General features: G+C 33.7%; 3 protein-coding genes across 7 annotated transcripts; 1 reads left to right on the forward strand and 2 right to left on the reverse strand.

Moving 5' to 3' along the window:
• Positions 1–9,199: 9,199 nt before the first annotated feature.
• Positions 9,200–64,640, reverse strand: LOC143242696 (macrophage mannose receptor 1-like). Of its 4 annotated transcripts, none has more exons than XM_076486173.1 (17): positions 64,507–64,640; positions 64,039–64,146; positions 57,588–57,755; positions 56,439–56,474; positions 55,936–56,138; positions 55,028–55,211; positions 30,306–30,443; positions 29,843–29,977; positions 29,050–29,249; positions 27,722–27,821; positions 26,582–26,826; positions 23,141–23,315; positions 20,320–20,469; positions 19,141–19,248; positions 18,055–18,222; positions 10,452–10,484; positions 9,201–9,643 (listed from the first exon to the last, which is right to left on the reverse strand). In XM_076486173.1, exons 2-17 carry the CDS (start codon positions 64,118–64,120, stop codon positions 9,417–9,419), a joined length of 2,352 nt encoding a protein of 783 aa, XP_076342288.1. In that variant the 5' UTR covers positions 64,121–64,146; positions 64,507–64,640; the 3' UTR covers positions 9,201–9,416. The 4 variants fall into 4 exon arrangements, with proteins under 4 accessions (XP_076342292.1, XP_076342291.1, XP_076342288.1 ...); XM_076486175.1 differs by having other exon boundaries at positions 9,203–9,643; positions 29,050–29,207; XM_076486177.1 differs by lacking the exons at positions 64,039–64,146; positions 64,507–64,640 and adding an exon at positions 63,402–63,425 and having other exon boundaries at positions 9,200–9,643.
• On the reverse strand, positions 64,519–103,104 carry LOC143242695 (macrophage mannose receptor 1-like). Of its 2 annotated transcripts, XM_076486171.1 has the most exons (21): positions 102,844–103,104; positions 99,720–99,916; positions 98,813–98,987; positions 97,676–97,816; positions 95,045–95,173; positions 89,683–89,831; positions 88,595–88,694; positions 84,675–84,925; positions 84,367–84,544; positions 81,836–81,991; positions 78,888–78,995; positions 76,879–77,046; positions 74,893–75,089; positions 71,465–71,639; positions 69,830–69,970; positions 67,198–67,326; positions 66,861–67,009; positions 66,599–66,698; positions 65,245–65,504; positions 64,763–64,939; positions 64,519–64,656 (listed from the first exon to the last, which is right to left on the reverse strand). In XM_076486171.1, exons 1-20 carry the CDS (start codon positions 102,920–102,922, stop codon positions 64,769–64,771), a joined length of 3,153 nt encoding a protein of 1,050 aa, XP_076342286.1. In that variant the 5' UTR covers positions 102,923–103,104; the 3' UTR covers positions 64,519–64,656; positions 64,763–64,768. The 2 variants fall into 2 exon arrangements, with proteins under 2 accessions (XP_076342286.1, XP_076342287.1); XM_076486172.1 differs by lacking the exons at positions 99,720–99,916; positions 102,844–103,104 and adding an exon at positions 99,254–99,483.
• A 7,418-nt stretch (positions 103,105–110,522) lies between these two features.
• On the forward strand, positions 110,523–117,040 carry RpL24-like (ribosomal protein L24-like). Its single transcript, XM_076487252.1, has 5 exons — positions 110,523–110,697; positions 113,420–113,606; positions 115,523–115,586; positions 116,407–116,489; positions 116,823–117,040. Exons 1-5 carry the CDS (start codon positions 110,617–110,619, stop codon positions 116,900–116,902), a joined length of 495 nt encoding a protein of 164 aa, XP_076343367.1. The 5' UTR covers positions 110,523–110,616; the 3' UTR covers positions 116,903–117,040.
• Positions 117,041–121,154: the final 4,114 nt, after the last annotated feature.

Here is a 121,154-nt window from a genome sequence, read left to right on the forward strand (position 1 = left end):
AGACAGTAAGAAGGTGTAATCATCTGGTTACGTCTTGACAAAATAAACGAGACATACACAAAACACAGTCAGTTATCTAGTATTGTTTTAAAAGAAAGGTGCATAACATAACAGATAAGTCTTTATACAAGTATATCAAAAATAACATTTCTTTGTTATTTATCAATTGTTTATTCTTCAGAAAATTTATGTGTAAAACTTTTATTCTGGAAGAACTTTATTCTAACATTTAGGAACGTCTTCAAAACTTTAAAAAATTAAGGTTTTTTTAAATTCTTCCTTCTTAAAGGAATTTTTCAACATTCTGTTTTCTTAAAGTTTTTTGTTTTAAAACTTCGGTTCTTATTCACAAGAGAGAAAGTTCTGAAAACTTACAGAATTAAATAGTTCACACAAGTTTTTCAAGAGGTTTTATTTGTTTATGGATTAAGTGAAACTTTGGTGAGGTTTGATTAATTAAAACATTACAAGGTACTTTGGTTAAGTAAAACATTACAAGGTACTTTGGTTAAGTAAAACATTACAAGGTACTTTGGTTAAGTAAAACATTACAAGGTACTTTGATTAAGTAAAACATTACAAGGTACTTTGGTTAAGTAAAACATTACAAGGTACTTTGGTTAAGTAAAACATTACAAGGTACTTTGATTAAGTAAAACATTACAAGGTACTTTGGTTAAGTAAAACATTACAAGGTACTTTGGTTAAGTAAAACATTACAAGGTACTTTGGTTAAGTAAAACATTACATTTATCCTAATAGAATAATTTGATAACTTAATTACATTAATAGATCGACTTCTGATCAAGTGTTAATGGTAGTAAAGATTAATTATTGTCACGTGATGAAATAAATCTGTTATTTCTTGCTAATGGTTCACTTACCTTGTTTTACTTTCTCTTGTTTGTCTGAGTTCACTAGAATTAGAAAATGATGCAGTGTTACTGAAATGAAGAATACTTATGGAGAGTAAGCACGATTATAATTAGTTACCACTCATAGTAGGACTAATGTTTGTAACTCAGGTACACATATCTTATTACACTTATGTAACTACTGCTGTAATGTCTGTAACTCAGGTACACATATCTTATTATACTTATGTAACTACTGCTGTAATGTCTGTAACTCAGGTACACATCTTATTATACTTATGTAACTACTGCTGTAATGTCTGTAACTCAGGTACACATATCTTATTATACTTATGTAACTACTGCTGTAATGTCTGTAACTCAGATACACATCTTAATATACTTATGTAACTATTGCTGTAATGTCTGTAACTCAGGTACACATATCTTATTACACTTATGTAACTACTGCTGTAATGTCTGTAACTCAGATACACATATTAATATACTTATGTAACTATTGCTGTAATGTCTGTAACTCAGGTACACATATCTTATTATTCTTATGTAACTATTGCTGTAATGTCTGTAACACAGGTACACATGTCTTATTATGCTTATGTAACTACTGCTGTAATGTCTGTAACTCAGATTGCGCATCTTAATATACTTATGTAACTATTGCTGTAATGTCTGTAACTCAGGTACACATATCTTATTATTCTTATGTAACTACTGCTGTAATGTCTGTAACTCAGGTACACATATCTTATTATACTTATGTAACTACTGCTGTAATGTCTGTAACTCAGGTACATATCTTATTATACTTATGTAACTACTGCTGTAATGTCTGTAACTCAGGTACACATCTTATTATGCTTATGTAACTACTGCTGTAATGTCTGTAACTCAGGTTGCACATATCTTATTATGCTTATGTAACTACTGCTGTAATGTCTGTAACTCAGATACACATATCTTATTATGCTTATGTAACTACTGCTGTAATGTCTGTAACTCAGGTATTATATCTTATTATGCTTATGTAACTACTGCTGTAATGTCTGTAACTCAGGTACACATATCTTATTATGCTTATGTAATTACTGCTGTAATGTCTGTAACTCAGGTTTGCATATCTTATTATGCTTATGTAACTACTGCTGTAATGTCTGTAACTCAGGTTTTACACATCTTAATATACTTATGTAACTACTGCTGTAATGTCTGTAACTCAGGGACATATCTTATTATGCTTATGTAACTACTGCTGTAATGTCTGTAACTCAGGTGCACATCTTATTATGCTTATGTAACTACTGCTGTAATGTCTGTAACTCAGATTACACATCTTATTATGCTTATGTAACTACTGCTGTAATGTCTGTAACTCAGGTACATATCTTATTATGCTTATGTAACTATTGTTGTAATGTCTGTAACTCAGGTACACATATCTTATCATTAATTATGCTTATGTAACTACTGCTGTAATGTCTGTAACTCAGGTTACACATATCTTATTATACTTATGTAACTACTGCTGTAATGTCTGTAACTCAGGTTTCGGACATCTTATTATACTTATGTGACTACTGCTGTAATGTCTGTAACTCAGGTACACATATCTTATTATGCTTATGTAATTACTGCTGTAATGTCTGTAACTCAGGTACATATCTTATTATGCTTATGTAATTACTGCTGTAATGTCTGTAACTCAGGTACACATATCTTATTATGCTTATGTAACTACTGCTGTAATGTCTGTAACTCAGGGACATATCTTATTATACTTATGTAACTGCTGCTGTAATGTCTGTAACTCAGGTACACATCTTATTATACTTATGTAACTACTGCTGTAATGTCTGTAACTCAGGTACACATCTTATTATACTTATGTAACTACTGCTGTAATGTCTGTAACTCAGGTACACATATCTTATTATACTTATGTAACTATTGTTGTAATGTCTGTAACTCAGGTACACATATCTTATCATTAATTATACTTATGTAACTACTGCTGTAATGTCTGTAACTCAGGTACACATATCTTATTATACTTATGTAACTACTGCTGTAATGTCTGTAACTCAGGTACAGACATCTTATTATACTTATGTAACTACTGCTGTAATGTCTGTAACTCAGGTACACATATCTTATCATTAATTATTCTCCATATAATAGGCAGGGTGTTCTTAGTTCGTTGTATAGTTTTGATTCCTGTAATAGGCAGGGTGTATTTAGTTCATTGTGTAGTTTTGATCCCTGTAATAGGCAGGGTGTTCTTAGTTCATTGTATAGTTTTGATTCCTGTAATAGGCAGGGTGTTCTTAGTTCCTTGTATAGTTTTGATCCCTGTAATAGGCAGGGTGTTCTTAGTTCGTTGTATAGTTTTGATTCCTGTAATAGGCAGGGTGTACTTAGTTCATTGTGTAGTTTTGATCCCTGTAATAGGCAGGGTGTTCTTAGTTCATTGTGTAGTTTTGATCCCTGTAATAGGCAGGGTGTTCTTAGTTCATTGTATAGTTTTGATTCCTGTAATAGGCAGGGTGTTCTTAGTTCATTGTATAGTTTTGATCCCTGTAATAGGCAGGGTGTTCTTAGTTCATTGTATAGTTTTGATCCCTGTAATAGGCAGGGTGTTCTTAGTTCCTTGTATAGTTTTGATCCCTGTAATAGGCAGGGTGTTCTTAGTTCGTTGTATAGTTTTGATTCCTGTAATAGGCAGGGTGTACTTAGTTCATTGTGTAGTTTTGATCCCTGTAATAGGCAGGGTGTTCTTAGTTCATTGTATAGTTTTGATTCCTGTAATAGGCAGGGTGTTCTTAGTTCATTGTATAGTTTGATCCCTGTAATAGGCAGGGTGTTCTTAGTTCATTGTATAGTTTTGATCCCTGTAATAGGCAGGGTGTTCTTAGTTCATTGTATAGTTTTGATTCCTGTAATAGGCAGGGTGTTCTTAGTTTATTGTGTAGTTTTGATTCCTGTAATAGGCAGGGTGTACTTAGTTCATTGTGTAGTTTTGATTCCTGTAATAGGCAGGGTGTACTTAGTTCATTGTGTAGCTTTGATCCCTGTAATAGGCAGGGTGTACTTAGTTCATTGTATAGTTTTGATCCCTGTAATAGGCAGGGTATCCTTAGTTCATTGTGTAGCTTTGATCCCTGTAGTAGGCAGGGTGTACTTAGTTCATTGTATAGTTTTTATCCCTGTAATACGCAGGGTGTACTTAGTTCATTGTGTAGCTTTGGGCAAAATGATGTATTATTTGTTTCTTGTCAAACCCTTTTAATGGTAAACTTAAAATTGAGGCAGAGCTTAAATAACCTGTTATGTAAGTTTGGGTTCAAATAAACAGTTTCTTGAAAACAATTAATAGCTTTATTATATAAGTAAGGATTACTTTAGTAGAGTTACCTTAACCAGGTTGTTATTCTACTTCTAATAATTACTCATATTTTAGGATTAACAGTAACAATACGAACCGTGTCGTCATATTTTAGGATTAACAGTAACAATACGAACCGTGTCGTCATATTTTAGGATTAACAGTAACAATACAGACCGTCTCGTCATATTTTAGGATTAACAGTAACAATACGAACCGTCTCGTCATATTTTAGGATTAACAGTAACAATACGAACCGTCTCGTCATATTTTAGGATTAACAGTAACAATACGAACCGTCTCGTCATATTTTAGGATTAACAGTAACAATACGAACCGTCTCATATTTTAGGATTAACAGTAACAATACGAACCGTCTCGTCATATTTTAGGATTAACAGTAACAATACGAACTGTCTCCTCATATTTTAAGATTGACAGTAACAATACGAACTGTCTCGTCATATTTTAGGATTAACAGTAACAACACGAACTGTCTCCTCATATTTTAAGATTGACAGTAACAATATGAACTGTCTCGTCATATTTTAGGATTAACAGTAACAATACGAACCGTCTCGTCATGTTTTAGGATTAACAGTAACAATACGAACCGTCTCGTCATGTTTTAGGATTAACAGTAACAATACCAACCGTCTCGTCATATTTTAGGATTAGCAGTAACAATACGAACTGTCTCTTCAACTTCTGTATTTTACGTGTGTTTGTTTTTGTTATTTAGATTATTTCTATGATTCCTTATTAGTTGTCCTATTAATAATTATGTTGAGTTAGATCTTTGTAACTTCCAGGAGTTGACCCTATAATATCTATGGCATTATAGAATCATTTTGAGCCTTCACTAGCTGTTCCTACAACATTTATCAGGTTTTAGATCTTCTGAACTTTCAATAATTCACCTTAATTTTGAACTGTCCAGCAGAAACATAAAAACCGATTAACCACACCTGTCGTGTAAAACTACTCTTAAACAACTATTATCCAGGACGTGTAACTACTGTTGGATAGTATCCAAGACGTGTAGCTACTGTTTCTTAGTATCGATGACGTGTAACAACTGTTAGATAGTATCGATGACGTGTAACTACTGTGTGTTAGTATACAGAACGTGTAACTGCTGTGTGTTAGTATACAGAACGTGTAACTACTGTGTGTTAGTATACAGAACGTGTAACTACTGTGTGTTAGTATACAGAACGTGTAACTACTGTGTGTTAGTATACAGGACGAGTAACTACTGTGTGTTAGTATACAGGACGTGTAACTACTGTGTGTTAGTATACAGAACGTGTAACTACTGTGTGTTAGTATACAGGACGTGTAACTACTGTGTGTTAGTATACAGGACGTGTAACTACTGTGTGTTAGTATACAGGACGTGTAACTACTGTGTATTAGTTTACAAAACGTGTAACTACTGTGTGTTAGTATACAGAACGTGTAACTACTGTGTGTTAGTATACAGGACGTGTAACTACTGCGTGTTAGTATCCAGGACGTGTAACTACTGCGTGTTAGTATACAGGACGTGTAACTACTGCGTGTTAGTATGCAGGACGTGTAACTACTGCGTGTTAGTATACAGGACGTGTAACTACTGCGTGTTAGTATACAGGACGTGTAACTACTGCGTGTTAGTATACAGGACGTGTAACTACTGCGTGTTAGTATCCCGACGTGTAACTACTGCGTGTTAGTATCCTGTTGGATAGTATCCAGGACGTGTAACTACTGTTGGATAGTATCCAAGACGTGTAACTACTGTTTCTTAGTATCCAGGACGTGTAACTACTGTGTGTTAGTATACAGGACGTGTAACTACTGTGTGTTAGTATACAGGACGTGTAACTACTGTGTGTTAGTATACAGAACGTGTAACTACTGCGTGTTAGTATACAGGACGTGTAACTACTGTGTGTTAGTATCCTGACGTGTAACTACTGTGTGTTAGTATACAGGACGTGTAACTACCGTGTGTTAGTATCCTGACGTATAACTACTGTGTGTTAGTATACAGAACGTGTAACTACTGTGTGTTAGTATACAGGACGTTTAACTACTGTGTGTTAGTATACAGGACGTGTAACTACTGTGTGTTAGTATACAGGACGTGTAACTAGTGTGTGTTAGTATACAGGACGTGTAACTAGTGTGTGTTAGTATACAGGACGTGTAACTACTGTGTGTTAGTATACAGGACGTGTAACTACTGTGTGTTAGTATACAGGACGTGTAACTACTGTGTATTAGTTTACAAAACGTGTAACTACTGTGTGTTAGTATACAGAACGTGTAACTACTGTGTGTTAGTATACAGGACGTGTAACTACTGCGTGTTAGTATCCAGGACGTGTAACTACTGCGTGTTAGTATACAGGACGTGTAACTACTGCGTGTTAGTATGCAGGACGTGTAACTACTGCGTGTTAGTATACAGGACGTGTAACTACTGCGTGTTAGTATACAGGACGTGTAACTACTGCGTGTTAGTATACAGGACGTGTAACTACTGCGTGTTAGTATCCCGACGTGTAACTACTGCGTGTTAGTATCCTGTTGGATAGTATCCAGGACGTGTAACTACTGTTGGATAGTATCCAAGACGTGTAACTACTGTTTCTTAGTATCCAGGACGTGTAACTACTGTGTGTTAGTATACAGGACGTGTAACTACTGTGTGTTAGTATACAGGACGTGTAAATACTGTGTGTTAGTATACAGGACGTGTAACTACTGTGTGTTAGTATACAGAACGTGTAACTACTGTGTGTTGAGTATACAGAACGTGTAACTACTGTGTTGGTATACAGGACGATGTAACTACTGTGTGTTAGTATACAGGACGTGTAACTACTGTGTGTTAGTATACAGGACGTGTAACTACTGTGTGTTAGTATCCTGACGTGTAACTACTGTGTGTTAGTATACAGGACGTGTAACTACTGTGTGTTAGTATACAGGACGTGTAACTACTGTGTGTTAGTATACAGGACGTGTGACTACTGTGTGTTAGTATCCTGACGTGTAACTACTGTGTGTTAGTATCCTGACGTGTAACTACTGTGTGTTAGTATACAGGACGTGTAACTACTGTGTGTTAGTATACAGGACGTGTAACTACTGTGTGTTAGTATCCTGACGTGTAACTACTGTGTGTTAGTATACAGGACGTGTAACTATTGTGTGTTAGTATACAGGACGTGTAACTACTGTGTGTTAGTATACAGGAAGTGTAACTACTGTGTGTTAGTATACAGGACGTGTAACTACCGTGTGTTAGTATCCTGACGTATAACTACTGTGTGTTAGTATACAGAACGTGTAACTACTGTGTGTTAGTATACAGGACGTGTAACTACTGTGTGTTAGTATACAGGACGTGTAACTACTGTGTGTTAGTATACAGCACGTGTAACTACTGTGTGTTAGTATACAGAACGTGTAACTACTGTGTGTTAGTATACAGGACGTGTAACTACTGTGTGTTAGTATACAGGACGTGTAACTACTGTGTGTTAGTATACAGAACGTGTAACTACTGTGTGTTAGTATACAGATAATCTGTAGTTACTATTCGTTTTAAATATATCAGTTGTCCTCGTCTGTAGTTTTAATGTTCCTTCCCTTTCTTTAGAGAAAGCCACTTAAATCTACGTGCAAGCATGCGTACAGAAATCACTAGACATGTATTAACAGATGAGTACAGAGACATTATAACACGTGTCAGTATGCGTACAGAAATCACTGAAACAGGTGCCAGTGTGGTATGTAGATTACATCCCCGTCGCACCAAACATGCTCGCCCTTTCAGCCATCGGGGTGTCATAAGGTGACGGTCAGTCCCACTGTTCGTTGGTAAAAGAGTAGCCCAAGAGTTGGCGGTGGGTGGTGATGACTATCCACCTTCTCTCTAGTCTTACACTGCTAAATTAGGGACAGGTAGCACAAATAGCCCTCGTGTAGCTTTGGGCGAAATTCAAAAACAAACAAAGCATCATTCATTTGACTGATGTTTGCGCCACCAGGCGTGCGATTTCAAAACCACTCTTTAAGCATCATAACGAACTCTGATTTCACTTCAGTTTCGACCGTACTTTTCTAACGTAATTATGGTCAGCTTTCTATCGTGCAATTTCATTGAAGTACTCATGTTTCCAGTGATAAAAAACATTATAATATTTTATATCTTGCTAAGATTCTTACAATTTGAGTGTTTGATCATTGTGGTTTATTCAGATGAGAATCATTTGTCAATATCTGCATATATATCTGTCTATAATAAGTGATTTACTGAACATTACGGTAAAAACAAACTTATTTAATGGGACATAATCCCAAATTTCAACAAGTTTAATTTTGCAATTGTAGAGTTCGTCACGTGAATAATCCTACAAATAGTGTTGTTGTAATAAATAAATAATAGTTGGTTAAATATTATTGTTCAAAAGCTTCTAAGCAGTACAGTTTGAAGGTTGGCGTTTGTATCCAACTTATATTGTTAAAGATTTCAGAGTAAAGAAGTTATTTTAACATGAATATATTTGAAACATTAGTGCGATGCTGAAACAGTACCAATTATTCAATAAAACAAGTTCCTAAACATGAACTCCGCATACGATTGTTCTTCTTAGGATTTATTGTTAGGAATTTGTGGTGAACACAAATGAGAAGCCGACAACATTCCAGTACTTAACTCTAATATACTGAAGTCTCACACACCTCATAAAAGGTTGTGCAACAAGTGTATTAGAGGTGTACTATTGCAAATACAATAATACGTCTAAAAAAATCGTAACTTTGAGATGCGATGTAAAAAATACAGGTGTAAGAAAACATTACTATTTAAAAGAAATATATAAATGTACGTCACAATTCTGTTTATTTCACCAATAAAGATAAACTCAATACAAGACAAATGATAGAAATGTCTACTTTGCAAATATGTAATAAAATCTAAAGTATATATATCTGAGAATATAATTAGGCAACACATTGGTATTATACGTTCATACATACATATATATATATATATGAATGTATAATACTATATCTTTTACGTCAATATTATACCAAATCAGTATAAAACCAATAACAAGTAGGCAGAAACACTAAACACATAATTTATAATTATACAAAAGCTATGAAGCAGTTTGGGACGTTACAGGAGAAGAGGACACGTCCGGATATGAAAGTGTATCAGATCCTGATGTATACATGATATTGTTGAAAGACAGTGGCAACTTTGTTGATGAGGTAATCTTTCTCAGCCGGTAGAAGCAGAGAGATGTGATAACTCCCAGTAATATAATGATACAAAGACAAATAACCACCACTGCCCACGACGCAAGTATCCTAGGACTGTGTTCTAGAATAGACAGTAAGAAGGTGTAATCATCTGGTTACGTCTTGACAAAATAAACGAGACATACACAAAACACAGTCAGTTATCTAGTATTGTTTTAAAAGAAAGGTGCATAACATAACAGATAAGTCTTTATACAAGTATATCAAAAATAACATTTCTTTGTTATTTATCAATTGTTTATTCTTCAGAAAATTTATGTGTAAAACTTTTATTCTGGAAGAACTTTATCCTAACATTTAGGAACGTCTTCAAAACTTTAAAAAATTAAGGTTTTTTTAAATTCTTCCTTCTTAAAGGAATTTTTCAACATTCTGTTTTCTTAAAGTTTTTTGTTTTAAAACTTCGGTTCTTATTCACAAGAGAGAAAGTTCTGAAAACTTACAGAATCAAATAGTTCACACAAGTTTTTCAAGAGGTTTTATTTGTTTATGGATTAAGTGAAACTTTGGTGAGGTTTGATTAATTAAAACATTACAAGGTACTTTGATTAAGTAAAACATTACAAGGTACTTTGGTTAAGTAAAACATTACAAGGTACTTTGGTTAAGTAAAACATTACAAGGTACTTTGGTTAAGTAAAACATTACAAGGTACTTTGATTAAGTAAAACATTACAAGGTACTTTGGTTAAGTAAAACATTACAAGGTACTTTGGTTAAGTGAAACATTACATTTATCCTAATCAGAATAATTTGATAACTTAATTACATTAATAGATCGACTTCTGATCAAGTGTTAATGGTAGTAAAGATTAATTATTGTCACGTGATGAAATAAATCTGTTATTTCTTGCTAATGGTTCACTTACCTTGTTTTACTTTCTCTTGTTTGTGCGAGTTCACTAGAATTAGAAAATGATGCAGTGTTACTGAAATGAAGAATACTTATGGAGAGTAAGCAGGATTATAATTAGTTACCACTCATAGTAGGACTAATGTCTGTAACTCAGGTACACATCTTATTATACTTATGTAACTACTGCTGTAATGTCTGTAACTCAGGTACACATATCTTATTATACTTAAGTAACTACTGCTGTAATGTCTGTAACTCAGGTACACATCTTATTATACTTATGTAATTACTGCTGTAATGTCTGTAACTCAGGGAGACATATCTTATTATACTTATGTAACTACTGCTGTAATGTCTGTAACTCAGGTACACATATCTTATTATACTTATGTAACTACTACTGTAATGTCTGTAACTCAGGTACACATCTTATTATACTTATGTAACTACTGCTGTAATGTCTGTAACTCAGATTTGCACATATCTTATTATGCTTATGTAAATACTGATTAATGATGTGCTGTAACTCAGGTGCGCATATCTTATTATGCTTATGTAAATACTGATGTAATGTCTGTAACTCAGGTGCATATATCTTATTATGCTTATGTAACTACGGCTGTAATGTCTGTAACTCAGTTGCACATATCTTATTATGCTTATGTAACTACTGCTGTGATGTCTGTGACTCAGGTGCACATCTTATTATGCTTATGTAACTACTGCTGTAATGTCTGTAACTCAGGTACACATATCTTATTATGCTTATGTAACTACTGATGTAATGTCTGTAACTCAGGTTGCACATATCTTATTATACTTATGTAACTACTGCTGTAATGTCTGTAACTCAGGTGCACATATCTTATTACACTTATGTAACTACTGCTGTAATGTCTGTAACTCAGGTACACATATCTTATTATACTTATGTAACTACTGCTGTAATGTCTGTAACTCAGGTACACATCTTATTATGCTTATGTAACTACTGCTGTAATGTCTGTAACTCAGGTTACACATATCTTATTATATGTATTTATGTAACTACTGCTGTAATGTCTGTAACTCAGGGAGACATATCTTATTATACTTATGTAAATACTGATGTAATGTCTGTAACTCAGGTACACATATCTTATTATACTTATGTAACTACTGCTGTAATGTCTGTAACACAGGTACACATATCTTATTACACTTATGTAACTACTGCTGTAATGTCTGTAACTCAGGTACACATATCTTATTATACTTATGTAACTACTGCTGTAATGTCTGTAACTCAGGTACACATCTTATTATACTTATGTAACTACTGCTGTAATGTCTGTAACTCAGGTACACATATCTTATTATACTTATGTAACTACTACTGTAATGTCTGTAACTCAGGGAGACATATCTTATTATACTTATGTAACTATTGTTGTAATGTCTGTAACTCAGGTACACATATCTTATTATACTTATGTAACTACTGCTGTAATGTCTGTAACTCAGGTACACATATCTTATTATACTTATGTAACTACTGTTGTAATGTCTGTAACTCAGGTACACATATCTTATTATACTTATGTAATTACTGTTGTAATGTCTGTAACTCAGGTACACATATCTTATTATACTTATGTAAATACTGCTGTAATGTCTGTAACTCAGATACACATATCTTATCATTAATTATTCTCCCTATAATAGGCAGGGTGTACTTAGTTCATTGTATAGTTTTGATCCCTATAATAGGCAGGGTGTACTTAGTTCATTGTGTAGTTTTGATCCCTGTAATAGGCAGGGTGTTCTTAGTTCATTGTGTAGTTTTGATCCCTGTAATAGACAGGGTGTTCTTAGTTAATTGTGTAGTTTTGATCCCTGTAATAGACAGGGTGTTCTTAGTTAATTGTGTAGTTTTGATCCCTGTAATAGACAGGGTGTTCTTAGTTCATTGTGTAGTTTTGATCCCTGTAATAGGCAGGGTGTACTTAGTTCATTGTGTAGTTTTGATCCCTGTAATAGGCAGGGTGTCCTTAGTTCATTGTGTAGCTTTGATCCCTGTAATAGGCAGGGTGTCCTTAGTTCAATGTGTAGCTTTGATCCCTGTAATAGGCAGGGTGTCCTTAGTTCATTGTGTAGCTTTGATCCCTCTAATAGGCAGGGAGTCCTTAGTTCATTGTGTAGTTTTGATCCCTGTAATAGGCAGGGTGTCCTTAGTTCATAGTGTAGTTTTGATCCATATAACAGGCAGGGTGTACTTAGTTCATTGTATAGTTTTGATCCCTGTAATACGCAGGGTGTACTTAGTTCATTGTATAGTTTTGATCCCTGTAATACGCAGGGTGTCCTTAGTTCATTGTGTAGTTTTGATCCCTGTAATAGGCAGGGTGTCCTTAGTTCAATGTGTAGTTTTGATCCCTGTAATAGGCAGGGTGTCCTTAGTTCATTGTGTAGTTTTGATCCCTGTAATAGGCAGGGTGTCCTTAGTTCATTGTATAGTTTTGATCCCTGTAATACGCAGGGTGTCCTTAGTTCATTGTATAGTTTTGATCCCTGTAATACGCAGGGTGTACTTGGTTCATTGTGTAGCTTTGGGCAAAATGATGTGTTTTTTGTTTGTTGTCAAACCCTTTTAATTGTAAACTTAAAATTGAGGCAGAGCTTAAATAACCTGTTATGTAAGTTTGGGTTCAAATAAACAGTTTCTTGAAAACAATTAATAGCTTTATTATATAAGTAAGGATTACTTTAGTAGAGTTACCTTAACCAGGTTGTTATTCTACTTCTAATAATTACTCATATTTTAGGATTAACAGTAACAATACGAACCGTGTCGTCATATTTTAGATTAACAGTAACAATGAATTGTCTGCGTCATATCTTAGGATTAACAGTAATAACACGAACCGTCTCATATTTTAGGATTAACAGTAACAATACGAACCGTCTCATCATATTTTAGGATTAACAGTAACAATACGAACTGTCTCGTCATATTTTAGGATTAACAGTAACAACACGAACCGTCTCATATTTTAGGATTAACAGTAACAATACGAACCGTCTCATATTTTAGGATTAACAGTAACAATACGAACCGTCTCGTCATATTTTAGGATTAACAGTAACAATACGAACCGTCTCGTCATATTTTAGGATTAACAGTAACAATACGAACCGTCGTCATATTTTAGGATTAACAGTAACAATACGAACCGTCTCGTCATATTTTAGGATTAACAGTAACAATACGAACCGTCTCGTCATATTTTAGGATTAACAGTAACAATACGAACCGTCTCATATTTTAGGATTAACAGTAACAATACGAACCGTCTCGTCATATTTTAGGATTAACAGTAACAATACGAACCGTCTCGTCATATTTTAGGATTAACAGTAACAATACGAACCGTCTCCTCATATTTTAAGATTGACAGTAACAATACGAACTGTCTCGTCATATTTTAAGATTGACAGTAACAATACGAACTGTCTCGTCATATTTTAGGATTGACAGTAACAACACGAACTGTCTCCTCATATTTTAAGATTGACAGTAACAATATGAACTGTCTCGTCATATTTTAGGATTAACAGTAACAATACGAACCGTCTCGTCATGTTTTAGGATTAACAGTAACAATACCAACCGTCTCGTCATATTTTAGGATTAGCAGTAACAATACGAACTGTCTCTTCAACTTCTGTATTTTACGTGTGTTTGTTTTTGTTATTTAGATTATTTCTATGATTCCTTATTAGTTGTCCTATTAATAATTATGTTGAGTTAGTCCTTTCTAGCTTCCAGGAGTTGACCCTATAATATCTATGGCATTATAGAATCATTTTGAGCCTTCACTAGCTGTTCCTACAACATTTATCAGGTTTTAGATCTTCTGAACTTTCAATAATTCACCTTAATTTTGAACTGTCCAGCAGAAACATAAAAACCGATCAACCACACCTGTCGTGTAAAACTACTCTTAAACAACTATTATCCAGGACGTGTAACTACTGTTGGATAGTATCCATGACGTGTAACTACTGTGTGTTAGTATCGATGACGTGTAACTACTGTGTGTTAGTATCCAGGACGTGTAACTACTGTGTGTTAGTATCCAGGACGTGCAACTACTGTGTGTTAGTATCCAGGACGTGCAACTACTGTGTGTTAGTATCCAGGACGTGCAACTACTGTGTGTTAGTACCCAGGACGTGCAACTACTGTGTGTTAGTACCCAGGACGTGCAACTACTGTGTGTTAGTACCCAGGACGTGCAACTACTGTGTGTTAGTATCCAGGACGTGTAACTACTGTGTGTTAGTATCCAGGACGTGTAACTACTGTGTGTTAGTATCGCGGACGTGTAACTACTGTGTGTTAGTATCGGACGTGTAACTACTGTGTTAGTATCGCGGACGTGTAACTACTGTGTGTTAGTATCGATGACGTGTAACTACTGTGTGTTAGTATCCAGGACGTGTAACTACTGTGTGTTAGTATCCAGGACGTGTAACTACTGTGTGTTAGTATCCAGGACGTGTAACTACTGTGTGTTAGTATCCATGACGTGTAACTACTGTGTGTTAGTATCCATGACGTGTAACTACTGTGTGTTAGTATCCAGGACGTGTAACTACTGTGTGTTAGTATCCAGGACGTGTAACTACTGTGTGTTAGTATCCAGGACGTGTAACTACTGTGTGTTAGTATCCATGACGTGTAACTACTGTGTGTTAGTATACAGGACGTGTAACTACTGTGTGTTAGTATACAGGACGTGTAACTACTGTGTGTTAGTATACAGGACGTGTAACTACTGTGTGTTAGTATACAGGACGTGTAACTACTGTGTGTTAGTATACAGGACGTGTAACTACTGTGTGTTAGTATCCTGACGTGTAACTACTGTGTGTTAGTATACAGGACGTGTAACTACTGTGTGTTAGTATACAGGACGGTAACTACTGTGTGTTAGCATACAGGACGGTAACTACTGTGTGTTAGTATTCATGACGGTAACTACTGTGTGTTAGTATCCAGGACGTGTAACTACTGTGTGTTAGTGTCCAGGACGTGTAACTACTGTGTGTTAGTATCCTGACGTGTAACTACTGTGTGTTAGTATCCATGACGTGTAACTACTGTGTGTTAGTATCCTGTAACTACTGTTTCACTACACACAAATCTTCTGTCGTTTTTCTATGTTTATCGAAGTTCATGATTAACTACCCATCACTTTGCTTTGTTAAGCACAAAGTTGCACGACGGACTATGTCTGCTTTGTTAAGCACAAAGTTTCACGACGGACTATGTCTGCTATGTTAAGCACAAAGTTGCACGACGGACTATGTTTGCTTTGTTAAGCACAAAGTTGCACGACGGACTATATCTGCTATGTTAAGCACATGGACTATGTCCCTCTAATTCCCGTGTTATTTAGTTATCGTGATGCTATAGGGAGAAAGTACATCTTAGGAAAGTGTTTGAACTTTTAAAATAACTATTGTGTTTAGGCCTCACTTGGACTGACTATTAAGGTGTTGGACGCACAGTCAGAGGTTTGACTCCCGTTACTGAATATCTCGTCGTTTCAGCCACGGAGGCGTTATAATTTGACGATGAATCCCACTGTTTGTTTGTAAGAAAAGTAGTCGAAGAATTGGCGGTGGATAGTGTTGACCAGCTGGCTTTCCTCCAGTCTTACACTACTAAATTAGAGACGACGGGCGCAGATAGCCCTCGTCTGGCTTCACGCGAAATGTTAGGCAAATCAAAGCAAACTGATATTTATCGTGGTTTCAGAAATTTTGGTCTGAAGAAAGAAAAACACCTGTCTTGTTTGTAACCCAGTGTTACAGCTGTCAAAGACACGGACACGTTTGCAGCGTCCAAATCTCTACCTCGACATATGCAGTGTAGAGGTGACCACCACAACTCATAGTGCCCAAAACGGCCCAGAAACCCAAATGTTGTAACTGCCAGCAGCGATACACCGCTAATTATAAAGGGTGCCCTAAATATAAGAAGATCAAAACTAGAACATACAATATACGACATATAATATACAATGTTACCAATAAATCAAAACGAGAACATACAATATACCCAATAAATCAAAACGTACTGAAATAGACGCCTCACCTAGAAATTAATTGTATGGAAAACAGAAAACCATCGCAATTACGTATACCACTAACACCCAACACACTCATGCAAAATACACAGGGGCGGCACGATTACAGACAAAAGACATTAATTGTTTCTTTGTTTTTTGAATTTCGCGCAAAACTACATAAGGGCTATCTACGCTAGCCGTCCCTAATTTAGCAGTGTAAGACTAGAGGGAAGGCAGCTAGTCATAACCACCCACCGCCAATTCTTGGGCTACCCTTTTACCAACGAATAGTGGGATTGACCGTAACGTGATAACGCCCCCACGGATGAAAGGGCGAGTATGTTTGGTGCGATGGGGATTCGAACCCGTGACCCTCAGATTACGAGTTGAATGTCTTAATCCACGTGGCCATGCCGGGCTCAGACTCTAATACCAACAAAACAAAACAGAAATAACCTACAAGTTCTTGTGTATAATAAAACAAACAAACAAACATGCGTTAAACCGAAACAAGTCTCATCTTTGAAGCAATTGAAAATACATTATTATAATTAATACAACAGTTCAAACGGCTTCACATGTTTAACAGAAATGGTTAAAGAACTCCTTAAAGCTGTCACTCCACACACGTCATACGTATATTCTTGACCCCAGATAACATACAATTAACAAAATATCTGACACTTAGTAAGTAACGACATGGTCACAAAATGACATTCAAGAACAGAGGAAGATATTAAATTTGTAACTGACGCCCAAGGGCTACAAAGACCTAAAGCCCCATGCAAAAAACGAGAGATGTGTATGTACGTAACGCTAGAAAACCACAAAACAAACATTCGTCACTTTGAAGTTTTACTAACAGACATAACTAAAACAAGTCTGTCTGTTACTTTAAAATTTTGTTTTGAGTTACCACAAATAAATAGTATTTTATTTATAATGCACGATCTAAATTTGGGCATGATTGGCGTGGTTTGCTCGGCTTTATTAAAAAATCGTGGGGTCTTAAGTATACTGTAAGAGTGACAGTCAGATCCCACTACTAGGTAATATAAGAGTAGCCTAAGAGTTGGCGGTGGGTGTTGCTCACTTTTTTCTAATTGCCTCCCGTTTGATGAGTGGTAAGGACGGGTTCATTTCACCTCAGTGGACAGTTAGCCCTGAAACCCGCACCAATACATCTATCATTTTAAACGTTTAGACGACCATACTTAGATAAACCTTGAATAGCTTTGTGAAAAACAAAGATTTCATGATATGAAACTTTGCACTTCAGTTATCTGTCAGTTCAATAACGTTATCCAAATCAATCTATTCGATCTTACAGCAATAACAGTGACACAAGAATGGCGTGACTGTAGACGGTGGAAGGGGTTAGAAATTATAAATGAATTCATATTCAAACACTATGAAACAAATTCTGACTTCATATGTCAACTGTCTTATGTAAATATGTAATAGCAATGCGCTTCATGTGAAACGGAAAACACCGACCTTTCTTCACCATACATATATGACCATGGTTGTTTGTACACTTCGATGTCTTCCAGGTCAAGTCCTGTGTTCGCAGCAGAACACAGTGGTCAGTAGCAAGAGCTTTCGGTTCCCCCTCACCCCAGTTGGTATAATCCACAGGACTATAATCCATCCATCGAAAGCCACCTAGAAACCAGAAAAATAAATCACTGTTGTAACAAGTGAAGTGTAAGTTATTAAATATTTCTATATTTTTTGTTCAGTAACAGAGACACAAAATCCCTGCAGACCAAGCGATTGATAAATGAAACGTGAAAATAGGCGTTACTACATTCAACGTAAGTCTATTCACACCGTTACTACGTTCACGGCAACTCTATTCACACCGTTACTACGTTCACGGCAACTCTATTCACACCGTTACTACGTTCACGGCAACTCTATTCACACCGTTACTACGTTCTCGGCAACTCTATTCACACCGTTACTACGTTCACGGCAACTCTATTCCCACCGTTATTACGTTCACGGCAACTCTATTCACACCGTTACTACGTTCACGGCAACTCTATTCACACCGTTACTACGTTCACGGTAACTTATTCACACCGTTACTACGTTCACGGCAACTCTATTCACACCGTTACTACGTTCACGGCAACTCTATTCACACCGTTACTACGTTCACGGCAACTCTATTCACACTGTTACTACGTTCACGGCAACTCTATTCACACCGTTACTACGTTCACGGCAACTCTATTCACACCGTTACTACGTTCACGGCAACTCTATTCACACCGTTACTACGTTCACGGCAACTCTATTCACACCGTTACTACGTTCACGGCAACTCTATTCACACCGTTACTGCGTTCACGGCAACTCTATTCACACCGTTACTACGTTCACGGCAACTCTATTCACACCGTTACTACGTTCACGGTAACTCTATTCACACCGTTACTACGTTCACGGTAACACTACTCCCATCGTTACTACCTTCATATCATCACGTTCAATATATCCTTTATATTACAACCATTACTACTTTATCTACAGCTATTGTTATTTTCCAGTCATTACTACCTATTCCACACTCACCTTGGGATCCTTGAACAAGACCAGTCCACAGGTCCATTTTTGTTGAAGATAAATAAGGTTGAATAATCTTTAGTTCATGTTCTGAATGAAAACTTACAAGTGTGGAATCTAAGGAAAACAGATATAAAGTATTATATTGTTTGTTACGTGGATAATGTACAATATTGTCACACAGGCATAACGTTGTTTGTTACGTGGATAATATACAATATTGTCACACAAGCATAACGTTGTTGGTTACGTGGATAATGCACAATATTGTTACACAAACATAACGTTGTTTGTTGCGTGGATAATGTACAATATTGTCACACAAACATAACGTTGTTTGTTACGTGGATAATGTACAAGATTGTCACACAAGCATAACGTTGTTTGTTACGTGGATAATGTACAAGATTGTCACACAAGCATAACGTTGTTTGTTACGTGGATAATGTACAATATTATCACACAAGCATAACGTTGTTTGTTACGTGGATAATGTACAATATTGTCACACAAGCATAACGTTGTTTGTTACGTGGATAATGTGCAATATTGTTACACAAGCATAACGTTGTTTGTTACGTGGATAATGTGCAATATTGTTACACAAGCATAACGTTGTTTGTTACGTGGATAATGTGCAATATTGTTACACAAGCATAACGTTGTTTGTTACGTGGATAATGTGCAATATTGTTACACAAGCATAACGTTGTTTGTTACGTGGATAATGTACAATATTGTTACACAAGCATAACGTTGTTTGTTACGTGGATAATGTACAATATTGTTACACAAGCATAACGTTGTTTGTTACGTGGATAATGTACAATATTGTTACACAAGCATAACGTTGTTTGTTACGTGGATAATGTACAATATTGTTACACAAGCATAACGTTGTTTGTTACGTGGATAATGTACAATATTGTTACACAAGCATAACGTTGTTTGTTACGTGGATAATGTACAATATTGTTACACAAACATAACGTTTTTTGTTGCGTGGATAATGTACAATATTGTTACACAAACATAACGTTGTTTGTTACACGGATAAAGTATAATATTGTTACATAATAAAGAACAAATGTAGCACTATAGAACCACCACAATATTTTCTCTTTAAAAAACTGGAACAATTGAATATTGATATTAAAACTGCAGTTTGAAACGACATCTGTGACTCACTTTGAACAAGACATGTTCTTGAGGCTTCGCCCCACTGTTTCATGTATTTATTGTCTATATAATAACAGTAGTGTCCTTCTACGTCCAGCCATTCAGTCAAGTTGTTCGGACATTTTACCTCCATCGGCTCAAGGACGATCGGCGGGTCATCTAGAAAAATTGGAACGAAACAATATGAACAAAATCTTGTCTGGAAACCGGTTTGAAAGGAAAGTGAGCACCAATAAGATTGTTTGTGTGTTTATAATGTACTATATTAAGGTTTCAATAAGTAAGTAAAATAATTTCCCTTTTGAAAAACATATTTAGTGGATGAAAATTTGGTTTAAAAAACTAATTGTGAAGCTACAAGGCTAGGATTTACAGCACTTACCTCCAGATGGCAGCAGGGGTTAGAGAAGCGACGCTTGAAAGAAACGAAACTGTAATGTATTATATCTACCGTTGTGGCGGGTAAGAAGTGAAACTTTGCAACATTACATTAAAACAACTTCGAATATGCAAATAAGCGAGTCACATGATAACCACACCCGATATAAATTTGCGGTAGAACAGATTGTATCAGAACTACATTTTAACGTATTGATATGGTGATGCCACCAAAAATCAGTCGGTTTTCTAACTACCATTTCTGGCAGAAAACATTCCCATGATGGGATCGTAAAAATATGTCCAGAATGGAGATTTAGAACTTCAAGCAAAGGTGTATTCTTTTTACTTAGTAGCACTGAGAAAACAAACAATATGAATTAATTTGGGGCACCTGGATTATTCCAAAAGATATCTACAACAACTCTTACAACAAATGATAGCAATGTGCATAATGTGAAAGATAAAAGTTGTTCTCATGCCCCAAGTAGCAGAACACAGTACAACTAAGAACTACCTCCATCTGACAAAGCGACATAAATGCAGAAGTTGTATCTGTGACATCGTTTGAACGATCACATAACTCAAGCAGATGGAAAATGAAATGGATACTCATGCTGTTCGTTACAGATATACATTGGACATTCAAATGAGCACTAAAGAATTATCACCTTGTACTTCAGATGGATTATGGGAAGTATGCACGAAAGAGTCGTATGGCTTCGCAATGGATCATTTTCAAGATGCGCTGCTGTCAGGTAGAATATGACGGGACATAGCGATATGGACTATAACACTAATATTTAAAACAGTTTTAATATAACGTCCCCAACCTAAGTGCCACACACATTTATTCAACCAAATGATTATTTAATCTGTTCAGATCAGTAATATAACTCTAAATAATTGAATTTATTTCTGCTCAATATCTGATAGCGTTGGTGCACGTGGAGCTCGGGTGTTTCCACTCCCGAAATTATATATAAAATATATAATTATATTATATATTATATTCACAATATGTATTTAAATAACAACTGCTATTCAGACTGCTGTTACATTAAAACCTGTCTCTGGATTTACAACGTTAAATACAGGGGTTCGATTCCCCTCGATGGACACAGCAGATAGCCCGTTATGACTTTGCTGTAGGAAAATAATACATAATGTATTAAAACAGTGTGTACACCAGGTCCTTACAAACTGTAAACGTAAATAAGTTTGATCAAATTGTAACACAATTACATAACTTGCAGAAATAAAATTTTACTTATGTTAACTTTACAAACAATCCATCTTACCTGTGTTCACTTTACAAACAATCTCTCTTTCCTGTGTTCACTTTACAAACAATCCATCTTACCTGTGTTCACTTTACAAACAATCCATCTTACCTGTGTTAACTTTACAAACAATCCATCTTACCTGTGTTCACTTTACAAACAATCCATCTTTCCTGTGTTCACTTTACAAACAATCCATCTTTCCTGTGTTAACTTTACAAACAATCCATCTTTCCTGTGTTAACTTTACAAACAATCCATCTTTCCTGTGTTCACTTTACAAACAATCCATCTTTCCTGTGTTCACTTTACAAACAATCCATCTTTCCTGTGTTCACTTTACAAACAATCCATCTTTCCTGTGTTCACTTTACAAACAATCCATCTTACCTGTGTTCACTTTACAAACAATCCATCTTACCTGTGTTCACTTTACAAACAATCCATCTTACCTGTGTTCACTTTACAAACAATCCATCTTACCTGTGTTCACTTTACAAACAATCTCTCTTACCTGTGTTCACTTTACAAACAATCTCTCTTACCTGTGTTCACTTTACAAACAATCCATCTTACCTGTGTTAACTTTACAAACAATCCATCTTACCTGTGTTAACTTTACAAACAATCTCTCTTACCTGTGTTAACTTTACAAACAATCCATCTTACCTGTGTTAACTTTACAAACAATCCATCTTACCTGTGTTAACTTTACAAACAATCCATCTTACCTGTGTTAACTTTACAAACAATCCATCTTACCTGTGTTAACTTTACAAACAATCCATCTTACCTTGTGTTGGCTTTTACAAACAATCCATCTTACCTGTGTTAACTTTACAAACAATCTCTCTTACCTGTGTTGGCTTTACAAACAATCCATCTTACCTGTGTTAACTTTACAAACAATCTCTCTTACCTGTGTTAACTTTTACAAACAATCCATCTTACCTGTGTTGGCTTTACAAACAATCCATCTTACCTGTTGTTAACTTTACAAACAATCCATCTTACCTGTGTTAACTTTACAAACAATCCATCTTACCTGTGTTAACTTTACAAACAATCCATCTTACCTGTGTTAACTTTACAAACAATCCATCTTACCTGTGTTAACTTTACAAACAATCTTTCTTACCTGTGTTAACTTTACAAACAATCTTTCTTACCTGTGTTAACTTTACAAACAAATGGAAACTTTTCCTCACAAGTCGTTACATTCCAAAATCCGTTCTTAAGAAACAATACACACATCAACTGGGAACTTGATGTCTCTGGCTGACCTTGGCCCCAGTTGGTAAAATACACCGGCCATTGGTCGGTCCAACGGAATCGATTTTCATCCTGTGGTATTACATTACATCAAATGATTTTCATCCTGTTGTATTACATTACATCAAATGATTTTCATCCTGTTGTATTACATTACATCAAATGATTTTCATCCTGTTGTATTACATTACATCAAATGATTTTCATCCTGTGGTATTACATTACATCAAAAGATTTTCATCCTGTGGTATTACATTACATCAAACGATTTTCATCCTGTGGTATTACATTACATCAAACGATTTTCATCCTGTGGTATTACATTACATCAAAAGATTTTCATCCTGTGGTATTACATTACATCAAACGATTTTCATCCTGTGGTATTACATTACATCAAAAGATTTTCATCCTGTGGTATTACATTACATCAAAAGATTTTCATCCTGTGGTATTACATTACATCCTGTGGTATTACATTACATCAAATGATTTTCATCCTGTTGTATTACATTACATCAAATGATTTTCATCCTGTTGTATTACATTACATCAAATGATTTTCATCCTGTTGTATTACATTACATCAAATGATTTTCATCCTGTTGTATTACATTACATCAAATGATTTTCATCCTGTTGTATTACATTACATCAAATGATTTTCATCCTGTTGTATTACATTACATCAAATGATTTTCATCCTGTTGTATTACATTACATCAAATGATTTTCATCCTGTTGTATTACATTACATCAAATGATTTTCATCCTGTTGTATTACATTACATCAAATGATTTTCATCCTGTTGTATTACATTACATCAAATGATTTTCATCCTGTTGTATTACATTGCATCAAATGATTTTCATCCTGTTGTATTACATTGCATCAAATGATTTTCATCCTGTTGTATTACATTACATCCTGTGGTATTACATTACATCAAATGATTTACATCCTGTTGTATTACATTACATCAAATGATTTACATCCTGTTGTATTACATTACATCAAATGATTTTCATCCTGTTGTATTACATTACATCCTGTGGTATTACATTACATCAAATGATTTACATCCTGTGGTATTACATTACATCAAATGATTTACATCCTGTGGTATTACATTACATCAAATGATTTACATCCTGTGGTATTACATTACATCAAACGATTTACATCCTGTGGTATTACATTACATCAAACGATTTACATCCTGTTGTATTACATTACATCAAACGATTTACATCCTGTTGTATTACATTACATCCTGTGGTATTACATTACATCAAATGATTTTTTCCTGTTGTATTACATTACATCAAATGATTTTCATCCTGTTGTATTACATTACATCAAATGATTTTCATCCTGTTGTATTACATTACATCAAATGATTTTTTCCTGTTGTATTACATTACATCAAATGATTTTCATCCTGTTGTATTACATTACATCAAATGATTTTCATCCTGTTGTATTACATTACATCAAATGATTTTCATCCTGTTGTATTACATTACATCAAATGATTTTCATCCTGTTGTATTACATTACATCAAATGATTTTTTCCTGTTGTATTACATTACATCAAATGATTTTCATCCTGTGGTATTACATTACATCAAACGATTTACATCCTGTGGTATTACATTACATCAAACGATTTACATCCTGTGGTATTACATTACATCAAACGATTTACATCCTGTGGTATTACATTACATCAAACGATTTACATCCTGTGGTATTACATTACATCAAATGATTTACATCCTGTTGTATTACATTACATCCTGTGGTATTACATTACATCAAATGATTTTCATCCTGTGGTATTACATTACATCCTGTGGTATTACATTACATCAAATGATTTTCATCCTGTGGTATTACATTACATCAAATGATTTTCATCCTGTTGTATTACATTACATCCTGTGGTATTACATTACATCAAATGATTTTCATCCTGTTGTATTACATTACATCCTGTGGTATTACATTACATCAAATGATTTTCATCCTGTTGTATTACATTACATCCTGTGGTATTACATTACATCAAATGATTTTCATCCTGTGGTATTACATTACATCCTGTGGTATTACATTACATCAAATGATTTTCATCCTGTGGTATTACATTACATCAAATGATTTTCATCCTGTGGTATTACATTACATCAAATGATTTTCATCCTGTGGTATTACATTACATCAAATGATTTTCATCCTGTTGTATTACATTACATCAAATGATTTTCATCCTGTGGTATTACATTACATCAAATGATTTTCATCCTGTGGTATTACATTACATCAAATGATTTTCATCCTGTGGTATTACATTACATCCTGTGGTATTACATTACATCAAATGATTTTCATCCTGTGGTATTACATTACATCAAATGATTTTCATCCTGTGGTATTACATTACATCCTGTGGTATTACATTACATCAAATGATTTTCATCCTGTGGTATTACATTACATCCTGTGGTATTACATTACATCAAATGATTTTCATCCTGTGGTATTACATTACATCAAATGATTTTCATCCTGTTGTATTACATTACATCCTGTGGTATTACATTACATCAAATGATTTTCATCCTGTGGTATTACATTACATCAAATGATTTTCATCCTGTTGTATTACATTACATCCTGTGGTATTACATTACATCAAATGATTTTCATCCTGTGGTATTACATTACATCAAATGATTTTCATCCTGTTGTATTACATTACATCCTGTGGTATTACATTACATCAAATGATTTTCATCCTGTTGTATTACATTACATCCTGTGGTATTACATTACATCAAATGATTTTCATCCTGTTGTATTACATTACATCCTGTGGTATTACATTACATCAAATGATTTTCATCCTGTGGTATTACATTACATCAAATGATTTTCATCCTGTTGTATTACATTACATCCTGTGGTATTACATTACATCAAACGATTTTCATCCTGTGGTATTACATTACATCCTGTGGTATTACATTACATCAAACGATTTTCATCCTGTGGTATTACATTACATCAAATGATTTTCATCCTGTTGTATTACATTACATCCTGTGGTATTACATTACATCAAACGATTTTCATCCTGTGGTATTACATTATATCAATCCCTTGTTGCTCTAATTATTTATATTATTATTTAAAATTCATATTCCTCAGAGAGTCAACTGATAACATAAGTTACTAGTCATACAAATAATCAAAAGTATTTAAACATCACAGGTTTTATGCGTTAAAAATGAGAGTTATAGAGGGACAGTGGTATTATAGTTCGAAACTTACTGTTTTGGATACAAAGCCAATCCATGCGTTACTAGAGGTTTTCTTCAGAAACAAGTGTAGAAAGGCTTGCTCGTAGGGACTCATTACTGACGCCAGGTGGCCTCTTTCCTTTTGACAGTCATGTTCAGCGTCTCTCCATGTATTCGTACCATTGTACACTCGGTAACAACCTTGGCCATAGGACACGTAGTTCGATAGTGAGCCCTTGCAATATTCATTCACCTTCTGCTCTGGAAGGTTCACGTCTGATCAGAGAAAAGTCTGAGTGACAATCTAGTCAGATTGGTCAGATTTTATTTATATCTTACATTCGGAAATATTCAACCATCTCTTCATAGGAACAGTTTTTAAAATTCTGTGAGTCCCTGTGTAAAACTCAACGAAATATAGAAGTCCAAACACTGGACACTGGTTCTCACCTTTACACTGTTGACAAACATAACCTTGGTTCACAGAACAAACACTGGTTCTCACCTTTACACTGTTGACAAACATAACCTTGGTTCTCAGAACAAACACTGGACACTGGTTCTCACCTTTACACTGTTGACAGACATAACCTTGGTTCACAGAACAAATACTGGTTCTCACCTTTACACAGTGGACAAACATAACCTTGGTTCACAGAACAAACACTGGACACTGGTTCTCCCCTTTACATTGTTGACAAACATAACCTTGGTTCACAGAACAAACACTGGACACTGGTTCTCCCCTTTACACTGTTGACAAACATAACCTTGGTTCACAGAACAAACACTGGTTCTCACCTTTACACAGTGGACAAACATAACCTTGGTTCACAGAACAAACACTGGACACTGGTTCTCCCCTTTACACTGTTGACAAACATAAGCTTGGTTCTCAGAACAAACACTGGACACTGGTTCTCCCCTTTACACTGTTGACAAACATAAGCTTGGTTCTCAGAACAAACACTGGACACTGGTTCTCCCCTTTACACTGTTGACAAACATAACCTTGGTTCACAGAACAAACACTGGACACTGGTTCTCCCCTTTACACTGTTGACAAACAACCTTGGTTCACAGAACAAACACTGGACACTGGTTCTCCCCTTTACACTGTTGACAAACATAACCTTGGTTCACAGAACAAACACTGGACACTGGTTCTCACCTTTATACTGTTGACAAACATAACCTTGGTTCTCAGAACAAGAACTGTCGATCCATTTACCAGCTTTTACAGCTGCTGCTATCATTGTAACACATCGTTTCTGAAAAGTAATATACACTATATTATAAACACTAGTATATACACTAACAATTAAGTTTCTCTAGTTAATATTCAAAGCCTAATTTTTCCTTATATAAATGTCAGATATACATGTTAAAAATTCATGAAAACCAGCATATCTTCAGTTCTTTTTGTTGTATATTATTTTGTTAATATTTGGTTGTCTTGGGTAAACTGTTTCTTGATTGGTTTACCGACTCTACCTAAACTGTTTCTTGATTGGTTAACTGGTTGTGTGTATTTAAATAGTTAAGAGATGTAGAACGTGCAGATGTTCTAATGTTTATTTTCTTAAACAACTCTTGCAGTTCTTTCGTATTTTCACCGATACCAACTCTTACATTCTTAGGCCTATTTTTACAATATTAACCAATGTCTGAATATTTAATTATTTATCTGAAACTTGCGATTGTAAAAAATTAGAAAATTTGAAGTGAAGTGACGTTTTCTCATGATGTTAAAAATTCCAAACTCCCACAGCAGCGCTCTAGAGTGTAGGTATGGATGGGACGATGTTAGAGATGAACAAACTTTTAAACAGGAAATACCAATCAGCGAGTGTGTAGAATCGCTTGTATCTCGAAGATACGTATACGCCATCTTTCGGTGGATCATACAGCTACTCTATTAGTGTTCGTATAAGTAATGATGTTTTCAAAATAAATTAATAATATACTGAAACACTTTTATAACAAAAAAAAAACCGAGCAGTTTTCTAGAATATTCGACTTTACTTTCAACAATAAAAACATTCCCTCCCTCTCTTCCCCAAACAAACAAAATCAATAAAAACATTCCCTCCCCTCTCTTCCCCAAACAAACAAAATCAATAAAAACATTCCCTCCCCTCTCTTCCCCAAACAAACAAAATCAATAAAAACATTCCCTCCCCTCTCTTCCCCAAACAAACAAAATCAATAAAAACATTCCCTTCCCTCTCTTCCCCAAACAAACAAAATCAATAAAAACATTCCCTCCCCTCTCTTCCCCAAACAAACAAAATCAATAAAAACATTCCCTCCCCTCTCTTCCCCAAACAAACAAAATCAATAAAAACATCCCCTCCCCTCTCTTCCCCAAACAAACAAAATCAATAAAAACATTCCCTCCCCTCTCTTCCCCAAACAAACAAAATCAATAAAAACATTCCCTCCCCTCTCTTCCCCAAACAAACAAAATAAAGGCAGACTGTTAAAGAAATCTCTCACCCAGTAATAGCTCGGACTACCAGGCGCCCAGTTAACAAAGGAAACACGTGTGTTGTCCACCCAGCCGAAAATTCTCGAAGTAATACCAGCTGAGGTCAACTTGCTGAGTCCGATCCACACGTTAAACGGATTGTACAGTAACATGCTGGTCAGCAGAACTATAACAAACGTTAACTTTAATTCAGCGATAGTAGTGGCATCTAGTGAGAAACATGTAATATTTGTTCATTTTTTCACAGATGGCCATAAAGATTTATTTGAAAGTTTATAGAGAATTTCAGGTTACACTTAAATTATAGAGGTTTGTTTAATCTACTCCGAAGAACTGTAGGGAAATACAATTAAACATCTAACTGTTTAAACAATAAACATTTGGAAAAACAATTGACATCAGATTTTAAAAGCTGAAATTATAAACTGTTTATAATTTATTAGTACTAGCGCTTTATTAATCAACAGAGGTGCTCAGTAGATTACACAGAATATCATTGTACTATTTTAATACATAAATATCAGGAAGAACAGTGGGATTGGCCATCATTTTATAACTCCCCCAAGGCTGAAAGGATACAATATTTACACAAGTATAATAGGAAAGATGTTCCAGCCTTCCATCAGACGTGTTGCACTATTGCTATTTCCCTAACAGAAGCTCTGATACTAGGTAGAACATAAAAATGAAATTAATATACGACATGAATAAAACATGAAAACGTACATGTTAAACATTATGTGATCAGAAGGTTTTAATGGGTGTCTGTCTGTCTGTTAATAAATACGTCAAATAACTTACGTTGCTCCTCTTTATTTCCAATGGTCGCCAAATCGCCATTATTGGTCATTTTTCTACAAGCACTGCGAGCATCTGTCCAAGGAAGTTTGTCTTGGTCCTGCTTACCAAAAAACTTGAAACATTTGCTGCTTTGCTCTGAAACAGATAACGTGAACACGAGCTTAAGTAAATACAGTAAAGAAAGAATGATACAAGTGAACAGAAACTCAAAAGTATTTCTGGATTGATACCATGTCTTGAAAATTACTTCTGAAATTTAAAAAAAAAAATTAAAAAAACAATTCCTCAAAAACAAATGTTATTTGGAAAAGAAATGCATTACGCCAGTAAAATAAATACGTATATTACGTCTGTGTTGGTGTGATTATATACATTTTAAACCGTTTTCAATAAATATCAGAACTCGGTCTCTGTATAAGGTAAAATATTGACTTCTTCACGGACACAGAATAAAACATCTTACTGATTGATGTCCAGCCGTTTGGACAATTGCCTTCAACAATAGGAGGATTAATGGTTGGAATTGAAGTTGGAGGATTTCCATAAGGACGCTTACAGACGAAGCTTTCAACTAAATTACAGTGATTCAGAGTCCACTTTCCTGTCAAAAAACAAAAAAACTATTTGACAAAACTACAGTGATTCAGAGTCCACTTTCCTGTCAAAAAACAACAAAACTATTTGACAAAACTACAGTGATTCAGAGTCTACCTTCCTGTTAAAAAACAACAAAACTATTTTACAAAACTATAGTGATTCAGAGTCCACGTTCCTGTTAAAAAACAACAAAACTATTTTACAAAACTACAGTGATTCAGAGTCCACGTTCCTGTTAAAAAACAACAAAACTATTTTACAAAACTACAGTGATTCAGTCTACTTTCCTTTTAAAAAACAACAAAACTATTTTACAAAACTACAGTGATTCATAATCCACTTTCCTGTAAAAAATACAAAACTGTTTACCTAAACTACAGTGATTCAGAGTCCACTTTCCTGTTAAAAACAACGAAACTATTTTACAAAATTAGTGTGATTCACAGTCCACTTTCCTGTAAAAACAACAAAATTATTTTACAAAACTACAGTGATTCATACTCCACTTTCCTGTAAAAACAACAAAACTGTTTACCTAAACTACAGTGATTCAGAGACCACTTTCCTGTTAAAAAACAATAAAACTATTTTACAAAACTACAGTGATTCAGAGTCCACTTTTCTTTTGAAACAACAAAACTATTTTACAAAACTACAGTGATTCAAAGTCCACTTTCTAGTTAAAACAACCAAACTATTTTACAAATCTACAGTGATTCAGAGTCCACTTTCATGTTAAAACAACAAAACTATTTTACAAAACTTCAGTGATCCCGAGTCCACTTTCCTGTTAAAAAACAATAAAACTATTTCACAAAACTACAGTGATCCAGTGTCCACGTTACTGTTAAAAAACAACGAAACTATTTTACAAAACTAGTGTGATTCACAATCCACTCTCCTGTTAAAAAACAAAACTATTTTACAAAACTACAGTGATTCAGAGTCCACGTTCCTGTTATAAAACAACAAAACTATTTTACAAAACTACAGTGATCCAGAGTCCACTTTCCTGTGAAAACAAAAAACTATATTACAAAACTACTGTGATTCAGAGTCCACTTTCCTGTTAAAAAACAACAAAACTATTTTACAACACTACAGTGATTCATACTCCACTTTCCTGTTAAAACAGCAAAACTATTTTACAAAACTAGTGTGATTCACAGTCCACTCTCCTGTTAAAAAAGAACAAAACTATTTTACAAAACTAGTGATTCAAAGTCCACTTTCCTGTTAAAAAACAACAAAACTATTTTAAAAAACTACAATGATTCATACTCCAATTTCCTGTTAAAACAGCAAAACTATTTTACAAAACTAGTGATTCAAAGTCAACTCTCCTGTTAAAAAAGAACAAAACTATTTTACAAAACTTGTGATTCAAAGTCCACTCTCCTGTTAAAAAATAACAAAACTATTTTACAAATCTACAGTGATTCAGAGTCCACTTTCCTGTTAAAACAACAAAACTATTTTACAAAACTACAGTGATTCAGAGTCCACTTTCCTGTAAAAACAACAAAACTATTTTACAAAACTACAGTGATTCAGAGTCCACTTTCCTGTAAAAATAACAAAACTATTTTACAAAACTACAGTGATTAAGAGTCCACTTTCCTGTTAAAACAACAAAACTATTTTACAAAACTACAGTGATTCAGAGTTCATTTTCCAGTTAAAAAACCACAAAACTATTTTACAAAACTTCAGTGATCTCGAGTCCACTTTCCTATTAAAAAACAATAAAACTATTTGACAAACCTACAGTGATCCAGTGTCCGGGTTACTGTTAAAAAACAACAAAACTATTTGACAAACCTACAGTGATCCAGTGTCCGGGTTACTGTTAAAAAACAACGAAACTATTTTACAAAACTCGTGACTCAGAGTCCAATTTCAAGTTAAAACAACTAAACTATTTTACAAAACTACAGTGATTCAGAGTCTACTTTCCTGTTAAAAAACAACAAAACTATTTTACAAAACTACAGTGATTCATACTCCAGTTTCCTGTAAAAACAAAACTATTTTACAAAACTACAGTGATTCATACTCCACTTTCCTGTCAAGACAGCAAAACTATTTTACAAAACTACAGTGATTCATACTCCACTTTCCTGTAAAAACAACAAAACTGTTTACCTAAACTACAGTGATTCAGAGTCCACTTTCCTGTTAAAACAACCAAACTATTTTACAAAACTACAGTGATTCAGAGTACACTTTCCTGTTAAAATAACAAAACTATTTTACAAAACTACAGTGATTCATACTCCACGTTCCTGTTAAAACACCAGAACTATTTTACAAAACTAGTGATTCAGAGTCCACGTTCCTGTTATAAAACAACAAAACTATTTTACAAAACTACAGTGACTCAGAGTCTACTTTCCTGTTAAAAAACAACAAAACTATTTTACAAAACTACAGTGATTCATACTCCACGTTCCTGTTAAAACACCAGAACTATTTTACAAAACTAGTGATTCAGAGTCCACGTTCCTGTTATACACCAACAAAACTATTATACAAAACTACAGTAATTCAGATACCACTTTCCTGTTAAAAAACAACAAAACTATTTTTCAACACTACAGTGATTCATACTCCACTTTCCTGTTAAAACAGCAAAACTATTTTACAAAACTAGTGATTCAAAGTCAACTCTCCTGTTAAAAAAGAACAAAACTATTTTACAAAACTACAGTGATTCAGAGTCTACTTTCCTGTTAAAAAACAACAAAACTATTTTACAAAACTACAGTGATTCATACTCCAGTTTCCTGTAAAAACAAAACTATTTTACAAAACTACAGTGATTCATACTCCACTTTCCTGTCAAGACAGCAAAACTATTTTACAAAACTACAGTGATTCATACTCCACTTTCCTGTAAAAACAACAAAACTGTTTACCTAAACTACAGTGATTCAGAGTCCACTTTCCTGTTAAAACAACCAAACTATTTTACAAAACTACAGTGATTCAGAGTACACTTTCCTGTTAAAATAACAAAACTATTTTACAAAACTACAGTGATTCATACTCCACGTTCCTGTTAAAACACCAGAACTATTTTACAAAACTAGTGATTCAGAGTCCACGTTCCTGTTATAAAACAACAAAACTATTTTACAAAACTACAGTGACTCAGAGTCTACTTTCCTGTTAAAAAACAACAAAACTATTTTACAAAACTAAAGTGATTCATACTCCACGTTCCTGTTAAAACACCAGAACTATTTTACAAAACTAGTGATTCAGAGTCCACGTTCCTGTTATACACCAACAAAACTATTATACAAAACTACAGTAATTCAGATACCACTTTCCTGTTAAAAACAACAAAACTATTTTTCAACACTACAGTGATTCATACTCCACTTTCCTGTTAAAACAGCAAAACTATTTTACAAAACTAGTGATTCAAAGTCAACTCTCCTGTTAAAAAAGAACAAAACTATTTTACAAAACTACAGTGATTCAGAGTCCACTTTCCTGTTAAAAAACAACAAAACTATTTTAAAAAACTACAATAATTCATACTCCAATTTCCTGTTAAAACAGCAAAACTATTTTACAAAACTACAGTGATCCAGAGTCCACTTTCCTGTGAAAACAAAAAACTATTTTACAAAACTACTGTGATTCAGAGTCCACTTTCCTGTTAAAACAGCAAAACTATTTTACAAAACTAGTGTGATTCACAGTCCACTCTCCTGTTAAAAAAGAACAAAACTATTTTACAAAACTTGTGATTCAAAGTCCACTCTCCTGTTAAAAAATAACAAAACTATTTTACAAATCTACAGTGATTCAGAGTCCACTTTCCTGTTAAAACAACAAAACTATTTTACAAATCTACAGTGATTCAGAGTTCATTTTCCAGTTAAAAAACCACAAAACTATTTTACAAAACTTCAGTGATCTCGAGTCCACTTTCCTATTAAAAAACAATAAAACTATTTGACAAAACTACAGTGATCTCGAGTCCACTTTCCTATTAAAAAACAATAAAACTATTTGACAAAACTACAGTGATCCAGTGTCCGGATTACTGTTAAAAAACAACGAAACTATTTTACAAAACTCGTGACTCAGAGTCCAATTTCAAGTTAAAACAACTAAACTATTTTACAAAACTACAGTGATTCAGAGTCTACTTTCCTGTTAAAAAACAACAAAACTATTTTACAAAACTACAGTGATTCATACTCCAGTTTCCTGTCAAGACAGCAAAACTATTTTACAAAACTACAGTGATTCATACTCCACTTTCCTGTAAAAACAACAAAACTGTTTACCTAAACTGCAGTGATTCAGAGTCCACTTTCCTGTTAAAACAACCAAACTATTTTACAAAACTACAGTGATTCAGAGTACACTTTCCTGTTAAAATAACAAAACTATTTTACAAAACTAGTGATTCAGAGTCCACGTTCCTGTAATAAAACAACAAAACTATTTTACAAAACTACAGTGATTCAGAGTCTACTTTCCTGTTAAAAAACAACAAAACTATTTTACAAAACTACAGTGATTCATACTCCACTTTCCTGTTAAGACAGCAAAACTATTTTACAAAACTACAGTGATTCATACTCCACTTTCCTGTTAAGACAGCAAAACTATTTTACAAAACTACAGTGATTCATACTCCACGTTCCTGTTAAAACAACAGAACTATTTTACAAAACTAGTGATTCAGAGTCCACTTTCCTGTTATACACCAACAAAACTATTTTACAAAACTACAGTGATTCAGATACCACTTTCCTGTTAAAAAACAACAAAACTATTTTTCAACACTACAGTGATTCATACTCCACTTTCCTGTTAAAACAGCAAAACTATTTTACAAAACTAGTGATTCATACTCCACTTTCCTGTTAAAACAGCAAAACTATTTTACAAAACTAGTGATTCAAAGTCAACTCTCCTGTTAAAAAAGAACAAAACTATTTTACAAAACTAGTGATTCAAAGTCCACTCTCCTGTTAAAAAATAACAAAACTATTTTACAAATCTACAGTGATTCAGAGTCCACTTTCCTGTTAAAACAACAAAACTATTTTACAAAACTACAGTGATTCAGAGTCCACTTTCCTGGTAAAAAACAACAAAACTATTTTAGAAAACTAGTGATTCAGAGTCCACTCTCCTGTTAAAAAACAACAAAACTATTTTAGAAAACTAGTGATTCAGAGTCCACTCTCCTGTTAAAAAACAACAAAACTATTTTACAACACTACAGTGATTCATACTCCAATTTCCTGTTAAAACAGCAAAACTATTTTACAAAACTAGTGATTCAAAGTCAACTCTCCTGTTACAAAAGAACAAAACTATTTTACAAAACTTGTGATTCAAAGTCCACTCTCCTGTTAAAAAATAACAAAACTATTTTACAAATCTATAGTGATTCAGAGTCCACTTTCCTGTAAAAAAACAACAACACTAGTGATTCAGAGTTCATTTTCCAGTTAAAACCACAAAACTATTTTACAAAACTTCAGTGATCTCAGTCCACTTTCCTATTAAAAAACAATAAAACTATTTGACAAAACTACAGTGATTCAGTGTCCGGTTACTGTTAAAAACAACAAAACTATTTTACAAAACTACAGTGATTCAGAGTCCAATTTCAAGTTAAAACAACTAAACTATTTTACAAAACTACAGTGATTCAGAGTCTACTTTCCTGTTAAAAAACAACAAAACTATTTTACAAAACTACAGTGATTCATACTCCAGTTTCCTGTAAAAACAAAACTATTTTACAAAACTACAGTGATTCATACTCCACTTTCCTGTCAAGACAGCAAAACTATTTTACAAAACTACAGTGATTCATACTCCACTTTCCTGTAAAAACAACAAAACTGTTTACCTAAACTACAGTGATTCAGAGTCCACTTTCCTGTTAAAACAACCAAACTATTTTACAAAACTACAGTGATTCAGAGTACACTTTCCTGTTAAAATAACAAAACTATTTTACAAAACTACAGTGATTCATACTCCACGTTCCTGTTAAAACACCAGAACTATTTTACAAAACTAGTGATTCAGAGTCCACGTTCCTGTTATAAAACAACAAAACTATTTTACAAAACTACAGTGACTCAGAGTCTACTTTCCTGTTAAAAAACAACAAAACTATTTTACAAAACTACAGTGATTCATACTCCACGTTCCTGTTAAAACACCAGAACTATTTTACAAAACTAGTGATTCAGAGTCCACGTTCCTGTTATACACCAACAAAACTATTATACAAAACTACAGTAATTCAGATACCACTTTCCTGTTAAAAAACAACAAAACTATTTTTCAACACTACAGTGATTCATACTCCACTTTCCTGTTAAAACAGCAAAACTATTTTACAAAACTAGTGATTCAAAGTCAACTCTCCTGTTAAAAAAGAACAAAACTATTTTACAAAACTACAGTGATTCAGAGTCCACTTTCCTGTTAAAAAACAACAAAACTATTTTAAAAAACTACAATAATTCATACTCCAATTTCCTGTTAAAACAGCAAAACTATTTTACAAAACTACAGTGATCCAGAGTCCACTTTCCTGTGAAAACAAAAAACTATTTTACAAAACTACTGTGATTCAGAGTCCACTTTCCTGTTAAAACAGCAAAACTATTTTACAAAACTAGTGTGATTCACAGTCCACTCTCCTGTTAAAAAAGAACAAAACTATTTTACAAAACTTGTGATTCAAAGTCCACTCTCCTGTTAAAAAATAACAAAACTATTTTACAAATCTACAGTGATTCAGAGTCCACTTTCCTGTTAAAACAACAAAACTATTTTACAAATCTACAGTGATTCAGAGTTCATTTTCCAGTTAAAACCACAAAACTATTTTACAAAACTTCAGTGATCTCAGAGTCCACTTTCCTGTTAAAAACAATAAAACTATTTGACAAAACTACAGTGATCTCAGAGTCCACTTTCCTGTTAAAAAACAATAAAACTATTTTACAAAACTACAGTGATCCAGTGTCCGGATTACTGTTAAAAAACAACAAAACTATTTTACAAAACTCGTGATTCAGAGTCCATTTCCTGTTAAAACAACTAAACTATTTTACAAAACTACAGTGATTCAGAGTCTACTTTCCTGTTAAAAAACAACAAAACTATTTTACAAAACTACAGTGATTCATACTCCAGTTTCCTGTCAAGACAGCAAAACTATTTTACAAAACTACAGTGATTCATACTCCACTTTCCTGTAAAAACAACAAAACTGTTTACCTAAACTGCAGTGATTCAGAGTCCACTTTCCTGTTAAAACAACCAAACTATTTTACAAAACTACAGTGATTCAGAGTCCACTTTCCTGTTAAAATAACAAAACTATTTTACAAAACTAGTGATTCAGAGTCCACGTTCCTGTAATAAAACAACAAAACTATTTTACAAAACTACAGTGATTCAGAGTCTACTTTCCTGTTAAAAAACAACAAAACTATTTTACAAAACTACAGTGATTCATACTCCACTTTCCTGTTAAGACAGCAAAACTATTTTACAAAACTACAGTGATTCATACTCCACTTTCCTGTTAAGACAGCAAAACTATTTTACAAAACTACAGTGATTCATACTCCACGTTCCTGTTAAAACAACAGAACTATTTTACAAAACTAGTGATTCAGAGTCCACGTTCCTGTTATACACCAACAAAACTATTTTACAAAACTACAGTAATTCAGATACCACTTTCCTGTTAAAAAACAACAAAACTATTTTTCAACACTACAGTGATTCATACTCCACTTTCCTGTTAAAACAGCAAAACTATTTTACAAAACTAGTGATTCATACTCCACTTTCCTGTTAAAACAGCAAAACTATTTTACAAAACTAGTGATTCAAAGTCAACTCTCCTGTTAAAAAAGAACAAAACTATTTTACAAAACTAGTGATTCAAAGTCCACTCTCCTGTTAAAAATAACAAAACTATTTTACAAATCTACAGTGATTCAGAGTCCACTTTCCTGTTAAAACAACAAAACTATTTTACAAAACTACAGTGATTCAGAGTCCACTTTCCTGGTAAAAAACAACAAAACTATTTTAGAAAACTAGTGATTCAGAGTCCACTCTCCTGTTAAAAAACAACAAAACTATTTTAGAAAACTAGTGATTCAGAGTCCACTCTCCTGTTAAAAAACAACAAAACTATTTTACAACACTACAGTGATTCATACTCCAATTTCCTGTTAAAACAGCAAAACTATTTTACAAAACTAGTGATTCAAAGTCAACTCTCCTGTTACAAAAGAACAAAACTATTTTACAAAACTTGTGATTCAAAGTCCACTCTCCTGTTAAAAAATAACAAAACTATTTTACAAATCTATAGTGATTCAGAGTCCACTTTCCTGTAAAAAAACAACAACACTAGTGATTCAGAGTTCATTTTCCAGTTAAAAAACCACAAAACTATTTTACAAAACTTCAGTGATCTCGAGTCCACTTTCCTATTAAAAAACAATAAAACTATTTGACAAAACTACAGTGATCCAGTGTCCGGGTTACTGTTAAAAAACAACGAAACTATTTTACAAAACTACGTGATTCAGAGTCCAATTTCAAGTTAAAACAACTAAACTATTTTACAAAACTACAGTGATTCAGAGTCTACTTTCCTGTTAAAAAACAACAAAACTATTTTACAAAACTACAGTGATTCATACTCCAGTTTCCTGTAAAAACAAAACTATTTTACAAAACTACAGTGATTCATACTCCACTTTCCTGTCAAGACAGCAAAACTATTTTACAAAACTACAGTGATTCATACTCCACTTTCCTGTAAAAAAGAATAATACTGTTTACCTAAACTACAGTGATTCAGAGTCCACTTTCCTGTTAAAACAACCAAACTATTTTACAAAACTACAGTGATTCAGAGTCCACTTTCCTGTTAAAATAACAAAACTATTTTACAAAACTACAGTGATTCAGAGTACACTTTCCTGTTAAAATAACAAAACTATTTTACAAAACTAGTGATTCATACTCCACGTTCCTGTTAAAACACCAAAACTATTTTACAAAACTAGTGATTCAGAGTCCACGTTCCTGTAAAAAAACAACAAAACTATTTTACAAAACTACAGTGATTCATACTCCACTTTCCTGTTAAGACAGCAAAATTATTTTACAAAACTACAGTGATTCATACTCCACGTTCCTGTTAAAACAACAAAACTATTTTACAAAACTACAGTAATTCAGATACCACTTTCCTGTTAAAAAACAACAAAACTATTTTTCAACACTACAGTGATTCATACTCCACTTTCCTGTTAAAACAGCAAAACTATTTTACAAAACTAGTGATTCAAAGTCAACTCTCCTGTTAAAAAAGAACAAAACTATTTTACAAAACTAGTGATTCAAAGTCCACTCTCCTGTTAAAAAATAACAAAACTATTTTACAAATCTACAGTGATTCAGAGTCCACTTTCCTGTTAAAACAACAAAACTATTTTACAAAACTACAGTGATTCAGAGTCCACTTTCCTGTTAAAAAAACAACAAAACTATTTTAGAAAACTAGTGATTCAGAGTCCACTCTCCTGTTAAAAAACAACAAAACTATTTTAGAAAACTAGTGATTCAGAGTCCACTCTCCTGTTAAAAAACAACAAAACTATTTTACAACACTACAGTGATTCATACTCCACTTTCCTGTTAAAACAGCAAAACTATTTTACAAAACTAGTGATTCAAAGTCCACTCTCCTGTTAAAAAAGAACAAAACTATTTTAGAAAACTAGAGATTCAAAGTCCACTTTCCTGTTAAAAAACAACAAAACTATTTTAAAAAACTACAATAATTCATACTCCAATTTCCTGTTAAAAAACAACAAAACTATTTTAAAAAACTAAAGTGATTCAGATCCCACTTTCCTGTGAAAACAAAAAAACTATTTTACAAATCTACTGTGATTCAGAATCCACTTTCCTGTTAAAACAGCAAAACTATTTTACGAAACTAGTGATTCAGAGTCCACTTTCCTGTTAAAAAACAATAAAACTATTTGACAAAACTACAGTGATCCAGTGTCCACGTTACTGTTAAAAAACAACCAAACTATTTTCCAAAACTACAGTGATTCAGATTCCACTTTCCTGTTAAAAACAACAAAACTATTTTACAAAACTACAGTGATTCAAAGTCCACTTTCCTGTGAAAACAAAAAACTATTTTACAAAACTACTGTGATTCAGAGTCCACTTTCCTGTTAAAACAGCAGAACTATTTTACAAAACTAGTGATTCAGAGTCCACTTTCCTGTTAAAACAACAAAACTATTTTAAAAACTACAGTGATTCAGATTCCACTTTCCTGTTAAAAACAACAAAACTATTTTACAAAATTAGTGATTCAGAGTCTACTTTCCTGTTAAAAAACAACAAAACTATTTTACAAAACTACAGTGATTCAGAGTCCACTTTCCTGTGAAAACAAAAAACTATTTTACAAAACTACTGTGCTTCAGAGTCCACTTTCCTGTTAAAACAACAGAACTATTTTACAAAACTAGTGATTCAGAGTCCACTTTCCTGTTAAAAAACAACAAAACTATTTTAAAAAACTACAGTGATTCAGATTCCACTTTCCTGTTAAAGACAACAAAACTATTTTACAAAACAAGTGATTCAGAGTCCACTTTTCTTTTGAAACAACAAAACTATTTTACAAAACTAGTGATTCAGAGTCCACTTTCCTGTTAAAAAACAACAAAACTATTTTACAAAACTACAATGATTCATGTTCCACTTTACTGTAAAAACAAAACTATTTTACAAAACTACAGTGATTCATAATCCAATTTCCTGTTAAAAAACAACGAAACTATTTTACAAACCTAGTATGATTCACATTCCACATTTCTGTTAAAAAACGACAAAACTATTTTACAAAACTACAGTGATTCAGATTCCACTTTCCTGTTAAAAAACAACAAAACTATTTTACAAAATTACAGTGATTCAGAGTTTACTTTCCTGTTAAAAAACAACAAAACTATTTTACAAAATTACAGTGATTCAGAGTCCACTTTGCTGTGAAAACAAAAAAAACTATTTTACACAACTACTTTGATTCAGAGTCCACTTTCCTGTTAAAACAGCAAAACTATTTTACAAAACTAGTGTGATTCATAGTCCACTTTCCTATAAAAACAACAAAACTATTTTACAAAACTACAGTGATTCATAATCCAATTTCCTGTTAAAAAACAAAACTATTTTACAAAACTATAGTGATCCAATGTCCACGTTTCTGTTAAAAAACAACGAAACTATTTTACAAAACTACAGTGATTCACAGTCCACTTTCCTGTTAAAAAGAATAATACTGTTTACCTAAACTACAGTGATTCAGAGTCCACTTTCCTGTTAAAACAACCAAACTATTTTACAAAACTACAGTGATTCAGAGTCCACTTTCCTGTTAAAATAACAAAACTATTTTACAAAACTACAGTGATTCAGAGTCCACTTTCCTGTTAAAATAACAAAACTATTTTACAAAACTAGTGATTCATACTCCACGTTCCTGTTAAAACACCAAAACTATTTTACAAAACTAGTGATTCAGAGTCCACGTTCCTGTAAAAAAACAACAAAACTATTTTACAAAACTACAGTGATTCATACTCCACTTTCCTGTTAAAACAACAAAACTATTTTACAAAACTACAGTGATTCATACTCCACGTTCCTGTTAAAACAACAGAACTATTTTACAAAACTAGTGATTCAGAGTCCACGTTCCTGTTATACACCAACAAAACTATTTTACAAAACTACAGTAATTCAGATACCACTTTCCTGTTAAAAAACAACAAAACTATTTTTCAACACTACAGTGATTCATACTCCACTTTCCTGTTAAAACAGCAAAACTATTTTACAAAACTAGTGATTCAAAGTCAACTCTCCTGTTAAAAAAGAACAAAACTATTTTACAAAACTAGTGATTCAAAGTCCACTCTCCTGTTAAAAATAACAAAACTATTTTACAAATCTACAGTGATTCAGAGTCCACTTTCCTGTTAAAACAACAAAACTATTTTACAAAACTACAGTGATTCAGAGTCCACTTTCCTGGTAAAAAAACAACAAAACTATTTTAGAAAACTAGTGATTCAGAGTCCACTCTCCTGTTAAAAAACAACAAAACTATTTTAGAAAACTAGTGATTCAGAGTCCACTCTCCTGTTAAAAAACAACAAAACTATTTTACAACACTACAGTGATTCATACTCCACTTTCCTGTTAAAACAGCAAAACTATTTTACAAAACTAGTGATTCAAAGTCCACTCTCCTGTTAAAAAAGAACAAAACTATTTTAGAAAACTAGAGATTCAAAGTCCACTTTCCTGTTAAAAAACAACAAAACTATTTTAAAAAACTACAATAATTCATACTCCAATTTCCTGTTAAAAAACAACAAAACTATTTTAAAAAACTAAAGTGATTCAGATCCACTTTCCTGTTAAAAAACAATAAAACTATTTGACAAAACTACAGTGATCCAGTGTCCACGTTACTGTTAAAAAACAACCAAACTATTTTCCAAAACTACAGTGATTCAGATTCCACTTTCCTGTTAAAAACAACAAAACTATTTTACAAAACTACAGTGATTCAAAGTCCACTTTCCTGTGAAAACAAAAAACTATTTTACAAAACTACTGTGATTCAGAGTCCACTTTCCTGTTAAAACAGCAGAACTATTTTACAAAACTAGTGATTCAGAGTCCACTTTCCTGTTAAAAAACAACAAAACTATTTTAAAAAACTACAGTGATTCAGATTCCACTTTCCTGTTAAAAACAACAAAACTATTTTACAAAATTAGTGATTCAGAGTCTACTTTCCTGTTAAAAAACAACAAAACTATTTTACAAAACTACAGTGATTCAGAGTCCACTTTCCTGTGAAAACAAAAAACTATTTTACAAAACTACTGTGCTTCAGAGTCCACTTTCCTGTTAAAACAGCAGAACTATTTTACAAAACTAGTGATTCAGAGTCCACTTTCCTGTTAAAAAACAACAAAACTATTTTAAAAAACTACAGTGATTCAGATTCCACTTTCCTGTTAAAGACAACAAAACTATTTTACAAAACAAGTGATTCAGAGTCCACTTTTCTTTTGAAACAACAAAACTATTTTACAAAACTAGTGATTCAGAGTCCACTTTCCTGTTAAAAAACAACAAAACTATTTTACAAAACTACAATGATTCATGTTCCACTTTACTGTAAAAACAAAACTATTTTACAAAACTACAGTGATTCATAATCCAATTTCCTGTTAAAAAACAACGAAACTATTTTACAAACCTAGTATGATTCACATTCCACATTTCTGTTAAAAAACGACAAAACTATTTTACAAAACTACAGTGATTCAGATTCCACTTTCCTGTTAAAAAACAACAAAACTATTTTACAAAATTACAGTGATTCAGAGTTTACTTTCCTGTTAAAAAACAACAAAACTATTTTACAAAATTACAGTGATTCAGAGTCCACTTTGCTGTGAAAACAAAAAAAACTATTTTACACAACTACTTTGATTCAGAGTCCACTTTCCTGTTAAAACAGCAAAACTATTTTACAAAACTAGTGTGATTCATAGTCCACTTTCCTATAAAAACAACAAAACTATTTTACAAAACTACAGTGATTCATAATCCAATTTCCTGTTAAAAAACAAAACTATTTTACAAAACTATAGTGATCCAATGTCCACGTTTCTGTTAAAAAACAACGAAACTATTTTACAAAACTACAGTGATTCACAGTCCACTTTCCTGTTAAAAAGAATAATACTGTTTACCTAAACTACAGTGATTCAGAGTCCACTTTCCTGTTAAAACAACCAAACTATTTTACAAAACTACAGTGATTCAGAGTCCACTTTCCTGTTAAAATAACAAAACTATTTTACAAAACTACAGTGATTCAGAGTACACTTTCCTGTTAAAATAACAAAACTATTTTACAAAACTAGTGATTCATACTCCACGTTCCTGTTAAAACACCAAAACTATTTTACAAAACTAGTGATTCAGAGTCCACGTTCCTGTAAAAAAACAACAAAACTATTTTACAAAACTACAGTGATTCATACTCCACTTTCCTGTTAAGACAGCAAAACTATTTTACAAAACTACAGTGATTCATACTCCACGTTCCTGTTAAAACAACAGAACTATTTTACAAAACTAGTGATTCAGAGTCCACGTTCCTGTTATACACCAACAAAACTATTTTACAAAACTACAGTAATTCAGATACCACTTTCCTGTTAAAAAACAACAAAACTATTTTTCAACACTACAGTGATTCATACTCCACTTTCCTGTTAAAACAGCAAAACTATTTTACAAAACTAGTGATTCAAAGTCAACTCTCCTGTTAAAAAAGAACAAAACTATTTTACAAAACTAGTGATTCAAAGTCCACTCTCCTGTTAAAAAATAACAAAACTATTTTACAAATCTACAGTGATTCAGAGTCCACTTTCCTGTTAAAACAACAAAACTATTTTACAAAACTACAGTGATTCAGAGTCCACTTTCCTGGTAAAAAAACAACAAAACTATTTTAGAAAACTAGTGATTCAGAGTCCACTCTCCTGTTAAAAAACAACAAAACTATTTTAGAAAACTAGTGATTCAGAGTCCACTCTCCTGTTAAAAAACAACAAAACTATTTTACAACACTACAGTGATTCATACTCCACTTTCCTGTTAAAACAGCAAAACTATTTTACAAAACTAGTGATTCAAAGTCCACTCTCCTGTTAAAAAAGAACAAAACTATTTTAGAAAACTAGAGATTCAAAGTCCACTTTCCTGTTAAAAAACAACAAAACTATTTTAAAAAACTACAATAATTCATACTCCAATTTCCTGTTAAAAAACAACAAAACTATTTTAAAAAACTAAAGTGATTCAGATCCCACTTTCCTGTTAAAAAACAATAAAACTATTTGACAAAACTACAGTGATCCAGTGTCCACGTTACTGTTAAAAAACAACCAAACTATTTTCCAAAACTACAGTGATTCAGATTCCACTTTCCTGTTAAAAACAACAAAACTATTTTACAAAACTACAGTGATTCAAAGTCCACTTTCCTGTGAAAACAAAAAACTATTTTACAAAACTACTGTGATTCAGAGTCCACTTTCCTGTTAAAACAGCAGAACTATTTTACAAAACTAGTGATTCAGAGTCCACTTTCCTGTTAAAAAACAACAAAACTATTTTAAAAAACTACAGTGATTCAGATTCCACTTTCCTGTTAAAAACAACAAAACTATTTTACAAAATTACAGTGATTCAGAGTCTACTTTCCTGTTAAAAAACAACAAAACTATTTTACAAAACTACAGTGATTCAGAGTCCACTTTCCTGTGAAAACAAAAAAACTATTTTACAAAACTACTGTGCTTCAGAGTCCACTTTCCTGTTAAAACAGCAGAACTATTTTACAAAACTAGTGATTCAGAGTCCACTTTCCTGTTAAAAAACAACAAAACTATTTTAAAAAACTACAGTGATTCAGATTCCACTTTCCTGTTAAAGACAACAAAACTATTTTACAAAACTACAGTGATTCAGAGTCCACTTTCCTGTGAAAACAAAAAACTATTTTACAAAACTACTGTGCTTCAGAGTCCACTTTCCTGTTAAAACAGCAAAACTATTTTACAAAACAAGTGATTCAGAGTCCACTTTTCTTTTGAAACAACAAAACTATTTTACAAAACTAGTGATTCAGAGTCCACTTTCCTGTTAAAAAACAACAAAACTATTTTACAAAACTACAATGATTCATGTTCCACTTTACTGTAAAAACAAAACTATTTTACAAAACTACAGTGATTCATAATCCAATTTCCTGTTAAAAAACAACGAAACTATTTTACAAACCTAGTATGATTCACATTCCACATTTCTGTTAAAAAACGACAAAACTATTTTACAAAACTACAGTGATTCAGATTCCACTTTCCTGTTAAAAAACAACAAAACTATTTTACAAAATTACAGTGATTCAGAGTTTACTTTCCTGTTAAAAAACAACAAAACTATTTTACAAAATTACAGTGATTCAGAGTCCACTTTGCTGTGAAAACAAAAAAAACTATTTTACACAACTACTTTGATTCAGAGTCCACTTTCCTGTTAAAACAGCAAAACTATTTTACAAAACTAGTGTGATTCATAGTCCACTTTCCTATAAAAACAACAAAACTATTTTACAAAACTACAGTGATTCACAGTCCACTTTCCTGTTAAAAAGAATAATACTGTTTACCTAAACTACAGTGATTCAGAGTCCACTTTCCTGTCAAAAAACAACAAAACTAGTGATTCAGAGTCCATTTTCCTGTTAAAAAACGACAAAACTCTTTTACAAAACTAGTGATTCAAAGCCCACTCTCATGTTAAAAAACAACAAAACTCTTTTACAAAACTAGTGATTCAAAGCCCACTCTCATGTTAAAAAACAACAAAACTATTTTACAAAACTAGTGTGATTCACAGTCCACTTTTCTGTTAAAAAACAATACTATTTTACAAAACTACAGTGATTCAGAGTCCACTTTCCTGTAAAAACAACAAAACTATTTCACAAAACTACAGTGATTCAGAGTCCACTTTCCTGTTAAAAAACAACAAAACTATTTTACAAAACTACAGTGATTCAGAGTCCTCTTTCCTGTTAAAAAACAAAACTATTTTACAAAACTACAGTGATTCAGAGTCCACATTTCTGTTAAAAAACAACAAAACTATTTTACAAAACTACAGTGATTCAGAGTCCACTTTCCTGTTAAAAAACAAAACTATTTTACAAACTACAGTGATTCAGAGTCCACATTTCTTTTAAAAAACAACAAAACTATTTTACAAAACTACAGTGATTCAGAGTCCACATTTCTGTTAAAAATCAACAAAACTATTTTACAAAACTACAGTGATTCAGAGTTCACATTTCTGTTAAAAAACAACAAAACTATTTTACAAAACTACAGTGATTCAGAGTTCACATTTCTGTTAAAAAACAACAAAACTATTTTACAAAACTACAGTGATTCAGAGTTCACTTTCCTGTTAAAAAGCAACAAAACTATTTTGCAAAACTACTGTGATTCAGAGTTCACTTTCCTGTTAAAAAACAACAAAACTGTTTACCTAAACTACAGTGATTCATAGTACACTCTCCTGTTAAACAACAGGTCACATTTACTTCATTAGTTTAATGTTAAACAGTTTGTTGTTGCACCACAAGCAACACCGCTTCTACCAAATCACACTTTACTAAAACAGTTCTTGATGGAAGGACTCTAACGTGTACTTAAAGACAAACCTCATTTTTTGAGTAATTGTCTTAAACTAATCTAAGATTTTATAAATAATCAGCAGAGTTGGATGAAGCTTAGGAGATACGATCTTAACTATACATTAGGAGTTGAGGACATAACATCTTAACTGTCCATAGGAGCTAGAGCGTTTTACCTGATCTCTCGGAGTTAGATAAGCAACAACTTACTTGTTCATCCGGAGTTAATAATGTAACATAGTACCTGTCTACTGGAAGATAATGAACCTGGAGTTAATAATGTAACATAGTACCTGTGTACTGGAAGATAATGAACCTGGAGTTAATAATGTAACATAGTACCTGTCTACTAGAAGATAATGAACCTGGAGTTAATAATGTAACATAGTACCTGTCTACTGGAAGATAATGAACCTAGAGTTAATAATGTAACATAGTACCTGTCTATTAGAAGATAATGAACCTGGAGTTAATAATGTAACATAGTACCTGTCTACTGGAAGATAATGAACCTGGAGTTAATAATGTAACATAGTGCCCGTCTACCGGAAGATAATGAACGTGGAGTTAACAATGTAACATAGTACCTGTCTACTGGAAGATAATGAACCTGGAGTTAATAATGTAACATAGTACCTGTCTACTGGAAGATAATGAACCTGGAGTTAATAATGTAACATAGTGCCTGTCTACTGGAAGATAATGAACCTGGAGTTAATAATGTAACATAGTTCCTGTCTACCAGAGGATAATGAACCTGGAGTTAATAATGTAACATAGTTCCTGTCTACCAGAGGATAATGAACCTGGAGTTAATAATGTAACATAGTTCCTGTCTACCAGAGGATAATGAACCTGGAGTTAATAATGTAACATAGTACCTGTCTATTAGAAGATAATGAACCTAGAGTTAATAATGTAACATAGTACCTGTCTATTAGAAGATAATGAACCTAGAGTTAATAATGTAACATAGTTCCTGTCTACTAGAGGATAATGAACCTGCAGTTAATAATGTAACAAAGTACCTGTCTATTAGAAGATAATGAACCTAGAGTTAATAATGTAACATAGTACCTGTCTACTGGAAGATAATGAACCTGGAGTTAATAATGTAACATAGTTCCTGTCTACTAGAGGATAATGAACCTAGAGTTAATAATGTAACATAGTTCCTGTCTACTAGAGGATAATGAACCTAGAGTTAATAATGTAACATAGTACCTGTCTACTGGAAGATAATGAACCTGGAGTTAATAATGTAACATAGTACCTGTCTATTAGAAGATAATGAACCTGGAGTTAATAATGTAACATAGTACCTGTGTATTAGAAGATAATGAACCTAGAGTTAATAATGTAACATAGTACCTGTGTATTAGAAGATAATGAACCTAGAGTTAATAATGTAACATAGTACCTGTCTACTGGAAGATAATGAACCTGGAGTTAATAATGTAACATAGTTCCTGTCTACTAGAGGATAATGAACCTGGAGTTAATAATGTAACATAGTACCTGTCTACTAGAAGATAATGAACCTGGAGTTAATAATGTAACATAGTACCTGTCTACTGGAAGATAATGAACCTGGAGTTAATAATGTAACAAAGTACCTCTCTATTAGAAGATAATGAACCTAGAGTTAATAATGTAACATAGTACCTGTCTACTGGAAGATAATGAACCTGGAGTTAATAATGTAACATAGTTCCTGTCTACTAGAGGATAATGAACCTAGAGTTAATAATGTAACATAGTTCCTGTCTACTAGAGGATAATGAACCTAGAGTTAATAATGTAACATAGTACCTGTCTACTGGAAGATAATGAACCTGGAGTTAATAATGTAACATAGTACCTGTCTATTAGAAGATAATGAACCTGGAGTTAATAATGTAACATAGTACCTGTGTATTAGAAGATAATGAACCTAGAGTTAATAATGTAACATAGTACCTGTGTATTAGAAGATAATGAACCTAGAGTTAATAATGTAACATAGTACCTGTCTACTAGAAGATAATGAACCTGGAGTTAATAATGTAACATAGTACCTGTCTACTGGAAGATAATGAACCTGGAGTTAATAATGTAACATAGTTCCTGTCTACTAGAGGATAATGAACCTGGAGTTAATAATGTAACATAGTACCTGTCTACTAGAAGATAATGAACCTGGAGTTAATAATGTAACATAGTACCTGTCTACTGGAAGATAATGAACCTAGAGTTAATAATGTAACATAGTACCTGTCTACTGGAAGATAATGAACCTGGAGTTAATAATGTAACATAGTACCCGTCTACTGGAAGATAATGAACCTGGAGTTAATAATGTAACATAGTACCTGTCTACTGGAAGATAATGAACCTGGAGTTAATAATGTAACATAGTACCTGTCTACTGGAAGATAATGAACCTGGAGTTAATAATGTAACATAGTACCTGTCTACTGGAAGATAATGAACCTGGAGTTAATAATGTAACATAGTACCTGTCTACTGGAAGATAATGAACCTGGAGTTAATAATGTAACATAGTACTTGTCTACTGGAAGATAATGAACCTAGAGTTAATAATGTAACATAGTACCTGTCTACTGGAAGATAATGAACCTGGAGTTAATAATGTAACATTGTACCTGTCTACTGGAAGATAATGAACCTGGAGTTAATAATGTAACATAGTACCTGTCTACTGGAAGATAATGAACCTGGAGTTAATAATGTAACATAGTACCTGTCTATTAGAAGATAATGAACATAGATTTAATAATGTAACATAGTACCTGTCTATTAGAAGATAATGAACCTAGATTTAATAATGTAACATAGTACCTGTCTACTGGAAGATAATGAACCTGGAGTTAATAATGTAACATAGTACCTGTCTATTAGAAGATAATGAACCTAGATTTAATAATGTAACATAGTACCTGTCTACTGGAAAATAATGAACCTGGAGTTAATAATGTAACATAGTACCTGTCTATTAGAAGATAATGAACCTAGATTTAATAATGTAACATAGTACCTGTCTACTGGAAGATAATGAACCTGGAGTTAATAATGTAACATAGTACCTGTCTATTAGAAGATAATGAACCTAGATTTAATAATGTAACATAGTACCTGTCTACTGGAAGATAATGAACCTGGAGTTAATAATGTAACATAGTACCTGTCTACTAGAAGATAATGATAAAGTATCTTACTTCTCCAGTAGCAGGTAAGGAGCTAACAACTTACCTCTCCAGTAGCAGGTAAGGACCTAACAACTTACCAATTCAGCAGCAGGTAAGGACCTAACAACTTACCTCTCCAGTAGCAGGTAAGGACCTAACAACTTACCAATCCACTAGCAGGTAAGGAGCTAACAACTTACCAATCCAGTAGCAGGTAAGGAGCTAACAACTTACCTAACCAGTAGCAGGTAAGAACCTAACAACTTACCTATCCAGTAGCAGGTAAAGACCTAACAACTTACCAATTCAGTAGCAGGTAAAGACCTAACAACTTACCAATTCAGTAGCAGGTAAGGACCTAACAACTTACCAATCGAGTATCAGGTAAGGACCTAACAACTTACCAATCCACTAGCAGGTAAGGACCTAACAACTTACCAATCCACTAGCAGGTAAGGACCTAACAACTTACCAATCCACTAGCAGGTAAGGACCTAACAACTTACCAATCCACTAGCAGGTAAGGACCTAACAACTTACCTCTCCAGTAGTAGGTAAGGGTGTAACAACTTACCTTTCCAGTTGTAGATAAGAATCTACCAACGTACTTGTCCATTAGTACTTAACAATCAAACAACTTACCTGTCCATTACAAGGCAAGGATCTAACAATCAGTGATGTCGAGGAATGTATAGTCCAGTACGGGTGATTTTTCGGTGGATTTCTGTTTTGAATTGTGTATCGGTCCTTGTAATTTTGAGGTTAAGAAATGATATTTGATTGCTTTTTTCCTGTTCACATGTGAAGTTAATGTTGGGATGTATAGAGTTAATGTGATTGAAAAAAATTGAGTATGTGTTCTGTAGATTCCGACACTCAGTTACACAACCCCTTCCAAACATGTGGTCAGCTTCCGGTCAGTTACCTCTTTCTTTGTGAACCTGACGATGACCGAAGAAGGTCGAAACGTTGTTCGCTCTTCTATGTAAAATATTTTCTCAACCCAAACGAGCCGTTTTTGCATATAAAAAGGATCTAACAACTTACCTGTCCACTATAAGGTAAAAATCTAACAATTTACCTGTCCACTAGGACTATACCATTTTATCTGGTTTCTACACATATAAGTTAAGACATCTTACCCATTGAATTCACTAGGACTATACCATGTTATCTGGTTTCTACACATATAAGTTAAGACATCTTACCCATTGAATTCACTAGGACTATACCATGTTATCTGGTTTCTACACATATAAGTTAAGACATCTTACCCATTGAATTCACTAGGACTATACCATGTTATCTGGTTTCTACACATATAAGTTAAGACATCTTACCCATTGAATTCACTAGGACTATACCATGTTATCTGGTTTCTACACATATAAGTTAAGACATCTTACCCATTGAATTCACTAGGACTATACCATGTTATCTGGTTTCTACACATACAAGTTAAGACATCTTACCCATTGAATTCACTAGGACTATACCATGTTATCTGGTTTCTACACATATAAGTTAAGACATCTTACCCATTGAATTCACTAGGACTATACCATCTTATCTGGTTTCTACACATACAAGTTAAGACATCTTACCCATTGAATTCACTAGGACTATACCATTTTATCTGGTTTCTACACATATAAGTTAAGACATCTTACCCATTGAATTCACTAGGACTATACCATGTTATCTGGTTTCTACACATACAAGTTAAGACATCTTACCCATTGAATTCACTAGGACTATACCATTTTATCTGGTTTCTACACATATAAGTTAAGACATCTTACCCATTGAATTCACTAGGACTATACCATGTTATCTGGTTTCTACACATACAAGTTAAGACATCTTACCCATTGAATTCACTAGGACTATACCATGTTATCTGGTTTCTACACATACAAGTTAAGACATCTTACCCATTGAATTCACTAGGACTATACCATGTTATCTGGTTTCTACACATATAAGTTAAGACATCTTACCCATTGAATTCACTAGGACTATACCATGTTATCTGGTTTCTACACATATAAGTTAAGACATCTTACCCATTGAATTCACTAGGACTATACCATGTTATCTGGTTTCTACACATATAAGTTAAGACATCTTACCCATTGAATTCACTAGGACTATACCATGTTATCTGGTTTCTACACATACAAGTTAAGACATCTTACCCATTGAATTCACTAGGACTATACCATGTTATCTGGTTTCTACACATATAAGTTAAGACATCTTACCCATTGAATTCACTAGGACTATACCATTTTATCTGGTTTCTACACATATAAGTTAAGACATCTTACCCATTGAATTCACTAGGACTATACCATGTTATCTGGTTTCTACACATACAAGTTAAGACATCTTACCCATTGAATTCACTAGGACTATACCATTTTATCTGGTTTCTACACATATAAGTTAAGACATCTTACCCATTGAATTCACTAGGACTATACCATGTTATCTGGTTTCTACACATACAAGTTAAGACATCTTACCCATTGAATTCACTAGGACTATACCATGTTATCTGGTTTCTACACATAAGTTAAGACATCTTACCCATTGAATTCACTAGGACTATACCATGTTATCTGGTTTATACACATACAAGTTAAGACATCTTACCCATTGAATTCACTAGGACTATACCATGTTATCTGGTTTCTACACATATAAGTTAAGACATCTTACCCATTGAATTCACTAGGACTATACCATGTTATCTGGTTTCTACACATACAAGTTAAGACATCTTACCCATTGAATTCACTAGGACTATACCATGTTATCTGGTTTCTACACATAGAAGTTAAGACATCTTACCCATTGAATTCACTAGGACTATACCATCTTATCTGGTTTCTACACATACAAGTTAAGACATCTTACCCATTGAATTCACTAGGACTATACCATTTTATCTGGTTTCTACACATATAAGTTAAGACATCTTACCCATTGAATTCACTAGGACTATACCATGTTATCTGGTTTCTACACATACAAGTTAAGACATCTTACCCATTGAATTCACTAGGACTATACCATTTTATCTGGTTTCTACACATATAAGTTAAGACATCTTACCCATTGAATTCACTAGGACTATACCATGTTATCTGGTTTCTACACATACAAGTTAAGACATCTTACCCATTGAATTCACTAGGACTATACCATTTTATCTGGTTTCTACACATATAAGTTAAGACATCTTACCCATTGAATTCACTAGGACTATACCATGTTATCTGGTTTCTACACATATAAGTTAAGACATCTTACCCATTGAATTCACTAGGACTATACCATGTTATCTGGTTTCTACACATACAAGTTAAGACATCTTACCCATTGAATTCACTAGGACTATACCATGTTATCTGGTTTCTACACATATAAGTTAAGACATCTTACCCATTGAATTCACTAGGACTATACCATTTTATCTGGTTTCTACACATATAAGTTAAGACATCTTACCCATTGAATTCACTAGGACTATACCATGTTATCTGGTTTCTACACATACAAGTTAAGACATCTTACCCATTGAATTCACTAGGACTATACCATTTTATCTGGTTTCTACACATATAAGTTAAGACATCTTACCCATTGAATTCACTAGGACTATACCATGTTATCTGGTTTCTACACATATAAGTTAAGACATCTTACCCATTGAATTCACTAGGACTATACCATGTTATCTGGTTTCTACACATATAAGTTAAGACATCTTACCCATTGAATTCACTAGGACTATACCATGTTATCTGGTTTCTACACATATAAGTTAAGACATCTTACCCATTGAATTCACTAGGACTATACCATGTTATCTGGTTTCTACACATATAAGTTAAGACATCTTACCCATTGAATTCACTAGGACTATACCATTTTATCTGGTTTCTACACATATAAGTTAAGACATCTTACCCGACTTCCCATTGAATATGACACATTTTTCTTCATCCGTAGATATTTCATTATCTTCTTCCCAGTTTACAAATTCCAGTGCTGACCCATCTGTCCACTCTAAGATGCCGTTGAAGCCAAGGGCATGTAGTCCAGTCCAGTATCTTAAATAATAGCCAGCTTCTCCTTCATTCATTTTGTCCACCTTGGTCATACAACAGTTGAAAACAATGTTCAACATCTGGCGAAATTACATTTGTCAGCTGACAGTTCAAGAGACTTTAAACGTTGAATTACAGTTGTCAGCTGACAATTCAAGAGACTTTAAACGTTGAATTGCATGAATCGCAGATTTTTAATTAATTAGGAACTATATCTTCTTAAAGCCTCCAAAATGAAATACATCCTGATATTAGGGTTAGTTTAAGTTTCTTTATTTTCATATGAAAAGATAACTTTTGTAATCATGATGAGAATTACAATCCTCAGTTTTGCTTCGCTAATAGAATTGTTTACAATTCACTGTGACTAGGGTTAGTTACCACGTAGTACACATTATACCACTGTTGTACGTGTCACTGTGACTAGGGTTAGTTACCACGTAGTACACAATATACCATTGTTGTACGTGTCACTGTGACTAGGGTTAGTTACCACGTAGCACACAATATACAATTGTTGTACGTGTCACTGTGACTAGGGTTAGTTACCACGTAGCACACAATATACAATTGTTTATGCGTGTCACTGTGACTAGGGTTAGTTACCACGTAGTACACAATATACCATTGTTGTACGTGTCAACAATGAAACGTAGTTAAACTAATAAATGATAAATATTGCCGGTGTTTCGTGAGGAATAATAATTATTATAATTATTAATAATTATTTGAAGCAAGACAACTGTTTTACATTTTTATTAAACTTACCACAAGTTTAATAAAACCGTTTTCTTCTTGACTGTGGATAGAGGTCAAATAAGCTCCATTTTGTCGACAGAAGTCACGTGCTGCGTGCCAGGACATCTTTTTGTGGCTCTCCCAGAAGATAATATCTTCCACCAAGTAACAGTTGCCCTGGAAGAGTTTCCACTTGGGGTGATTTTCGTCACAGGAAGTTAAAACTTCGGGCGCTGTCCAGTATCGATAATAAAGTGAAATGTGAATACGGTACCAAAACTGAAACCTAACTTCATTGTCGTAAATAGAATCGAGTTACTCTTGTTCCAACTAATAACAGAATTAAATTAAGATAAGAAACAACTGTGTAATACTGTGAGCAGAACTGGATATTGTTCCTTGAAATAATGACATTAAAAAGTACAACTTAAACCGCAGTTGTTGTAACCTAAATGGTCAAACTTAAGTAGGTTTTCTTAATATTAATGTGGTTGTGTTCTATGAATATATTTTTATTAAGAACCTGTACTTACCAATCGTTGTTGTTGTCGTTACTATTTTGTAATCCTCTGAAATAAAAAACAAATTATTTTAATACCTATATTCAAAATTGGATTAAGGGTTTTATTGACCCTTTTAAAAACTTAGAGAGGCTCCTTATACAGTCATAGTGTGAAGGCCCCTAACTTGTGTGAGGTCCTGGGCTTCAGCTCGGTAAACTCATGCCTTAATCTGGGGCTGTCTGTCTGTGTTTCTTTAACACTTACAATACTCGCTGGGTGTCTGGAGCGCTCACAAGAAAAAAACTAAGTTAAGCGGGCTTCGTTCGTTCAACAGAAATATTCTCTGAAATAATTGAAAATTAATTTTATACTTTAAAGAAGACAGCGCCATCTCTAGAAAGCCTCCAGAAATGATAAAGTAGAATGGATTCTGGTATAATTAATTGAGATTAATTATTTCGTTTCTGGAACTATTTCTTAAATCAACATATATCTCTTGATGAATCTCGCAAAAAGCTAAACGAGTGCTTTCTTGGCCAGCATCTAGTTCTGAACTGATACACTAGTGGGAAGGCTACACTGCTGTCCACACTACTGACTGCCAACTCTTCGAATACCCTTCGCTACGTCTGAAGGGACGAATATGTTCGGCGATGGGTTTTGATCCCGTAACCCTAAAGTTGGGAGTCGAGCACTTTATTAACCAGTTGAACCTATATCTGAGGTTCAGAGACTTATGAAATACAATCAAACAAAAAGTGTGGCTCGAATCCAACTCACTGAATATGCTTGCCCTTTCAGCTGTAAGGTCGTTATAATGTATAGATAAATCCCATTTTCTGTTGATAAAAGTGTAACCCAAAAGCCAATCCCTCAAGATAATCATTAAAAATTTAGGGACGGCTAGCTCAGATAGCCCTGGAATACCTTTACCCAAAACATAAAAAAAAAAACACAGACATGAAATAAAGGTGTTTAGAATGGATAAAGCCTGAAAATGTTTATACGCATGCTAACATATAAATAAATAAAGACATGCAGAAAAAATAGGTTTTTGTTATTAAAAACAATGCAACTTGAGGTAAAATAACAACAGTGTTTTGTATGTGATGCTGACAAGTGAACTCATTCCAAAACAATGAATCTGAAACTAAGTGAAACTATATTTTGATTCATTACCTTTCTCTGTCATACAAATGTAGTTTTTTAACAGTGAGCAACCTTGGTCGTTCCATTTCAAGTTCTGAGGCCTCAGTTCGACACAGTGGTCTCTACCAGGAGATGAGGGCTCTCCTTTATCCCAGTTAAAGAAGTCCGCAGCGACACTTGTCTCCCACTCGTATCCACCTGAGAACAAGTCAGTGGAAAATATGATATGGAAAACACAAGCATGCAATACGGAAAACAAAAAAATGTAGCATGGAAAGAAAAAATATGATACAGAAAACAACAAAACTTATAACTCACTCATGTTCCAAAAGTAAGGCTAAGTATGGGCAAGTGGAATTAAAAAAAACCAACAAAATACAAATACATTCATAACTGCGTAGTGTAATCCTCCTTGAACAAACACAACTGCGTAGTGTAATCCTCCTTGAACAAACACAACTGCGTAGTGTAATCCTCTTTCGACAAACACAACTGCGTAGTGTAATCCTCTTTCGACAAACACAACTGCGTAGTGTAATCCTCCTTGAACAAACACAACTGCGTAGTGTAATCCTCTTTCGACAAACACAACTGCGTAGTGTAATCCTCTTTCGACAAACAAAACTGCGTAGTGTAATCCTCTTTCGACAAACAAAACTGCGTAGTGTAATCCTCTTTCGACAAACAAAACTGCGTAGTGTAATCCTCTTTCGACAAACAAAACTGCGTAGTGTAATCCTCTTTCGACAAACAAAACTGCGTAGTGTAATCCTCTTTCGACAAACAAAACTGCGTAGTGTAATCCTCTTTCGACAAACAAAACTGCGTAGTGTAATCCTCTTTCGACAAACAAAACTGCGTAGTGTAATCCTCTTTCGACAAACAAAACTGCGTAGTGTAATCCTCTTTCGACAAACAAAACTGCGTAGTGTAATCCTCTTTCGACAAACAAACTGCGTAGTGTAATCCTCTTTCGACAAACAAACTGCGTAGTGTAATCCTCTTTCGACAAACAAAACTGCGTAGTGTAATCCTCTTTCGACAAACAAAACTGCGTAGTGTAATCCTCTTTCGACAAACAAAACTGCGTAGTGTAATCCTCTTTCGACAAACAAAACTGCGTAGTGTAATCCTCTTTCGACAAACAAAACTGCGTAGTGTAATCCTCTTTCGACAAACAAAACTGCGTAGTGTAATCCTCTTTCGACAAACAAAACTGCGTAGTGTAATCCTCTTTCGACAAACAAAACTGCGTAGTGTAATCCTCTTTCGACAAACAAAACTGCGTAGTGTAATCCTCTTTCGACAAACAAAACTGCGTAGTGTAATCCTCTTTCGACAAACAAAACTGCGTAGTGTAATCCTCTTTCGACAAACAAAACTGCGTAGTGTAATCCTCTTTCGACAAACAAAACTGCGTAGTGTAATCCTCTTTCGACAAACACAGCTGCGTAGTGTAATCCTCTTTCGACAAACACAGCTGCGTAGTGTAATCCTCTTCGACAAACACAGCTGCGTAGTGTAATCCTCTTTCGACAAACACAGCTGCGTAGTGTAATCCTCTTTCGACAAACACAGCTGCGTAGTGTAATCCTCTTTCGACAAACACAGCTGCGTAGTGTAATCCTCTTTCGACAAACACAGCTGCGTAGTGTAATCCTCTTTCGACAAACACAGCTGCGTAGTGTAATCCTCTTTCGACAAACACAGCTGCGTAGTGTAATCCTCTTTCGACAAACACAGCTGCGTAGTGTAATCCTCTTTCGACAAACACAACTGCGTAGTGTAATCCTCTTTCAACAAACACAGCTGAGTAGTGTAATCCTCTTTCAACAAACACAGCTGTGTAGTGTAATCCTCTTTTAACAAACCAAACTGTATAGTGTAATCCTCTTTCAACAAACACAGCTGTGTGGTGTAATCCTCTTTCAACAAACACAGCTGTGTGGTGTAATCCTCTTTCAACAAACACAGCTGTGTGGTGTAATCCTTTTTCAACAAACACAGCTGTGTGGTGTAATCCTCTTTCAACAAACACAGCTGTGTGGTGTAATCCTCTTTCAACAAACACAGCTGTGTGGTGTAATCCTCTTTCAACAAACACAGCTGTGTGGTGTAATCCTCTTTCAACAAACACAGCTGTGTGGTGTAATCCTCTTTCAACAAACACAGCTGTGTGGTGTAATCCTCTTTCAACAAACACAGCTGTGTGGTGTAATCCTCTTTCAACAAACACAGCTGTGTGGTGTAATCCTCTTTCAAAAAACACAGCTGTGTGGTGTAATCCTCTTTCAAAAAACACAGCTGTGTGGTGTAATCCTCTTTCAACAAACACAGCTGTGTGGTGTAATCCTCTTTCAGCAAACACAGCTGTGGTGGTTGTAATCCTCTTTCAACAAACACAGCTGTGTGGTGTAATCCTCTTTCAACAAACACAGCTGTGTGGTGTAATCCTCTTTCAACAAACACAGCTGTGTAGTGTAATCCTCTTTCAACAAACACAGCTGTGTAGTGTAATCCTCTTTCAACAAACACAGCTGTGTAGTGTAATCCTCTTTCAACAAACACAGCTGTGTAGTGTAATCCTCTTTCAACAAACACAGCTGTGTAGTGTAATCCTCTTTCAACAAACACAGCTGTGTAGTGTAATCCTCTTTCAACAAACACAGCTGTGTAGTGTAATCCTCTTTCAACAAACACAGCTGTGTAGTGTAATCCTCTTTCAACAAACACAGCTGTGTAGTGTAATCCTCTTTCAACAAACACAGCTGTGTAGTGTAATCCTCTTTCAACAAACACAGCTGTGTAGTGTAATCCTCTTTCAACAAACAAAACTGTATAGTGTAATCCTCTTTCAACAAACACAGCTGCGTAATTTTATCTAAATTGTAAATACTAAGAATGAAACAGCAGAAGTTTAGTTTTTTTCTCTTAAGATTTGTTTCATTTGCGGGTTTTTTGGTTTTGTAAAATAATTGGTGTATATTACATTTTTCACTTCATATCGGACAACCCAAAATACCAGTCCATAATTTTTGAACCCACACACAACAAAAATGTCATGTACTCAAATGTGCTTATCTGGAACATTTCCCTTTAACAAATAGTAGCATTTGATTGTAAATGTCATAGCACTTATTTCGTTTTTCATAAAATGGACATGAACCATGAATCCAAGTATTAATAGTCTAATGACGCTACCTGCTAAGCCCAGTTGTGCAAACCAAAAACACAACCGGTATATAAATGATTTAATTTGACTTCAAGATAACATTGGAACATTGGCTAACTTAAAAAGACCATGAACAAAGAAAGTGACATATCGAAGTCTTCACCTCACCAAGTACAATCAGTTAAGTTGACCTCTGTTAACAAATTTTAGCCTAAAGATGACCTAGTGAGGTCAAAACATTGTTCTCTCCTTATCAATAAAAGTGTTGATATCCACACCAGTCGTTCTGAGATACATTTTTATTTTAAGTGGATTTCTCGTCATCAAGAATAAGTTGACCTTTGCCCTTCAGATGTTTCTTATTATACTCTTGTAACCCTAATTGTAATCACGTAACCCTAAACCCCTACTCAAGATTGTGGGATTAGCAGTGCAATCACGTAACCCTAAATCCCTACTCAAGATTGTGGGATTAGCAGTGCAATCACGTAACCCTAAACCCCTATTCATGATCGTGGGATTAGTAGTCGAATCATGTAACTCTAAACCCGGCGCTGGGATTCAGCCGGTTCGCACCGGTTCACATGAACCTGTTCTTAAAATTTCACGAGTTCACCGAATTGGTTTTACCGGCTCTTGGCCCTCTGATGTTAGATGTACAATGTATCGACCGCCACTATGAGAATTCATGTTACGTGTCGACTATCATTATGTGGATTCTTGCTGCGTAAAGTCACGCGCAATAACACAATTGTACATTAGTACGATAACGTTTAAGGCGGTTTGAACTGGCTTCCACAAGTGACAGATCAGCCATCTTGGACGAAGGAAGAAAACTGGCTTCCACAAGTGACAGATCAGCCATCTTGGACGAAGGAAGAAAACTGGCTTCCACAAGTGACAGATCAGCCATCTTGGACGAAGGAAGAAAATTGGCTTCCACAAGTGACAGATCAGCCATCTTGGACGAAGGAAGAAAACTGGCTTCCACAAGTGACAGATCAGCCATCTTGGACGAAGGAAGAAAACTGGCTTCCACAAGTGACAGATCAGCCATCTTAGACGAAGGAAGAAAACTGGCTTCCACAAGTGACAGATCAGCCATCTTGGACGAAGGAAGGAAACTGGCTTCCACAAGTGACAGATCAGCCATCTTGGACGAAGGAAGAAAACTGGCTTCCACAAGTGACAGATCAGCCATCTTAGACGAAGGAAGAAAACTGGCTTCCACAAGTGACAGATCAGCCATCTTGGACGAAGGAAGAAGAGAATTGCCGTAGACTAATGTAGGCCTACTTTTTCCTGTGTGAACATTTGGTATCAGTTATCTATTATACTTGGAGCAGACAGATAAGAGAAGACGAGCTTGAAACAATGGTGTAGTCTGTGTAGATGTCTAAGTTATTAACGTTAAATTTAATGTTACTTTGTAGGTTTTACTATTCTAGAACAAAATTAGAAGTTCATGGATTACAGATTTAGCCTAGATTGACATTAATACTGATTGGTTAATGTTGCTCACCTTTTTAAAGCCAAATTGTGCCGGTTAAACATTTAATTTATTCAAGTACGGAGAAGTTCTTTTAATATACATTTACCAAAACTATTAAACGCAGTACACGATGTACAAAAGACTAAAATTACTGTTGCTCTAGTTTCGCAGAAGCAGAAAGAGGGTTTTCAGTAATGAATATTATATAATCAGGTAAAATAATCCGCTTTACACTTGAAAATGTGATAAATTTGTTGAAAATTAATTTGATTGGCCCCCCATTGGATTCATGGGACCTAACTTCTTCAGTGGCTAAGAGAAAAACACACACAGTTGATGACAACAGGGCCAAACATGGAAATGATGAAGGTTTTTGTGATAGTCAAGTGGTGATTTAGAAATATTTAAAGCATGCTAAATAATTTATTTCAGTAACATATTTTTGTTATTTTGTAATTGCGAAAAACGGGGGTGTATAAAGCAAGATACAATCGGTTGTTAAAATTTTGAAATTTCACCACTGCCTATGCCCTTACTCACCATCGTCGGATTATTAGTCTAATCACATAACCTTAAACCCCTATTTACTATATTGAGATTTAAGTAGTTAGTCCAGTCATATAACAGTAAACCCGTAATCACCATCAAGGGATCCAAGTAGTCCAATCCATAGGCCTAAACTCATACTCACCATCGTGGGATCCAAGTAGTCCAATCCATAGGCCTAAACTCATACTCACCATCGTGGGATCCAAGTAGTCCAATCCATAGGCCTAAACTCATACTCACCATCGTGGGATCCAAGTAGTCCAATCCATAGGCCTAAACTCATACTCACCATCGTGGGATCCAAGTAGTCCAATCCATAGGCCTAAACTCATACTCACCATCGTGGGATCCAAGTAGTCCAATCCATAGGCCTAAACTCATACTCACCATCGTGGGATCCAAGTAGTCCAATCCATAGGCCTAAACTCATACTCACCATCGTGGGATCCAAGTAGTCCAATCCATAGGCCTAAACTCATACTCACCATCGTGGGATCCAAGTAGTCAATCCATAGGCCTAAACTCATACTCACCATCGTGGGATTCAAGTAGTCCGATCCATAGGCCTAAACTCATACTCACCATCGTGGGATCCAAGTAGTCCAATCCATAGGCCTAAACTCATACTCACCATCGTGGGATTCAAGTAGTCCAATCCATAGGCCTAAACTCATACTCACCATCGTGGGATTCAAGTAGTCCGATCCATAGGCCTAAACGCATACTCACCATCGTGGGATTCAAGTAGTCCGATCCATAGGCCTAAACGCATACTCACCATCGTGGGATCCAAGTAGTCCAATCCATAGGCCTAAACTCATACTCACCATCGTGGGATTCAAGTAGTCCGATCCATAGGCCTAAACGCATACTCACCATCGTGGGATCCAAGTAGTCCAATCCATAGGCCTAAACTCATACTCACCATCGTGGGATCCAAGTAGTCCAATCCATAGGCCTAAACTCATACTCACCATCGTGGGATTCAAGTAGTCCAATCCATAGGCCTAAACTCATACTCACCATCGTGGGATTCAAGTAGTCCGATCCATAGGCCTAAACTCATACTCACCATCGTGGGATTCAAGTAGTCCGATCCATAGGCCTAAACGCATACTCACCATCGTGGGATTCAAGTAGTCCGATCCATAGGCCTAAACTCATACTCACCATCGTGGGATCCAAGTAGTCCAATCCATAGGCCTAAACTCATACTCACCATCGTGGGATTCAAGTAGTCCGATCCATAGGCCTAAACGCATACTCACCATCGTGGGATTCAAGTAGTCCAATCCATAACCCTAAATTCCTATCAGTAAGATACATTTGAATTAGTTGGAGGTCATGCATCGAATGGAACCTGGCAAGCGATCCTCCTGAAGGAAGATAAAAATAATGTTCATTCTAAATCATTTTCTAATAGATATACAATTCTTAAGACGTTATCAATTTCTAAATAATATTTCAAAATGTAACTGACGGTTGGACAAGAAAAGGGAAAGTCTGTGCTGTCGTCATTTTGTTATATAAGGTATGTTACTATAGCAACTTGTCTTCATTTATACTCGTAAGGTTCTATACCTATGATGGTTTTAATATCAGTGACTAAATGTTTATAATTTCCTGATGTTTAGATAATAAAACACAAATAACCTATAAACAATAAACAGGAAAAATCTTTCTTTCAAATTGCTAACAGCATATAACCACAATATGAGCCATATATAAATATATACCACGTTTCTTGCAAAACACCGAAGCATCAATCCAGGACTTCCTGTCAGTAGAAAAGTAAAAACAATACGGACCCTGGATGTCGATCCACGATTTCTCATTTTTCGGACAACTTCCACTGATGTGAGGAATGTCAATAATTGGAGGTTTCACTAAAATAGAATACACGTACGAAGAGATTGAATTCAATTTTTGTTAACACTGTGTAATTGGTAGATTCGGCAAATATTTTACAAATTGGCTAATTACAAAACTTACAGTCCGTTACTTTGCAGACAAAGAGAGTTTGGTATCACAGGGAACAACTGTCCACTCATTGGTTTCTTGAAAGGCCACACAGCGCGTGTTGTTGTTGATCGTAGCGCCAGGCTGGCCTTTGGTCCATTTAGTGTAGTATACTGGCCAATTATCAGTCCATCGAAATCTGTCTTGGTCCTTCAAATAAAACGAGGTGTCAAATTAGAGAATGCATCGTACCCTAAAGTAAACAGGAAATCTGATGTTAAAGAAATGTGGAAAACAGGAAAAGCTACACATCTCTGATTGGAGAAACGTATCGTAAAGTAAACAGTAATATCTGGATATTATTGTCGAAATCTACAATTTGAAATTTAATGGAACTGAGTTTATTAACAAACAAACAGATGTTTTCGTTCCACTACTAAAGTGAGTTAGGTTTTTCAGGTAATCTTAGATCACATGGTTCGTGGTTAATTTAAGATTACATTACATTTACGTACAAACTTGGCATGAAATCCGTTCCATATATATTCAACCGTAACATCCAACAAACTGTAGAGAAAAGCCTGGTCAAAGAGGTCAGTGACTGAAGTCAAGTGTCCACCTTGACCAACACAAAATTCCTCAGCTTTCTTCCAGGACTTCATCTGGCTTGCTTCTATGAACAGCTTATAGCATGTCTCACGATAACCGACGTATCCCTGGTCCAGATGTGAACAGTCCACGTGATTGGGTGGTCGTGACTCGGGTAGACTCGGATCTGTTCGGGGAACACAAATAAACTCAACTCAACATTCCAGATATTAAATATACCGAGAAAAGAGAGGTTTAATTTTACAAGAGGCTTCAGAGAACACTTAACTTCACTTTAGTGGCATCGGGATTCGAACACTTTCCAATAAACTTATTCACTAAGTTTTATATGGCCTCGTGCGGTTCAGGCACGGCCTAGAGGTTAATACACTCGAGCTGCGTGTATAATTCGACCCGTTGCCCCCAAAATGCGCTCCGTACCTAAGGGCAGTGGATGTGTTATAAGAGTGCCCGTCAAATTCCACTTTTTGATTAGAGCAAACACAGAATCGTCGGTTGGTGCTGTTGACAAGCTGCCTTCTCTTTAGTTTACCAATTCAATTTCGGGAAAGGAACCGTGTTTTATACCTGTTTTAAACGTATGTTAGCTGGAAACGTGGATTATAGCTGGAAACCTGGATTAGGGTGATTTAGGTGGTTGACATTTTAATGACAAGTTTAACATTTTACATAAATCAGAGAGAACAACGACTGTTGAGAACTAAGTTTTGTTTGTTTGAAGTTAAGCCGAAACTAAACAGTAGGTCATCTGTGCTCTATCCACCAAGGATATCGAAAATTGATTTCTAGAGTTGTAAGTTCACAGACGTACCGCTGTGCTACAGAAAGAGAAGGGGGATAAACTAAGTATAGTGAACATTTTGGTAATAGTTTCATCTACCCGTATGACATATAAGGTATCTATACTCTTCAGCTGGAAGGCACCTTGTCCACACACGGTCTAAATGACCAAGTCAAAACTCAAAGAGTCCGAGTAAAACAGTCCACAGTTTTCAGCTGCTGACCAGAGAAAAAAGCAGCCATTCAAAAACACTCGCTGTAATAAGAACTTTGGCTAGCTTTGAAGCGAATATTGAGTAGGCTGTTACTCTTATAACGCACCTACAGCTGAAAACGTACACCACTTTCAGTAAAGCTTGTAATTTAAGATCCGGAGCGCTTTGCGCAACCATTAGGCCACGCCACAGCCTTTCTACTTTCTAATAAACAAATTGCTGTCACAAATGACCCTTTTTTATTACTTGAACAACACAAATTTACCTTTATAACGTTGGCAAATATAAGCTGCTTTCTCTGTACATTTGCGATCATTCCATTTACCAGCACTAGGGGGTGCACCTATCATCTCGACACATCCATCCTATTAAACAGAAAAGAAGAAAAGATGCTTTGATGGAACTCATATTAAAGTAATCCTTTAAAATTTCAAGTAAAGTGATAAGATGCTCTACAACTTGAGTTGCTTGTAACGTTTATTATACAAAATGTTCCAACATTTCTCAAAGAACGAAGAAAGGCTTACGACGTAAGAGTTGGGTTCTCTGGGAGCCCAGTGATCGAAGTCAAACGGAGAATTGTCAGACCAGATGAATCGACGATTCGACCCCTTAGCTCTTTTTAGTCCTATCCAAACCGATGTCTTGCTGAAGGCAAGCGCGCTTGTTAAAAACACTGAGAAGTGAAAGTAAAATGGACGAGTTGAAGATTCGTTGTACAAGATGGGGTTTTATGATAAAAGTAAACAATAAAACTTCGTTTTTTTTCTTTTACTAAAAATACATTAACAGATGAAAGTTATCTAGTTATTTTACTTGTTAATTAAGACAATGTTAGGTTTTTATTAGCCAGCATCAGCTTACTTTGTTCCTTGGTGCTGTGAATAGAAACAAGATCGTGATTGGACCCTTTTTTTCTGCAGGCTTCACGTGCTTCCTGCCACGTCATTTCCTCTTCACCATTTTCTTCACTGAAGAGGTAACATTTATCACCTAGACAGCAATCGAACAACATATTTTGCTCTATTGGTAAGTTGATATATACAATCTTATGGATATTTTGCTCTATTGGTAAGCTGATATATACAATCTTATGTATATTTTGCTCTATTGGTAAGCTGATATATACAATCTTATGGATATTTTGCTCTATTGGTAAGCTGATATATACAATCTTATGGATATTTTGCTCTATTGGTAAGCTGATATATACAATCTTATGGATATTTTGCTCTATTGGTAAGCTGATATATACAATCTTATGGATATTTTGCTCTATTGATAAGCTGATATATACAATCTTATGGATATTTTGCTCTATTGATAAGCTGATATATACAATCTTATGGATATTTTGCTCTATTGGTAAGTTGATATATACAATCTTATGGATATTTTGCTCTATTGGTAAGTTGATATATACAATCTTATGGATATTTTGCTCTATTGGTAAGTTGATATATACAATCTTATGGATATTTTGCTCTATTGGTAAGTTGATATATACAATCTTATGGATATTTTGCTCTATTGGTAAGTTGATATATACAATCTTATGGATATTTTGCTCTATTGGTAAGTTGATATATACAATCTTATGGATATTTTGCTCTATTGGTAAGTTGATATATACAATCTTATGGATATTTTGCTCTATTGATAGTTGATATATACAATCTTATGGATATTTTGCTCTATTGGTAAGTTGATATATACAATCTTATGGATATTTTGCTCTATTGGTAAGTTGATATATACAATCTTATGGATATTTTGCTCTATTGGTAAGTTGATATATACAATCTTATGGATATTTTGCTCTATTGGTAAGTTGATATATACAATCTTATGGATATTTTGCTCTATTGGTAAGTTGATATATACAATCTTATGGATATTTTGCTCTATTGGTAAGCTGATATATACAATCTTATGGATATTTTGCTCTATTGGTAAGTTGATATATACAATCTTATGGATATTTTGCTCTATTGGTAAGTTGATATATACAATCTTATGGATATTTTGCTCTATTGGTAAGCTGATATATACAATCTTATGGATATTTTGCTCTATTGGTAAGCTGATATATACAATCTTATGGATATTATGCTCTATTGGAAAGTTGATATATACAATCTTATGGATATTTTGCTCTATTGGTAAGTTGATATATACAATCTTATGGATATTATGCACTCTGTTAATAAGTTTGTTTCATACTTCTTCGTGATCTGTAATTTCTGGAACAAATGTGTAAATTAATGTTACCATCAAATTTATTCTCACGTTTACCTGCTAAACAATAAAGTGTTAAATCTGTACTCTATACTCCAAGTCAGGAATTATTTCGAAGTTGCACAACATTCAACAGTTCGATTTTGGAAAATCCCAAATTGAATTTTAAAAATGTTAGAATTAAAACGTCTTTTTTCACGAAGTTCCCCAAACATTTAAATTCCTCCATTCTCGGTTCTTCTGGCTTCAGATTTTCTCACAAATTGTTCGTTAATTGGTTTTAAAACGACACCTGGGAGAACACAGATAAGACAAAACCAAGTTGTGTTGTGTAGCTTGATAATTAAAAAAAAAAATTGATATCAGACCCATGGGCGTCCGCGAAAGAGGGCAAAATCCAGGGACGATGGACCGCCTTCAAAGTTTTGCCATTATGGTCAAGATAACTTGCAAGTTTCCACAGTCAGATGTGGCTGGTTTAATATTTGTAAGGTCAGTTCAAGTCATACTGCAGAATTGTAGCTATGTACATATCCCATAATAATAAATTATGGTTTGTTTTTTTATGTTCTTAGCTCCACAGGGTACTTTTACTTTATATAAAACAGCTTCTTATACGAATACAGTGGTATTTATTGTGTATGTATAGTAAGAACAACATTTAAGGCTTAAGAGACATTATTCGTGATGACAAGAAACCTAACATTATGCTAAAAACAGCTGGTATGGGCAATAAAACTTTAATAAAGTACAAAACAATATTTAGGTTTACAAACAGAGTTTGCAACCGACCGTTGCCGGGCACATGTCTTAGGGACAAGACCTTAATCTAAACATTACAGACTGGGCAAGAGTTCCTTTTCAACCAACGCCCCCCTGCGGATGCCCACAATTAGCCCTAATATTTTTTGTCACTCTAATAATATTCCCCAGGAACAGATATTTATTTAATTAAAAAAGAGTGAAATTAATTTAACACTTCTATTAAATCAATCAACTCCTACTTTTACAAGTCTTAACAAATTTGAACAAGAAACCGTAGCGCCACTAGTGGATTTTAGGGGAACTGTACCAAGAAGATAGAGTGAAGCCAAATCTATTAAAACGGTTAAATTATTTACTTTTAAAACAAAGGCAAATCAGAGTAATTAATCGTACTTTATGATTGCGTGTTAATTAACCAATCACAGATAGTGAACAATGCTGTGACGCTTATTTTAACAAGGATATGAAAATAGTGTTACATGGTAAAACATACCTAAGGTGTACCATCCATCTGGACAGTTCCCGGGAAGAGGGGTGGGTGCTATAGTCGGAGCAGGGGTCACAAGTTTAGAATTCGCCACCTTACAGACTGCACCTCTTTCCTGCAAGTCACAATGATGGTCCACCCAGGTTCCTTAAAACACCAGTATCAAAAACTTGTTCTGAATCGTAGCTCAAATACATTAAACAACAAGAGGTAAAAATATATCAGGTAACAAGGAGTTCACTAGAAAATGTACGTCTTCCAAATGGGTGTAGACGTAACTGTATTCTACTGTCATAAGTATTCTAAACAATATGTATTGTAGTACAACATCCTTTATTACTCAGATCTATTCCACCCTGCCTGACTTAACGAACATTACAACATATCCTTTATTAATCAGTTCTATTCCACCCTGCCTGACATAACGAACATTACAACACATCCTTTATTAATCAGATCTATTCCACCCTGCCTGACAGCGAACATTACAACATATCCTTTATTAATCAGATCTATTCCACCCTGCCTGACTTAACGAACATTACACCACATCCTTTATTAATCAGATCTATTCCACCCTGCCTGACTTAACGAACATTACAACACATCCTTTATTACTCAGTTCTATTCTACCGTGCCTGACTTAACGAACATTACAACATATCCTTTATTAATCAGTTCTATTCCACCCTGCCTGACATAACGAACATTACAACACATCCTTTATTAATCAGTTCTATTCCACCCTGCCTGACATAACGAACATTACAACACATCCTTTATTAATCAGTTCTATTCCACCCTGCCTGACATAACGAACATTACAACACATCCTTTATTAATCAGTTCTATTCCACCCTGCCTGACATAACGAACATTACAACATATCCTTTATTAATCAGATCTATTCCACCCTGCCTGACTTAACGAACATTACGACATATCCTTTATTAATCAGATCTATTCCACCCTGCCTGACTTAACGAACATTACAACATATCCTTTATTAATCAGATCTATTCCACCCTGCCTGACTTAACGAACATTACAACACATCCTTTATTAATCAGATCTATTCCACCCTGCCTGACATAACGAACATTACAACATATCCTTTATTAATCAGTTCTATTCCACCCTGCCTGACTTAACGAACATTACAACATATTCTTTATTAATCAGTTCTATTCCACCCTGCCTGACTTAACGAACGTTACAACATATTCTTTATTAATCAGTTCTATTCCACCCTGCCTGACTTAACGAACATTACGACATATCCTTTATTAATCAGTTCTATTCCACCACACCTGACTTAACGAACATTACAACATATCCTTTATTAATCAGTTCTATTCCACCCTGCCTGACTTAACGAACATTACAACACATCCTTTATTAATCAGTTCTATTCCACCACACCTGACTTAACGAACATTACAACATATCCTTTATTAATCAGTTCTATTCCACCCTGCCTGACTTAACGAACATTACGACATATCCTTTATTAATCAGTTCTATTCCACCACACCTGACTTAACGAACATTACAACATATCCTTTATTAATCAGATCTATTCCACCCTGCCTGACTTAACGAACATTACAACATATCCTTTATTAATCAGTTCTATTCCACCTGAATTTGGAAACATAAGAACACATTTTTCTTCTGCTTCAAACTTTTCGTTCGTATTATCCCAATTGATAAACTCGGTCAAGGATCCATCTGTCCACTCGAACTGGCCATCTAGGCCAAGAGCATGGAAACCGATCCAGTAGGACTTTATGATAAAACTACCAGTTTCTTGAATCTGTACGTAAAATAAAAAGTAAAAAAAAAATGCAAATACTTCATTTTAGTGAAAAGGATTTTAATATCAGGAAGTTAATTAATAATTACTAATTTATAAATTATTCAGACGACCCCTCTGATGATAAGAAACGAACTTCAAATAAAAATATATCTCAGAACAACTGGTATGAGTATTAACACTTGTATTGATAAGCAGAGAACAACTGGTATGAGTATTAACACTTGTATTGATAAGCAGAGAACAACTGGTATGGGTATTAACACTTGTATTGATAAGCAGAGAACAACTGGTATGGGTATTAACACTTGTATTGATAAGCAGAGAACAACTGGTGTTGGTATTAACACTTGTATTGATAAGCAGGGAACAACTGGTATGGGTATTAACACTTGTATTGATAAGCAGAGAACAACTGGTGTTGGTATTAACACTTGTATTGATAAGCAGGGAACAACTGGTATGGGTATTAACACTTGTATTGATAAGCAGAGAACAACTGGTGTTGGTATTAACACTTGTATTGATAAGCAGGGAACAACTGGTGTTGGTATTAACACTTGTATTGATAAGCAGGGAACAACTGGTGTTGGTATTAACACTTGTATTGATAAGCAGAGAACAACTGGTGTTGGTATTAACACTTGTATTGATAAGCAGAGAACAACTGGTATGGGTATTAACACTTGTATTGATAAGCAGAGAACAACTGGTATGGGTATTAACACTTGTATTGATAAGCAGAGAACAACTGGTATGAGTATTAACACTTGTATTGATAAGCAGAGAACAACTGGTGTTGGTATTAACACTTGTATTGATAAGCAGGGAACAACTGGTATGGGTATTAACACTTGTATTGATAAGCAGAGAACAACTGGTGTTGGTATTAACACTTGTATTGATAAGCAGAGAACAACTGGTATGAGTATTAACACTTGTATTGATAAGCAGAGAACAACTGGTATGGGTATTAACACTTGTATTGATAAGCAGGGAACAACTGGTATGGGTATTAACACTTGTATTGATAAGCAGAGAACAACTGGTATGGGTATTAACACTTGTATTGATAAGCAGGGAACAACTGGTGTGTGTATTAACACTTGTATTGATAAGCAGAGAACAGCTGGTATGTGTATTAACACTTGTATTGATAAGCAGAGAACAGCTGGTATGGGTATTAACACTTGTATTGATAAGCAGAGAACAGCTGGTATGGGTATTAACACTTGTATTGATAAGCAGAGAACAACTGGTGTGTGTATTAACACTTGTATTGATAAGCAGAGAACAGCTGGTATGGGTATTAACACTTGTATTGATAAGCAGAGAACAACTGGTGTTGGTATTAACACTTGTATTGATAAGCAGGGAACAACTGGTATGGGTATTAACACTTGTATTGATAAGCAGAGAACAACTGGTATGGGTATTAACACTTGTATTGATAAGCAGAGAACAACTGGTATGAGTATTAACACTTGTATTGATAAGCAGAGAACAACTGGTATGGGTATTAACACTTGTATTGATAAGCAGAGAACAACTGGTATGGGTATTAACACTTGTATTGATAAGCAGAGAACAACTGGTATGGGTATTAACACTTGTATTGATAAGCAGAGAACAACTGGTATGGGTATTAACACTTGTATTGATAAGCAGAGAACAACTGGTATGGGTATTAACACTTGTATTGATAAGCAGAGAACAACTGGTATGGGTATTAACACTTGTATTGATAAGCAGGGAACAACTGGTGTGTGTATTAACACTTGTATTGATAAGCAGAGAACAGCTGGTATGGGTATTAACACTTGTATTGATAAGCAGAGAACAGCTGGTATGGGTATTAACACTTGTATTGATAAGCAGAGAACAACTGGTATGGGTATTAACACTTGTATTGATAAGCAGGGAACAACTGGTGTGTGTATTAACACTTGTATTGATAAGCAGAGAACAGCTGGTATGGGTATTAACACTTGTATTGATAAGCAGGGAACAACTGGTATGGGTATTAACACTTGTATTGATAAGCAGAGAACAACTGGTATGGGTATTAACACTTGTATTGATAAGCAGGGAACAACTGGTATGGGTATTAACACTTGTATTGATAAGCAGGGAACAACTGGTGTGTGTATTAACACTTGTATTGATAAGCAGAGAACAGCTGGTATGGGTATTAACACTTGTATTGATAAGCAGGGAACAACTGGTATGGGTATTAACACTTGTATTGATAAGCAGAGAACAACATTTTGACTTTCGTAGGTCACCTTCAGATTATCAAAGTTCCTATGAAATGTTAATACCCTTCCCAGCCGTTTTGAGCATGTTTGTTTTTGAATTTCACGCAAAGTTACACAAAGGCTATCTGTGCTAGCAGTCTCTAATTTAGCAGTGTAAAAACTAGAGGGAAGGCAGCTAGTCATCACTACCCTATGCCAACTCTTGCGCTACTCTTTTACCAACGAATAGTGGGATTGACCGTCACATTATAATGCCCCCACGGCTGAAAGGGCGAGCATGTTTGGTGCGACGGGGATTCGAATCCTCGACCCTCGGATTACGAATCGAGTGCCTAAACCACCTGGCCATGTCAGACCTTCCGTTCCGAAGTACAAAGACGAATTAACGTATCACATTAATTTCTATAAACGAAGATAAAAACATATGTTACTTAGCAACTATCCAGAGTGACACACGTGTCATAAAAAAATTAAACATATCGCGGTACAAAATTGCATTAGAACTTTTTTATCGCTTGTCTGTTTTGTTTTTCTAATTAAATTTTATTTTCCTTATTTCTCTTTCTAGTTTTTTATTGGATAACTTCAACATTCTCTCGATTTTTATTGGACAACTTCAACATTCTCTCGATTTTTATTGGACAACTTCAACATTCTCTCGATTTTTATTGGACAACTTCAACATTCTCTCGATTTTTATTGGACAACTTCAACATTCTCTCGATTTTTATTGGACAACTTCAACATTCTCTCGATTTTTATTGGACAACTTCAACATTCTCTCGATTTTTATTGGACAACTTCGCCATTCTTGTTCATTCTGGTAACCTTCATCACGCACAGTAAACAGAAGCAGGTGTAAAGTGAAAGAGCGATTTGTGTTGACTAATAATAAACATTATTATATAGAATTATTTTTCTTTGTTTATTGATTGATTTATTAAATACTTTGCTCATATTGTAAATTTGACTTTAACATATTAAACATTTCTTACCATTTTTTGAATGAAATCATTTTCTTTCTTAGAATGAATAGACACCAAATGACCACCTTCTTTGGTGCAGTAATCTTCAGCATCGTGCCACGTGTATTTTTTTGCCAAATTAGCTTTCAGAACGTGATAGCAGGCGTCACCATCCTTGAAGTACTTCCATCTCCCATCTTCAGTTTCACATGTGGGTTCAGGAGGCACTAAGAACATAAAAAAAAACGAAGAAAACTGCTGTGTGTTATTGGTTTCACTTTTAATTATATTGAGTGTTCGCCTCCTTTATCACTATCAACGAAACTGTTGAAACTAGGTTTAACGTCTCTTTGAAAAAATATGAAAGTAGGCTTAGTACTTCACAACATTTAAACTAACAAATACGAAAATAGGCTTAAATGTCTTAGAAACACGTTACTATTAAGATATATACCGTGTCATACCTTTCTAATAAACAGTGACAAAAATTTGTTTTCAAACTGGTAATAACCATTTGATAACACCAACTAACACATTAATTATCCGTTAAGTCATTTTTATAACACCAACTAACACATTAATTATCCGTTAAGTCATTTTTATAACACCAACTAACACATTAATTATCCGTTAAGTCATTTTTATAACACCAACTAACACATTAATTATCCGTTAAGTCATTTTTATAACACCAACTAACACATTAATTATCCGTTAAGTCATTTTTATAACACCAACTAACACATTAATTATCCGTTAAGTCATTTTTATAACACCAACTAACACATTAATTATCCGTTAAGTCATTTTTTTATAACACCAACTAACACATTAATTATCAAGTCATTTTTATAACACCAACTAACACATTAATTATCCGTTAAGTCATTTTTATAACACCAACTAACACATTAATTATCCGTTAAGTCATTTTTATAACACCAACTAACACATTAATTATCCGTTAAGTCATTTTATAACACCAACTAACACATTAATTATCCGTTAAGTCATTTTATAACACCAACTAACACATTAATTATCCGTTAAGTCATTTTTTATAACACCAACTAACACATTAATTATCCGTTAAGTCATTTTATAACACCAACTAACACATTAATTATCCGTTAAGTCATTTTATAACACCAACTAACACATTAATTATCCGTAACACCAAGTCATTAATTATCCGTTTATAACACCAACTAACACATTAATTATCCGTTAAGTCATTTTTATAACACCAACTAACACATTAATTATCCGTTAAGTCATTTTTATAACACCAACTAACACATTAATTATCCGTTAAGTCATTTTATAACACCAACTAACACATTAATTATCCGTTAAGTCATTTTATAACACCAACTAACACATTAATTATCCGTTAAGTCATTTTATAACACCAACTAACACATTAATTATCCGTTAAGTCATTTTATAACACCAACTAACACATTAATTATCCGTTAAGTCATTTTTATAACACCAACTAACATATTAATTATCCGTTAAATCATTTTTATAACACCAACTACCATCTTACTGATGTTGTTAAATCATTTTACATCAAGATCTAACATCTTACTTAACTTGTAAAATCACATGTATATTATCAGTTCACCTTTTTCGACTTGACAAATGAAGCCCCTGTGGTTAGAACACACTTCGTCATTCTCACCTTTTTCGACTTGACAAATGAAGCCCCTGTGGTTAGAACACACCGTCATTCTCACCTTTTCGACTTGACAAATGAAGCCCTGTGGTTAGAACACACTTCGTCATTCTCACCTTTTTTCGACTTGACAAATGAAGCCCTGTGGTTAGAACACACTTCGTCATTCTCACCTTTTCGACTTGACAAATGAAGCCCTGTGGTTAGAACACACCGTCATTCTCACCTTTTCGACTTGACAAATGAAGCCCCTGTGGTTAGAACACTTCGTCATTCTCACCTTTTTCGACTTGACAAATGAAGCCCCTGTGGTTAGAACACACCGTCATTCTCACCTTTTTCGACTTGACAAATGAAGCCCCTGCGGTTAGAACACACTTCGTCATTCCACCTCAGATTATGTTCGTACATCTCCACACATAACTGGGCATCGGGGTTCGAAGGTTCTCCATCGCCCCAGTAGGTAAAATCCACGACAGAGCCGTCTTCCCAGTCGTATCCACCTGTATCAATGAATGTTTCATGTCAAAATATTTATGTTATATGGAAATTAAAAATATATCCTACTTACCAATATATTCCCTACAGTTCACACACAGTATTACGTCATGTCATACCTGCCTCAAACACAAAGCTTAATGACATATTATAATGTAATATCGTACGTTTCATGTCATCAAACAGGAATGAATAAACAAGACACTTAAGTCATGGTATTATGTGTCATTATATACAGATTTCTGACAAAGTCTGCTGTACTACTCTATCAAAGTTATTATTTTCAAATTTCAAAACTTGAACATTATTTCCTGTTCCTCAACAAACGATTGTAAAAGCAACTTAAATGTTCGTTAACTCTTCTAAGAAAAGAGAACCTCAAGAAGGTTTGAACCATAAAAACATTTAGACTAAAGTGTTGGTAGATGATGTTAACCAATTTCCTGTCATCGTTGTTGGACAAGTAGGAGCAATCATGGACGATGGTAAAACAATATGTGTCATCATTGTTAGATAAATCTGAACAGCCATGGACGATGGTAAAACAATATGTGTCATCATTGTTAAATTAATCTGAAGTACCATGGACGATGGTAAAACAATATGTGTCATCATTGTTAGATAAATCTGAAGTACCATGGACGATGGTAAAACAATATGTGTCATCATTGTTAGATAAATCTGAACAACCATGGACGATGGGAAAACAATATGTGTCATCATTGTTAGATAAATCTGAACAACCATGGACGATGGGAAAACAATATGTGTCATCATTGTTAGATAAATCTGAACAACCATGGACGATGGGAAAACAATATGTGTCATCATTGTTAGATAAATCTGAACAACCATGGACGATGGGAAAACAATATGTGTCATCATTGTTAGATAAATCTGAACAACCATGGACGATGGTAAAACAATATGTGTCATCATTGTTAGATAAATCTGAACAACCATGGACGATGGTAAAACAATATGTGTCATCATTGTTAGATAAATCTGAACAACCATGGACGATGGTAAAACAATATGTGTCATCATTGTTAGATAAATCTGAACAACCATGGACGATGGTAAAACAATATGTGTCATCATTGTTAGATAAATCTGAACAACCATGGACGATGGTAAAACAATATGTGTCATCATTGTTAGATAAATCTGAACAACCATGGACGATGGTAAAACAATATGTGTCATCATTGTTAGATAAATCTGAACAACCATGGACGATGGTAAAACAATATGTGTCATCATTGTTAGATAAATCTGAACAACCATGGACGATGGTAAAACAATATGTGTCATCATTGTTAGATAAATCTGAACAACCATGGACGATGGTAAAACAATATGTGCCATCATTGTTAGATAAATCTGAACAACCATGGACGATGGTAAAACAATATGTGTCATCATTGTTAGATAAATCTGAACAACCATGGACGATGGTAAAACAATATGTGTCATCATTGTTAGATAAATCTGAACAACCATGGACGATGGTAAAACAATATGTGTCATCATTGTTAGATAAATCTGAACAACCATGGACGATGGTAAAACAATATGTGTCATCATTGTTAGATAAATCTGAACAACCATGGACGATGGGAAAACAATATGTGTCATCATTGTTAAATAAATCTGAACAACCATGGACGATGGTAAAACAATATGTGTCATCATTCTTAGATTAATCTGAAATACCATGGACGATGGGAAAACAATATGTGTCATCATTGTTAGATAAATCTGAACAACCATGGACGATGGTAAAACTATATATGTCATCATTGTTACATCAGTCTGAACAACCATCGTGACATGTGGAACTTACCATCATGTTTTCTAATTAAACCAATCCACAGACTAATAGCCTCAGGTTGTAAGTATGGTTCTAACACCAGAAGATCGTGAAGTGAATGGAAGGTTACTAATCTTGCACCTGTGATAAAATAAGAACAAAAATTACAAACAGAAATCTTCCCTGGGTTAAACCGACATGAGTGTACACGAAACACAGTTAATTAATTAAATGAAGGAATAATTAAACTAAGTAATAATACAAATAAAATTAAACCGACATGAGTGTACTACTAAGAAAGGAAACACAGTAAAATAATTATATGAAGGAATAATTAAACCAAGTAATAATACAAATAAAATTCAACCAATATGAATGTACTACTAAGAAACGAAACACAGTAAAATAATTAAATGAAGGAATAATTAAGCCAATTAATAATACAAATAAATTAAACCGACATGAGTGTACTACTAAGAAACGAAACACAGTAAAATCATTAAATGAGGGAATAATTAAACCAAGTAATAACACAAATAAAATTAAATTTAAAAACACTTAAAAGATTACTTTTATAAGTTGTTACAATAAATTAAATGAGTTTAATTTTTTTATTAAAGTGAACCTATAAACGGTTAGATGTCATCAACTTTATTACAAATACTGAAAAGTGAATTCCACGATATAATACATTCCTTGCAAACTTCTGTTGTTAACATGTAAATGAAACATGGCTTGTACATCCTATCGCTAACAACAATACTTCTGTTAGTTTTATAACAATATATTGATTATACAACAGTTATAGTTCTTATGGGTTTATTATTATAATAGTATATTGATAATACAACAACACCTGTATTGGTTTTATTATTATAATGATATATTAACGATACAACAACAATACTTCTTTTTGTTTTATTATTATAATGATACATTAACGATACAACAACAATACTTCTTTTTGTTTTATTATTATAATGATACGTTAACGATTCAACAATACTTCTTTTGGTTATATTATTATAATGATACATTAACGATACAACAACAATACTTCTTTTGGTTTCATTATTATAATGATACGTTAACGATACAACAACAATACTTCTTTTGGTTTCATTATTATAATGATACGTTAACGATACAACAACAATACTTCTTTTGGTTTCATTGTTATAATGATATGTTAACTATTCAACAACACCTCTTTTGGTTTTATTATTATAATGATATGTTAACGATACAACAACAATACTTCTTTTGGTTTCATTATTATAATGATATGTTAACGATACAACAACAATACTTCTTTTGGTTTCATTATTATAATGATATGTTAACGATACAACAACAATACTTCTTTTGGTTTCATTATTATAATGATATATTAACGATACAACAACAATACTTCTTTTGGTTTCATTATTATAATGATATGTTAACGATACAACAACAATACTTCTTTTGGTTTCATTATTATAATGATATGTTAACGATACAACAACAATACTTCTTTTGGTTTCATTATTATAATGATATGTTAACGATACAACAACAATACTTCTTTTGGTTTCATTATTATAATGATATGTTAACGATACAACAACAATACTTCTTTTGGTTTCATTATTATAATGATATGTTAACGATACAACAACAATACTTCTTTTGGTTTCATTATTATAATGATATGTTAACGATACAACAACAATACTTCTTTTGGTTTCATTATTATAATGATATGTTAACGATTCAACAACAATACTTCTTTTGGTTTCATTATTATAATGATATGTTAACGATTCAACAACAATACTTCTTTTGGTTTCATTATTATAATGATATGTTAACGATACAACAACAATACTTCTTTTGGTTTCATTATTATAATGATATATTAACGATACAACAACAATACTTCTTTTGGTTTCATTATTATAATGATATGTTAACGATTCAACAACAATACTTCTTTTGGTTTCATTATTATAATGATATGTTAACGATTCAACAACAATACTTCTTTTGGTTTCATTATTATAATGATATGTTAACGATTCAACAACAATACCTCTTTTGGTTTCATTATTATAATGATATGTTAACGATTCAACAACAATACCTCTTTTGGTTTCATTATTATAATGATATGTTAACGATTCAACAACAATACCTCTTTTGGTTTCATTATTATAATGATATGTTAACGATTCAACAACAATACCTCTTTTGGTTTCTATATTATAATGATATGTTAACGATTCAACAACAATACCTCTTTTGGTTTCATTATTATAATAATATGTTAACGATTCAACAACAATACCTCTTTTGGTTTCATTATTATAATAATATGTTAACGATTCAACAACAATACCTCTTTTGGTTTTATTATTATAATGATATATTGATAATACAATAACAATACTTCTTTAGTTTTGTAATAATATTTTGAAACTACAACAACAATACTTTTTATCTAATGTTATGTAATTATTAACTTCAACAGTTAATTAACTGAAATGATTGAAAACATTATTTTATTTTAGAACTGTTGTTAAAATGGCATTAACGTATAGAGAAAATTGTCATTTTCCTCGTTCGAAAGAAGAAAGAAGAAATTACATATTGCTTTGTTGTTGCCTGTTCAGTTTTAAAATGCGTATTTTGAACACATACTAATAGTTACATGTTTAATTTAAGGACTAGGGACATTCTGTTCTGCAGAAGATTGTTAACAACAAAGTGTTGTTTGTAATATTCGTTAACTTCGTTGTTTATTCAGAGGCATAAAAGTAGAAAATATCTATCGTTCTAAAAAGTTAGAGGACATTATGATAATATAACGTTCTGAATTTAAACGCTACTTCCATAATAACCAAGTTTACTGATGTTTACCTGTAATAAAATGAATACAATCTTTCTTAACTTTGAACGTTTTTATTACGCAATAATAAACTCATCTGTTAACCACTCACCAGTCCTGCGGCAAAACAATGAGGCTTCTCCCCAACTCATTTGATTGTTTTCTTGCTCGATATAAAAACAACTGGGCCCCTGAATATTCAGCCACGATTTCAAGTGCTCTGGACAAGTTCCACTGTCACTAGGAATGTCGATTACTGGAGGTATTACTGGAAATAATGCAAGATATATAACATATTTTAATGAATCCCGTTTATTTACTTACAACCGTAAAAATACCTTCACAGATCTCATCGGTTTCTTTATTCTTAAAATTGGTAAAACAAAATTTCTTTCCATATATTTTTCCACGTTTGAAAAAGACAGTTGACACAAAGCACCAATACAAAGTTTAGAAGTTAGTGGGACAAGAGCACCAATACAAAGTTTAGAAGTTAGTGGGACAAGAGCACCAATACAAAGTTTAGAAGTTAGTGGGACAAGAGCACCAATACAAAGTTTAGAAGTTAGTGGGACTAAAGCACCAATACAAAGTTTAGAAGTTAGTGGGACTAAAGCACCAATACAAAGTTTAGAAGTTAGTGGGACAAGAGCACCAATACAAAGTTTAGAAGTCAGTGGGACAAGAGCACCAATACAAAGTTTAGAAGTTAGTGGGACAAGAGCACCAATACAAAGTTTAGAAGTTAGTGGGACAAGAGCACCAATACAAAGTTTAGAAGTTAGTGGGACAAGAGCACCAATACAAAGTTTAGAAGTTAGTGGGACAAGAGCACCAATAAAAAGTTTAAAAGTTAGTGGGACAAGAGCACCAATAAAAAGTTTAAAAGTTAGTGGGACAAGAGCACTAATAAAAAGTTTAGAAGTTAGTGAGACAAGAGCACTAATAAAAAGTTTAGAAGTCAGTGGGACAAGAGCACCAATACAAAGTTTAGAAGTTAGTGGGACAAGAGCACTAATACAAAGTTTAGAAGTCAGCGAGACAAGAGCACTAATACAAAGTTTAGAAGTTAGTGGGACAAGAGCACCAATACAAAGTTTATAAGTTAGTGGGACTAGAGCACCAATACAAAGTTTATAAGTTAGTGGGACAAGAGCACCAATACAAAGTTTAGAAGTTAGTGGGACAAGAGCACCAATACAAAGTTTAGAAGTTAGTGGGACAAGAGCACCAATACAAAGTTTAGAAGTCAGTGAGACAAGAGCACTAATAAAAAGTTTAAAAGTTAGTGGGACAAGAGCACTAATAAAAAGTTTAAAAGTTAGTGGGACAAGAGCACTAATAAAAAGTTTAGAAGTTAGTGGGACTAAAGCACTAATAAAAAGTTTAGAAGTCAGTGAGACAAGAGCACTAATAAAAAGTTTAGAAGTTAGTGGGACAAGAGCACCAATACAAAGTTTAGAAGTTAGTGGGACTAAAGCACTAATAAAAAGTTTAGAAGTCAGTGGGACAAGAGCATTAATAAAAAGTTTAGAAGTTAGTGGGACAAGAGCACTAATAAAAAGTTTAGAAGTTAGTGGGACAAGAGCACTAATAAAAAGTTTAGAAGTCAGTGAGACAATACCACTAATAAAAAGTTTAGAAGTCAGTGGGACAAGAGCACTAATAAAAAGTTTAGAAGTCGGTGGGACAAGAGCACTAATAAAAAGTTTAGAAGTTAGTAATTCAGAAAGACTAGAGCACTAGTGCAAAGATTAAATGCTTTTCATTTGAACCGAAATCAGTGTAACAAAATATTGATGTGTGCCCCGTGTGTTAAGATGGACGACAGCTGTTCTGTACTGGTAGAAGAAGTGATCGTATATTAAATAAATAAAAATTCACACACACACACACACACAAATGTATTATCTACGATATATTTTATTATTATTTATTATCTATGACGTATTTTATTAATACCTAATTTTAACTATATTAATTTCCTTTACAGATAACGAAAACCGTCCTGGTAACTAATTTAAATTATTACATATTTTTTAATAAAGATTGCAATTCATTGTTTGATCATCTGGATTCCTTCTCTGTGAAGAATAGTTGTTAGTCCTAAATAAATTTAGTAAACTAAAATTCAAAATTAATTTAAATAATAAAATTATAATAGTTGAAAAATGATCAATCTAAAATACCAAACGCTCGAAAGTAACATGAACAACAGCTGACAGGATATACGTAATGTTGTTAGCTTCATATTATATTTACACAGCTTTCCTCAACAATATATATTGTTGCTTAGGAACGTTTAACATGTTTAGTTAGTAAAATATAAAGACGTTATCTATTAAGTCACGCCCACGAATAATATTACCTTATATGGGTATCCAGAGCTGTCACTTTAAACACACGAAGTAAATTTCCTAACCAATCAACACGAGCAACTTTGTTTTACACGGTTACTTACAGTTCGTCATTTTACATGTCGTATTTTTTAATCACGCCCAAAGTAAAAATTTTAACCAATCAACACCAGTAACTTTGTTTTACACAGTTAATTATAGTTTATCATTTTAAATATAATTTTTAAGACGCGCCCATAGTTAAACGCCGAACCAATACATAACATTATTTTACAAGAGTACTTACAGTCTGTTACTTTGCACATGAAGGCGCTTTCCTGCTGACACGACAGGACCTTCCACTGTTTATTTTTGTCAAAACCCACACACCGGGTGGCGTTAATAGTTGGGTTTTCTGGCTGACTGGGACCCCAGTTTGTGTAATAAATAGGCCACGTGTCGATCCATCGAAAACGGTCTGTGGCCTAAGAGTTAGAAATGGTATTACACATACTTACAACTGTCTACATCAGAGACTAAAATATTTATAGCAAATCAAACAACAAATGTTATAAAACACGTTCTACGAAATATGTAATAATCTGACAAACCTACGTCGTGAGAATAGAGTCCGTTCCAGACCGTTTCGTTCGTTTGCACGAGCACTGAGTGTATAAAGGCCTGCTCGTATGGATTCGTAACTGACACCAAATGTCCTTTCTCCCTTACACAGGCATCTTCAGCATCAAACCAGGTTTTCTTATCCTTGTGGACAAGTTTATAACAAGAACTCTGATATGCTACGTAACCCTCTCCTCGCAAGGAGCAGTTCGTTTCAGGAGGAGGAGACGTGGAAATTTGTGGATCTGAAATTTATAACAAGACCGTTAAAAAAGCTTTTGGAAAATAAGTTTCTATTTATTTTAACGTGAAAGTAAGAACCATTAATTATATTTATTTTCGAAGAGTGTTTATTTCTCTGTAAAACGCCATAAAAAATTTATAGTCGTTTAAAGAGATTTTTGTTTGTTTGTACTTAAGCACAAAGTTACACAATGTGCTGTTTGTGCTCCGCCCACCACAGGTATTAAAGCCCGTTCCCAGCGGTGTGAGTCTGCAGACATGTGAGGGGGCATGTTCAAAGAGAACAAGCACAAACTTGTCGCTAATTGTTTAATTAATTTTCTGGTTTTAAAATTCAAGTTTGTTGTCTTGTATTTCTTCTTTAAGTAACAGTTCTTGTAACTCATGGTTTCTAAAATACATCCGAAGAAACACAATGAGTAAGAAATAGACACAAAGTTTTCATATTCTTGTGTTTATTTTCATTCAATTTTTATTCTATTTTCTATAATTTTCAGAATGTTCTCTGAGAAAATTAATTTTCGTGTTTCCATCTTCTCACATCAACTAAACAGTTAATTTATACTACTTACAACAATACATAAAAGGTACTTTCTGAGGGGATCACATACCTTTATATTTCTGAGCAACTAAACAGTTAATTTATACTACTTACAACAATACATAAAGGTACTTTCTGAGGGATCACATACCTTTATATTTCTGAGCAACTAAACAGTTAATTTATACTACTTACAACAATACATAAAAGGTACTTTCTGAGGGGATCACATACCTTTGTATTTCTGAGCAACTAAACAGTTAATTTATACTACTTACAACAATACATAAAAGGTGCTTTCTGAGTGGATCACATACCTTTATATTTCTGAGCAACTAAACTGTTAATTTATACTACTTACAACAATACATAAAGATACTTTCTGAGGGGATCACATACCTTTATATTTCTGAGCAACTAAACTGTTAATTTATACTACTTACAACAATACATAAAGGTACTTTCTGGGGATCACATACCTTTATATTTCTGAGCAACTAAACTGTTAATTTATACTACTTACAACAATACATAAAAGGTGCTTTCTGAGTGGATCACATACCTTTATATTTCTGAGCAACTAAACCGTTAATTTATACTACTTACAACAATACATAAAAGGTGCTTTCTGAGGGGATCACATACCTTTATATTTTTGACAACTAAACAGTTAATTTATACTACTTACAACAATACATAAAAGGTGCTTTCTTTGTGGATCACATACCTTTATATTTCTGAGCAACTAAACTGTTAATTTATACTACTTACAACAATACATAAAGGTACTTTCTGGTGAATCACATACCTTTATATTTCTGAGCAACTAAACCGTTAATTTATACTACTTACAACAATACATAAAAAAGGTACTTTCTGGGGATCACATACCTTTATATTTCTGAGCAACTAAACAGTTAATTTATACTACTTACAACAATACATAAAAGGTGCTTTCTGAGTGGATCACATACCTTTATATTTCTGAGCAACTAAACTGTTAATTTATACTACTTACAACAATACATAAAAGGTACTTTCTGAGTGAATCACATACCTTTATATTTCTGAGCAACTAAACCGTTAATTTATACTACTTACAACAATACATAAAAGGTACTTTCTGAGTGAATCACATACCTTTATATTTCTGAGCAACTAAACCGTTAATTTATACTACTTACAACAATACATAAAGGTACTTTTCTGGGGATCACATACCTTTGTATTTCTGAGCAACTAAACAGTTAATTTATACTACTTACAACAATACATAAAAGGTACTTTCTGAGTGGAACACATACCTTTATATTTCTGAGCAACTAAACCGTTAATTTATACTACTTACAACAATACATAAAAGGTACTTTCTGAGGGGATCACATACCTTTATATTTCTGAGCAACTAAACCGTTAATTTATACTACTTACAACAATACATAAAAGGTACTTTCTGAGTGGATCACATACCTTTGTATTTCTGAGCAACTAAACCGTTAATTTATACTACTTACAACAATACATAAAAGGTACTTTCTGAGGGGATCAGATACCTTTATATTTCTGAGCAACTAAACCGTTAATTTATACTACTTACAACAATACATAAAAGGTACTTTCTGAGGGGATCACATACCTTTATATTTCTGAGCAACTAAACAGTTAATTTATACTACTTACAACAATACATAAAAGATACTTTCTGAGGGGATCACATACCTTTATATTTCTGAGCAACTAAACAGTTAATTTATACTACTTACAACAATACATAAAAGGTACTTTCTGAGGGGATCACATACCTTTGTATTTCTGAGCAACTAAACAGTTAATTTATACTACTTACAACAATACATAAAAGGTACTTTCTGAGTGGATCACATACCTTTGTATTTCTGAGCAACTAAACAGTTAATTTATACTACTTACAACAATACATAAAAGGTACTTTCTGAGTGGATCAGATACCTTTATATTTCTGAGCAACTAAACCGTTAATTTATACTACTTACAACAATACATAAAAGGTACTTTCTGAGGGGATCACATACCTTTATATTTCTGAGCAACTAAACCGTTAATTTATACTACTTACAACAATACATAAAAAGTACTTTCTGAGTGTATCACATACCTTTATATTTCTGAGCAACTAAACCGTTAATTTATACTACTTACAACAATACATAAAAGGTACTTTCTGAGGGGATCACATACCTTTATATTTCTGAGCAACTAAACAGTTAATTTATACTACTTACAACAATACATAAAAGGTACTTTCTGAGGGGATCACATACCTTTGTATTTCTGAGCAACTAAACAGTTAATTTATACTACTTACAACAATACATAAAAGGTGCTTTCTGAGTGGATCACATACCTTTATATTTCTGAGCAACTAAACCGTTAATTTATACTACTTACAACAATACATAAAAGGTACTTTCTGAGTGGATCACATACCTTTATATTTCTGAGCAACTAAACCGTTAATTTATACTACTTACAACAATACATAAAGGGTACTTTCTGAGTGGATCACATACCTTTATATTTCTGAGCAACTAAACCGTTAATTTATACTACTTACAACAATACATAAAAGGTACTTTCTGAGGGGATCAGATACCTTTATATTTCTGAGCAACTAAACCGTTAATTTATACTACTTACAACAATACATAAAAGGTACTTTCTGAGTGGATCACATACCTTTATATTTCTGAGCAACTAAACCGTTAATTTATACTACTTACAACAATACATAAAAGGTACTTTCTGAGTGGATCACATACCTTTATATTTCTGAGCAACTAAACCGTTAATTTATACTACTTACAACAATACATAAAAGGTACTTTCTGAGTGGATCACATACCTTTATATTTCTGAGCAACTAAACCGTTAATTTATACTACTTACAACAATACATAAAAGGTACTTTCTGAGTGGATCACATACCTTTATATTTCTGAGCAACTAAACTGTTAATTTATACTACTTACAACAATACATAAAAGGTACTTTCTGAGTGGATCACATACCTTTATATTTCTGAGCAACTAAACAGTTAATTTATACTACTTACAACAATACATAAAAGGTACTTTCTGAGGGGATCACATACCTTTGTATCTTTGACAAATGTAACTTTGTTTTTTCTCACACACAATATCCTCCCACTGTCCGGTTGCTCTCTTTGTTGACATCATTGTAACGCATTTTTCCTGGAAAACAATTATCACAATGAGAAATAAACCATTCTGGAGAAACGGTTGTTGGTGTTAGCGACAGCTAATCCACACAATGAGCTATTTGTTCTCTGCCCACAACGCGTCTCGAAACACAACTTTTAGCGTTTGAAGTACACAAATTTGTCGCTGGATTATAAGGGGTGAGGGGGAGCTTGTGGAAGGGGCCAAGATTTTAACATCCTGAAATAATATTAGATTTATTAAAATTTTAAAAAATCTTACATTTATCTGAAATTTTCCTTTGGGTCGTACGGTGTGTATGTTTTACTCTTTCCAATTATAAGAATGTGTTTCTATCTAGTCGATCAGACGACTTTAAATATTCACAAATATTTTATTTCATTTAACACAGGTATCATAAACCCACAAACGAACTGTGAAACCTGTAGCCACAAACTGAAAAGTATAAGTTAGAAACCTATAGTCAGAACAAAACTGCATTTTGAAATCTAAACTTCCTGGAAAAGAAACGCGACCTTGAACCTACCGTCACAGAACAAATACACAGTTCAAATATCGATTTTTCGCTGTCTTATCATAAATATCCACTAAATTAAATGCGCATGCGCACCCTTTACTTAAAAAGTTTACGTTATTTTAATTTAATGTATCACCTTCAAACAGTTTAACGTTTTTGTTATTGGATATTCTTACTTTAAGTGGCGCCCTCTTTAAATCCTTAAAACCTTAATTATAAATACAGGTTTTAATGATTAAATTACCCAAAATTTCAGGTATTTTTAAGCGGGATAATTCGAGGAACAGTACTCTCGAAGAAAAAGTAGTTCAGAGACATTTAGCACTAGATTTATACACCAATAGAAACGTTTTTCTTTGTTGAAAGAGGCTTAAAATTAACAAAATACTTTTGTACCTATTACCCACAGAAGTAGCAGTTTAATAAAGCACGCAGACAGTCTCTAGGTAAACTTGAAAACAACGTACAATGATGATAACTTACACTGAAGCCGCTAGGTTCACCAGGACCCCATGCCTGAAAATCAAACTTGCTGTTGTCTGACCAGCCGAAATTGTTAAACGATCCCTGCAACTTGCTTAGCCCAATCCAGGCTGAGCTCCTGTAGCGTCCCAGCAAGGCGGTCAAGAACACTTAGGAGAGAGAATCGTGTTGCTTTACCGTAATTATAATATAATCATAATTATTATAAACTTATGACATCACGATGGGTTTTTATACAAATATAAAAACTTCGTTAATAAAAAAAAATCACAAACAGCTGATCAGATTTAAATTCACGATTTATCAAATGAAATAGTCCCATTACACTAGTACTAAAACAAGCTGTGGTATTGAACAACACTCGCAGTATTTTATAGAAATAGTCCCATAACACTAGTACTAAACCTAGCTGTCGTATTGAACAACACTCGCAGTATTTTATAGAAATAGTACCATAACACTAGTACTAAAACTAGCTGTGGTATTGAACAACACTCGCAGTATTTTATAGAAATAGTCCCATAACACTAGTACTAAACCTAGCTGTGGTATTGAACAACACAAGCAGTATTTTATAGAAATAGTATCATTACACTAGTACTAAAACTAGCTGTGGTATTGAACAACACTTGCAGTATTTTATAGAAATAACTAAAACCCGCAGTATTTTATAGAAATAGTCCCATAACACTAGTACTAAACCTAGCTGTGGTATTGAACAACACTCGCAGTATTTTATAGAAATAGTCCCATAGCACTGGTACTAAAACTAGCTGTGGTATTGAACAACACTTGGAGTATTTTATAGAAATAGTCCCATAACACTAGTACTAAAACTAGCTGTGGTATTGAACAACACTCGCAGTATTTTATAGAAATAGTCCCATAACACTAGTACTAAAACTAGCTGTGGTATTGAACAACACTTGCAGTATTTTATAGAAATAGTCCCATAACACTAGTACTAAAACTAGCTGTGGTATTGAACAACACTCGCGGTATTTTATAGAAATAGTCCCATAACACTAGTACTAAACCTAGCTGTGGTATTGAACAACACTTGCAGTATTTTATAGAAATAGTCCCATAACACTAGTTCTAAACCTAGCTGTGGTATTGAACAACACTTGCAGTATTTTATAGAAATAGTCCCATAACACTAGTACTAAAACTAGCTGTCGTATTGAACAACACTTGCAGTATTTTATAGAAATAGTCCCATAACACTAGTACTAAAACTAGCTGTGGTATTGAACAACACTTGCGGTATTTTATAGAAATAGTCCCATAACACTAGTACTAAAACTAGCTGTGGTATTGAACAACACTTGCTAGTATTTTATAGAAATAGTCCCATAACACTAGTACTAAAACTAGCTGTGGTATTGAACAACACTCGCGCAGTATTTTATAGAAATAGTCCCATAACACTAGTACTAAAACTAGCTGTGGTATTGAACAACACTTGCAGTATTTTATAGAAATAGTCCCATAACACTAGTACTAAACCTAGCTGTGGTATTGAACAACACTCGCAGTATTTTATAGAAATAGTACCATAACACTAGTACTAAATCTAGCTGTGGTATTGAACAACACTCGCAGTATTTTATAGAAATAGTCCCATAACACTAGTACTAAAACTAGCTGTGGTATTGAACAACACTCGCAGTATTTTATAGAAATAGTCCCATAACACTAGTACTAAAACTAGCTGTCGTATTGAACAACACTTGCAGTATTTTATAGAAATAGTCCCATAACACTAGTACTAAAACTAGCTGTGGTATTGAACAACACTCGCAGTATTTTATAGAAATAGTCCCATAACACTAGTACTAAACCTAGCTGTGGTATTGAACAACACTCGCGCAGTATTTTATAGAAATAGTCCCATAACACTAGTACTAAAACTAGCTGTGGTATTGAACAACACTCGCAGTATTTTATAGAAATAGTCCCATAACACTAGTACTAAACCTAGCTGTGGTATTGAACAACTCTCGCAGTATTTTATAGAAATAGTCCCATAACACTAGTACTAAAACTAGCTGTGGTATTGAACAACACTTGCAGTATTTTATAGAAATAGTCCCATAACACTAGTACTAAACCTAGCTGTGGTATTTTAGAAATAGTCCCATAACACTAGTACGGTGAACAACACTTGCAGTATTTTATAGAAATAGTCCCATAACACTAGTACTAAAACTAGCTGTCGTATTGAACAACACTCGCAGTATTTTATAGAAATAGTCCCATAACACTAGTACTAAAACTAGCTGTCGTATTGAACAACACTCGCAGTATTTTATAGAAATAGTCCCATAACACTAGTACTAAACCTAGCTATAGTATTGAACAACTCTCGCAGTATTTTATAGAAATAGTCCCATAACACTAGTACTAAAACTAGCTGTCGTATTGAACAACACTCGCAGTATTTTATAGAAATAGTCCCATAACACTAGTACTAAACCTAGCTATAGTATTGAACAACTCTCGCAGTATTTTATAGAAATAATCCCATAACACTAGTACTAAAACTAGCTGTCGTATTGAACAACACTCGCAGTATTTTATAGAAATAGTCCCATAACACTAGTACTAAAACTAGCTCGCAGTATTTTATAGAAATAATCCCATAACACTAGTCGTATTGAACAACACTGTCCCATAACACTGGTACTAAAACTAGCTATAGTATTGAACAACACTCGCAGTATTTTATAGAAATAGTCCCATAAGCACTGGTACTAAAACTAGCTGTGGTATTGAACAACACTCGCAGTATTTTATAGAAATAGTCCCATAGCACTAGTACTAAACCTAGCTATAGTATTGAACAACTCTCGCAGTATTTTATAGAAATAGTCCCATAGCACTGGTACTAAAACTAGCTATAGTATTGAACAACTCTCGCAGTATTTTATAGAAATAGTCCCATAACACTGGTACTAAAACTAGCTGTGGTATTGAACAACACTTGCAGTATTTTATAGAAATAGTCCCATAGCACTAGTACTAAACCTAGCTATAGTATTGAACAACTCTCGCGGTATTTTATAGAAATAGTCCCATAGCACTGGTACTAAACCTAGCTATAGTATTGAACAACACTTGCAGTATTTTATAGAAATAGTCCCATAACACTAGTACTAAAACTAGCTGTGGTATTGAACAACACTCGCAGTATTTTATAGAAATAGTCCCATAACACTAGTACTAAAACTAGCTGTGGTATTGAACAACACTCGCAGTATTTTATAGAAATAGTCCCATAACACTAGTACTAAACCTGGCTGTGGTATTGAACAACACTCGCAGTATTTTATAGAAATAGTCCCATAACACTAGTACTAAACCTAGCTGTGGTATTGAACAACACTCGCAGTATTTTATAGAAATAGTCCCATAACACTAGTACTAAAACTAGCTGTGGTATTGAACAACACTTGCAGTATTTTATAGAAATAGTCCCATAACACTAGTACTAAACCTAGCTATAGTATTGAACAACTCTCGCAGTATTTTATAGAAATAGTCCCATAGCACTGGTACTAAACCTAGCTGTGGTATTGAACAACACTCGCGGTATTTTATAGAAATAGTCCCATAGCACTAGTACTAAACCTAGCTGTGGTATTGAACAACTCTTGCGGTATTTTATAGAAATAGTCCCATAACACTGGTACTAAACCTAGCTGTGGTATTGAACAACACTCGCAGTATTTTATAGAAATAGTCCCATAACACTAGTACTAAACCTAGCTATAGTATTGAACAACTCTCGCAGTATTTTATAGAAATAGTCCCATAGCACTGGTACTAAACCTAGCTGTGGTATTGAACAACTCTCGCGGTATTTTATAGAAATAGTCCCATAGCACTGGTACTAAACCTAGCTATAGTATTGAACAACTCTCGCAGTATTTTATAGAAATAGTCCCATAGCACTGGTACTAAAACTAGCTGTGGTATTGAACAACACTCGCAGTATTTTATAGAAATAGTCCCATAGCACTAGTACTAAACCTAGCTATAGTATTGAACAACACTCGCAGTATTTTATAGAAATAGTCCCATAGCACTGGTACTAAAACTAGCTGTGGTATTGAACAACACTTGCAGTATTTTATAGAAATAGTCCCATAGCACTAGTACTAAACCTAGCTATGGTATTGAACAACACTCGCAGTATTTTATAGAAATAGTCCCATAGCACTGGTACTAAACCTAGCTATAGTATTGAACAACATTTGTAGTATTTTATAGGCGGAGGGTGACCTCAACAAAGACCCAAAGCTTCGTTTAGTTTTGTTTTGATAACATTCCTAAACAAATAATAATAATGAATTAGTTAATTAAAAACCTAGTAATAGTTTTAAATTTGTATTGTCTTACTTGTAGGTTTTCCTATTCACTTTGTAGACTATAGCTTAATATAATAATATAACGTAATTTTTTTGTTTGTGGGCCCGGCATGGCCTAGCGCGTTAAGGCGTGCGCTTCGTAATCTGAGGGTCACGGGTTCGCGTCCGAATCGCGCTAAACATGCTCGCATGGCAAAGTTGGTTATGGCGTTCGACTCGTAATCCAAGGGTTGCAGGTTCAAATCCCCGTCGCACCAAACATGTTCCCCCTTTCAGCCGTAGGGGCGTTATAATGTGACGGTCAATCCCACTATTCGCTGGTAGAAGAGTAGCCCAAGAGTTGGCGGTGGGTGGTGATGACTAGCAGTCTTCCCTCTAGTCTTACACTACTAAATTAGGGACGGCTCGGTGCAGTGGGCTTACAACCTACTCACCTAAATATTTGTTCATGAAACCGCAAGTGATTGCGGCCCTATGTTCCTTGACGGAATCGAGTGAATGATGATGAATTTTTTTGTTTATTGTTTAAAAAAATCTGTACTCTGCCAATTGCAAGTATCAAACCCCAATTTCTAACGTTATAATCCCTTATATTTACCTCTCAACTTACGGTGCCCAATACAGAATAAACAGAAAGTGGGCACTTTGATACAATGAATATGAACAGAGTTTTAATAAAATATTATTTGTGATTTTAAAACAAAATATATTACAATAATATAATGTAATAAAATATGTGATGATGGATCTGTTGAACAGATGGAAACATTTTATTAACAACAAAAAACACTTTCATCATTTAGACTTACCATGTTCTCCTATAATATTCCCTTCTCCTATAATTTTAGATCTATTTTATTCTCTTTTAATTTTAGACCTACTATCTTCTCCTATAATTTTAGACTTATTCTCTTCTCCTATAATTTTAGATCTATTCTCTTCTCCTATAATTTTAGATGTATTTTCTTATCCTATAAGTTTAGACCTACTCTGTTCTCCTGTGCTGTGAATGGATGCTAGATCGTGGTTTTCTCCCATACTCCTGCAAGTTTTGAGTGCTTCTCTCCAAGATAGTTTTGTATCTTCTGAATATTCATGAAACAAAAAGCACTTGTCTCCTATAGGAATAATTATTGAAGATTAAGGTTGGGTGAAATAAATTTAGCACAATAAAGTGATGAATTTGTAAACACAATATTACATGACCCCAAGTGATGAATATTTGTAAACACAATATTACATGACCCCAAGTGATGAATATGTAAACACAATATTACATGACCCCAAGTGATGAATATGTAAACACAATATTACATGACCCCAAGTGATGAATATGTAAACACAATATTACATGACCCCAAGTGATGAATATGTAAACACAATATTACATGACCCCAAGTGATGAATATGTAAACACAATATTACATGACCCCAAGTGATGAATATGTAAACACAATATTACATGACCCCAAGTGATGAATATGTAAACACAATATTACATGACCCCAAGTGATGAATATGTAAACACAATATTACATGACCCCAAGTGATGAATATGTAAACACAATATTACATGACCCCAAGTGATGAATATTTGTAAACACAATATTACATGACCCCAAGTGATGAATATGTAAACACAATATTACATGACCCCAAGTGATGAATATTTGTAAACACAATATTACATGACCCCAAGTGATGAATATGTAAATACAATATTACATGACCCCAAGTGATGAATATGTAAACACAATATTACATGACCCCAAGTGATGAATATGTAAACACAATATTACATGACCCCAAGTGATGAATATTTGTAAACACAATATTACATGACCCCAAGTGATGAATATGTAAACACAATATTACATGACCCCAAGTGATGAATATTTGTAAACACAATATTACATGACCCCAAGTGATGAATTTGTAAACACAATATTACATGACCCCAAGTGATGAATTTGTAAACACAATATTACATGACCCCAAGTGATAAATATGTAAACACAATATTACATGACCCCAAGTGATGAATATGTAAACACAATATTACATGACCCCAAGTGATGAATATGTAAACACAATATTACATGACCCCAAGTGATGAATATTTGTAAACACAATATTACATGACCCCAAGTGATGAATTTGTAAACACAATATTACATGATCCCAAGTGATGAATATGTAAACACAATATTACATGATCCCAAGTGATGAATATTTGTAAACACAATATTACATGACCCCAAGTGATGAATTTGTAAACACAATATTACATGACCCCAAGTGATGAATTTGTAAACACAATATTACATGACCCCAAGTGATAAATATGTAAACACAATATTACATGACCCCAAGTGATGAATATTTGTAAACACAATATTACATGACCCCAAGTGATGAATATGTAAACACAATATTACATGATCCCAAGTGATGAATATGTAAACACAATATTACATGACCCCAAGTGATGAATATGTAAACACAATATTACATGACCCCAAGTGATGAATATGTAAACACAATATTACATGACCCCAAGTGATGAATATGTAAACACAATATTACAAAACAACATTATTACTTTATTAAGACAGACAGTACTTTTTTGATGGCAAAAAATAACACTGAAAATTCTGTTGTTTAACAAAAAACAATAATGAAAGTTCTACCGCCTGACAAGAAACAATACTGAACGTTTAAAGTCTAACAAAAAACAATAGTGAGAATTCTACCGCCTGACAAGAAACAATACTAAACGTTTAAAGTCTAACAAAAAACAACAGTGAAAGTTCTGCTGTCTAACAAGAAACAATACTGAAACTTTAATGTCAAAAAAGAAACAACACTGCAAGTTCTGTTATCTAACAAAAAAAACAATATTGGTTTTGTTTGGTTTGTTTTGAATTTCGCGCAAAGCTACATGAGGGCTATCTGCGCTAGCTGTCCCTAATTTCGTAGTATAAGACTAGTAGTGTAAGAGTAGCCAACTCTTGGGCTACATTTTACCGACTAATAGTGGGATTGACCATCACGTTATAAAGCCCCCACTGCTGAAAGAGCGAGCATGTTTGGTGCAACAGGTATTCGAACCCGCGATTCCCTATCGAGAGCTAACCTCTTGACCATGCCGAGTCATGAAACAATATTGAAATTTCTACTGTCTAACATGAATACTGTAAGTCCTAATGTCTAACAAGAAACAATACTAAAAGTTTTAATGTCTGACTAGGTACGATGTTGGAAGTGCTTTCATCTAATAAAAACAATACTGAAAGGTTTAATGTCTGACAAGCCCAGACGGCAAAACTGTCAAGGAACTCGAATCGTAATCTAAAGGGCACACCAAATGTGCTCGCCCTTTTAGCCATAATTGCGTTATAATGTTACAGTCAATCCAACTATTCGTTGGTAAAAGAGTAGTCCAAGAGTTGGCGATCGGTGGTAATGGCTAGCTGCCTTCCCTCTAGTCTTAAACCTCAAAAGTAGGGACGGCTAGCGCAGATAGCCCTCATGTAGCTTTGCGCGAAATTTAAAACAAACCAAACAAATGAGCACGTTATTTCAACAGTTCATGAACATATTTCATCTATTCCACCTACCATAACCAGTCCAGTTTTTAGGGCAGTTCCCAGGCAGGGGTGTAGGAAGGAGTGTTGGTCGTGATGTTGGGCGTACAGTATTCGGGTGTTTACAGAAAAATCCCCTAACGAGTAACCCGCAATTTCCGTCTTTCCAACGGCCTTGAAATAAACATAACGTAATTAAAATCAACGTATTTTTAAACTCTGAGATACAATTTTAGGATAAAATACCACTGGTTATAGATATATGAATTTTACAGTAATTTATTCAAATTGTAGTTGATTGGTCAATACAATAATTACAGAATCTTGTACGAGAGTGGTCACTAAATTAAGTAGTTTATAGTAAATAGCACATTGATTGGTTGTTAGAGTAGGGAGTTCGTAATAGTACACTGGTTGGTCACTACAGTAAGTATTTACAAGTAAGCTGTACACTGATTGGTTGTTACAGCAGCGAGTTCGTAATAATACACTGGTTAGTCACTACAGTGAGTATTTACTAGTAAGATGTACACTGGTTGGTCACTACAGTGAGTATTTACTAGTAAGCTGTACACTGATTGGTTGTTACAGTAAGGAGTTTCTAATAGTACACTGGTTGGTCACTACAGTGAGTATTTACTAGTAAGCTGTAAACTGATTGGTCACTAAATTAAGTAATTCGTAGTAAATTATACATCGGTTGATTTTTATAGTAGTTTAATAAAAGTGATCGATGACTGGCACGTGTTAGTAATATGAAGAAAAATTGAATTATTGTAAATTTATTTAATATCCAGTTTTATCAAGTCCATAGTAGAGATTCGAATTTTTAGCAATAACATGTTAGATATAAACAAATCTGTGATAGTACTAGTGGTATATGAAACTCTGAACAATAACATGTTGGATACAAACAAATCTGTGATAGTACTAGTGGTATATGAAACTCTGAACAATAACATGTTGGATATAAACAAATCTGTGATAGTACTAGTGGTACATGAAACTCTGAACAATAACATGTTGGATATAAACAAATCTGTGATAGTACTAGTGGTATATGAAACTCTGAACAATAACATGTTGGATATAAACAAATCTGTGATAGTACTAGTGGTACATGAAACTCTGAACAATAACATGTTGAATTTTAATTCAGTACACACTTACCAGAAAACACGGAGACATGAACACATTTTTCCTCTGCTTTCAGTTCGTGGTTGTTTGACAGCCAGTTCGTATAATCTGTCAAAGTTCCGTCTGACCATTCAAACTGGCCATCCATTCCAAGGGCATGAAGGCCGATCCAGTAGGTAGACGACCATAATGGATCCTTCTTTCTGGCCTACAAGAAATATTGTATTGATACTAGAAAATCAGGTTGTACTTATTTTTGTAGTGCATGGCTTCACGTACCATTCTGTAGTCGTAAAATGGTTTCAAGAATTTGAAATAACGAAGAATAACCAGAATTTAACATAATGTTTGATTAAATTAAATGCATTATCTTTTAAAATATTTTATAAAACGTTGATACCGAAACCTAAGCCTAAATAAATATGTTTTAACGTAAAATGTAAGTAAGAGAAATTTTAGCTCTTGTATATTTACTGATTTCCACTTCCTTTGAGGACCCGGCATGGCCAGGTGGCCAAGGCATTCGATTCGTAATCCGAGGGTCGTGGGTTCGAATCCCCGTTACACTAAACTTGTTCGTTCTATTCAGCTGTGAGTGCATTATAATATTATTCGTTAGTAAAAGAGTAGCTCAAGATTTGACGGTGGATGGTGACGACTAGCTGCCTTCCATCTTGTCTTACACTGCAAATTAGGGTAGGCTAACCAGATAGCCCTCTGGTGGCTTTGAGCGAAATTCAAAAATAAACAAACAATTAATTTCATTTCAACCTTTTTAAATAACTAAATATTGCTTACAAAACTCTTTCGAGTACGTTTTTTTTAATATATTGTTGTTGCAACTGTGAAGGAAACTCGATTAAAAATTCAATTAGTTTAATGAAGATAAGTGTTAACAATTTCTTAATTACAGATGTTGGAAAACAAAAAACGTTCTCACCATTTCTAGCAGGAACGTGTCCTCCTGTTTAGAGTGAATTGAAACTAAATGTGCGTTAAATAAGGCACAATAGTCATCGGCCTCGTACCAAGAGAATGTATCCCACGAATTTCCTTGGTTTACGTGATAACATGAATCAGTCTCCTTAAAGTAAGTCCACTTTCCATTTTTGTCTTCAAGATGTTTGCATGGTTCCTCTTATTGTTTCCATGTAAAAATAAAAATTATGTTACTGTCGTGTTTTGTGGTCCCTGTTTCATTTTTTTACACCACAGAATGACGTCACAAAGATTTTGTTTTGTTTATTTGTTGTTAAGCCCAAGGGTTTTAGCGATATAAATCTTCAGACTTTACTGCTAAGCCACTAGGGGACTTTACCAAGAAAAATATTTAATACAATAAACCGGATATAGTTCATAATAAGTATTAATCGTGTGGTGCACGTGTGTAAACAATGAAGGTTTTTAACTTTAAAATTCGTCGTTCGATACCCGAAGGAAAAAAGCCTAGATAGCCTATTGTGTAATTATGTTTGAAATTAATTAAGAAAATTATCTGCATTCATACTAGCTCAAAACATGTGTCACATTGTGACACTACACCTATGGCTGCAAGTTTATAAAACAATCAAAAAATGAAATGGAAATGTGTTTGTTTGTTTGTTTTGAATTTCGTGCTAGCCGTCCCTATTTTGGCATTCTAAGATTAGACACAAGGCAGCTAGTTGTCACCACCCACCGCCAACTCTTGGGCTACTCTTTTACCCATGAATACTGTGATTGAATGTAACATTATAACGTTTTATGGCTGAAAGAGCGTACATATTTGGTGTGTGGTGTGACAAGGATTCGAACTCGTGACCCTCGGATTACGAGTCGAGTGCCTAAACCACTTGGCCATGCCGGGCCTAAATAATTTTCATTAAACAAATACTCCAACTTAGGAAAGGTTTGTGCTCCAATTAACTCACAATGGACGTTTTGTGAACGTACAGAATCCCCGTTACACCAAACATGCTCGTCTTTCAGCCGTGGGGGCGTTATAATGTGACAGTCAATCCCACTATTCGTTGGTAAAAGAGTAGCCCAAGAGTTGGCGGTGGGTGGTGATGACTAGCTGCCTTCCCTCTAGTCTTACACTGCTAAATTAGGGACGGCTAGTGCAGATAGCCCTCGAGTAGCTTTGCGCGAAATTCAAAAACAAACAAAACACAATTGTTTTTCTCGACTAAATATAGAGATGTTAAATTCTGAGAATACAATGAACAGAAGTGTTCATTAAACACAGTTCTCGCTTATACGTCATACTGACCATGGTATTTTGACCTCTTAATAGTTTATTGTCGTTAAACCAGGACTGATTCTAATGGATAGTAACTTTAATTTTTCTTTCAGATAGTCGTAACCAGTTATGTGTCCACAGAGAAACACTCTGTTTCTTATTATTGTTTCTTCTTTTTCCAAACTTTATTCAGTTAATTTCTCAGTGATCTCAGATTTGTTAAAATTTGTTCTAATAACCACAGACAACCTTTTCATCAGATTTGTTAAAATTTGTTCTAATAACCACAGACAACCTTTTCATCAGATTTGTTAGAATTTGTTCTAATAACCCAAGACAACCTTTTCATCAGATTTGTTAGAATTTGTTCTAATAATCCAAGACAACCTTTTCATCAGATTTGTTAGAATTTGTTCTAATAATCCAAGACAACCTTTTCATCAGATTTGTTATAATTTGTTCTAATAACCACAGACAATCTTTTCATCAGATTTGTTAGAATTTGTTCTAATAACCCCAGACAACCTTTTCATTCTTTTAAAATTTAGGCCAATTCAAGCATTTTATGGAATCAAAGGTTAAAAGTAAACTTGCATGCACCCTAAACATTTACACAAAAAAGTTGGATTGCCTACTTTGAGAGTTTTTATAAGAGTCAGATATCACAAAAAGTCGTAATGTAGAGGGTTTGGGCCAAATACTTAGCCGCATTATGGCCAGTTTAGGTGAAATTTGGTAAAGATACTTTTCTACGGGTTCCACACACTGGCAAGCACAAACAGCTGGACTTTCTCAATGTTAGCAACATTGGGATCCAGATGCCCAGAAAGAATAATTTTATGGATTTTTAACAATTACTCCGAATTTCGGCCAATTTGCGTGGGATTTAACACAAGCGTAACTTTTATTTTACAGATCACCAAAAAATTGATATAGACCGTTTTACAATTTTTGTGGTATTAAAATTAGTCGTGTTGAGATTTCATGGGGGTGATATGTTGCATTCGCCCTCCAGTGTCAGTCTCTGTAACTTATATATCTTCCAAGCGATCGACGGTGTGTAAACAAACTAAACAGTCACGTACCGTATTTTCTAGAAGCTTCAATAGGTCCAATATAAACTTGTCACGTACCGTATTTTCCAGAAGCTTCAATAGGTCCAATATAGACTTGTCACGTATCGTATTGTCTAGAAGCTTCAATAGGTCCAATATAGACTTGTCTCGTACCGTATTGTCTAGAAGCTTCAATAAGTCCAATATAGACTTGTCACGTACCGTATTTTCTAGAAGCTTCAATAGGTCCAATATAGACTTGTCTCGTACCGTATTATCTAGAAGCTTCAATAGGTCCAATATAGACTTGTCACGTACCGTATTTTCTAGAAGCTTCAATAGGTCTAATATAGACTTGTCTCGTACCGTATTTTCTAGAAGCTTCAATAGGTCTAATATAGACTTGTCTCGTACCGTATTTTCCAGAAGATTCAATAGGTCGAACATAGACTTAGAAGACGCAGTTGAAACGAAAATTTCCAAAGTAAAACTTTTCTCTCACTTGTAAAGTCACACTGTGGTGTCACGTATACCTTGGTAACAACACCAGATCATTGATTAAGGTTGTTGTGCGGTGTCGTTTTTCAACAACACCTTCAGTAGGTCAGAAGTGAGATTCTGTTTATGTGACATAACCTCGAGTGTTCTCGTTTATGAAAAGACAGGACATCAGAAACACACGGACGAGTCAATGTTAATAACATATCTATTAAATTAAAACTGTGTTTGATATAAACTTTTCTACTCTGAACTAACTGTTAAATATTGTTAAGTTAGTGAGCACTTACCTTGTGCTACCACTGCACACTTGATTAAAATGAGTAAATAAAACCACCTAAACATTCCTAGCGGATTCCGGTCAACCATTGTCAACAAATAATAATACGGCTTACTCCAGGCTGTGTGGAATACTGGGTGTCTTGTCAGTATACTTAACAAAACTACAACTCTCTTTTATCGTAGAGTTTATCTCTCCTGAACAGCTTCTGTTGATCAGTACTTACGTGATAAGCCTTCACCACGCGTTTTACTGTTAACTGTATTTCTAAAACGTAAGTTGCCTCAGAATATAAAAAAGTACGAAAGGTTGAGTACGTTGTATTAAAACAGTTTAGAACACGCAACTCAGCAAGTCACGTGACAACCGCAGCCGATATAGAGTCGAAGTGGCACGGATTGTATCAGAACTACAACTGGACTTTGTTTGACGTTACGTAGGGGGTGTAATGCCAGCAAAAATTCATTATTTTTATGAATGTATAGAACAGCCCTTTTTGATATCAAATCTTCAAACACTCAAATCATTATGAAGTGTTCAGATGTTTGATTTAGGACTTCCAATATGGAGATGTCCCTTGTACTTAATATAAGGAATCTTCAATCCATACCAACAAATAACGTATAGTGGTTAAGCACTTTAAATAACGTATACAGGTTAAGCACTTTAAATATCAAATCGAGGTTAAGCACTTTAAATATCAAATCGAGGTTAAGCACTTTAAATAACGTATAGTGGTTAAACATATGGTCATAATCACATATAGTCATACACTATTGTGTAATATGGTCATATAGTCAGACACTATTGTATAATATGGTCATATAGTCACACACCATTGTGTAATATGGTCATATAGTCACACACCATTGTGTAATATGGTCATATAGTCACACACTATTGTGTAATATGGTCATATAGCCAGACACTATTGTATAATATGGTTATATAGTCACACACCATTGTGTAATATGGTCATATAGTCACACACCATTGTGTAATATGGTCATATTGTCACACACTATTGTGTAATATGGTCATATAGTCTCACACTATTGTGTAATATGGTCATATAGTCACACACCATTGTGTAATATGGTCATATAGTCACACACCATTGTGTAATATGGTCATATAGACACACAACATTGTGTAATATGGTCATATAGTCACACAACATTGTGTAATATGGTCATATAGTCACACAATATTGTGTAATATGGTCATATAGTCACAAAATATTATGTAATATGGTCATATAGTCACACACTATTGTGTAATATGGTCATATAGTCACACACTATTGTGTAATATAATCATATAGTCACACACTATTGTGTAATATGGTCATATAGTCACACAATATTATGTAATATGGTCATATAGTCACACACTATTGTGTAATATGGTCATATAGTCACACACTATTGTGTAATATGGTCATATAGTCACACACTATTGTGTAATATGGTCATATTGTCACACACTATTGTGTAATATGGTCATATTGTCACACACTATTATGTAATATGGTCATATAGTCACACACTATTGTGTAATATGGTCATATAGTCACACACTATTGTGTAATATGGTCATATAGTCACACACTATTGTGTAATATGGTCATATGGTTACCATTAGTTACACACTGTCTTGGTCACCGTAATTACACGTTGTTATAGTTACCATTAGTTACATCCTGTCTTGATCACCGTAATTACACGTTGTTTTGGTTACCATTAGTTACACACTGTCTTGGTCACCGTAATTACACGTTGTTTTGGTTACCATTAGCTACCGTTAGTTACACTTTGTTTAGTTACAAGTTATGATTTATTTTGAATTTCACGCAAGTTAAACAAAAGCTATCTGCGCTAGATGTCCCTAATTTACTAGCTTAAAACTGGAGGGAAAACAGCTAGTGATCACCACCCGCCTTTGTTTTTGCTACTCTTCGGGCGGTATCTCTTTAAGTTGTTTCCTCAGAAGACATATATTTAAGTAACTTTCTTAAGTGAGATCTGTTTAAGTGACTTCTAACATGACGTTTTTCTAAGTAATTTCCCCATGTGATATCTCTTTAAGTGACTTCCTCAAGTGATATCTCTTTAAGTGACTTCCTCAGGTGATATCTCTTTAAGTAACTTCCTCATGTGATATCTCTTCAAGTAACTTCCTCATTTGACTAATCTTTAAGTGACTTTCTCATGTGATATCTCTTTAAGTGACTTCCTCAGGAGATATCTCTTTAAGTGGCTGTCTCAGGTAATATATCTTTCAGTGACTTCTCCAGGTAGTATATCTTTAAGTGACTTCCTCATGTGATATCTCTTTAAGTGGCTGTCTCAGGTAATATATCTTTCAGTGACTTCCCCAGGTAATATATCTTTAAGTTACTTCCTCATGTGATATCTCTTTAAGGGACTTTCTCACGTGACTTATCTTTAAGTGACTTTCTCATGTGATATCTCTTTAGGTGACTTTCTCAGGTAATATATCTTTAAGTGACTTTCTCATGTGATATCTCTTTAAGTGACTTTCTCAGGTAATATATCTTTAAGTGACTTCCCCAGGTAATATATCTTTAATTGACTTTCTCAGGTGACTTATCTTTAAGTGACTTTCTCATGTGATATCTCTTTAGGTGACTTCCCCAGGTAATATATCTTTAAGTGACTTTCTCAGGTAATATATCTTTAAGTGACTTTCTCATGTGATATCTCTTTAAGTGACTTTTACAGGTGACTTATCTTTAAGTGACTTTTACAGGTGACTTATCTTTAAGTGACTTTCTCATGTGATATCTCTTTAAGTGACTTTCTCAGGTAATATATCTTTAAGTGACTTTCTCATGTGACATCTCTTTAAGTGATTCTCCCTTACACTCCATAATAAAATTAATATGCAACTGTAGTACGTTAACTGTTAACTCAACTGTAGTCCGTTAACTGTTAATTTCAACTGTAGTACGTTAACTTCAACTGTAGTAACGTCTACTGTTAACTTCAAGAACTCTGTTTATCAACAGACTATATACGATGTGCCCACTGCAGGGATTGAACCCGCATTTTAACACTGTTAATCTTTAAGCTCACCGTTGATCCTTCTAGGGGGGGATAACTGTGACAAGACACTTGTAGAGTGATCTTACAGTGGGGACGGAATCTCCACCATTCATATATCATAATTAAAGAATCGATAAAATTACGTGAATATAAATTGTATTCTGCACGTTTAACTTTACTTAAAAATGATATTTTGGAAATTAAATATCTAGATTTTTGTCTAACTGTTGTTCAGTCAGATACTGAATAATTAGTCCTGTTGCTATTATATAGTATTGGTTTCCTCAGTGGATATCAACATTTACAATTCCTGTGAACAGTATACAAAAGAAACAAGAGGGAATCCTCAACAGCTGTAGCTGTTGAGTAAGTTAATCTATGAGATGTTGGGCGTGGTCAAGTGCACTGATCAAAAGGTTTGATCTCCTAATTCCAAAACTTTAGTTAGATCTTAACAGGTCAAAAGATAACGGAGCTGAAATTATTATTTGAAAAACAAACCCAGAATCGTTCTTTGAGCCGTTATGCCGTGGCTAAAAATACACTTTATCACATCTTGATATTATATTATATAACATACGAAACACAGATTCCCAGTAAACTGGGAACTCACTTGTCATTCTCACGTGCTGTTTAAAGAACAGAGAAAACGAAAGAAATGAAGTGATATGTAACAGAAAAGTTATAGAAAAAAATAACAATTGAGTAAACAAAAGTCTATTGTTATAAAACAATCACAACAGATAAAACCAGTGCCTAAGACTCTACTGTTACATTAAGAGGTATAACAAACAGAATGTGATATCAAATATGAATGTCTTTCTTATCACATTACACACATTGTTGCAAAACATTGTCAAACGTATCAATGCACCGATTTACTTCAAGTGAACGTTTCCATAACGAAAATCTTTATTTGTTTGTTGTTAAGCGCAAAGCTACAGAAAGGGCTGTCTGTGCTGTGTCGACCACTGCTATCTAAACACAATTTTTAGTATTATAAGCCTCAAGAGATGTCGCTGTGACACTAAATAGGAGGAACTGACGAAAACAAAATAAACTGGTTTTTAGAAACGAAAATATTCCGAAGAAATAATTTGTTTATTATAAAAACGATTAACAAACATAGAAAATCGGCCAACCCACTAGGTTCACCCCATGGATACAGCGGTAAGCCAACAAGCTTAAAACACTAAAATTCGGGGTTCGACTCCTCGCGGCGGACATGACAGATAGTCCGATGTGGTTTAGTTCTAAAATAAACAAATTTTTCACACAGATAAAAACATATTAACGACTTGTTTAGTAACAGCTTATTTATTAACATCGATTATTCACGTTACTGTTTAATGTCAATATTACTACTTATATCTCACTTGTACTTTACAGATACCTCTATCGGTTTAAATTTAAACTGGTGATTGTTCTTTTTTAAACCATCGTACGTCAGTCACCTAAAGATATAAAGTCACCCTGATGAAACATGGTGTATGTGTATACTTCAAACATCCAATAAAATCTAAGATAACCTTTACTTCATTATCTGTATATTGACGGCTATTCGCTGGCTTTTGTAATAATATGACAACTTCCAGTTCAGTGAATTTAAAAGTTCATGTTTCTCTTTATGCAGGTTCGTGTACTGAAATTCCCAACCCCAATACTGGTTCATCCTATACCATGATACTTCGCTCTTCGTTGACATATTTGAGTTTTACCTAATACCCTGTGCATTTTATCCTGGAAGATCTTCATGTTGGGCTATCGTGTCTGGTTCTATCTAAACCTGGTTCATTCTATCCCATGATTACGTGAACTTCTAGATGCCTTATTAGGTTTTCTCTAATCCCAGTGCCTCTTATCCCATGGTGTCAAGTAGTAAGTTCAGTTAAACACGTGCCACACTGTGGAAAAAAAAAATCTATTTTCTCATGTTTTATTTGCTTTCACTTGATTTCTGTGAAAAAAAATTCGCGCTGATAACACCTTCTATCTTTAGTGGAAGTCAGTGGATTTTGTTTAGTAGAATCTATGATATTAAACTAACTAGTAAACTTACTGTATTTGTAATAGAAGGGACCTTTAAATACAAGCTCTTATTACTACAGGTTATTTCACAAAATTATCAGTTATTTCTTAAGTCTGAACATGAGTATAACATACTAGACAAATCATTGAATTATTTTGTATATTTACGTAAGACTAAGTGCATTAATAAATTGTTATTGATAATTTAGCATTGTGTACACACATAGTGAAATAGGCTTCACTTGTACTTTGATGATCGTAACTTGAATGATGAAATACGAAAATGAATATTTTCAGACTTTGACGCTATATAAATATAAAATAACTTAAGTTTGTTTTTTGTTGTTTTTTTTTAATTTCGCAAAAAACTATTCAAGAACTAACTGTGCTAGTCGTCCCTAATTTAGCAGTGTAAAACTAGAGGGAAGGCAGCTAGTCATCACCACCCACCGACAACTCTTGGGCTGCTCTTTTACCAACGAATAATAAGATTCACCGTAACATTATAATGCTCCCACTGATGAAAATGCAAGCATGTTTGGCGTGATAGAGATTCGAACCCGCGACCTTCAGATAACAAGTCGAGTACCTTAACCACCTGGCCATGCCGGACCCGTGATATATCGTACACCTCAGGTTAACTAAAACTGATAGTTGAAACTGAAAGATTAATGAGTGGTTCATATTTTATTCTGTGTTATGTAAACTGTAAACTTCATTTCATTAAAGATAAACACAATAAATAAACCATCGTGTCAGGTTTCCAAATTACTCGAAATGAATATTTGAAGACACAATGAAATTACATTAAATAATGTCTATTCTTTAAAAATCAATTTTATAACATTGTAATTTTTATCTCAACCCATGATTTTTAAAACAAAAATTACACAATCTAAATTAAAAGTATTGATATACCATGGTGGCTGTTGTTCCTTCTGACAATATAAAAAGGTTTTGATCAGATTCAACCACTGATCATCCTACATAAAATTAATCATGAAAAACAAGGCTGCTTTAAGAACAATCCAGCAACCTTTAAACTTTGACCTTGTGCCTTATTAATTGACTTTGTAAAACAATTTAAGCTTTCTCAATTCAAAGGGGTAATATGTTGGTAGCAGAGGAATTCTTGGTTGGTTTGTTTTTTTTAATTTCGCGCAAAGGTACACGAGGACTCTGTGAGCTAGCTAGCCGTCTCTAATCTAATAGTGTAAGACTAGAAGGAAGGCAGCTAGTCATCACCGGCTACCGCCAACGCTTGGGGTACTTTTTTACCAACGAACCGTGGGATTAATTATGATATTATAACGCACCCACGGCTGAGCAAGCATATTTGGTGTTACGGGGAATTCTTAGAATAAAGACATCTTCACCTTTGGGATGACCAATTGTAATTGTTGCTACAACAATATATGACAATAAAGTGTTAACAACTAAACTTATGACATTACATGATTTTGGAGGACCAAGATTTATCAATAACATTACTGGTGAACCAACCTTTAATGTGGCCTTGGCATCCTGGCGGTTCAAGATAATTTAGGAGTTTATTTGGGTAATTTATAGCATCAACTGAAACACTGATATCTGACCTATAGATATATTCCTGTCTGGAAACATTTTGCAACGATTGATCATTTTTGTCTCGAACTGTGTCATTTCGAGGTGCAAGAATTGCCTTTTGACACAACCATTAATAATTTTGACAAATATTAGGGATCACCTTTTATTTAGCAGTTCTCAAGAATTTAACATTTTCTGAAAAAGTTGAATGTTAGTGTTGTAGCCAATATAAAGAGATTTCATTTTATCATTGGTTGATCTTTCTTTATCTTCATAGAACAAGGGTTTTCTCGCTTTGAGGTGGAAATTTCTAACGAAACGTGGTGAACAATGTAGTTCTTTGAAAATAGAAAAGGTATTTTTTTAATTTCATGTTCAAGCGTTGTCGGGTGGCATGTTCTATATGATTTACGAAAACAAAAAATAACAATAAATGTTTTGTCCAGTTTATGATGACGCGAAAGAAGTGATTATAATTTAAATAATTTGTCTGTTTGCAATACACTGAGAGGACTTGTTTTTGTTGAGTGTTTTTCCAGTTTATCAATACATCCGAGAAAGGAAGTTATTCATCATTTTCCTATTCGACTTTAAATTTGATAATTGGATAAAATTGATCAAGGTTGTTGAAAACAGTTTTAAAATATATTCCTTTGTTTGGCCACACAAAACATATATCATCAGCATATCAGAACAACAGAATTTTGTAAAGGTTTACAGTTATGGAAGGAATTAATTTGGTTTCAAAATATTCTATGAAAAGGTTGCACAGTTTGGTGACAGCGGCTTTCTCATGGCCATTCCGTAGTTTTGGCTAAAACACTAACACATTTACATTATTGTGTACGCAAATTTCGATAAGAAAGATAGAAGTATTAATGGAAATTTTCAGTTCAGGTGATTTTCTTTTTAAGAAGTTCTATGTTTTCTTCAATTGGCACATCAAAAGTTAACACCTTTTAGTTATTTTTATTTATCATAGGCCTAACTTAATGTTATAATTACTATTTATCTACCGTGCGTCGCCGCAGAGGTCGCTATAGTCTCTTTTTCGCTCTCCATGCTGGAGTGATTAACATCAATTTGTTTTCTTTAGTTGCTGTAAAAACTGTTCAGTAGAAATGAGGGTAGAAAAATGTTATTTCTGCTCATCTCCTATGTATCCAGGACATGGAATTATGTTCGTGAGAAATGACTGTAAGGTATGTATCGGGGAATTCAAATTAACTCGAGCTAGGTGTAAGTTTATGAATTAACTGATTCGATGAGGGTTGTGCATTTCAACTTCCAGTGGCACTATTGTAGTTGCAAGTAGTAACCATATTCGTGAGAAAAGAAAACTTCGTTTTTTTAATGGATCGTTCACAATGTCATAATTGAACATAACAGAATGTTTTTAATAAAAATGGGTCGGCAAAAAAGCACAAACTTGTTTGATAACATACCTAAAATGTGCCAACTGAATCAATATTATTTTTTCTCATCAATGCCATTCTTTAATAAACTAACATGATGTTTATTTTACTGTTTATCCTCTGCTAGCACAGCGGTAAGTCTACGGATTTACAACGCTAAAATCAGGGGTTCAGTCCCCCTCGGTGGACACAGCAGATAACCCATTGTGGCTTGGCTATAAAAAAACTGCACATTTTACTGTTTACTTTACTTACCACTTATGATATTTCAAAGTAAATTATATAAGGGAAGAAATTTAGGTTAAACATAGCATGGAAAAATTAAATTATCGTCATATTGCTGTGCAACCAACACTCATGCAACCCTTTTGTATAATTCATTGTGTAGGGTTAACAATCTGTTTATCCACCTTGAATTTAGCATTTCACTGACTTAAGAAATGCATCAGATTGCAACATTTTGTTTCACAGAATATATATAACTTTCTCCCTCCTCCTCCGTTACAAGGTGATCATCTTGCATTCTTGGAGCACTTCACTGCATGATAATATTATATATTTAATGATTTATTTAAGTGATAGGATAATCAGTTGACATTGAATGTGAGACTATTAGAGCATATGATGAATTGTGGTGAGAAGGTAAACATGAACTAATTTTGAATGTATTACCTTTATCAAATACAACCGTAGATGAATAAATATTTGTAAATCATCCATGATTATAAGGAGGTCAACTATATAGTAGTACCGTATTTTTCTGGTTGATTTTTGGTTATTAAGTAGACACAATGGTAAATATGGTTGTTTATTAATTAACATAAACTTCTGTACACATTAAAATGTTTCTAGCCCATAAACAGTTTAATGTATTGTTATATTTTTCATAAACGATGCACGTTGAATTGAAATAAATAAAAATGTTCTCAGTGAATACAAAATCATGTCATTCAAACATGAAGATGACTTAGGAAAGTTGAAATGTTTTCTGTTTTATTAGTAAAAGTATTAATAACCATACCAGTCATTCTGAGATACGTTTTTATTTCAAGTGGTTTTTTTCATTATCAAGAAGACAAGATTTTGTTCATATGGTTCACTAGAAGATAAAATATTTATTTAAAAACAAAAGGAATGATTTTTCTTTTAATTACAAACCAGTTTAACCCCTTTTGTGTTTGGAAATTAGCTAAAAAAAAAGTGGGATTTCATTACTTTTTAATAGTCTTTACTTGTATATCAATGAAATGAAAGTTATTTTTTATGATCTGTTGTTATATTTCTGCTCAATCAGATTTATTTTGAATTCCTGTTCTTCATTGTAATTATATGTACGTATGTAACATTTATTAATCAGTGCTTACTAGATTGTACTACATGATGACTTGCAAATGAATTCAGTCAAATAATTAATACAGTGAGAAATGGTTTGTCCAAACTTGTTTGGGAAAATATTCTTGGAAACATGGAACATTTTCTTAACCCATATCAGCCATTTTTACATATATATTTTCTCTACAAGTGGGTTTTCTCGTCATCAAGGATGAAAGGTGCCATATTTATCTCAAACAAATCATGGAAGAAACAAATATTTGATCTGATGTTTTTTTCACTGTCGAAAGAAGAAAAGACAAATTTGTTACAAGAGAATTATGACATGGTTAATATTGAAATGAGAATAACAGCTAAGTTAACTGAATTATTAATCCAGCTGTAAACCTCTAACCTGTTCAGTGCCGTAGACAAGATAACTTGTCCAAGCCGATCGGTAACACAGTGCCACAGATGAGTTAATTTATTCTCAATACTGTGTTCTCAATGTGTTTTTAAAGACATGCATTTGACCTACTTACAAATTGTTTCACCTTTGATCCAAAATGGCATCACGAAAAAGCTATCAAATGAAGAACCATTAGAGTTGTGTTTTGAACTTGGTTTGGAGTTGCCTTAGCAGCTGAAATACTTGTCAGTCAACAGGTTTAAAAAATTCTATGAAGTTTATTTCATTTACATATTTAATTTGTTTACAATCTGAGACACTTGTGTTTTAATTTCTAGCAAATATTAAAGCCATAGTTAAAACATTCCAAATCTCTAACCTTGTTTTTTTCATGGTTAAAAACAGATTTATATTGTCCATTTTCCTCTCTAAATGCCTTACATCCCAACCTGTTAATGATGTGGAACAGAAAGTTTAATTTCTTACAGGTCCATTGCTCAGCAGTTTACTGATTTTACAAAAGCACTACATTGTATTAATTGTTTCATAGATTACCATTATTTAATTAAGCAATATTTACAGAACCAACTTTACCAGAACATTTGACATCAAAGTTAAATAATGTGAATGTTAAATACAAATAGGTATTTTTCAGGAATATGTTATTTCTAATTTTGTTCATTTCAGTTACAAACCTGTGTTTAAAGTGTTTGTTATAAAATTATTTCGTGTAATTTGTTTTTGAAAGCATGTAATGATAACGTTTGTAATATTATATTTTAATTAAAGCTTTTCAGGTTTTGTCGCTCCAAATGTCACAAACTTTTTAAAAGGAAACGTAATCCTAGGAAGACTAAGTGGACGAAAGCGTTCAGAAAAGGAGCTGGGAAAGAATTAACCATTGATCCTTCGTTTGAATTCGAGAAGAGAAGACATGTTCCGTTGAAGTACAACAGACAGCTATGGCAAAACACAGGTTGTGTTACATTACATCAAAAACATCTATGTAGCAAAACCTTTGTTTGGAGATAAAAATACCTCATTTCTCAGTGAATAATTCAGCATAATTTCTAGGTTCTTTAGGCTTAGTTCTGAAAATTTAGTTATTCTCTAATTTATTAAAGCTTCTTAACAGGCAAGTTTACCTTGTTAAAGTTCGACAATGAAATTTCATTAATATAACCTCTTTGTAGTGGTCTAAGTTTACTATATTAACACAGGTATTTTTAATATATCATGAGTGTTATCTTTTCTGTCTGGTGATGACGGAGAGAAGTGCACAATACCGATATAGGAAAATGGAGCAAATACCTATTTGTTTTAGGACTTGTTGTGGAATTGGAAAAGTCCTGTCAAGATCAAAACATTTTTTATTTTCCCCGTAATATGACGTCATAATAAGTGAGAGTTATTGCTATATGTTTGTAGTGAAAACGTTTCACGTTGAGTTAAAAGGAAGTATTTGTATTTTTTTTTTTAAATGTAAATGACGACAGTCATTTGGTATATTCTTGATGTACTACAAGGGTTCCCAACCTTTTGGCACTCACGACATGAAAATGTAATTGATGAAATAAAATTAATGTTATCCCAAGCTACTTCTAACAAGGCTATGTGACTCCCCTGCCAAGGCTTTGCGACCCCCTGGGGGTGCGACCCACCGGTTGGGAACCCCTGATGTACTATAAATGTATTTATAATTTTAAAAGTACACAAGTAATTGTTTCTAGCCTAAAAAACAAGTACTGTGCAAAAATTAACACTAATTGAGTGTAATAATAATACAACAAAATCATTAATTTGTTTTGCATCATCTTCATACAGTTTGGTTGATGCATTAACATTTAGCTTCAGCTGTAATTTTTTATATTATAATAGTAGGATCTAATGAGACTAGGATGGAACTCTAGCAAATACTTTGTCCTGTACATCATATTGCTAAAGAACAAATGTTTGAAAGATTGTTTTCAGCACTGCACTTCCAAAGTCAGTTATCTTTGTAATCAAAAACTGTTTACAAATGTTTATGTTCATAAATATGATTTTTTTATTTTTACTGTGACCATATTTTGGTAGTTAAGATATGAATTTGGCATCTAAAGTTCAAACATCTAATGTTTTCAAAGGTTTGTTGTTGGTTTACAGTTGGTCTTGTCTGTCTATGAATTCACCAAAATTTATACACATACAACAGTTTATTAAATACTTTTTTTTCATCAGGTGGTGCTAGTTCTGTCTAAAATATGTAGAACATATGGGCTCGGGTTTTATTTTGTTTGTTGTTATTATCACATCATTTACATTAAATAATAAATGATTTTTGAGTACCATAAGGGTCTGCATCCTGAAACGAAGTTTTTATGTAAGTTTGTAATATTTAAAGTATTTTTTCTTTCATATTCTCTCTTTTTTTTTTTTTTTTCTACTCAAGGGTACTATTAATGCTAGTGAAATGAAACATTTAGTTTAGACATATATTGTTATAGTTTATCGTAATCAACAGTTTTAAGTAACTATAAAACTGGCCCAGCATGGCCAGGTGGTTAAGGCACTCGACTCATAATTTGCAGGTTGTGGGTTTGAATTTCCATCACACCAAACATACTCGCCCTTTCATCTGTGGGGGCATTATAAAGTGACGGTCAATCCCACTATTCATTGGTAAAAGAGTAGCCCAAGAATTGGCAGTGGGTGGTGATAACTAGCTGCCTTCCCTCTAGTGTTACACTGCTAAATTAGGGATGGCTACTGCAGATAGTCTTTGTAGCTTTGCACAAAATTAAAAAACAAATTACAATGTTTTGTGTTTGTAATAGATTATTAAATTTAAATTATATGAAGTATGTTTGATAAAGCAAACAGTGAAGTTACAAGATTTTCTTTAATTCGTAGTGAATGCCATGCAGAAGGTTGAAGATATTAAACAGAAGAGACAGTCACAGTTTATTTTGAATAGGTAAGTTTTTCTGTCTCAAATAACAGTTTTAACACTCCTAGATCAACAAGTTGTTTCTACAAACATTTTTATATCTGTATGTCAGAAGAAAGAAAAACAACACATTACATACATTACTTTGATTTCATATTTATTTCTGTTCCAATTTTTATATTTCATGTTTATATTTCATGTTGTCAGTATTTCATGCTTATTTCTATACCAGTTTTAATATTTCATGTTGTCAGTATTTCATATTTATTTCTATACCAGTTTTTATATTTCATGTTGTCAGTATTTCATATTTATTTCTATACTAGTCTTTTGATTATAAATTGATAGTATTATCCATCAAGCTGGGTACTGTTCACAGAATTATACACATTAGCTTTATGAAAGTTTTTGTCATAGAATTTCATCAAAATTAACCTCTAATAAAGAATGTAACTGGTCTTCCTTCATATTAAATTGTTATAATGAACAAATTCAAACGTTTCCATCAGGATAATGATAAAATACAGTTGTGTTATGATTCTTTTTTGGGTGTTTCAAAACATTTTTTTTCTGAAGAATTTTGATGTTTTAGTACTCTATGCTTCATTAGTATATATTTGTGTAATTTTTAACAACAATAAACAAATAACCTCATGCTCGTAAGAAGTAAAAATATTAAACTATATTTTTATTGTAACTAAGTACATGATAAACCTTGCACTATAACTTCATTTTTATTCTCACAAAGAAAATTTGGGTGTTTTTGTTCTGGTTTAGCAATGGTTTCTTCTCTGTTATAAGAACACTTGTTTTGTTCATGATAACAATGTCTTTCTATTTTCTGAAGACTTAAAAAAGGCAAGCAGCTGGAAAAAGAAAAGGACATGAAGGAAGTTCGAAGGGATCTAACCCTCATCAAGAGTCCAGCAGGTAGTTGAATGTTTTATTCATTGAAGAAATTTAGTGTTGCAAGTGACAAACTTGAATCAACCGTGTTTTGTGCTACAGACATGTGCTTACAAAGTTATCAAAGTAGAAAGTCAGTGTGTAATGAAACACTTTTAATTAGTTAAATAATTGTGCTAATGTTTCAGCTTTTTGTCTTTGATTTATAGCTACTGTATATTAATAACTTTAAAATAGTTCAAAATATTAATCTTATCTGTCGTAAAAAAACTCAAAAGTAATTTAAAAAAAAAATGTTTATTTTATAACTGAAATGGTTCTCAGGTTCTGTTCATTTTCATTTTTCATATCTTCCAGCTTCAAAAGTCAAAATGGAGCAGCGGTTAATGGAAGTTGTGGAAGAAAATCCAGACGAGGAAATGGAGGAGAACACTTGACGAGGAAAGAAAAACGTGTTGCACGTGTATCAAGATTAATAACTGAACAAGGCTTAATCGTCTTTCTTAATGATTGTTTTGGCTTGTAAAATGTATGCTTTCAAAAACTTCCATAAATAAACCACAACTTGAAAGATGTTCCATGTTTTATTTATAAATAAACCACAACTTGAAAGATGTTCCATGTTTTATTTATAAATAAACCACAACTTGAAAGATGTTCCATGTTTTATTTATAAATAAACCACAACTTGAAAGATGTTCCATGTTTTATTTATAAATAAACCACAACTTGAAAGATGTTCCATGTTTTATTTATAAATAAACCACAACTTGAAAGATGTTCCATGTTTTATTTATAAATAAACCACAACTTGAAAGATGTTCCATGTTTTATTTATAAATAAACCACAACTTGAAAGATGTTCCATGTTTTATTTATAAATAAACCACAACTTGAAAGATGTTCCATGTTTTATTTATAAATAAACCACAACTTGAAAGATGTTCCATGTTTTATTTATAAATAAACCACAACTTGAAAGATGTTCCATGTTTTATTTATAAATAAACCACAACTTGAAAGATGTTCCATGTTTTATTTATAAATAAACCACAACTTGAAAGATGTTCCATGTTTTATTTATAAATAAACCACAACTTGAAAGATGTTCCATGTTTTATTTGTTTTGTTAATTAAGCTTTTTTTTCTTTTAACAGGTTAAACTTTAACAGGTTAAACTTGAATGGTCTTCTGGTGTTTATAAATACACTAGATCATATGAAGTTGTACACACACTTTAATCTTGATGAATGCACAATTCTCAAGTAGTTTTTATGGTTGTAATTTACTATATCCTCAGGTGATTTGTCTGTTTGTAAAATAGTGGTAGTTGCAGATCATGAGAATTTACTTGACAAGTTAAAAGATATTAGTGGCCTGGCATGGTCAGGTGGTTAAGATACGCGACTCTTAATCCGAGGGTCGTGGGTTCAAATCCCCATCACACCAAACATGCTCACCCTTTCAGCTGTGGGGCGTTATAATGTTACAGTCAATTCCACTATTTGTTGGTAAAAGAATAGCTCAAAAGTTGGCAGTGGATGGTGATGACTAGCTTACCTTCCCTCTAGTATTACACTGCTAAATTAGGGACAGCTAGTGCAGATAGCCCTCAAGTAGCTTTGCATGAAATTCATAACAAACCAAACCACTAGGTCACACTGTTTTTTCTTTACATCAAATTAAGATATTTAATACAGCTTAATTAGATGTCCAGCAACACACCTACTATCAGAGAAGGTGTTGAATACCACAAGCTACCCTATTTTATGACTGGTTGAATAAATATTTTGAAATATGTAAAACATTTCACCACTGAAGCAAATATTAATGATGTAACATATTTTATCAAATCTTAAATTTAAAAAATGTTAGACAACAACAAAATGCTTTAATTAGAAAAGTTTTGTTTACAGGTATTACCTTCAAAATATTTTTATTTCCGTGTGAAGATGTTACCAACTCACAAAATATATTTCTTCAAAATGGGTTTGTATAATTAAACATGGTCGTGATGCAAAAACTTACTCCTAGACTGCAGATTTTTGTTTGACAATCAACGTGGTTTCTTTAACCCATTGTCTATAGCTGCTCCAAATTCATGCAGAATATTTGGAAGCCACACACAGAATATAATGCACACTCATTCATTTGCTTGAGGCAGACCATACCCTATATGATGAATGAGCAATCAATGGGTATGGGGAAGATCTTCGAAAAAATGAATGTTTATGGGTGTGGATGTAATATATCTGGATTTTCACAAAGCATTCAACAAGGTTTCATATAAAAGGCTTGTTAGAAAATATATATATATGTAGTTGTGAGAAGATGGGTTACCTCATTGGACAAGATTATAAGGAAATTTGTAGCGGTGGCATGCATTAATTTTTCATGCTCAACAGGAAGATTGGCAGACTAGTGGACCCAAATGTAAATTTTGACAGGGCAGTTGCTTATTGAAATGGAGATGTGATAGAAGCAGTAAATTTTAAGGAAAAGCTTTACATTTTTTTAATAGGTTAGTAGATTGGCCAATAGGTTCCTCTTTGGGCTAAAAATGTCATGCAAGATTAAGATATATTGTTCTATATAAGCAAACTCCAATTTACAAATATATTCAATGTTTTATAATGCAACTTGTATTCAGCTAATATATTTCGTGCCCTACAATTACAATGAGTGCCATACTGTGATATTCTATAAAGGATACCAGTGTACAGTGTAGAGGACGTTTGAAATCTGGAAGCTCAAGTGAAATATATTCCAAAATTTTTATTAATTTTAAAATCATAAAGATGACATAATAAACACGATCCTTTATCCTGCTATGAAAAGTTTATTTCATTGTCATACCACAAGAAACAACTTAAAAGTTTTTGTATGTTTTTTTTATGGAAGGTAGTCCTGTTACTTTCCCCAACCTCTTCTACATTATGAGGAATACCCTTGTCTATATATGTTTGTTTTGAATTTCACGCAAAGCTACACGAGGACTATGCGCTCGCCGCCCCTAATTTTGCAGTGTAAGACTAGAGGGAAGGCAGCTAGTCATCACCACCCACCGCCAACTCTTGGGCTACTCTTTAACCAATGAATAGTGGGATTGACCGTCACATTATAACGCACCCACGGCTGAAAGGGCGAGCATGTTTGGTGCGACGGGAATGCCTCATGAGCAGTAACATAGACTAGTTGTTAGTAAGAAATTATTCTTGAAATGTTTGTTTTTGAATTTTGCGCAAATCTATACGAGGGCTATCTGCTCTAGTCATCCCTAATTTAGTGGTACAAGACTAGAAGGAAGGAAGCTAGTCATCACCACCCACCGCCAGCTTTTGGGCTATACTTTTACAAACTAATAGTGGGATTGCCCTTACTTTATAACGCCCCCATGACTGAAAGGGTGAGCATGTTTAGTGTGACGGGACTTTGAACCCGCGGCCGTCGCATTACGAGTCGAGTGCCTTTACCATCTGGCCATGCCCTCGAAATGTTGTATTCTGACCCACAAATAAAGTGCATTTGCTTCTAAATGGCAAAATCCTTTGTTAAACGATTATGTATCTATTTTGTAACTTATTTCATCACACTTATTGTTTGTCACTGGCTGAATGCGTCTTATTAAAATACATATAATATCCGTTAGATAGGTAAAAGAAATGGCTTAAGAAGCTAAAATAAATAAACATAAAGCAACCTTACAACTACATATTAATTATCGTTTTTTAAATGACTTTTGCTTTTGTCGATTCTTTATGACCTTCAGAGATCTCGTGGTATAGTCACAAGGGTGCATGATCCTCAACTTCATGTGCAGAAGAGAACCAAACTTGTAATTTGAAATGCAGATTATTTTGTATAATTTAAGTCCTCGTATATATATATACATATGTGTGTGTGTATAAAATATCGGTATATCTATATTTGTAAGACACTAATTTTAAATTAAAAACTGAACATGAAAGTTAAAATCAAAGAAGCCATCTTAATTGAGCAATGTAGTTCCACTCTAACCCAAAATCCTGGGACACCAAGATACCAATAACTGTGCAATATAGTTCCACTCTAACCCAGAATCCTGGGATCCCAGGAAACCAATAACTGAGCAATAAAATTGGGAGACAGTTTGAATGGGTAGTAACAGATGTACAGGATTTTGTTATCACACTTTATATACAATCATGTAAACTACTTGAACATGATGATGACAAAATCCTGTCGAAACGTTTAATATCTGTTACTATGTTAAATTTGTAATATTTTTCTTCATTTCCCGTTCAAACAGTCTTCAAACTTTATATATTTATACTTAGCTATTAAGCAACATCTAGTCATTGATTAAATACATCAATCAAAAGGTCAAATACTATGAACTCAGAATCTTTACTTGAGTAACGAACAAACAAACTCGGAGTCGTTGTGCCGCAACTAAAAATTATTCACACTTTAGAAGTACGAAATAGATTAATTAACTTTGACCCTGACTAAAAGAATTTCAATTTGGTGGTAGAGTGGTAGAAATCCTGATGAATAATTAAACCGAATTGGATATACGTGCGCTCCAAGCGTGTTATTGCTGGCGCGTAAAAATATAGGTTATGAAAAAAAAAACAAGGCTCGTAGATTAACTTACTATAATCATACTTAAAATAATTTCTAGTGCCGTAGCTACTGAGGATCCCCTCT

Source organism: Tachypleus tridentatus, unplaced genomic scaffold (genome assembly GCF_004210375.1).
Source record: "Tachypleus tridentatus isolate NWPU-2018 unplaced genomic scaffold, ASM421037v1 Hic_cluster_2, whole genome shotgun sequence".
Lineage (NCBI taxonomy): Eukaryota > Metazoa > Arthropoda > Merostomata > Xiphosura > Limulidae > Tachypleus > Tachypleus tridentatus.

Coding starts and splice junctions, on each gene's coding strand:
- LOC143242696 (XM_076486173.1), bottom strand. CDS start 64,120: ATGCATGACCTCCAACTAATTCAAATGTATCTTACTGATAGGAATTTA. Junction 57,756..64,038: donor ACTACTTGAATCCCACGATG/GTGAGTATGCGT, acceptor ACTTGTTCTCAG/GTGGATACGAGTGGGAGACA. Junction 30,444..55,027: donor CATATTCAATGGGAAGTCGG/GTAAGATGTCTT, acceptor GTTTTTTGACAG/GAAAGTGGACTCTGAATCAC.
- LOC143242695 (XM_076486171.1), bottom strand. CDS start 102,922: ATGGTTGACCGGAATCCGCTAGGAATGTTTAGGTGGTTTTATTTACTC. Junction 88,695..89,682: donor GTGAACCTAGCGGCTTCAGT/GTAAGTTATCAT, acceptor ATTGTTTTCCAG/GAAAAATGCGTTACAATGAT. Junction 65,505..66,598: donor TATTTGCCAACGTTATAAAG/GTAAATTTGTGT, acceptor TTCCCCGAACAG/ATCCGAGTCTACCCGAGTCA.
- RpL24-like (XM_076487252.1), top strand. CDS start 110,617: ATGAGGGTAGAAAAATGTTATTTCTGCTCATCTCCTATGTATCCAGGA. Junction 113,607..115,522: donor ACAGCTATGGCAAAACACAG/GTTGTGTTACAT, acceptor TTTAATTCGTAG/TGAATGCCATGCAGAAGGTT. Junction 115,587..116,406: donor TCACAGTTTATTTTGAATAG/GTAAGTTTTTCT, acceptor TATTTTCTGAAG/ACTTAAAAAAGGCAAGCAGC.